Here is a 136,781-nt window from a genome sequence, read left to right as displayed (position 1 = left end):
CTGCATTTCTTCGACTTCAAAAAGCTCCCGCGGAGGATTCCGCTGAGCTGTTTTTCTTCCACGAGGATATGATGCACGATGAAGTCACCAGATCCCTCAAAAACAAAGTCAGAAAAGTGAACATTCCTGCTGCAGGAATGTCAAGAACGTTCACTGCCGGGCATCCGCGGACCCTTGGGGTTATCGGCCAGCTGTAGGAAAGACTTAACAGAAATGAAAGCATCCATCTGTCGGACGGTGGCGTGCGTCGTTTGGGACCAAAAGGTGGCGGGGTTAGGCGTGATGAACATGACAAATCATGTTACAGACAATAGGAGAATCTGTTGGAAGGGAAAGCTTGTTAGCGCAGATGAAAGTAAGAGTTCTTGACCCGGACCAAGTATCAAGCAGCTCAGTTATCGGGTCTGACGCGGCACACGTTCAAATGTTCCTTGAACTCAAGGGATTTAAAAAACAAAGCTGTGTTTCACCAGCTTTCACCACCACCTCTGTTAACTACAAACAGATTAAACCTGACTTATTTATGTGGCGTTTGATATAGATACCACGTCACTGGCAATGTCTCCACTATCGACGGCAAGAAAGACGGAGCTGTTTCCACAACCCGTCTCTTGTGTGACTCTCGAGCAAATCTGAGCCTCACTGGAGTCGTCGTCCTTCTTCTTCTTCTCTTTGTTCTAATTTTGAAAGCCTGACACTGAAAAATAAATAACCTCTCCTTTGGGGGTTTGGCGTGAGTCAGCAGAGCCTTTCATCACGCGCCGATGTGTCGGCGGGTTCAGACGTTTGTAATTCAATCTGGGCTCAGAGAGAGCGCCTCTCTGACCTTTGACCCCCAGCGGCCAAGACTCTGCATCCTCTCATCTCTCATGAGACATGGAGTCTAAACGCTGCCAGGCCTCCTGGACATCTGAGCGTAGCTGTCAACCCCAAGGACGCTCACAAAATACGAGATTGTACATCGACGTTTGAGATTGTTTTTGACTCATTTTTTTAAATCTGTCTTGTAGAGAAAACCTGTTCATGGTTAAGCCGTCTAGCTAGCTCTGCTCTTGCTAACTTAGTTGTATGTGTTTTCATGTTACAGGACAACCGTTAGGCTTTGCTATTCATCACAAACCGATGTCCACCACAGCCAATGGTCAACTACGACCAATAAGGAATGATGCACACCACCTGGACTGTTTAGCAGGACACCACATTGAGCTTCTAGTTGTTTAGATCAGTGGTCCCCAAACCCCGGGTTGTGGACCGGTAGTGGTCCGTGGGTCAGTCGGTATCGGGTCACATAGAAAGAATCCAGAATTTCTCTTTTCTTTCTGATCTGGTTCTGAACGCCGGATCCTACCATCACCCCCAACATCTTCCAACTTGCGTCAGATGTTCCCTAAAAGCTGTGTCAACAAGATTTCTTTTTCAGAAAGCTCCTTCCAGATTGGACGATGACGTCCTACGACTGTTTTTGCGTCACGTGCCTGGAGCTGAAAAAACCGATCTTAAAGCGAAAACATATGCGGAGCTCCTGTGAGCACAGCGAGCCGGTAGCTCCACTGTTTTGGTCCTGCTTTGTTTGCATCGTGAGCGCCCTGGCGACACGACGGACATTCTTGCTATTGTTTTCAAGGCATTCTAATGATCTCCAGTCAGCGGAGAGAGCCAACAAAGAAGCAACGCGCTAACAAAGTTGATTCACGGGGAAGGAAGTCCTTCATAAACATGACTTTACTTTGCTGATGAGAAAACTCCACAGGGAACCTTTAAAGATGTCAATAAGCAAAGTGGATTTGCTTGATTTTCCAAACGCGTCGTTTAAAGGAACGCCATTGTTCCGCAATGCAAAGACGAGAAAACCGCTCACAGCTGAAAATAATTCAAAGCAATTGTGGCGGCGTTGGGATTGCTCCGGGATGATCTTGTAAAACAAAAAAATATGGAACTCTGGAAGAAGTCATTGCTGCGCTCATATGTGTCCAAATCAGGCCTCCGAAGTCGGACTTTGTTAATAATGGTCTGGTTTCCTGGTAGCTTAGCACAAAGTGTGTATTTAAAATGTGGTATATGTGCAATGTGGTTGCAGACAAACAAACATGTGCAAAAGAAAGTTTCTACGAAAGATGTGAATTAGTTGCCTTGACAGAGACGTAACTCAGCACAGCCGCGTTTTGGCGTCTTTTAGCGATTGTGTTTGAATGACAGTGGGGGTTGGTGTGCGATACCCACAGATATAGACTGTTGATAAATTCTGTCTGGTGTCGCTGAACTGTGCAGGGCTGTGAAACCACTGCTGAGGTCTGAGTAATGAGGAACTATAACTGTCAAGTTTAGACGCTCCGACACGCAGTCGGCCTGAAACGGGGGAACAACATTCACCTGTTCTGTAGCTTCAGTTGAGCCACGTTGGATATTTAGAGGATGTTTGCAAAAATGTTTGAAGATGCATAGTGATAGCTGCAGATTCAAACCGATCAAACTACCAGTTAATAGATTAGCTATGCAGATTTGGCTGCAGCAGAACTGAACCGTCTAGAAAAGGGCCCAGAAGTCTTGAATCGTTCTACAGGCCCTCATATTCGCCTGATTGGAATCCTTAGAAAACCTCTGCAACAGGTAAAGCAGAAATATTCCAGATACCTTTGTTTGTGGGGAATGGGCTAAGATTCCTCAGGAACCAGAAGCTGGATTCTAGATCTGCATCGGGTTTGCAGCTGACGGGTCTCTAGAGGCCAGAGACATGAAAGATGGAATCATAAACAGACTGCAGTCGTCGGTCAAGCTAGACTTTAGTTGCAAATGTGTTCCTGTGTGTGATCCGACTATTGAAAAGAGCTGATAAATCGATGGTCCTCATAAATCTAATACAAAACAATCGAATAATTCAGTTTCTAAAAATGCAAACGCGTGAAATGAGATTGAAGAAGGATCTACTTCAGAGGTTAGAACAGGAAAATGTTTTACACAGACGTGTGGAGGTCTAGTATCTTAACTGGTAACTTTTCCTGACTAGACCTTTCTACAACCACAACCTCCTGATCAATACTTCACACACACACACTCACACACACACACACACCCACACACACGTCCTGTGGGCATGCCAGCACACTCCAACACATGACTCACATGCTCTGGCCTATTATTAAAAGTGGGTACAAGATAGACATGTGGTGAAAGAAATGGCAGGATTTGCTGGTGGAAGAAGGAGGATGTGGAGGTCGCCGGGTTCGTCCACGCTCCGCTCGCTGCTCACGCCGCAGAATCACGCCTCGCGTCTCCTCCTCCTCCTCCTCTTCCTCCTCCAAACAGACTTACCACACACCAACCGTCTGAGTCAGACGACAGCGGGCCGCTTATGAAATCCAGCTTTTGCCACATCGCCCCTCGCTGCTAGATAAAAAAGATGCAATTCGGCCCACCCGTGTCTCTATCGCCGCCGCCGCCGCCCCCCACGGCGTGATGAGAACCATGCGTGCATCTGTTGAAGGCTTGCTTGTTGATGCACGGGCCAGTTCATTTTCACGGTCCGGCTCGGTCACAACAAGAAGCGTTTAGCTGGCGTTCAAAAGCGGCACATGTTAGCGCTCGGATGGACGCAAAAGAGCGGGAAAAAACGCGATTTAGCGAACGTAGACGTATTTCAACGTAATCCAAATCTTGAAGGAAGGGTAGCTTTGCTTCGTGCAAATAAAATAAACCAAACGCGCAATCAGAGCGGAGCTTTTTAGGTTTTTACCTTCAGTTGGATAAATACGGGGAAGCTACTTAGCGACGCATCGGGAACGATGACGCATCGGCTTCGTCGAAGTTTATATGTTGGTGTAGTTAGTTTACCATCATTGGGAACATTTAGTTCTCCACGAGGGGGCAAGAAAAAAAAAAAGGAGCATTGTTTGTCAAATGTTACGCCGTTAAAAGAGAAAGCCTGTAATCTCCAGTCACACAGATAGCGTCACGAGCTCGATGCTAATTGTTCTGCAGAAGCTGCAGCAATGTTTACAGAAGGGATTTGAACTCCTTTCCAGCCAACGCCCACCGTTTAAAACCCATAGAACGAGTTGATCAGCACTGGAGGAGGAAGGGGAGACATATATATATATACAGTATATATATGGGTTTAGTGTGCCCATCTCTCCGTCTGTCAGGTTTAATTTCCGCAGCCTGACTCAGAAACGGTTTATATTCTGTCAGGAAACTTTCTACTCTCCGCCACCGAGCGCTGCTGAGGTGGTGCCTTTTGCTATTTAAGAGTGTTTATTGTTTGTGTTTTTGTTGTCGCCATGGTTACAAGTTGAACTTAGGTTCATTCTGTGTGTGGGATTTCTCTCGGATGAGGCAAACCTCATAAATTGGAGGGTTTTTTGAGAGAAGGTGGATTTTAAGCTTCTTTTTTTTTTCTTTAAATTTGAAAATAAAACCTTTCCTCTGATGGAATTGCAAATCGTAATTTTTATACACAGCTTAACATCTTTTTTCACTTAAATAATGGAGGATCCTGACTATATCACACTTGTTAGTGACGTTTCAAGCTCAGAAACCAGAAATACTCTAGTGGTGTATTAATTTCAGGAAAAGCAACAAAGATAAATATTGAACAATGCCAGCAGAACACTGACGTCCGTGTTGATGCACGGTATTTTTCACCAGAAGGCAAACGTGGAACCGCCGTCGTTGTCTCGCAGTCGCACATTTTCCTTCAGGATACCCGTGGGAGTCGTGCATTTGAACATATGGCAAACTGGGTCTGGGTTTTATGGGGTGAATTGTTTTGGGATCCTGTGAGAAAAGAAGGAATAAAGATTTAACTGTCTTTAACTGAAGAGAGGGAGGGAAAGCGATGGACGGGGTTTTTTTTGTTTTTTTGAGAAGCAGAAGTGACTTTGACTTTTAGGTTTCCTGGAGATTCTCGCCCTAACATAACTCACCTGCAGGAGGGACCCGTTCAGATTGGGTGGTGCACTATGGCTAAGGTTAGCTTCTGTTTGCATTGATGACATGTGTTGAAATGTCTCTTCATCTTCGCAGTTTGATGCAATTTTTGCACGCTAAGCTCCACTGATCCTGATCTGACAAGAAAATATCATGTTTGAAAGGATTAAAAAAAACAAATTCAAACCTCATTGTTAGTTTCAATCCATAAAAAGTCATGCATGAGTTGTCTTATGACCCAATTCACTTCAAATAGTAAGACGAGGCCTTCTCATTTGACCTCCTGCTGCTCCCTTGAACACTCAATCTGCCCCCTAGTGGCCAACCTGCACCAGGCCTAAACACAGGAATGCAAGAATCCAATGACTTAAACACAGACATTAGGAAAAGATTATTATTAACAAGCATCTGCAAAAAACTCTCTTAAGATGTCATCATATGTCTGACAATTTAAAATCAACAGTCTGTGGAAGGAGCCGAGCCAAACGTCCAACTCCGTCCATACGTCTTTGGTAATCAATAACTGCAGAATAAACAGATACAGATGCACGCTCTTGCACAATATTCTGTCGCACACTAGATTTGTTTGCTTGTACCTAATATGAACCTGGGGGGGTAATAAAATCAAGCAAAGAATCAATATGTGGACATAGGGAAAGGGAACCATCTAAACATACGTTCATTCTTCATTCTGCACCAATAAAACCACACCCTCATCTGGGAGGACCACGCCCACCAGCCACGCCTACAACCCCCCCTCCAACCTGCTATACTTCATCTATATTTTACCATATGTAAGGTTTATGAGTGTCTATTAACTCGCTCGCGTGCGCTGAACTTTATTTTTACGCCCCTTCGCCTCTTTTAAAAGGAGGTTAAAAAGTTCCACTCCCACGTTAACCACCCCCAACCCCCCTCTCCCTTTTGCGTCCGCCGCCACCCTAAACAACCTGTAAACTTCTGATTTATTATTACAGCTGAGGCGAATCGAAGAGTGGCAGGGGCACAGACAGGAAAACCAGCGAGGTAGGGGTGGGGGGGTGATATGGTTTAGGGCGATAATCTGCAGACAGTACACAGATTTATTTATTTTTTTATGGAATTTTAGCCAGTCCGTTGCAGCAGTCTCCATTTCCTGGTCTGTGCCAGTTGTCGTCTGATAGGAAATCAAACTCATTCCAAAAGGTTCACGGACAAAGCCGGTATATACTTCAACCAGGGTGGGGGGGGGTGTCAAAAAACACCACAAAGGTGGGAAACTCTCTATTTCGCACCCATCATGTACTAATCTGGATTTTTTTTTTTAATGGATGTAGGTCACGCACCAAAATCGACATCGTGTTCCCGAACGCACAATCACATTTTGTGTGTTTCTGTTTTTGCCCTCAGTCAAGTGTGACCAGTCAGATGGCATGAAACTCCCAGCGCCAGACTCACATGATTGTTCAGCAGTAATTGTCCAGCTGGTTCGTAATGTTCACCGTCTTTCAACAGCTGTATCCTGCCCTGCTGATGATGGACGGAATCATTCGCTCAAGAAATCCCCCGTTGGGATTTGTTCGCAATCAAAAAAAAATGTTTTCAACGTCGTGAAGAACGGCTCTCAGATTGTCGTCGTTGAGGTTTATTGAGGGTTTTTTTTTTTGTTCGTTGAGGTAAAGGTTCAAGAGTTGAGAGTAGTTCAAGGACGTTGTCATGTTCAAGTTGACTTTATCGTTGGATTTGGCTGATTTCAGAACAGTTTTGGATGCGATCGGGTCGCAAAGTGCTGATAAAAGAAGCTGAAACTCAACTGTAGCATAACGGATCAAAATTGAATGTACAGTAATCGCTCGAGTATTCACGCCTCAAGATGCACGGCTTCACGACATAGCGGATTTTTAGTAGGTAGTCACATGATATCCTACGCGCATTCAATTGGCTGACAACATCCAGAAGTGCGTTGCGTTCCGAGACTCCGTTCCTTGAAACACAAAAGTGTTTTAAACAGTCTGTAAGAGTGTGGGAAAAGGTAACGCAGATAGAAGGTGGTATGGGAAGGGTTCATAAATGTTTAAATTACTGTAAATAATAAAATAGTTTGTCGCCATATCGCAGAATTTGATTTTTTGCGGACGGTCCTGGAACGCATTAACCGCGAGTAACGAGGGATTACAGTACTTCTGATTCTGATGGAGTCTGAATCTTGGAACTTGCTCCATTTAGGATTCCTGACATTGTCTATATTTAAAAATCTTAAATTTCATGTCACAAATCAAATGTGTTGCTGGAATACCTTCTTCTTAGCATTATAGCTTTGAACACATGTGCCTTTTCGCACCAGAATACCAACACTTCGTCCTTCTCAACCTGCTGTTTCCTGCTTCCTAATCCCCCCCCCCCCACCAGTCTCACAGGCGAAGTTCCCGTCATCGCCCCCCCCCCAAGCCGACACCCACCCGCCACTACTGTTCTTCCTGTCTACCGTGCAGCTACTTCTGCTGCCCTATATCCACTCACTGCCTCCTTTTCCCGCCAAATCTCCCTCCACTTCCTCCATCACTTCTCTCCTCTTTCCTCCTTCCTCCCTTTCCGCCTCCTGTTGGGTTTAGCTGGACGCCAGAGGTACCAGATGGTACCAAACTGGGCCCAAACCGGGCTCCGAAGGACACGCAGCTGTGTAAACAGATTGTGTGTAAAACATTCGAGCTATGTAGCCGAGCACCAGGGTCCTGACTGGGTCGCTAGCAGGAGGAATATTATTAATAACGACAATAATGACAGAGGAAATACCTTAGCATGAGACGTGACTGTGTTCTGGTGCGACAGGGGAGCATGGGAAAGAGACCCCAGGCCAACACACACACACACACACACACACACACACACACACACACACACACACACACACACACACACACACACACACACACACACACACACACACACACACACACAAATACAGAGCATTAATAACAATCACGTATCTGAGGATGTTTCGGGTAAATGTTAGCTTGAGTTTCTGCAGAAACAGTAGCTAAACTTGGTTCACGGTGGTGAAGTCTTGCATGTGCGCTTCGACCAATCAAATGAAAGCAAATATCTTCCCTACACATCTGGCCGCTCTAAGGCCTATATGCTAAGTAATAGCTTAGCATAAGGATTGGAATCAAAGGGAAACTGCAGAATTTACTACCAAGAGTGCACAAAATTCTCTAAAACCAAAAATTCCTGCAAATTTTTTCCTCATGCTTTCAGTACTAATGCTAAGCTAAGCTAACTAGCTGCTAGTCTCTTTCTGTTAAGTAAAAAAAAAGTGCAAAAAAAAAAAAAGGTAAAAACAAAACTACAGACATGGTAAACTGTAATTAATCCACACGCTGCACAACTTCAACCTTCAAAGAAAAGGTTTAAACATCAGAAAAAGCGATAAAAATCTGGAACCAGAATGCATCGTGGCTCTTAATGCGTCGATAAACGTACGGTACTTCCCGCCGCTACTCGGCGCGGCATGAAAGCAGCCAGACGTTGGTGCAAAGTCCCCAGAAAGCCCCTTCTAGTGAATGCTAAAGCACACACAAAGGCCAGGATATAGTGCAACAATGGGGCAGCACACAGCACATAAATGACTAATCCGGGCTAGATGACTTTGGGCTAAACTAGGATTACCTGCATGCGGAGAGCAACACGAGTAATGACTCATACGCAGCCTCGTCACGTCCCGTCTGTGTACATTTTTTGAAGAAACCCAGATTTGGGCTGTTCTGTGTTTGTATGTTGAGTGGATTTTAATAGCTTATCTCACAGGGAGCCATTGGCCTATTCACTTTTGCTTCAAACTCCAAAACAACACTCAGGCCCACTTGAGAGTACTCTTGGCTTTGGATGAGTTTTGCCTCTGGCACCGAGTCATCGGCACAAGAATCTGGCCTCCCTCCAAGGACAATATTTGTCAGAGTAGCCTCGTTTCAAACTTTTACTGTTTATTACATTCTGCAACCTCCATTTAATTCAGACATGGGGTTTAAGAGTCAACCCAAGATTCCCTGTCATGCTTTTAATCACACTAAAAATGTTCCAAGGGGCGCAGTAAGTGTTTTTTTATTCATCGTGCACGGCAGCAAGGGGAGCGACTCATGCACGTATTAATTTTTAATTGTCATCATATGGCGTGGAAATAACTTGTTGTTGACGTGAAGAAGCTTCCACCTCGCGTGTCAAAGCCAGAAGATGGAGGCAATCTGGATTTGGGGAAGAAAAAATTTTTTACAAACCATGTTGGAAAAATTAACGTCTCACCCAGGATGAGATACTCACGTCTGGTAAAAAAAAAAAGTCAGTTTTAACGGGGGAAAAGGAATATCGTGTTAACTCTACAGTATATTCAACTTTTCTTCTGTTCCTCCAGTCCTGAGAAGATCTCAAGTTACAGCACATCTAGAAACAATAGAGAACTCCGTTTATGTTAATCAGTTTGACATTTTTGCCTGAGCTTTATAGAAGAAAAAAAAAATCAAAGAAGTGAATTCATTGAGTGAAGGATCTGAATCCACTCGGTCCAAAGCTCCTGGCGGCTGTGGTGAGTGGAAAGAAATGGGCTCCTGTTCAACTGAATGCTAAAAAAAAACAAAACCTCTAGCCTTTAAGTCAACACGTTGGGTTCAGAGTGATCATGTGACTGATCCGAATGTAGGCCGAGTTTCGAGTTGAGAGCTTCTTGCACCTGGAGGCTCAGAATGAGTGTGTGTGTGTGACACACACACACACACACACACACACACTTGAACTACGCTGAAACCACTTGACTGGGTCAAACACGTCATATGAAGAGTCTCACCCCTGGTGTTGGTAGTTTTTTTTTTTAATTTGGTATTCCGCATCCATCATCCTGCGGCGATGGGAGTCGACTCCTTCCTGTACCCTGGAAATGGCATGCGGCCACGTCTCAGATTCATCACACAGCAAGGGAACCCTTGGTAGAAACTCTTCTTTGACGCAACGCCGACCCTTCTGAACGGCGGAGATTAGAAAACGCCCTGCGAACAAGCGCTGAGGTCTCCTTCCAATGACTTTCCAGCACATTAGCACCAGGAAGCCGTTCATTTTTTACGTCAGGGGTGTATTAGTGCTGCTATAGAGTGTTTTGACTGTAACTATCTCAGCATTTACTCAAAATATACACACAACATTCTTCCTCTGCCGAGCGTATCTTTAAGGCATAGTTAAGTAATTACTGGAGATTTTAAAATAAACACATCCGGTGCACAGACTCGGGTTTTGTTAACAGGATGACGGTTACCACCCTTTCATGGTGTACATCCAGCACTGTGTAACACTTGAGTCCAGCCCTGGAGAACATGACACATGAGCTCTCTCCGGAATGAGGTGGAGTGCTGCTCTGGGCTCCTGTCCTGCATCTCAACCCGGCAGGATCCTCCATATTTCACACAGTCTCAGTTAGACGACGTTTCGTTTGCGAGGCCCCTGCTGTCCCGGTTACTCAAGCAGGCTGGCATTCCTGGCATGTGGCCGCAGGGCTGCGGATGTCTAATCTGGATTATGTCATGCCCCTCCACCTGTCTGGGTTTAGACCTCGATTTAATCAATAAAAATCGCTCTAATTACAGAGAAACAAACTCGGAACATTTCACAGATGTTCGAGATCTGGTACCTGTTGCTAGTATCTTGAATATACAGTCTAATGGGAGCTCTTGCAACAAGTTGGCTATCTTGGTAACTTAGTGTAGCATTTTAGCTGTGCTAGGCACAAATTTGTGGCTCAGATTAGTCTGAAGAATTTCCACTTCCAGGCTTGCCCTTGATGCTAACATCAGCTAGCATGCTAATACTGATAGACAAATGAACAATAGATGTTCACTGTGTCTTCTTGATGGTGTCCTCAAGCCCAATCGTTTTGGTTTGTTTTCACGGTCGATCGCTATGTTAACTTTGCCGTGTATGCATTTTCTGAAAGCAGTGAACACAGATTGAGATTGGTACGGGTAATAAGTTTGACTGATTCCATAATTGGAGGAATAAAAGTGTGTGTACCAACTGTCATGGCGTTTTGTTGAAGCCACACATCTCGACCTCGTGGCGACGCTGGAAGAAAACTGAATGGATCAACAAAGTCATTCATTCACCACAAAAGCTGCAAAGAATTTCATGGCTGTCCATCCATTAATTTTTGAGCATGGATCAAAGTGGCATACTGACAGCTATCGGGCTAAAGATAGAGAAATGGGGACAAGAAGGCTCTTTGTTGCACGTATGTATGATGGCTAAAATATGACATATGCTAGCCCATATTCTGACAAACAGAAACGTCTGGTCACAGCTACAAAAGATTCAATTACATTCTTGATTTAGTGCAGATAGTATCAGCGTTGAACAGAAATTGATTTCCAAGGTTTTATTAGCGTCTGCTAAAGCCATTGTATCCCCTGGCTGACTGTCCTGGTATTTAGCCTGGCATCCACTACGCTCAGCTATCATCGAGACCAGTACCCACGGTCTGGCACCAGTCAAAGGTATTACAGTAACATCCTGTCCTCTCTTTAGAAAGAATGCTTGCTTTGGCATTTGTCTGGATGTGCTCTCCATTAGGGGCTTTAACACTCGGCATTATCTGCGCTCATTAATGACTGTCAAAACACGGGAGGAAGGTTGTAGAGCCAGACGTACATCAGGGATACTTGACACCACTTCTAATCTGTGCCAGCTCGAAATACCGGGCAGGAGTAGACGAAGTTCAGACGGAGGCAGACGGAGGAAATGATGATGATTAACGGTGGTGATGTTGTTTCAGCGAAACTTCAAGGAGTTCAATGGAGACTGATGTAGCCATGTCTTTGAGTGACTTCTGTATATGCTAGCTCTTTCCATCCTCAACGGAACTGTTTATTTTTGACATTTATGGAAAATAACTGCAAGAGTCAGATGAGAAAATCAATACCGTTCTTGTAGCATCCATTTCTTTCTGCTCAGGTTGGGTCATAGGGACAGTGCTAAAGACGTCCTTTAGAAAGCAACACCTATCTCGTATAGATAATGTTGCTATCTATATGAGGCATCCTCAGACTTCACAAGATGTATAGTCTCTCCAGCAAGTTGTGGGCCTACCCTGGGGTCCCTCCCAAATGGGTGGGTCTATAAAACTTCCAGAGTTAAGCATCCGAGAGGTGTCTTCACTGCTCGAACCTCCCAAACAGGACTTTCTTCTGAACTTCAATCATTGCCAGAGCAAGTTTCATGTTGAAAGAAACCAGACTTTGCTTGGGTTAAGGACAACAGGTCCTCTTCTAGGGCCAAACTTGGGAGGGAATCTCATCAGTGAGTGTCTGATGGCTGAACTGAGGCCGGGCTTGGTTCAGAAGAGCTTCCTCTAGATACTACTGGGACTTGGGTCCAGGTGAATGGATCCTTCGTGGGTATTTCGTGGTTACAAGTTGGACCTGGGCTCATTCTGTGAGTGGGATTTGTCTTGGATTAAGTTTTTTTTGGGTGAAACTCAAATTATCTTTATGTACATACAGTAATTCCCATCTGCTGGCAAGGAGCCATTGGATATTTTTGGAATTTCAAGCCTTTACTTCATATATTCGTCTTGAAAAATTTACTTTTCTCAGTTTAGATGGCCCAGGATGCAAGTCCTACCAAATCTCTGCCCTGGTAGGCAGGGATGGAACAAAGACCTACTAATAACTACCTTCAATAGGTCAGACCTGGAGAACGCTGATAGCTGGAAACCAAAATTAGTAAGGAGGATACTTGGGCTCAGCCAACTGCTAATTGTGATGCTAATGGCGTGTAGCACCCCATGGCACGTTCAAGTACAGGTTAATTTTGTTAGCTTGGTTTCCTGTTAAATGTTTCTTTACACGTTTCTTTTTCATGTTCCCTAAAATTGAATGTGAAGTTCTCTGTTTTGAGGCAAGCTAGCGTAGCAGATGATAGCGATTGGAGGCACACTGCGTTATTAGAATTCATTATGTGAGCTCTGTTTTCTGTTGCCTTTATAATGAGTTGGTCCCGAGCCTACACCCTTGGAAGCGGTTTAATCACAGTTTAATGAGCTGCATCAGGACCAAGGCCGAGGGCTGACAGAGTCAGAGAGTTCGTGATGAGGCTGCAGCACCTGAATGCTCCCATAAACACACATCTGGATTTAATGGCAATTAAACAAATTGGTGTAACTGTTGCTGACGCCCGTGTTCGGTTTGTCCAATTCCAACTCATATTTATCAGCAAAAGCATTTCCAGAGGAAGAAAAATGAAAATGTTTATTCTCAACAAACACTCATTTATTTTCTTTTTATGGATTCATTTATATTTGTTGCATCACGTAATCGCGCAATGCTAAAGGTGTCAACAATACATGCTGCTGGCATGATAGCATTGGAGAAAGATCTTTGTGTTAGTCTTTGGTGTAGAAATAACAAATAATCTTTGATGACACAACTTTTGCAAGGAGAAACAAGAGTGACTCGTGTTTGCCACTCGATGATTTGGTGAACTATAATTGACAAGGCAAGATTATCCTGAAAAATAGAGGAGGCCAAGATTTTTTCAATCAAATTCAACCCTGATCAAAATTCCAACAAGACATGCAACCCAATAAAAAAACCTACCTCCAGGGTTCTGTTAAAGTAAGTGAAAATAAAATCATGCATCCACCCCTTTATCCACATTTTTCCGAAATTCGACTTATTTGCTTTTGGCTCACTGTTCCACAGAGTACCGTTAAAACCCGTCAAGCAGTTTATGGATGAAGGACAAACATGGTACAGAGACCAAACCTATCTTGCAATGATTTAAAAAGGAGCAATAAATTTCTGATGAAGAAGCATTGTGGTGATTGTTCTGGACTGTACCTGAAAGATCTGGAGCGGTTTCTGACCTTGAAGACCAGCCAGGAAGTCGACCGGGAACTCCTTTAACGTGATGCCAGATACAGAAACCCAAAGGGAATCTCATCGATTCAAAGTAGAAATGTTAGAATTACACAAGACGTCGGTTTGAGAGCTAAAACAACCTGATGTCAACTCGGATCAAATCATTTCTACCATCTCGACAGTTCCGCGTTACACCTTAATTCCTACAAATCTACAGCGTCTGTGGTTCTGTCTTCTCTTGCATCTTGAAATCCCGTGGTCTCCACAGCCGGGTCAGGATGTATTTTGGTTTCTCCTGAGTGGAAGTGGAGTGGAAGGAGACCCTTCCCAGGAGGCACCTCTCCGAGCCACTGACAGCCAAGAGGTATAAAAAGGACAGAGCCCTTGTTTGTTCAAGTGTTTTGCATAAGACTGGCCCCGGACCTGTTCCTGAATCAAACTGAGGCCCCGTCCACACGATATTGGATTTTTTTGAAAACGCAACTTTCTAAAAACGCATCGAAAACGATTCGCGTCCACACGACAGCATTTTCAAAAAAATTATCCGTTCACACGTACATGCAGACCCAGCGTTTTTAAAAAAATTCACCTAGGCCAGCGTTTTCGAAAAGTTGCGTTTTCGTTCCGGATATCTGCGTTGTCGTGTGGACGGAAGGCGTAAACGCAACAAAAAAGTTGCGTTTTTAAAAAAATCCGTCATCGTGTGGGCGGGGCCTGAGTGACGGATGATTTCCAGGGTCGAGGTGTTTTCCTCTGTCAGATTCCAGGGTCTTCAGACGGTGGCCTCACTCCCCAGGAATTCACCTGCCAATGCTACACTTGCTAGCCTTGTGTCTTCAGTCCCTGGATGTTACGCTGGCCCGCATTAATCAGTAATAGACATCTACGATGGCGCTGGTTGTGGTTGAAATTTTTTGGTGCAACTTTCAGCAGCTAGACCACCCACTTCCAGGGCTATTTGAAATTTCAACAAATGACTGATTATGAATGAAATGTAAACTGCATTTTTTTGAAAGTTGCGGCAGGTTCTGCTGCACTTCGGTTTCAGAAGGGGAACAAAGAATGATCTATAGGCTCCATCACACCTGGGATTTCTACCTATTGACATGTGTTTGGAGGTGACTTTATAACAACCAGGTGTACGACCCAAGCAAAACCGGAGGACTTTAGTTTTGGAGTGAGTTGAGCTTATCTCCCACCACAGCCGAGGCCTCCCCAATCCTATCGGTTCAAATGAGGACTCTGGCCGGAGTCCAGAAATCAGCCAATCGTCTTGTTCAATCTAAAACCCAATGTTGGGAATGTTTGGCTGGAGTACGGATGATGCATTTGCATTTGCAGAAAATGGAGAGTCCAAAGATGCATTTTTGGGGGGAGGAGGGATTAGTTGCTGTTTCCAAATCATCAGAATCATGTGCTGTTTGGGAGGATAAAGTTTCACCTTTTTCCAATAATGGATATCTCATTTTGGACTCAATTCCCAAAGGTTATTGCAGCCAAATCGACCCATGTGTCCTTTAGAGAATTTCATTAAACGTCTCAGCAGGTCATTAAATCTCTGGTTTCCTCTTTAGTCAAATGCGAGCTTATGAGCAAAGTGCAATTACACCGTACATTCCTCTACAACATTTTTTTTCTTCTGCCACACTCTTTTTTTTTTTGTTGAACATATCGGTTCTGGAACATCTTGGAGAGAAGGATCCGAAAACACTTCTCCGATGTCTTGGGGTGCGTGGAGATGCAGGCGGCTGCCAGCCACCACACTCACAACTGCGCTTGTCATTCCCAGGACGCGGCACCGCCAGTGGCTTGGACAGTACACAGATAAGATAACACGCCACTCAGCCGCTTCCCCCTTTCCCACATTTATCAACATAAAGCCCGGCTACCTCATGTGAACCGTACGTGCAGCGTCGTATGTCATCCACGGTATCGGTCGAGGAGCCAAGAACGGATGTATCTCCAGCATGTTGCAACCATTATAGAGTCACAGCACAGAAAGGTCTTTTTTTTTTTTTTTCGTGCTGCTCCGGGTCGTTTAAGTCAATGATTTGCATGAGCAACTTGACAAAGTGCAACACGTGTTCGCAGGAGAGCTACGTTTAACGTGTGAATACCGAAGCTAACCGACTCTGGTCTGCTGGAGCGTTTAGAGATCCGCTCTGCAGAATCCTCCAATGGGTTCGAGCAGAAAAAAATCATTGGCAGCTACTCCGTACATCCATTTTCTAGAACCGATTAAACCTTTTCAGGGTTGGGGGGTGGTGGAGGGGGCTGGAGCGCATCCAGGTCACATTGGACGAGAGGCGGGGTTTGCTGGGTCGTCTTCACCTCCCATTGGATAGATCTTTACACAACTTGGAAGAATGGGGTTGGGCTTCTTTAGTGATATTTTTTTCACACATTTTCTCTCATGAAACAAAAACTTTTGAACCGATTTTTTCTGAAACATTGCAGGGAGGGGTCGACATATTTTTCGTCCCCTGGGGAGAGGTGTGCACTTCATTGAGCATGTTGGACCTAGCATGATAAGCACCAACTAAGTCCCAGTCCCGTTTAACTGAATTAAACCTTAATTTACATTCAAAGGATTTAAATTAAAATGCGGGAAAGTAAATTTTTTTGCAAACGCATATTTATAAACACAAAGAAAAACATCCCTTACGAGTCAGCAGCGCCTCTAGTGGCCACAGATTAACATGCAAATCTCAAGTTGTGCCGCAACATTGGCTACCCGACTATGGGTTCATTTATTTACCTGGATTTAATCCAGATTTTAATGGTTTTCCTGCAAATCCGTGCAGGAGTTTCCGTGTAATCCCGCTAACAGTCGGACAGAAGGCAAACCCATTACCTCCTTGGCGGCGGCAAGAGCGACCAAGTTACTCACAACCCTCTAGTAAAATACGGCATTGGTTTTGATGCATACGTGTGTCGAGTGAGCGTTGTGTGATTAGGGTTACGTTTCTGCATCAACGTCCAAATCACCGTGGTGAGGGTTATTTGTTTTAGCAGCCCAGCGGTAGATGAAACCTGCACTTCTATCATAATACACATAAATACACTCTTCCTCTTTCACTCACAACCACACTCCTCTTTATTGCTCAGATGTATTCGCCATGTGCTTCAGGGCTGCTTGCCAAACCCCTTACTATTCCTCCCTCTCTCTTTTCGGAGCCTGTCAAATCAGCTTAGGTGAATACATGTCGCATTTATTTCACTCCTTGGGTTTTTGTGTTGTTGGTTTTTTGTTTTTTTTTACAGTAATGGATTTTCAGTATTTAGAGCATCAATGTGAATCACATCACGGTGGGGTAGTAAAAACCCTTGACCCGCAATAACTGATTCAACACCGTCCACGATGTGCGCCGGTGGAAAAAACTTTACCATAACCCTTTTCCATAATTTTCCAGACTTCAGTTTCAGCAGCACGAATCGCTCAGACGACTGGCTGAAGTGGAAAATGAACCAGGACCAAAATAAAGCAACGCGGGTTGTTGTTTTTTTAGTGTGTGTGTGTGTGTGTGTTTATTCGTCTTCATTGCAACATGTTTTTTATTACTGAAGCTGGAAGAGGCGAGAGCAAAACAACATGCATGCAAATCCTCGGAGACTGAATGTAGAAAGATTTCAACGACCAAAAATAAATAAATAAAATTCAGATAAATGAAGATTTAGAAACTCTAGAAACACCTGAGCGGAGACGTTCATCGTGGAGACGACGGCTAAAGGCGCTTCCTTGACAAATCCAGATACAAAATAAACATGGCTGCCAAGATATAAGCAAACAGCACCTCTATCTGCATGCCCAAATATACTTTCTTCAATAATAATGTTAGCAAATGCTAACATGACGATGCTGAACATGTCTGCAAAAATGTTTAAAGTATTTGCTTTGTCATTTAATGCCCAACCAACTCACCGGCTGCTATCTGCGCTGCAGATGGTGATATCTGACAGATAACTGAAACGCTAACCGTTAGCAGGGAGTAGAACACACACACACACACACATGCACACACATGTGCATCTGTGTGCAATATGTATGCACGTGCACATGCAAATGTCACGCTAAATAACACGTACGTTTTGCGATCATAAGCGTGGTAGTGAGTCACAATGTGGGACATTTTGCATCTTTTAAATGCAGTATTGAATTGTTAGCACAATGTAGCTCGAGTGCATCCATTCACCATGCTAGCCATGCCAGCTGCGTCACTGATGGACCAACCAAATACCTGCAAACGACGCAAACCTATCAGATTTTAGCATGTTAGCGAGTAATTTTAGCTTCTTTCAAAGACGTCTGTTTTTGGCACTACATCTTTTCTTGCTCAATCTTTAAAACCAACTTTTTGACCCACCTTGTGCGCAATCAATTGGCGTGAGGAAGCAACGCTTGACGACGGATAGGCTACGTCCTGACACTTGCAGATCGGACCACCCTGGAGGTTCTCTGACAAAGACGCCCCCCCCCAGCCGACCGGTCTGAGTGTGCATGAGTGTGTCTGATGATGTGTGCCTCCTCCTCTCGGGCTCCAGACAGACTCCTCTTAATGCTAACCACAGACAAGCCAGTAAGGTGTGAATGGAAAAAGTCAAATCTTTTTTTTGGGGGGGGGTGCGACCCTTTAAAGGGTCCTTCGAGCTGAACGAGCGAGAGACAAAGGAGAGGGGGATTTTAACCCCTTGTCGTTGGACGCCATGACTAACGGCGGCGCAATAGTGGTGTGGATAAACTTGGACACATCGGACGGACCACATGCAGACAGGTCTGACTGATGCAACCTCAAGGCTGGAAATCTATGTGTGTGGCCTCGGCTTCCTCACCCCCCCACACCCATCACCACCACCACCACCACCACCCCCCATCCTCTATTTGAGATTACAGCAACAGAGGCCATGAAAAAGGGTCAACCTCACAACCGAAGATTGTTTTGCTCTCCTTAAACCACCCTTGCTGCTCAGGTCCACCCCCCTCCCACCACACACCCTTCACCCCCCCAAACCCACACCCTCTTTGCTAGCTCCTGGTCTGTGTCCAGAGTCTTAAGGCTTTGCTGTAACATGGCTTAGCAGCAGGGAAATCCTCCAGCGCTAATCCTTTTTTCCCTCCTCTGTACTTTGTACCACTTCACCCCCCCCCTCCCACCACCACCACCCCTGTCAAATTCACCTCTCCTCTCTCCCACCTCCCTCCCTCCTGCTCGGTATGTCGTCCATATGCTCCGATGGCTCCCTCCTCTGAGAGGGGGGGAAGTGATTCAGGCCGCTGGCATGCATGGCAGAGCTGCAGCTGGACGCCTGCACCTGCAACTCAGGGAAAAACAAGCCGACGGACGCATGTTCGGAAACTTTTCCGTGCGTGCGAACGCGCCTTCAACGCGTGCACGACTTTTTCCGCGCGCATGCAAACTTCTGCACGTCTTTGGCAGCCTCCTTTGTCGTTTCCCGCGCTTTTTATCTCCCTGCTTTCTGCTCCTTTTTTCATTCCCACACTCTCACACAGACGGACGAATTAAACCCAACGCGAGACATTCAGAGGAGCCGTGGACTCGTTCCCTGGAGTTCTTACGCTCCAAACCCACTATGGGAACCCATAGGTACCAAATTTGTGTTGCGATGACAAGAATGCCCAAGGCGCGCAAGCATAATTTGCGCAAATTTGCCACCGTGACCCCAAACTTTTCAGCAAACTCAACCGGTGCCAAAACATCCTACTGGACTTGAGACTCGCAAGGGGGAAAAGGTATAAAACTATAAAAGCATAATAATGGAAAATGACAGCATAGTTTTCATTGTGATTGATGGCAAGTCTTGCTCGGTCGCCGCAACCCCCCTGCCTCCATAAATTACGCCATAAATCACGTAATTAGCAGAGGCAACCCTCGGGAGAGTCTCAAATGCAAGTTTTGCAAGCCTTAGAATGAGGTCGGCAATCCTCTGGAGAGACTTTATAATTGAATCGGTGGTTGGTTGTAATGGACCGTGATGTTTGTATGATTTTACTACTGCTGAGAATAATAGGTGTAATTACGCCGCACCAGTGAGTCTTGCAGCAGGTTCTCGCGTTCAGGTAGATGTTGTGTTTATTGCCCTCCAGTCGCGGCGTTGGCCTTTAGAGAGTCTCTGAAAGGTGGGATCCTGTCGGGTAATAAAGCTCCTTTAGACATTAGCTGTGGAAACACACCGGTGCAGGTTGTGAGGCGTTTATGTGGGGGGGTGGGAGAGGTTTACCTCCCCACTAATGAGGCAGCGGTCTTGAGCAGCAGCCAGGTGTGTTTAGCAGGAAACGCTGTGCGACAGTGCGGCTTTGGCGTTGGCCTATCTGCACACAAACACGACTGGAAAAGCCGCCGTCAGATCTCGTCTCTCGCCACATCCATTCGTCTTCCTGAGATGCCTGCCGTCTCGCAGCGCCGCAACTTCCCCACCTCAGCACCCAGACAGGAAGCCGTGGTAAACGACGTTCGACGAGAATTTATTCGACCCCATTAATTATAGAACGGGGATCTTGTTCCAGAATATTTTTTTTTTGATACAAATGAACAGTCTGCCGGTTAGTTCAGGCAGCGTCCTATTGGTCAGTACTGCTGTGCTAGCTGTTTTAACCATTTACGCAAATTCCAACCTGTATTGATTAGATTAAGCTAGCTAATTAGCAGCTTTGCAGTACTTTTAGCTGAAAAATATTTTAATAAGGCTATCATTTCTTTGACAGTCATTTAGATGTTAGTGTTTTGCTATTACTGGTTGAACTCATTCTTGAAGCTACTTTTAGCTTTCACAAAACAAAATTCTCTGCTTCCTGTTGATATAAAGAATGTATAGAGATGTTTACCATCCCTTTGTGTTTCATCACATACTTTGGGCTGTACTGTCTGATGTACTGCCTGTGTTGTACTGCCTGTGTTGTACTGTCTGATGTACTGCCTGTGTTGTACTGCCTGTGTTGTACTGCCTGTGTTGTACTGCCTGTTGTACTGCCTGTGTTGTACTGCCTGTTGTACTGCCTGTTTACCGTGGGTCAGAGAGGACTGTAATTTCATCTGTGCTGTATGTCGTGCATATATGGTACACTTGACAATAAAGCCTACTTTGACTTTGATATTGATACTAAAACTCCTTTAAATGCTTTTATAGAGTACTGGATGGGTATTTTTCACTTTAAAAAAAAAAAGATTTTACAAAATCTTACCAAAGATCTGACCCTTGACCCTCTTGCAGAGGGTCAAGGGTCAGACAGGTCAAACAGACACGTGTAAGGTCGATCGACTTTGCTGAAGGTCATGCTAGCATTCCTAGCAATTACCATCTAAACTTTGCTGTATGTTACCTGTATCCAGCTTGGCTCTAGTGTGACAGCTGCTAGTTCAGGTTGAATCTTACATGCGTTTCTGGCTCCTGTTTATGCTTGACAGCCTCTATACTCACATGTACAGTATGTGTGTGCGCCTGTGTCTCATGTGTGCTCTGTCCTGCGCTTCTGTGTATATGCATCAACATCTGTGTCAGCACTTCAGTGTGAACTCTCCACTAACAAGGTGTCAGGTTAGACACCGTGTGACACCCCCGGGGGCCCTCGGGCTAAAAAACTTAAACGCTAGCGCTAAGACAATACTCTACTATTCTCTGCTCAGCACCTGTGTTTTGTTTTCACGCTGACAAAGACGTGCTTTCCTCTTCGTGGGCTAAATATCGGCTTTGTTTCCATGACTCGGAGACTAAAATAGTAAAGCAGTCGCCGACTCAAAGCCGAGGCTGTTTGTAGTGAAATGGCCAAACTAATTCAAGCGCGCCAACACAGCGGTGGATGGTTAGTGAACGGATAGCGTGTTCACTACTCACTGCGTGAAACAAACGCACGAATGCTGAGCAAACACAATTCCCTCGGCGTCGACTCTCGTCTCTGGATTTTCCAGTGTGGAACATAACGCGTTTTGTCATCATTCCCAATCTGAGGATGAAAGAAAGACTTTGACAGAAGTCACAGAAATAGCATCCAAGCTCTAAATGCGTTGGGATTTATGAGCGAAGCTCTTTCATTTCAGGAAATTGAAAATACATAAAGGCGAAGACCATCTGTTGTAAAAAAAAAAAGTTTATTTACTTGTTAAAGTGGCTCAAACAAGTGATGTCATGACTGTCATGACTAAAAGAAGTCAAGAAAAAGCAGATCTGTCACTATCAATATCAACAAAATACATAATATACTACTGCCCCCTAGCGGATTGATAAAAGCCTACAAGTGGAAGCCAAAGTATTCAATCACTATTATACATTAGATTTATTGAAAAATGTACTATTTATCAGATGTTTGTGAAAAAGAAATCACACAAGAAGAGTTTAAATAGATGAATACAACAAAATTTAAAGATGTTTTCCACAAATATAGCACAGAATGCTAATTTCACTGAGGTACCTTTTAGCTAGAGACCCTGAATGTCTCTAGTCTCTAAAGACCCTTTTGATGCTGCAAACCTGATGCAGATCCAGACACCAGATTCCAAGCAGAATATTAGCCTATTCCTCCCACACACAGTTGTTAAACTCTGGACTACTCCTGATTTTCATCCTGTAACCACAGACTTCCTCCGGATTCCAGTCGGGCAACTGTAATGACCTACAGAATAACCCATGACTTCTCCTGGAACCAAGCCTCGGTGGACTCCGAGATCTGCTTTAGATTGCTGTCCTTTTGGAACGTCCAATGAGCTTCATCTTTCACACAGATGGAGGTGTTGTCTCTAGGATTCCTGATCCTCGACAGACTCCACCTGATGTTCTAGAAGCAGTGCCAGAGCATCACAGAGCCCCCGCCATTCTTTACTGTAGGTAGGTTTGTGCTGATGAAAGTCTAACCTGAAGAATTTAAAAAGGAAGTGACCAGGACTTGTTTCAACTGAAAATCTGAGACCCAGTGTTTCATTTCCTTCATTTGTATGAGGTACAGCAGGGTTTTTTTCTGTGAGTCAATCGTTTCTCTGAAGTCGTCTGTCCTCCGGGTTCTTCTTTACATTTTGTATTTTTGTGCAACTATAGAGCGGTTATTTCTTGGAAAGGAATTTCATTTTGTTTCCTGGAGCAAAAGAAAAAGAAAAGCATTAAAGGAGAAAATAAATTTGAAAGTAGGCTGTTTCTATCCCAGTCTTACCCAAGCCTTTGAGAAACCTGTTGACTCTCCTGTGTTCAGTCTCTTGGATGGATTCAAGATACTCCTGCACCCTCACCTCAAACAGTCCTGAGAAAACAGAAGGAGTCGTGGGGATCTGGATCATCTGAACCTTCTCTTCCAGTGGCGGGTCTTTACCTTTCAGAGCCTGCCTGTGGAGCTCCCTCTCCTGGATGAACCAGCCGAACATCTGGGTCTCCATGAAGACCTCCAAAAAGCGGCGCATCGTCTTAGAGGGAATGGCTTTGCGAAAGCCATCGCGTTGGAAGGAGCAGGGGATTGGAGAGGATGAAGAGGAGGAGTACCCGTCTTCCCGTTCTCCGACAATGAAGAGTTGGTAGTGGCCCACCAGCTCCACGAAGAAACGAACAAAAGCCTCTGACACAACCGTGCTGAGATGGCCAGAATCTGAAAACAAGAAGATTACAACATGATAAAATTCAACCAGTAGGTCCTGCTGAACTGTCTTGACTGCCTCACCAGTGGGTGTGTCGCCTCCTCTCTCGTTTGCAAGCTCTCTCCTCCTCTCCAGAACGTTCTCCAGGGCCGATAGGAGCTTCGAGGGCAGGATGGAGTCCTCATCATCCAACTAAATGAAATCAAAGGTAATATATTATTTAAATCAAGCTGAGCTGCAAAAAAGATGCCTCAAGGAGTGGCCTACCTGTCTGAGAAAGCGACTGTTTCCGAGATCAACAACCAGGACCTGTGGAAGGAACTCCCAAATGATTATAGTATACTAGACATCAGTAACAGTGCCAGGAGTTTCTCTTACCTCCTCCAGGGGCAGTTCAGTGAGCTGGGGCAAAAAGCCGGATAGTAGGCCAACAATGAAAGGGGTTGGCGTGCAGACGATGTCAAGCATCGCTGAGGGCAACACAGGAATGTAGGTGTGCTGCCAGACAAAGGGGTAAAGCAAAGCCACAACAGCATGGCAGCACTGGGACAGAGTGCTGCAAGGACAGACGAACGAAATGAGTGTTTGGTTGAGTTTTTTAAACTTAATTCTGGATGACAGTTCAAAGACAGGCTCAGAAACTATGCTCGTTTTGACCACATGAAGGCGCTGTGGTCTAAAAGGCTGTCTCGTGGTCGCTTTGGATGTGTTTCAAAGTCTCAACATTTCCCCGAGGGGCGAGGAAAGCCACGAACTTGTTGTATTTACGTCACTCATCTTTGCATTCCAGTCATTTACAAGCACAATCAATCTGTCTGACTCCCACCGGCTTTCTCCAGCAGAAGAGAAAAACTGGCCCTGGCACAAAATTCCACAAAAGACTCTGAAAATACGCTGCCTTTCATTTATTTTCAAAAGGCATGTCTGGACCACCCACATCTCTTCCAGCTAAACATCTCTGGTGCTTCAACCTCATATCTGCAGACTGAATAATTACATAAACAGTGGAGAAATGATGTTCAGTGTCGTATTCTAAAAGCTATATGGCAGGGTAAACGTCCCACTGGTGGGACCGACCTGAGTTTATCGGCGGTAAAAATGACCCTTCGCTCCAGGAGCAAAGACCCAAACACCCGGAGGAGCAGCCGGAGACTCAGGCAGGAGAACAGACACTCGAAGTCCACGTGTTCCAGGCGGGAGTCTGAGGGCCGGCAAAGCTCCATCACCTGGAGAGAGATGGACGAAAACTGCCTCAAACACGGGATCATACTATTGTGTGTCCTGGTGCCTCCATAGACCAACATATTTATCTAAATCTCCTCCAAATCTGATAAATCTACTGAATTCAGATTCAGATTTGAGAACTAGATTTGCCCTTTTTGCTTTTGGAATGTGACAAGTTCCTTATTTTTACATTTTCAAAACCTCCTGCATTTGAAAGTGCAAATAAAGTTTAGGTTTGCCCGTTTGCACAAAAACAGTGGGGTGAAAAGTTTGTGTTTTCAGTCCCTACAGAGGCGATCCTCCTGCAAGTGTAAAACAAGAGATTTCTGTTTGGTGGCATGGTTGTGGCGTAAACGATACCTTTTGTGTTGTGTGAAACAAACCCAACCAGCTCCACAAGGCAGAAACACCTCCTTCTAACAAATCAAACAGTGTTATCACAAACAAGACAATCACTGAGTGACTTCTGACAGTCTATTACAAGAGCACAACGGGTAATTTACCGTTCCTGCTACTGTTGGATCTTTATTTCAATACTAATAAAGGTTAGAGTTTGATATTCTTAAATGAACTTTCCAGTCACCTCAGTGCCTGAGCCAGGGAGGAACGTTTTAATGGTAATGGTTCTGCCCGGAGCCGGAAACTGGGCCTCCATGATGGCTCTCAGGAAAGGCTGAACAAGGGCGGGAGACAAGGCCCTCCGTCTCTCCACCTCATCCAGGACCTGCCATGAACACACACCTTGGGTTGTTTGCTTCATGACTTTGGGGTGGGGAGGTTAGAGTTGGGGTTAGTGGATGGGTTCACCTTGGAGAAGAGGTCGAAACAACCGAGGTGACTGACAATACAGTAGACCTCTGGGAAGCGTTTGCCTTTTCCATTGGGCTGGAAAGACAAGGGAAACGTTAATTTGCACAAGTATGTCATAGATAAACAGTGAGTCTTTTTTAAAATTTTAATGTTATAAAATGCATTGATTTATACAATCAAACACACACACTCGTAGAAATACACACTTTCCCAGCCTCACACACTTCCTGAACCGTTTTCCCACAGGCACGACGACTATTTCGGCCCGCGTATTTACTCAGCCGTCATCATGGTATTTGGTCACTTCCTGTTGAGCAGCGCTCTTATTTACTCTGCTTGTTTTTATTTACCAGTAAACGTCGGCAGTATCCGAACCTCCTGCTCCCGTCTTCTCCGGTCAAAACGAAAGCGAACGTTTCACTACGAGGCACAAAAATAACCACATATAGTAACCACGTATCTACAAGTGTGTGTGAGAAATATTCAAATATTATTACAAAGGATCCATTGGTGTTGATGACGGGTGAGCTATGTGTCTGTGATCCATTGAACTGCTGAGCGAGATGTTCATTCTTAACCTTTTACCTCGGGTATCTCTCCACCGGCTCCCAGTCTTTCGCGTCAGGGAAACAGAACTGAGGAATGATTCTCAGCTGATCCTCCGTCTCCCTCATGAACTTGAAGCTCCGCTCTAGCTGCAAAAGCATCGACACATCCATGAACAAAGTGTTGTGTTGCTTTATGTTTAACAAGTACTAGAAGCATTTGCCTGACCTTCAAGGGGAACTGCTGTGTGACCTCCGGTAGAAACTGGCCTCCGGTCTTCGACTTCTGCAGAGACACGACTAAAAAATATTCAAAGAGCTGGCGCTGGTGGAGCTCCGGGTCCAGAGGGCTGTGGCCCACTTGAGCCTGGCTCGGCCGGCTCAGCATGGACTGGACCGACGCCAGACACTGGTGGTGAGCTGAAGAGGAGGATCAATTACAAACATCGGAATATGTAAAACCTCAGAGGCAATTTATTCTGTTTTGAGTTACCTTTTAATCTCTCTTCAAGCTCACTCTCGGAGTCACTGTTCTCGTCCGTCGCTGCGAACAAACGCCACGTCTCAAAGTCACGTTGCATTACAGGCAATCTCATTTCTGTCTGTATCTACCAAATCACCTCTGCCTGAGCTCGTCTCGATGTAATTATAGATCCTCCGAAGGTGTTTCCTCCCAATGCGGGCCTCAAAGATACTATTGATCCTTAGTATGACCTGTTGGAAATAAAACACATGTTAGAAATTGAAGTTTCAGAATGAGAAAGGTAGAGAAAACTCGTAAACAGTGACTGGATTACTTTTCATTAAACCCTAAAAGGCTAAGATAATATTTCATGGTAAGCTATTGAGTCCAAATGCGATACAAAAATGCCAGCCTTGACTTTTGTGATGGGATATATGAATACACACCGTGGGGATCCTGCGGCAGGTGTGGCCGTAGGGATCCCAGGAAGCATGTTCGGAGCCAGCCGGAGTGGGTGGAGGGCTGAGTTGGGGTGGAGATGAAACCCCGCCGCTGCTGGCGCTAAGGGGTGAATGGTTGGTTCTCCGGAGGTCCAGCAACTTGAAGCTCCTGGCTGAATTCTGCCGGAAGAAGCCTGGCCTGGAAGGCTGTAGAAGGATAAATAATTTCCAGAATCTTTTAATTAAGTGTTGTCAAAGTAGAGAGTTATGCTTGTCTTGTCCTGCAGCAACCTTGTTACTATCAGCACCAGGAGAGGAGGGCAAAGACTGCTGGGAACACTGACTCTCCAACTCGATGTCCTCATATGGATTCTCTTTGGACGAGTCTGCAGGGAGACCAAAGACGGCAACGTTCATAACATGTTTCATTTGGACAGAATAAGGTTCAGGAGATTGTTTTAATCCAGTTGGGCTGCAACTACCACCTGTAAATGTTGATGTATTTGATTGAGTGGTTTGTCCACCATAACCCTTACAAATCATACATTCTTTCACTTGGATATTTTGTGGATAAAACAAGGAAGAGACACTCTTAATTACAGTGAAGCAGAATTATCCAACCCCCCTCCCCCAATCCCATAAAGACTTCGTGACCACAAGTAACTTTGCACGCAAATGAGTGTCATACTATTTATTTCAAACCAAAATTTCCATCTTTAACATGACTGACCGAGGATGTCCTCATAGTGATGTTCCTGAGAAGTGCGACGAAAGAGCAAGCTGGTTGACCCCGCCATGTCTTCATACTCATAAGACTTTCTGTGGAGGGAAAATCAGATCAAGTGGATTATTTTCTTATTGACACAGGTAACCTCAGGTCTATATGTTAATGTAACCACATGATGCGCTGTATTTTCAATCTATACCTGTTGATGTCTCTGGTTCTCTCACTTTTAGGTCTCCAGTAGACGCCAGAGGGAGGTTTTGAAGACACTTTCGTAGAGACGGAAGGCAACGGGGGAAGGTTCCTCTGTCCTCTCCCCTGCCTCTGACCCTTCCCGAAGGAGACAGAAGCTGGATGTTGGAAGGTACGTTGGGGTTTGGGTACCGGGTTAATTGGTGGGACCTCTGACTCTGTGGAAGAGCTCTCCAAGTGGTGCTGTCCATCGTTGTACCGGTGAGATTTCACCACACCGGTCTGGCCCACAACTTCTTTCTTCTTCTCCTCTATCGGTTTGTCCTTCTGTGGGGTGAAGTAGTTCCCCAACTCTCCCGGGGTCTTCCCCTGGTTCTCCCCCATAGCCTCCAAGTTTTTAAAAAGAGTGAATACAGCTCTCTTCTCCTTGTTGGTTTGACTGGTGCTTCTGTTGTCATTGCTTTTCCTCAATGGTCCAATCGGCTGCTGGGGTGTTGAAGCAGGCGAACAAGGCTTTGAATCCCCACGCTTCGCAACATTCTCTTCCTGGCGATCTCGCTGTTCCTTGTGCAAAACTCTACCTTTATCCCATCCCTTTTGGTTCTCGCTGGACTTGAAACTCTTGAGTGTTCCTCTTTGCTGTTCCCTAGCTTCAACAGGTGAACAAGACCTTGAATCCCCACAATTTTCTGTACCCTCTCTCTCGTCTTCTTGCTTGAGGTCAGCTCTACCGTTATCCAGTCGCTTTTGCTTCTCATTGGGCTTGCAGATCTTGAGCTTCCCCCTTTGCCATTTCTCAGCTTCTTGGGGTGAACAAAGTCTTGAATCTCCAGTCTCTTTACCGAGATTTTCCTTTTCCTGATCAACCTTCATGTGACTCTCTGTGCTCCAACCATCAGTAGTTTTACTGGTGCTCTTTGTCAACGATTCTGTCCTTTTAATGCCGGTACAATGTCCTAAAGACTCAGAAGGTTCCTTCCCTTCCCAGAGGGAAATCTTGTCCTTGATTTTACCTCCATTGGATCTAAGAAGCTTATTGCCAACTAAAACAGAGTTGTCACTACTAGGAGGGTCAAAGGACAGCCTCCTGTGGGCCATCATGGGTAATTCTACCCACTATTTGCTTGGGTTATCTAATGGGATAAACAGGGATTTTCGTGGCCCCTTTCTTTCAAGGTAGCAAAAGACATGTTTTAAAAACAGCTGAACAGCACAAGTCTAAATCTTCTTCAGCTAACTTGATGACTGTTAGGGTCAGGATCCTCCCTTTTACCGCCTGCTCCCGAGTTTCCTGAACGCCTCACTCCAGTCTTTTTCTAGCAGCAGTGGGAAAATTTTGCCTGAGACTAAATGCCAGAGGAGAACCCTATGACCGAGCATCTTCTCATCGGCCTCACTAAATAAACACATCCTTGGACCGGAGCCTGTTTCATCAAAACGTTATGTTTTAATAAATAAATGGGAGGAAGTGGGAAGTCCTGGGTTGAACGACATTTTTAGACTTTTCCTTAATGGATGTGACGAGTAAAGGGCAAACTCAATAGTGTCATTTATTTCTCAAGCTCCACTGGAATTTATTTGGGAAAACGTTCATTTCCTTGAAGGGGAACCAATGAAATGTTTCCAATCCAAACCTGTTGATGGCGGAAAAGATGCAAACCTGGCCCAGTTGGCGTACTCTTAGCGACTGCACACCTGAGACAGAGACAGAAATATATCTTTATTTATCAAAAAGAATGATCGGATCCTAGGATTTTAGAAACAATTCTTTGCCAGCTGGGGAGACTCAAGGAAAAATGTGACAGCCAGGGTCTCGTTGTAACTCCCTTGTGCGATTCATTGCACAGACCAACATTTCAACGTTCATCAGGGAGCTCTGGCACGACTGAATGACGACGCTCTGCATTGACGTCCGCTCCTTATTCGCCTCTGTTCTCAGAATGCTATGTCTAAGGTCAGCGTCTCAGAGTTCACTAGCCTCTAAGATAGCCTTTATTTCCCAGCTCTGGGGCCGTTGTCGTCATTTGTTTAGTTGGTGTGTTGTCCAAAATGACAAGGGGGGGGGTCATTGGTTTCCTGATTCATTGGGTTACATTCATAATTACACAGTGGTTGTGCATTTCATTAAACAAGTGGTTGCTTTTTGAAAATTTACATGTATACATGATTCATTTCTAAAAATCAAGATAAAAAATGACATACAGGATACACAGAAAATTTGCAGCTTTGTTTATTTCACAATTGAATAAATTGGCAGTATTTTCCCATGTTGATTTCTGACAACGCGACCTAAATCTTAATAATCTATTACATTCTCTGTATGAAATAAATCATTCCTTACCTCCTGCTGGACATCGTCCTTCTGCTCTTTTATTAAATGGGAACATAACCATGTTGCTGTGGGAACATCCATGGTGGTGCTTTCAGGGAAATCTCTGCAACAGGTTTCCTCACGTTACTTAAGTCTCGGAGTGAAACTGATTGGAAATGGAGACATGAGGATCTCCTCTCGCCGCTGCTTCTCCAATGTTCATTCACTCTTTCTCTGCCCACACACACACTCCAGATAGGACTTCCTCCTCTCTCTTTCCCTTATCTCTCTCTCTCTCTCGCTTTCCCCCACCCACAGATGGCATTATTGTATGGAATGAGTGCATGAACTTTAATGTTTTCACAACACTTCATCTTGTCCTCCAGCTGCAAAAAACAAAGTTGTTTTATTATTATATTACGTGTCTTATATAAGTTTATTTACAATTATATAATTTTTTACATAATGCTTAGACATTTTAAATTTTTTATGAAAAAATATATGCTTAAATTATAATTAATATTATGAAAATGTTGCATTCAAAGTTTTTTTAACGGGGATTCAAATGAGTCGGAGGTAATATTGATAATTTCAGATGAACCAATAGAAATATCTTTTGAATTCAAACTTTGGCCAGAAATTAAATGGTTATTTGTTCCATTTCTTCTATTTTCTATTTTTACTCACTTTTTTTTTACACATTTAGTTTTCTATAGAGATATTCATCTTTGTTTTTACATTATCATCGTTTAGAAACATGTAGTTCCACTCTTGTACTGTTGGCGGCGGTAGCGTTCCGCACGCACCGCACTAAATGAAAAGAATGAAGGATGACGTGGAAAGGTACAAGTGAGTGGACTGACTTCATTCTGTCAGGTGGAGAGCAAACAGCAAAGCTGATGTTATTTTTTTGTATTATTATTGGTTATTGGAACTTGTTGGAGGAAAAGAAAAAGAACAAAAAGAATTCCTGTCATGTCATTCAGAGGAATTAAATCTCAGGGGACAAATTAAATGTTCCATTCATCATCGAGGGCTAAAGAGGGCATTGGCTGAATGTTAGAATTCAGCTCCAGGGAAAGAGGAAGGTAGTTACATAACGATGAAGCACATGAATGATATGGAGCTTCAAAAACATTTCAAATTAAATGATAAAGTTTGGGAGGAAGAGAGGATTACTAGAGGATTGAGGGAGGGATTTATTGTTCCGAGGAAAAAGCCTGGGAAAGATGTCCAGAAAACCAGAGAGCAAATGTTCTGACGTCACGAAAAGAATCCAGATTTAAAAACTTTCTTCCCCTCCGCTGCCAGACTCCTGAAGAGCCGATAGTTTCATAGAAGTTCAACCTCTGGCAGTTTTGAACACTTTGTATTCAACCATCTGCTGCTATATCCATCATGTAAACATAGTATTTGTGGTAGCTTTTTTTAAATATTTGTTTTATGTTGTTTTTGACACATCTTAATAAAATGGATTATGCAATGGCTGGTCTGTGTTCCAAAACAACTAGATTTTTCAGAAAACTGTCATTATTTTTTTTTTTGTGATTGCTTTTTGTTTTTGATTTTATTTGGAAACCCTATTCCCAGAATGTATGACTTGTTTAATCTCAACACCCACACACACACTTGAATATTTCAACTATAATGAGTGAAATTGTATTTTCTAAGTTTTGGCATCGACTCTTCAATATTGTCACCCTCTTAAAATACCTGTCATTTTTGTGCAGACGTTATTTTTCTTGCCTGAATCATTTAAATCATCAAAAAAGTTTTTTTGTGTTCCGAAAAATCTGCAAGAATTATTTTGCGATTATTTTAACAAACTCTTTGAATTATTTGAATAATAAGAACAATAATAGAACATATATGTCTATGTATGTAGGTTCTGATTTATCCAGGTCGATCCACTGAACTTTAATAAATCGAACATACACCCTGTGGCCGGTAGGTGGCAGCAGCGCAGCAAGAAGGACGAGAGCTGCTACCTGAAAATCAGTCGTAGAAGAAGACAGCACACAAAGCAAACAGCACCGTGGATACCGAACCGGAGGTAGGACTGCCGTCTGTTTTCAATGTTTCTCTCTGTTAACATCGTTCCTGTCGTCCGTTCGTTCGTGGACGTTTTTAAACACTTTTCTACCGTGGAAACAACAACAAACAGGGGCGCGTCACGCGTGGAAACGGCTTTTGTCATCCTGTAACACGGTCTACGTTGTCATCTACGGAGGCTCGGAGGAATCAGTTCATCCAGATCGGGATAAAAAATATAAATATAATCTTTAGTCGGGATATTTTAAAACGTAAATAACATCTGCGAAAGGTTAAATTATTTCTTTTAAACACTAAATCTGAACAGCGCAGCATTAAATTCGTTTATCCGACTCGGATCATAGATGTTATGTAAACGAGGATGTGCGTCCGTGTTTCCAGTCCGATCGTTTCATTTCCTGGTCACGTGACATCAGGAGCCGCTCTTCAGGTTAAATTAGAGAAATGTGGAAGAGAAAGGACTCGTTTTCATCTGTTTCTAAAATCAATTACCTTTTTTTTTTTTTTTTTAAATATAACACCAAATAGTCGTCGTCTCTGAAACTGACTCACACTCTGAATAACATCCCTCATAAAAGGTTATGATTTGCAAATCAGCTGTTGTTTATATGATGAAATCCCTTCCTGACACGACTTTATTGAGGTTAATCTACAAACATGCATATCCAGACATGGCTCCTGAGGAATCCTAGCCCATCTAAAACTACACCTAAATCAGATCTAGACGGCTTTGAGGATTCTCTAACTTATGTGTTGCAGCCCGGGCGTGAATCACTTCTTATTTCAATCACATTAAGTCTGCTATAACTTCCCTCCGGGATGATTAAAATTTGTCATGAGAAAAATAGACACACACTCCTGCATGGACCCAGCGTTTATATGTTTTGCATAAACATGTTTGCACACCAGAAACCCAGGAGCGTGTTTGGCACACAGAGTAACAGAAACTGTTAGACTCATAAGCAGAAAAGCAGAAACTGGATCTGCAGACCGGATGTGAGCCGGGGCTGAACCAGTCAGCTGATTCGGAGTGGAGGGGTGGGGGGGTTCTGGTGGACAGTCTGGTTTTGTGCCTTCAGGATATTTTGGGTTATGAGAAACACGTCGCCGTTCAGGTTGGTTTCCTTGAAGAGATGACTGTGCGTTGGCGTTGATAACCTGGAGAGCAAACAGCGGCGCGGCAGTTTTGTAGGCGGGGGTAAATCCATCGCCGCTTTTGTGGCACAAGATTCTCCCACATCTGGTATCGTTAGGATCTCGGTTTGCCGTCGGCGGCAGCGGCGTCTTTAACACTGATTTCCTCTTTTCCAGGCTTCTCTATTTCCGTCTGGCTGAGACCACCCCACCCTCTCCACCCCACCCACAAAGACCTCCGCCGTCGCCGCCGTCCCTGTGATGCCTCCTTCCTGCTGTGGCTGCCTGTCACAGTACACCCACCATCACCTGGTCGTCTTCCTCCTCACCTTCTTTAGGTAAATCCGCTTCATCCGACTCGCCACTGGATCAGTCGTCATGGCGATAAATTCCATGATTAGAAGCCTGATTTTCACATTAATTTTTATTGCAAAACCCCATCATCTCCAACCTGGGTCACAGGTGGAACCCGAGGCAACACGTTGTGGTTTACCACCATTCAGATCTGACAAAATAAATGGTTAACGTTGGTTTTTTTGTGTTTACTCAAGCTGGCGCCGTTAATCTTGATTTACAGTTGAGTTTGGGTCATGTGACCCTTGGGACGCTCTTATCAAGAGGAAAACAAAGCGTCCTGCAGCAGGTTGGGGTCACACGCGGCGACAAACACAGCGTTCACTTCCTGTTTCTGACACTGAACGAAGTTGCTTCAGGCGTCGCCGTCGGCTAAACCTTCTCTTTATATCTGTGAATTTATTGCAATAACAGCGTGTGACGATCGTGAGTCTGGGTCGTTTGTTTGAGTCTCAAACGCCGTCTCCCGTGTCCCTGCAGCTATGTGCTGCTGCATTCGTCCAGGAAGACCTTCAGCAACGTGAAAGTCAGCATCTCCGCCCAGTGGACGCCGTTCCCACAGAATGGCAGCCTGTCCCCCGGAAAGGTACCGATCTCCGATCGGAAAATGGTTCGTCGCTTTTTTAAAATCGGCTGCTTGTGACGATCTGTCCTCCGCAGACGTGGGAGAACAACCATCTGTTTGAAGATGAGGAGCAGGCCACCTTGTTCCTGGGCGTCCTGGACTCCATCTTCCTCTTCAGCTACGCAGTGGTGAGTGGAGAACGCCGCCGATGGTCACGCCGGCCACTACAGTAGTTTACGCACTATAAGGAACACTGGATTATTAGGCACACTGGATTATAAAGCACACTGGATTATAAGGCACACTGTCGTTTTTTGAGAAATTCATATTTCGTTTATATTTGTGAACGTATGAAACATTTATGCATTTCCTTTACGATTCGACAGACTGTTTGCAAAGGATTCTGGGAATTTTTCTTCTCCTTTCGGACGAGTTTACTAACAGGAAGTGTTGGTTTCCTCACAGGGTCTGTACCTCAGCGGGGTGATCGGGGACAGAGTCAACCTGCGCTACATGCTCTGCTTCGGCCTGTGGGGGTCCGCCGTGGTGGTGAGGACCGGTTAGCGTGTTAGCATGTGTTAGCATGCGTCTACCAGGACGCGGTCGTTTCATTTCTCCGTCCGCGTCGGCAGGAGTTCGTGTTTGGGACCCTGACCGAGTGGCTCCACCTCTACAACGTGGTCCTGTACTGCTTCCTGTGGGCGCTGAACGGCCTGCTGCAGTCCGCCGTCTGGCCCTGCGTGGTCGCCGTCATGGCCAACTGGTTCGGCAAGACCGGGTGAGCGCCGGCACCGCCCCCCAGGGGGATCCCAGACTTCCTGAGGACTCTCCTGACGTCCTGGTCTTTTCTTTCCGTCCAGGCGCGGCTTCGTGTTCGGCCTCTGGAGCGCCTGCGGCTCCGTGGGGAACATCCTGGGGGCATTCCTGGCTTCCAGCGTGCTGAAGTACGGGTATGAGGTAAGCCCCCCCCCAGAGACCCGATGACCTTTAACCCTGAACGTTCTCGCCGATTAACCGTTCGTGTTCTGTCCAGTACGCCTTCCTGCTGACATCGGTGGTGCAGCTGGCCGGCGGCGTGGCGGTGTTCTTCGGCCTGCTCACCTCCCCGAAGGAGATCGGTGAGGAAGATGGAGACTTTTAGAGACAGGTAGGGGTGGGGTTAACCTCTGAACGCTGGCGTTTCCTGTGTCAGGTCTGGACTTGGGGGGAGAAACCGGACTCGACTCGATGGAGAGGGACTCGGACAGCCGGCGGCCGCTGGTCAGCGACGACGAAGACGAGGTGGAGGTGTACAGCCGGCAGAGTAGCGCCGACCAGAACGAACCCCTGACCCAGGCTCCTCAGGCCATCAGCTTCTGCCAGGCTTTCTGCCTGCCGGGAGTCCTACCGGTGAGGCCCCGCCCCCCCCAGAACAGCTGAACTCACACCTTTCTGCCGTGTTGACTCCACCCCCGTCCCAACAGTACTCCCTGGCGTACGCCTGTCTGAAACTGGTCAACTACTCCTTCTTCTTCTGGCTCCCGTTCTACCTGAGCAACAACTACGGCTGGAAGGAGGCCGACGCCGACCGGCTGTCCGTCTGGTACGACGTGGGCGGGATCCTGGGTGAGTGGCGCCGCCCGGATTCCGGATCCCGGTTGGACGTGGGAACGCGTTCCCCTCATCGTTCCGTTTTGTGTTTTTTTTCCTCAGGAGGAACCGTCCTGGGTCTGATCTCGGACATCATGGGGAAGAGAGCCCCCATCCTGACCGTCGCTCTGCTGTTGGCCATCGGAGCGCTGGTGGGAGTCAGCCGTGAGTCAGGAAACATGGTCTTTAACGCCAAAAGTTCATTTAAAATTCAAAAATGGCCAAGGGGGCGAAGCCTGTGCTCCTTTGAGTCAAAATATTTGCTTAAGAAAATTTCCCGAAGGGGAAACCGAGAGCGGAGCCGCCCGGTGAAACACAGTTATTCAAATGTCGCTTGAATAAACGGGTTGAGCTGCTATTCAAAGCCAAGTTTTCAATCATACATGAATGAATATATCCAAACAGGTGCTAAGCCCCGCCCCCTCTCTTGCTCCGCCCTCCTCAGGCTCGCCTAACGACGAGGTCATCAACGCCGTCCTGCTGGCCGTCACCGGCTTCCTCACCGGTGGCCCGGCGGGGCTGATCACCTCCGCCGTGTCGGCCGACCTGGGCCGACAGGAAGTTCTGAGGGGGAGTCGGGACGCCATGGCAACCGTCACCGGGATAGTGGACGGAACCGGGAGCATCGGCGCTGCGGCGGGACAGGTGAGAGGAAAGAGGTTGTGTTTAGCAACGAGAAGAACATCAGATGCTAAGTTACAAATTCAACCCACAAACTGACCCGATGTTCTTCTTCCTCCTCCTCATCCTCCTCCTCATCCTCAGTACTTGGTGTCCCTAATCCAGAGTAAGCTGGGATGGATGTGGGTCTTCTACTTCTTCATCATCATGGTGAGTCGTCCTCCCGAAAAGCGCCGTTTGGAGACGTTTGAGGCTACCTCACACTTGTCATGTCTTCCTCTTGCAGACAGGGGGCAGCATCGTCTTCATCACGCCTCTGTTCGTCAGGGAGGTTCGAGACATTTGGAGAGAACGACAAGCCAGACGCCACCAGCTGTGAGGCGGCGTCCCGCAAAAACCCGTCAAAATAAAACCCTCAACCCTCACCTGTAGAGGTGAGTCGAGGGGGCGGGGGTGAATGACGTTTCAAACCCACCGGTTAAACTTTATCGACAACCTGGTGAACGGGCAGAGCGTCTGCCTGTTCGTACGAGGTGTTAGCGGGTCGAGCTGAAGTGCCTGATGGGAAAAAAAAGGCGTTTTAAGGGACCTGGATGAACTCATGTATATATTTTAGGATTTAGGATTTAAATGAATGTAAATCTCTATAAAATGTACAATTCTCTTAATTTTTTTTGCGGGGGGGGGGGCCTTTTATCCTGGCGATCTTTAGATCGATTTTTGATATTTATTGTGTTTTATTTTTGTCCAGTTGACAAAATGAATCCTGCACTTTTAGTTCTTATTATAAAGCCTTATAATTTAAATCAACCAATCAAATCTCTGCTGGGTTTTTTGGAGACTTTCACCTTTTTTTTCTCATTCGGGGCAATCATGGCCACAAACTGTACTGTAACGCTTCGACACGAGGTCGTCTTGATTGTGTGCATGCCTCCGCCTCGGCTACTGACACTATTGTTGCTCGATGTTCCTTTTTTATTTTAATTTCCTCGCTGGAATGTTTACGTCTCAAATCGGGCCAAATCCCACCACGTCGTGTTTGCACATCAAACCCATTGAAATGTAAAGAACATGCTGACGCGGCATCAGAGGAACGTTTTGGCGACACGTTTGAATCTGTGCTGCACTTATTTCCACGAAAATGTTGTCAAACACTATTTTCCAGGTGTAGACGTGTCGACAGAACGTTCACCTCTAACGGGGGTGTTCGAGGCGTATCGGAGCGAATTAAGTCCTCAAACCTCGGGTGTCTTTTTAAACTCGCAACGCAAACTGTGATCTATGATGTGATAAATGTATGGAATGTTTAACTCTTTCTATGGTGTTTCTTTGCTTGTTCCTTTTATTTAAAAAAATGTTTTAAGTCATGTAAATGCAAATTTTCATTTTAAATAAATGCAGAAATTCCATTATGCAAATGGTGAAATGTGGACTGAATAATTTATACAAATTGGTCGAGATAAAAGAGGAAAATTGTAGCCTAGGATTAAGTAGGAAGCTAATTAAAATTGTTAAGTGTTTAGTTAAATGTAGCCTATGATAAATAATTGTTAACTATTGAATTACTGAATTAAATAAAAAAAATTACTAAAATATTAAGTGTAGCTGTTTGTAAATGTGTAGTTAAGTGTAGCATATGGTTAAATTTATTAATGATTAGATTTATATCGCAATTTAGCTAATATGGAGCTAAATGGGGCCTATGATTAAATCTTATATTTAATAGTATATTATTAAATATGTCGCTAAGTGTAGAATGTTTATATATGTGTAGTTAAATGTAGCACACATTTCATACGTTTAAAGACAAACTTGAGCCCAGAGTTTGGTGTTTATATCAATCTCATTACATTTTAATACTTCTGAACACACTATAAAATCAACAGTGCACCAACACCCCAGAAATATATTTCTATACAAACATTTTCAAAACAAATAAAATTCTGATCCCGTACATTAACACTTCTTAAACGCTGCGACGAGTCAGAAACTATTCAATTACAATACAGTCATTAGAATGGTGTACAGAGATTATCATACATTCATGCATATGCAAATGTAAAAAGAAAATGTTGATATAGCTGCAACAGGAGAATCAGGTAACCTAAATTTGCTGGGTGGGGGGCCAGTGAGACGGATAAATTTGTATTTATTTTCCTTTAATTCCCTCAAACAGACTTGAAGAACCAATAGAAAAACGTTTATCGTCTGATTGGAGGAAAAACAAATCATTCTTAATTTGCCTCAGTTTCTCCAGGAGTTTTTGTATAATCCTTTATTACAATAACTATAAAAACGAGTTCTCTTGTCAACAATGTTTAAAGTAGTGCAAAGATAAAATAGCTTCAGAAATAACAGTTATAGCCAAAAAAAATAGGGAATTCAAAATTACATCCCTGTTTGACAAACAACACACACTCAAAAATAAGTTAATAGACTTTAAAGTTTGCTTTTAAATGCACTGAGTAGATGGATGCACACACACACACACACACACACACACACACACAGGTAGACAGACACCGTCCTGACGAAGTGAAGCCGATCTAAAGAGGCCCGTTTGCGATTTTTAGGTGTGTGAAATATCGCCTGGAAAAACGACACGATTACGAGACGCTTTCACGCCGGTTCTTCACGAACCGGGGGGGGGGGGGTCGGTTCATGAAAGAGGGGGCTCCTTCAGTCGGCTGAACCTTGACCCGCCCTGTTTCTGCCGCTTCGTTAGCCCGCCGATGCTAACGACCTGAGCTAATTTACTGAATGGCGTTGATGAGGTAGTTGAGAGTGGATCAGTCCAGCTCATGGCTTTTTATCCTACAAACCGGAATGACTGTCGGTAAGGGGGGGGGGGGGGCACAAGTAGAGTGTTTGAAAATCGGGATATGATCGATAATCAATCGTTCAGCTAGCGACCGGCGAAAGCGATCGGATTTTTGGTTCAACTACCTCAGCTGCCACGACTTTATACGGGCGTGTTCACACCAAACATGTTCACAACCGGCTGAAAAAATTTTGGAAAAAATTTTTTAAAAACATGTGCGCAAAAATATCCGTATGTACTTACAATGCTATGCTAGCTTAAGGAACAGCACGGCGACAGGAATGCAAAGCTGCTCAGCTCTTCATTTAAATATACTTTTTTTTTTTTTTTTAAATTCTCAAAAGCAGAACCGAGTGTTTTTAACCCTCTGGGCTGCAGAACAGTGATTAAAAAAAAAACTTCTTTCCCTTCATGAATGAAAAAGGCACGTTTAAAACCCACAACGTGGAAACAGCATTAAAGAAAACGGTGGAAATCCTAAATTATGGCAAACAACAGCATCAGAATAACTTATTCTCTGTCGCCGAAAGAAATAGATTTTTACAGCAAATCATACAAATTAATACAAAAGCAAAAAATGAAATATAGTATGTTTAAATGTTTAAAATACTCATGGCGACTATTTTTGGCAACGGTGGAGGAAACAGGAGCGACTTGTCGAGTCTAACTCAAGTCAACCCCAAATTTGTTGTTTTTTTTACCAAAAAGCATCGAAAAAAAATTACAGATGCTCACATTTCACGTATTATTATTACTCTAACGTACAATCGCACATTTGAGGCCAGAAATAGTCGCGTCTGGGGCTGGGGTCAAACACTATGGGCCTCTTAATGCTTTCTATTAAGAGTGCATTCAGATTCATTTCACAGTAGAGTCGGCTGAAGCAAACAGTATCTAGAACATAAAGAACATTTGAACATCGTCGACATAGAGCATTTCTGGGGTCTGACGTGGGATGAAGGTAGCTTCCTTGTGCTGAGAATCAAAGGTACGCGTTGTCTGAGTTTTTTTTAGCCCGTGCTTCTTGAGCTGGTGGACTGATTTACAAACTGCTACATATTTACAACCAATCGGACGTCTTCCTCCGTGAGGCGACGCGTTCGTGGAACTTCCGACGCTTCTCTACTGTCGGGAAGATGCTTTGTAATGGAGGAGCTTTCTCTTCTTCACCTTGAAGAAATCTGGAGGAAAAAAGAAAATTTAGCATTTAGTTTATGCTAGGCGGCTAGTGGATGCAGTTTGTTTTGTTTTTTGAGAATTTTGCATGAAGTTATTACAAGTTAGCTTAGTTTAGCTTAGCATAAAGGGAACATGCTGCAGCCACACCCAACCAACATTTTGCTTTCCAGCGTTTGAAATTTGGGTATGTGCTTGAAACTTAATCCGAAGCTAGGCTAACATGATGCTAACATTGGCATCAAATGAGCCCAAATTCAAAAAACTTTATTAGTCCCCAACAGGCAATTGAAAGCACATGATACAGAACAGATGTGAACATTGGAACATAAATACTACTTTATGTAATAATAATATATTATTTATAATAAATTATGTCTTATAAATAATTATATTACTTATTCTAAATTATTATTTATGATAATTATAATTTATTGTAATTTATATTTAATTACAAGTAATTAAATAATTATGTTTTTAATTCTATTTATATTTCCATATATATAGAATTATCCGTATTGTGCTCACCTGTGATGGCAGACTGCTTGCGTTTCCCTTGCCGTTTGACTCGGTAGCACCCCCTAGCGGTCACCTCCAGGTACTCGTCCCCGGACCCCGACGAGCTGCTGGCCGCTGGGGATCCCTCGCCCGACGAAGACGACATCCATCTCCTGTCCGTCCGAGGCGACCCGACCGTGCAGCTGCGGTAGAAGGCGGGGACATCGCGGCAGCTAAGCTCCTCCCACTCGATGTTGGACCCGCCTCCTGGCGTTTCGCTCTGGAAGTTGAAGTTCCAGCGCTTGTTGGCCACCTCCACGCTCATGCAGAGCAGCCGCTGGAAGTCCTGCTGCAGCTGCTGGTGGTCGACGGGCCCGAAGAGGTTCCGCCGCACCGGCCCCGCCTTAAACGTCAAGGCCTCGATGCCCCCCAGGTGTGAGGGCGTCGCCTCCATCGTTGATTCTACTGAAGTTGATGGGGAAACCATGGTCACTTCCCTGTCAGAAAGCACAGAGAAGAGAAAGGTCAGAGGTCGAGCATCGGACTGCAGAGCCTCAATGAGGCGTGATGTGGATTGTATTTCTATTAAGTGCCTAAAAGCCCCCCCTCCAGCGACTTCTGCCCTCCCGGGGCGCTTTCTAACTTTTATTTGAGCGATCACACGTGTGCCCGCCCGTATCTACCGGGTCATTAGAGCAACAGGTACCCGAAACAAACACCAAATAAACCCACAGCTGCCGCCGTCGGGCGGGGCAGACGTCCACCTGCTGCGGTGTCTGCAGGTCAAGGGTCAACGTGGGAGGTCAGGGGGTCGGGAAGAGAAGGAGAGGAGTTTCCCATGTTCCCCAGCTGCTCCGATTCATCGGGGAAAAAACGACTGAATCAGCTTGAAAGGGTTAATCCGGCCCCAGCCCCGCAATAAAGCATCTAGTTGGGTTTATTTAAAAATGTGATATTTAAAATTTGTTCCATCAAAAATAAAAGGATAATTGATTTTCTCTCACCAAAAAAAATGGGGAAAAAGAAATTAAATAAAATTTTCTTTATACGTGGAAAAAAGTATTTTTTAAATGAAAAACAATGAAAAGTGAAGCTGATTTTACGCAGATTCCGGTCGGAAAAGCTGCGTCAGAACTGAAACATTCCACAAGTCCAACAAAAGTTCCTTCTGCTCACCAGCAGGAGTGAAAGTTGTTTGCGTCGAGAGGAGCGAGTGGGCGCGGTGCGTGGATCACATTTCCACTGCGGCCCCGAGGAGGAAAAAAACACGGAGGAAAACACTCCGCACGTCACTCAAACTGCCCAAACAAAAACAACGCAACAATCATCTGCGCACCCGCAACACATCAAAGCAAACAGCAGCGCAGATTTCACTTTGGAAGCTGCGTAAAAAGGGAGTTAAGATCGAATAAAAGCGTCGTGACGCAGTCGGATTCCGAGCGAATGTGGGTCAATGAGATGCGACGCAAACAACCAGCGTGTTGTCAAAACACTTCACGAGAATTACGCACCCACGTTTGGAACAGAAACGATAGAAACCCAGCTTTTACATTAAATATTTACACCTAAAAGTGTTTTAATAAGTTCTATCGACTAATAAACACGTCGATTCTTCCTCAAATCAAACCGACAGGCGTGAGGAGAAACTTATCAACCCGGATCACGCAACAACACAAACATCTGCGTCTTACCATCAGCGTCAAGACGGCAAAAAAAAAAAAAAGTTCCTGTAAAATCCGCTCCGAGCGCAAAATTACGCGCAGCTCCGTCGATCTTAACGGTTCCGCGGTCGGTACTGTCCCGTTTTTATCTACGACCTGTTTGTGTAAGGGCTCAGGAGTCGTGAGGGGAGGGGTGGAGGCGCGGAGAGAGTAGTGGGGGGGGGGGTTGATCACGTGGGACACCCCATCAAAACAGTCGTTGCGCTTGTAAACATCCTTATCGCAAAGTGTGAACGCAACAGGAGCCGCAGGCGCGCTGCTGCAGCAGCGCGCAAAAAACAAAGATTTACAGAAATGCAAAAGATGAAGAGAAAATAATAATAATAAAAACTTTTAATTGTGTTTTTTAAAGTTTTAAAATGTTAGCAAACAGTTTCTTACCCCGTTAAAATAATGCTCAAACTTTGCTCCGTCAGTGCGCTCCTGTTCTCCTCCCTCCTGCTCGTTGCCCTCCGGTGCGCCTCTGCTCCACTTCTCGATTCGCGCCCTCCAGAAGTAGGTCAAGTAGCTCCGTAATGGCGGCCGTTTCCCTTCTCCTGCCAATGTGACACACATTCTCGTGTGGTGCTTGCATCACGGTGTGTTTTTGGAACCTTGCCCACAATCTCCAGTCACGTTGAGCTGCAACGTGACCGTTCGAACCGTTTCTCAGAACAGAAATGCGTCCAGAGAGGAGCTCACGGTGGAAACTTTACGCGCATGTTAAGTTTTCAACTCACGTCTGACTGACTTTTTCAACTCTTGGAAATTCAATCAGTTTTTACTCCTCGGAGGTTCTCCTATCTGGGAGAAACAGTCAAGTTCTGATTCTTTCGAATCTTTTTCCCTTTTAGTTTAACTTTTTTTTCTCCCACAAAACTTTATTTGAGCATCTGAAGGTAATCATGATAAGAAGGGAAACGCGTTCCCTTCTTATCATGATTACTATTATTATTATTTATCTGGGTTGCAGATGAATGATGAGGAAATCTGATAAATGATATTCTCTTATTGGCATCGTGCTGCAACCTTAGTCCATAAATGTGTAGGTACATGTAGATTAACTGTTTCAGCACGTTAAAGCCTGAAGACAAACTAACATCTATCATTCATGACTCATGGATGTGTGTTCTTACCTGATAGTAGGTAGGTTGTAGGTCGAGTGAAGGTTTGTAACAACTGACTAGTCTGTGTCCTTTAATCCACTCTTATATGTCCACTATGCTGCAGGAGGCTTTAATGTCTTTGAACTTTGATGTCTGGACTTTCATCTCTTTGAACTTTAAAGTCGTAATAGAACTTTATTGATCCCCGAAGGAGGTTCCATCAGGGAAATTGAACAATTTGATGGCTTTTATGTGGAGGACAGGGGTTACCCATGGCAACCGAGGCTTACATTGATCCAGGCAGTTTGGGCTATTATGGATGAAACCATGCAAATTGGATAAATGTTAGTCCTTGATTTCAGATGTTATGTAATAGATAGATCGATAGATAGATTAATAATCCAGGAGGAAATTGTACATATTCACTGCTCAGGCATTACATAACGAATAAATACTGGAAAAACACCAGGAGAAAAAGAAACACTGACATCACAGGACATACCACAAGACATACACTACACTAACAGACACATGCAGCACTAACAGGACTTATATACTAAACTATAACTAAAATATAAACAGTATAAAATTAAATTAAATCCATTCAACCCCGTGCTGACCTCTCCCCTCCCCCCCGCTCCTCCTGACAGAGTCATTGTACCCCCTGATGGCACGGGGCACGAAGGAGGACCACAGCCTCTCTGTGGAGGTGCTGTGTGACAGCAGTCTGTCGCTGAAGGTGCTTCTCTGCTGGGAGAAGGTGGTGTGTGTGTGGGGGGGCTGGTGTTGTTCATGATAGCCTTAACTTTGAGTTAAGTGACCAGTCCAGTCTGCTGTCTAGCTGCAGTCCCAGGTACTTATAGTTTTCTACCACCTCCACCTCACTGCCTTTGATGATCACCGGCTGTGGAGAGGGAGGTGCCCGCCAGAAATCCAGAACCATCTCCTTTGTCTTGGAGACGTTGAGCTGGAGCTGGTTCTGTTGGCACCACTCCACGAAGTCAGCCACCAATGCCCTGTACCCCCCCTCATTACCCTCCCGGATACATGCCACTATCGCAGTGTCATCGGAGTACTTCTGTATGTGGCATGTATCAGAGTTGTGCTTGAAGGCCGATGTGTAGAGGGTGAAGAGAATGGGGGAGAGAACGGTCCCCTGTGGCGCCCCCGTGCTGCTGGTCACCATAGAAGACAAACAGTCCCCCATACGGACGTACTGGGGTCTGTCCGTTAGGTAGTCCGTAATCCAGCTCACGAGGTAGGGGTCCACAGCCATGGAGGTCAGTTTATCCTGCAGGAGCTGGGGCTGGATGGTGTTGAAGGCACTCGAAAAGTCAAAGAAGAGCACCCTGACGGCACAGCCCCCGGCGTCCAGGTAGGAGAGCACACGGTGGAGGAGGTACAAGACAGCGTCGTCAACCCCAACCTTGGCCTGATAGGCGAACTGGAGAGGGTCCATAGCACCCTGCACCTGTGGACGCATGAGCTCCAGGACCAGTCGCTCCAGGGTCTTCATTACGTGGGAGGTAAGAGCGACCGGTCGGTGGTCGTGGAGCTCAGTAGGGCGTCCTTTCTTGGGTACAGGGACGATGCAGGAGGTCTTCCACAGTGACGGGACCCTCCCCAGCCACAGACTGAGGTTGAACAATCGCTGCAGGGGGTCCCCTAGTTCCGAAGCACTAGGCTAGGAGGAGTCTTGGGGAGACCTTATCTGGTCCAGCCGCCTTATAGGGTCGGAGCCTCCTCAGTGTTGTTGTCACCAGGTCTGCAGTGATGATGGTCTCCGTCGTGGTGGGAGCAGGAGGTTGTGGCGAGGTTGGAAGTCCAGTGGTTGAGGTGGGTCCGTTGAGCTTTGCAGCTCTTGGAGTGGGCTCGGGAGAAGTGGCAGGGGTAGAAGGAGAGGAAGCACAGGAGGTGGGAGCATAAGTGGAGCGGTTTGCAGGACCGGAAGAGGCCTGTAGGCCAGGAGAGGCCTGGGACGAGGAGCCGGGAGTGGTGGGGGAGCTGAACCGATTGAAAAAGCTGTTAAGTTCATTCGCTCGTTCAATATTCCCCTCCACAGTGCTGCGCCCTTTCCCGTGTCCGGTGATGGTTCTCATCCCATTCCAGACCTTCGGCACCTGGTAGCACCCCAGCTGCTTCTCCAGCTTCCTCCTGTACGCCTCCTTGGCCTCCCTTAGACAGAGTCTCACTTCCTGCTGGGCCTTCCTCATCTCCTCCTCGTTCTTGCTCCTGAACGCCCGCTTCTTCCTGTTCAGGACAGCCTTGACTTCCTTGGTTACCCATGGTTTGTTGTTGGGGTAACACCTGACTGTCCTGACAGGGGCCACGGTGTCCACACAGAAGTTCATGTAGTCTGTAAAACACTGAGCATGTTCTTCTTGTGAACTGTTTTGTAACATACATACTGTACATATGCCAATTTACTTTTTTTGAATACAATTTAAAAGTTTAAATATGTTTCATTATTTAACAGATGTTGACATAGATGAGAACACATGCGTGTAAAGAGTATTATGTTGGTGATAAAACAGCTGTACAGTCAAGCGTAATAGTTAATATTATACTGTTTAATATTTATTATTATAGGTATCTGGACCCCAGTGACTTCAGACAAAACATTTTTGGCTGCATGATTTGATCACATTCTTCTTATTTAAACTAATATTTAACGTAAAACGTATAAAATATTTTCTTAAACCTTTATTTATAATTCCAGAGCGCCTCTCCTGATTACATCACACCCGCCTCTGGTCTTTCACCTCTTACAACATGTTTCTGTCTTCCCTCATCCGTTTCTGTTGGTGTTTCTTTCCTATTGTTTGGGGGGGGGTCGACCCTTGTCTTTGTTGTTATTACATAAACTCTGCTACAGGCGTCGGCCGACCTCATTGTCTCTCATCTTCTTCAGTGACGTCTTAAAGGCGTCGTCTGACCTCCACACCCCCTTCACTTCGGTAATCTCAGGACTCACACAAACTATTTTTACCCATTAGGGGGCCGGGCGGCCACTGGGAGGGGGGTCACGACTCCTCCAACTTGTCATTGGGACACAAAATGATCAATTAGGGTGGTGTCCCACTTCATCCGTGGACAATCATCCGTGTACAGTCGCTTCATTGTTCATCATTAGACTCCTAATCCTCCTTGTTGTCTTTGGTTCTGTGTGTTTTGGCGTGACCCCCCCCCCACACACACACACACACACTCGTCCCACCACCCATAATTAAACACTATGTGTTCCAGTTGGAAGTGGGGGTGATTGGGGAGCAGCTAAAGCTAAAGCTAACCCCCACCAAAAGTTGTTAACAACTGATTTTTCCTTCAATCTCAAATATATGTTTGGGCGGAAACGGGTTTCACTACTAGAACCGGTTTCACATCGGATGTGAACGCGGTTCCAGGAAGCTGCAGATCACTGGCAGCAAGAACCTCGGAACCGAAACGCCAGCAGGATTTACGGTTGGGACCGCGTGGTGCGTCATGTCGGCAGGAAGTCAGCGACGGGAGGACGGGACTAGACAGGAAGTTGTTGGTTGTCAGGCTAACGCTAACCAGCTTCTTTTTACGTGTGTGTGTGTGTGTGTGTGTGTGTGTGTGTGTGTGTGTGTGTGTGTGTGTGTGTGTGTGTGTGTGTGTGTGTGTGTGAGAGTTTCGGGGTGCAGGGACGTGAGGCAGCAGCTGGATATTGTCAGGGTTTCATCAGGGGAGCGAGGACGTCAGGGTGAATGGGTTTAAGATGAAATGTGCCCAAGGAGACCCTGACTTGCTGTGTTTGTTTAGGGGGGGTCCTCAGGGGCCAGTCATGAATGGGGGGGGGGGTGCTGGTATAGTATTTTTTTTGCAGGAGTCCACTTTGAGAACGTGAGTCATCTGCGTACGTAGATCTTTTTCCATCGTCGTCTTAGAGTTTCTGCTGAGGGGGGTGTGCGTTTGTGGGCGTGAAGGGGGCGGGGCCAGGCGGGTGTAAATCGATCCTTTGTTTTCGTCCCTGCCTATGCTTCTGAGAGGTTTGGGGAGGGGGGGGGGCTTGTTTTGGTGCTGAATGAGGCGACTCTGAGAGGAGTTCAATGTCAGGAGGAGACAGGAAGTCAAAGTGGGGGCCAAGAAATATCCAACAGTGTAAAGAATGAGCCAAATGAGCTCATCCGGACCAAAACAGGCATAAAATAGTCCTTTATATGCTCATTTTCAGTCATTCTTGACTCCAGGAAATACACGCCACCCCCCCCCCCATCTGTTTCTGCTCAACGCAGCTGAGGTGAAAAGGTGGCGGACTTCAGCTGATGTTGTTTTTCACCCCTTATCTACCTCTTGGGAACATCTGGTTTGCATCTGGGCCTGCTGTCGTAGCAACGGGCCGTGCGCGAGCGCGATCATACGTGTGATTTCGAGGAAAGAAAATAACATTTTCTTTTTTCGTGTCTGTTTGTTTGTGTTTGTGTTTGTGGAGCCTCCAACCCAAGATATAAATGTCGTAAATTCCGACGTCCCTGTGCAATCTGTTCGACACCTGAGCAATCAGCCTTATCGGTGAAACGTGTGTGCTTAGAAATCCCGAGGCCAAAGGTCGCTCATTTTATTTGTCAGAAAGATTAACTTTACTCTCTGACATGAAGTTGAACGCGTTTGCGTAGGAGTTGAAGTGACTCAGATGACAGTTGGGTTACAGTCAAAGCTCCTGCAGACATTCCTTCACTCGTATTCTCACATTTTTTTTTGGGTTCACCTGCAAATATGGCGTCAAGACGGCGTCCTCACATGCTACGCTAACACGACGGCTAACGCTCAAAGAGTCACACACACACTCAGTAAAAACTACTTTTGTGCCTCCTGAGGAGGATCTGAAGGAAACACCTGACTGACGTCGTCATGATGTCGTCTAGAGCTTAAAGTCTTGGTTTGGGGGTTGGAAAAGATAGTCAGGCTTCAATACAAGGTGCTACACATTTGCATTGTGGGTAATTGTGTTGTCTGTTTGATGAAGATAAGGTGATGAAGAGTTTGTTTGACACAATCAGGAAAACAATGAATAAAGAACGATCGTATTTCAAGACCAATCAGATTCGTTTAATTCCATCCCGCTTCAAAGCGGTGAGGTGTTGTAATGGTCAGTGTTGGTTTGTCCGTCTGTTAGTTCGTCCACCATATATCTTCTCAACCGTTGCAGTTAGAAAGATGAAACAAAAAGCACATTATTCAGGCAGCAAGGGGGACGAAAATGAGATGATGACCTTGACCTTGAGAAAACTAGGTCAAGGTCAAATTTCAACTTTTGTACACTCAGGAACCGGATAAGATAGAAAAACGAGGGAGTTGGCCAGTGTGAGTAAGACCATAGATCAAAGCTAGTGCTTTGAGCTACCTATGCACTAGCTTTGATCTATGGTCAAAGCTAGTGCTTTGATCTACCTTTGACCTACCCTGAAAGGTCAAAGCTATGCACTTGTCAGGTACTACTTTCAGGGGACCCTGACCTACCCTTCGCGGGATGTTGGAGTCTTGTGACTGTTTTGGTTCTAGTTAAATTTGTCTCTTTTTGGAGCTTTATTTAAACATAAGTCGATAATTTTGTCGATTTGTGTTGCTCTATTTTTCATAAAACCTTTTATTTTTGCAGCTTTAATGCTAATTAATTGCCGTTTTAATATGTTCTGCATGAATGGCTCCACACGTTGGCCTCCTTTGTGGGATTCACTCAACCGGTTGTTCACATCTCAGCTCTCAGGACAAGGAGGTGAGTGTTGCTCTAATGAGGCTGGGGAGGGACGCGGTGCTTTCATTCCTGACTGAAGCCAGTGTGTTTGGGGGGGGTTACATATCTCCGAACTGTGATCTGGAACAGTGATCCTCAATAGACACGGCCTCTGTGGCTCAGAGTAACCTTTCGACGGGTCCTCGCGCTGCTTCCCCTTTTTGCACAAGCTGCTAGCATCGTTCGCGTTCCAGGTGGTTTCAGGGAGTCAGTGTGTTTGTGAAAGTGTGTGAGCGAACCGAGGACTGAAACAGGAAGCACCCGGGGGCCCCCTCTCAGCCGCAAAGTGAGAGTCGTGACTGAAAGGGTTGGCATAGGAGGAAGGTGGGTCGTTGGAGTGTGTGTAATACACACACACAGTTTAGAACACACCCTCGACCCTCCAGACCAGCAGTGTGGTTACCTGGTGGTGCAGGCGAATGGATACGTCAAACCCATCTACGGGGCATTGCATGTTGCGGTGGTACCGCCCCGCCTCCAGCATTCCGCCGGTACAATACGGGTCAAGTTGTCCCAGCTGTGGTGCTCCTTGCAGGGGGTGGGGTGTGTGTGTGTGGGGGGGGGGGTGCACATTGAAATCCTCTCGTGTGTTAGCGTGAGGGAGGGTTTAAATGTCAAAAAGTGAACTTCCTCTTTGTGGGGAGACCCAGAGTAGAAACCAGAATAGAATCAGGGTCTAAGATGCTGCAGTCAGCATGAAAATGTGTAAAACACACCTCATCTGTTTGCTCGTGACACCAGGAGCCTCACAGGCTTCATTCTGGGTACAATCCTCCTCTAGCCCCTCTTTGTGGGGTCCCCCGGGGGTCAAATTTGGGTCCCTTTATTTTAACTGTATATGTAAACTACCCCGAGGGCAAATAATGGATGAAGTCCGGTCCCTCTAAAAAGTTGTTGCTAAAAAATTGCCTGTGATTAAATGACTCAGGGGTAATTAGAACTACCCCCCACCCTCCCTTGTGGTCCAAGCACCAGTAGCATTAATTTCTCTACTTGCCAGGGGGGATTATAATAATGTTTATAGTGTTTTTTTAACTAATGGTGCCTGATTGTTATGATAGAAATTATTTTTAATTATGTTATCTTATTTTAAAAAAAAAATCGTGTTTTTAATTTGAGTTTTAGTTTTTTTTTAAAAATAAATTTGCATTTGAACGGTGAGGTATAACTGTTTTTCTATTTTTGTTTTATTCTTGTTTATTTGCTCTGATATTTTTAATCTTTTGTGACTGAGTTGTTTTTTTTTCATGCGGTAAAAAAGGTTGACAATGCGCCATCTAGTGTCTGAAAGCAGCTACTGCGTCTCTTCCTGTTGGAACTCATGAATTCACTCGTCTTTTTTGAATATTTTCGAAACAAACAGAAGAATGATTGTATAACACCGCAGAGGAGCAACATGTAAAAACATTACGGACGTTCAAATAATTTGTAATTGATGCAAATATTTAAAGTTTTTAAAGCCTTTTTGTTCAGTGAGCCATGAATTAATTTTATATATGTTAAAATATTCTTATAAAAATGTTTGAATGCGGCTCTTTGCTTAATGTATTTACATTTATGGATGAAGAACTTTAACAAAACAGTTAAGAAGATTAAAAAACATCGACCTTTGTTTGCCTTTTAAAGAGAACTACTTGTAGAGTCCATGAATGCTGAAGCAGCTGAAGTCCTTCCAGAACGTAGAATGTGTTCATGTGTTTAAAATATGAATTTAACGAAAGTTGTCATTAAAATTAAAAATTTGAATTAGTTTATTATGCTTCTCAACCCAATTAGAGAGGTATAATAATTTATTTTTGTACAGTTCGAATTCACTCCAGTCATACCCGGCTTGAGGCGCCTCTCCAGCTCTTTATGCTTACCGGTAGCACCATCTAGTGGTGAGAAGACGCAACTGACATGTGGAGCGCATATGGAGTACTAAATCAGATGGTTTGTGTGACGTTTTCTAGGGATGGTGATTTTATTTTCTGACTTGAGTAGCTTCAACGTGCAGCCAGTGGGCGTGGCTCCTCTTAGTCCCGCCTCTGCCTGCTCACCTGTGCCTCGCCGGTCAATAGGTGATCAAGTCATGGGCTTTTACTCTTTAATTCATCCTGTTAATCACCTTTCATTCACATTTAAATCACGAATCTTCCAGTTTATAAAGATTAAAACTCTTTTTTTTTAGCCGAACCTTCAGATTCTTCCTCCAGCGCTCGTGTTGATTTTTATCAATCAATCAATCAATCAATCAATTGGCTACCAATTTGGCCCGGGGCCACCACCGAATGATGAACACGTGTGCGAGGGCTGATGTTCCACACCAGCTCCGTCCTCCCCGCTACGTCGTGACGTCAGAGTCGGTGCGTAAAGGCTGCCGCGCTGCGCTGTGGTCTTTACGCACCTCCGTGTTTACGCAGAACCTCTCCAGGTTCTGTCACATTCCTGGGAGCGTGTCGATACAGAGTCCTCACCCGAAACCCAAGTAATCACACACACACACACACACACACACACACACACACACACACACACACACACACACACACACACACACACACACACACATGCTGTCTTTCCTGGAGAGACGTTGCAGCTGAAGGTTGGTGGGGTTCCTGCAGAATTCCTTTGGAGCAGAAAATTCCTTCCAGAGTCTCTGGAGAGTTTAGAGGCAGATGTTTAATGTCTACAATTCTTTTTTATTCCTTTTAGCATTTTTCTTTTCTCTTCACCTCATCCTTCTCTCTCTCTCTCTCTCTCTCTCTCTCTCTCTCTCTCTCTCTCTCTCTCTCTCTCTCTCTCTCTCTCTCTCTCTCTCTCTCTCTCTGTCACTGGATGTCGATTAACCAGTCATGGCAGTGACATGTGGAATTTTTCATTCCCTCCCCCGGGGGCTCCCATCCCATGCGTTCTGTGCTTCTTTTTCCCACCTCTCTCTCTCCCTCTCTCTCTCTCCCACACACACACATACACACACACACACACACTCTATCCCTGCTGTTATTGTGCGTCAGCCGCCGTTGGCTCTGTTGTGTTGTTGCCCCGTCCGGCCGGCTGTATGGGGCAGGAGCATGGCCTGTCGCCCCCCCGCCTCGGCCTCCTACACCGTGGTCGTCCTCCCCCTGAGGACCAGCCTCCACAGCCTGGACGCCCTTCGCTTCTTCCTATGGGTGAGGACCCAGGGGGGGTGTGTCGGGGGTGTTTTGATCCTAATCGGTGTGTGTGTTGTGTTACTGATTCCTATCTATAATTTCCCACCAGCTGAGCTCAGTTGTCTGATTTAGGTGCATTTAAAGCATTTAAAGTGTTTTATACCACTGGACAACATTGTTAGGTCCTGTTTTTACTTTTGGCTCCATTTCTTGGAGGATTTGTGTGGAAAATGACACAAAATCTACTGAACTTTCGAGGAAACTCAGCTGGTAGGTGAGATTAGAGCTCCAGGTAGCTCTAGATGGAGCTCCAGATAACGTTCTTTCACGTTGTTTGATGTTTAATTTATTTAAAGTCACAAATAATGAAGCATATTGATTGAAAAAAAAAAATCACAACCGTTTGTGGTTTGGTGTCTCAGTGGCGCCGATCCAGTTTCAAATCTGGATCCACCAGATTGAAACGTACAAACTCTAGAACCCCGTCCCTCCTAAATGTCAGAATGACGAGCCTCCGACGTGACTCACGGCCCACATAACTGTAATTTAAGGTGATTTATTTGTAATAAGCAGTGATTTAAAGCTGATAGATTTGTGTTTTTGTTTGGATTAGCGCTTTTCATTAAGTTTCATCCAAACAAACCTGTGATCCAGACCCGATGTGGAGTCTGACTCAGAATAACTCGTTTTCTACTGACTGTGAATCACATCTTTAAATTCAGGAACCAAACACAAGGAGATCAAAAGTTCCTCTTTTTTTCCCCCATAATGCGAGAATTTGTTAAAATAAAAATCTTTTTGACGTCCCGATCCACCTGATCATGACCCCCCCCCCCCCTTTGTGACCTCCTGCTGCTAAAGGCGGGGCTGCTCCGCCTGTGTATTGCGACATCCTGGCTGTTGTAGCATTGTTAGCTCGTTTGAGCCCATTTAAAGGTCATGTGATCCGAGAGGGAGCTAACAATAGAAGCAAAGGCCCCCTGCTGCTCTGTAGAAACAAAGCCGCCGGGCCTCCGGACGACAATGGCCAATCAGGACGCTTCAAACCCATCAGTCAAACCCATGATCTCTTCTTCTGATCGAGCTCTAACCCCCCCCCCATTATCAGATTAAGCACCTGAAGGATCTGGAGAAGGAGAAGGACGCCCTCCGGTCCGGCCTGGAGGTCCTGGAGAAGACCCGCTTCTGGTACCTCCAGCGTCTGGAGCAGAACCGAGCCCGGCTGGGCAGGATGGGGGCCAATCAGGGGGCCGTCTGCAGCCAGGAAGAGACGTCAGAGGTAAAGGTGATGATGATGATGAGGGTGATGAAGAGGAGAGGACCAGAAAAGACACGCCTGTCTGTCTCCCTGCAGGTCCGGTCTCACCTCCTCCGGTCTCTCATCCAGCGGGTCAACGGTTCTCTGGGGGCCGTGATGAGCGAACCCAACGCCGCCAGCAGCAGCGTCCCGTCGCTGGTGGACAGCGACCTCCAATGGCGCAACACGGTACTGACGCAGGTGAGGACCGAAAGGAACCCTGGGAATTCAGGATTCATTTAGCAGAAGCTACCGTTAGCATCCAGATGATGATGACTTTGGTGAATTCTTCTTTTTGACAGGAAGTGAGCGACAAGAATCGACGGATCTCCGTGTTAGAGCTGGAAAAAGACGTGTTACTCAAAGAACTCGATGAACTCCAAACCCTTTGATTACTATTTGCTTACTTTTAATTTAAAGCGACTCAGATGCTAAATGTTAGCCTCTTGTAAATATGTATTTAAATCAATAAATTACACAAAATTAGTTAGCGTCTGAATTCTTCTTGACACAAACTGGTTTTAAACGGAAGCAGGAAGAGGAACACCTTCCTTTTCTAAACTGATCTGTAATGGAGCCGAACACCACAGGAGCCCACAGCGCCCCCTGCTGGTAGGAGGACTGTAGTTTCAGCTCCTCACCCTTCATCTGCAGCTTCCAGATGAGGAGCATCACGATTATTTCTGCGCCGCCCCGCATCACCGCGCCTCCTCTTATCCGTGTTTTTTTCCCCCGTTTCCGTGCCTGAATGCGGGCTCCCTGTTCGGACACGTCGCGGCAGCCTCCCCCGGTGGTCCCACGCTGATCCCACTTCAGATGATAAACTTTATCTCCACAAGTCATCATGCACTTCTGCAGGAGTTTGCACTGAACAAACGTGCAGCCTGGCAGACAGGAAGTGGCATTTAAGGGGCTTAATATCGAGCCCAAACCTCCTCCTGTGGGGGAGCTCTGACTTTTGGGGGGTTTTTTTTTCATTTTTTTTTACATCTGATATCACAGATTGGAATCTTTTGTAGGTGTGCGTGTGTGTTCTCTTATAACAAACACAAAAGAAGATATAAAACAGTCAAATATGATGATTTTAATTCTAGGGGGTCCCAAGGAGGAGACCCCCCCCCCCCTCAGTTAGCATTTATTATAAATGTATATTTGGAAGCAAACAGTTGAAGTTGCATCAACTTTTCCAGTCAAACAGCAAAAAGGTTCTTAGATTAAATCAGGATGGAGAAGGCGCATCGTGGCGTGGAGGTATTATTTAAGTAGCTTCATGTTCTCCCTCTTCAGAGCCGCTGAACCCACCAGCCAGGGGTACCAGCACTTGTCTAATTATTGGGTCTAGTTCACAACACCTTTTGTTATGGGTGCGTCACGCCTTTGCGGCTGTCAATGCCGTTCTTCCATTCCGGTTTGGTTCACTGGGGGCTGCACTCTTTTCCTTTCTTTTTTTTTTTTTTTTAACCTGTATACAGTATCATGTTTGCTTTTCCTCAGATTTGCGGTTTCCATGCAGGTCAGCGGAGGTGCGGAACATTAATGCACAGGTAGGAGAGGAGCTGAGGGCCCCCTGATAACGGCATTCCTTCAGCTAATATAGAGGAAAACTTCCTGGGATCATAGGTGGTCTGTGAGGATCACTGCGGTGAAGAAAAGCACGCAGACCTTCTTCTATCCACTGTGGGAGATCATTGACACAGTTAGGTTTTTATTACTTCAAGAAGAGGCAATGATGTCAGTTTAAGAGCTGTAAGAAGAACCAGGATGCTTTAATTAAACAGAAATGTATAAAAGTACAAAATACTAGCCTTCAAATGTACTTAAAGAAGAGAAAGTGAAAGTAATCAAACGGAATTAATATGATTTATCAGAATCTGTAAAGTAAATTAACTATAAAGGAGTGCAAGAGTATAAAACTATATTATAAGGCCTGTTGTAATATGATAAGGCCTGTTTTCATCAGTAAAGATGAAAAATGATGATAGTCCTATTTGATGTAAAACGGCATGAACAGCTCCGCATGTGCAACTGGATCCAGATCCGGATCATAATCCAGTTTATAATCTGCATCTGCGGGTATAATGAAGATGGGTTTTGGAGCATATTTGTTCTGTCTGAAACCTTTTTCTTTATATCAGTTTACATGCATTGTGATAGAAAATCTGCCAGCTGATTAACAGACCAACGTTAAATTCACCTTACAAAGTAAAATTGATCAATTACAGTTCTTCACAAGCAGTTTCACACTGCTGGTAAAAAGTTTTACACTTGTTAAAACCTTATTATCCATGAAGTTTCATGTATTTTTCTGACTGAGCACAATTGTGATCTTTTCTTTCAGCAGGAATTAATCTGTTTCTCTTTGTTATAGAATAAAAATCTATTTCTTATTCAGAAAGAAAACCGATATATCTGTATTGTTCCTGAATAAGCATCTAAGTAATAAGCATGCAGTTAAATAAATTGTATAACTTTAATTTTAGAGTCTTCAAGAGTTGGGTTAACTCCTATTTCCAGTGGACTTTAGGTTTACCGGTAGAATGAACTTAAAATGCCCCCCCAAAAAGCATCAGATGTAAGAAACTTCTTCAGTCTCCTCCCTTGTAAACTGGTTTTCTCGTTCGAGGTTGAGACTAGAATAAAATCACGCATGGATAACAAAGCAGAGTGTTTTAGTTTCTTTACAATTGAATAAAATCACAGCAGCTCACAGATGGAGAGATCTAGTAAACGGTTTCCTCGCCGTTGCTGAGGCCGGGTTTGGAGTCTCCATCGGCGTTGCGCTGCGTCCTCTGCGCGTTTCCGAGCGACACCTCCACCCCGGACGCGTTCACGTCCAGCAGGCTCTTCAGGTGTTTGATATAGTCAATGGCCGCCCGTAAGGTCTCCACTTTGCTGAGCCGCTTGTCTTCCAGCTCCTGCGGCAGATGCTCCCGGAGCCGCGCGTAACCCTCGTTGACGCAGCGCACCCGGTGCCGCTCCCTCTCGTTCCGTTTGCGGATGAACGCGGGTTCGAACGCGTAATCACACACCCCGAAGGGTCCGTGGAAGGGGAAGGCGGGGAGTCGTCCGCAGGGCAGCTTCTGGCCGTGGACCGGGTGGAGGTAAGTCGCTTCAAGGTGGAAGGGCAACCCCAGCCGGAGCGCATCCTTGTAGCGCGCAGCGCTGTCATCCATGGGGAAGCCGTGGAAAGCCAGCGGGGGGAGATATGAAACATGCTCCATTAATGCCTGCCTCCATTAAACTCAACACTTCTTGGTGACATTTCCACCCCGGGGTGTGGAGCTTCTTGTTGGGGTCTGCAGGTGTGGGCGACGGCTTGTTTGTTGGGTTTTATGAGGCTGGGGAGGCGGTGGGTGTGATCCGGGGCGGGTTCGGGCTGTTGACACAACACGGTCTTCCTTCCGTCGACGCTTTGAAACAATTCTAATGATAAACAATAATAATACCAGCCTGACTTTATGGGCTTATGATGATAGATTTTACTGATAATTAGTTTTAGTGTCTATTCAAACGGGCTGCATGCGGAGGGGCAAAGAGATGCCAACATGTGGTAAGGAATAATTTCTATATTTATTACAACACTTCGTCCTCTTGTTGGGACATCCTGGGCAGCACTCATTTCATAAGGAATTACTCTTTATTTACCAAGCAGTCATCGAACAGAAGATTTTTTTTCATTCTTACTGCAGGAATGTCTCATTTCATCTAAATTCTTTGACGATATTTCTGACTCAGGTTTCTTCTTTTGCTTTTCCCACCATCTATTTACGACTTTAATTTTCACAATATTTCGACTTTCATTTTATAAATTAGATTTTATTTCAGTCATTAATTTGATTGTTGTAATATTACGCAATTTCTTCATAAACTCAGCACATGTCTCGTCTTATTATTATTTTTTGACTTTATTCTGTTTATATCGATTCCCCATGGTCCCATAAGGGGATTTTTTTGTTTAGTGCACCTGAGTTATTATCTTATAATCATCTTTTGGACATAATAATTACAAGGTAATCCTTTCTTCGCACTACACAATTATTTTGTCACCACAAAATAACAATGCCTGCTTAAAAAATAATGATCTAATCTCCACAAGACAATTATAAGATTTAAAAAAAAACCCGATGGGACTTTCTGTTATCACTTAATTCTGTTTTTATTATTGCTCTTTACGTTTTTCCTGAAGCTGATCCTGGGTCAGTCTTATTTGACCTCTTAATGAACCCTCTGATGTATCTGGACACTTAAACTGACCTCAGACCAGCCAAACGCCCCTCGCCTCCTGCAGCGCTTTCGCGCATGCGCAGGAAGGTCAAGCTACTGTCATGGCAGCCTTCAGGGCAGCATTGTGTTGGTATGTTATTTTTAAGGTATCGTCCGTTTCAAACACGCAGTATTGACGCGGTGAAGCATCCGCGATAACGGAAGCGGATTGTTTGCATTCTAGACCGCATGAAAATCGACGTAATTTATCGCGGTATTTGTTCGTAATGAGGTGTAAACTAGCATAGCTAGCGTTAGCCTAGCGACAAAAACGGTTGTTATGCTAGCTGCTAGCGCGTCATTTGCGCTCACTGGTGGTTAAAACTGAAGTTGTGTTGAAAGTAGTAACACCGAGATGTTGTTCACGAGTGTTTTCACCCCCCCCCCCAGGGAGACGAAGGTAACCCCCCCGGCGGGGATGGACATCGGTTGTTAAATCCAGGTAAGCTCACGCAGCTATCCCGTGTGGATCCCAGTTAGCCTCGGATGCTAACAGCTAGCTTCGTGTTTGGATGTTTCTCCACGTGTGTGTCCCCCCCCCCCCAGATCAGCCCTCTGGAGCCGCTCCTGCAGGATGAACGACATGAACCTGAGTCCTGTGGGCATGGACCAGCTCACCGTGCCGTCAGTGAGCGCCAGCCACCTGGGTCTGCCCACCTCCCCCACACACAACCCCATCCCCACCCCAGGTAGGACTGGGGCAGCTGGTTCCCAGCGAACTAGAGTAAAAAAAAACACATGGCAGGTTAACCGCGTCTTGTTTCAGGCATGCCGGTGGCCATCCCCAGCCTGGGTCCTTCCCTGGGCTCCCTTCCTTCTGCCCTCTCCCTGATGCTCCCCATGGGGCCCCTGAGTGACAGGGGGGTGATGTGCGGCCTGCCAGAGAGGAACTACTCCTTGCCGCCGCCTCCTTACCCCCACCTGGAGAGCAGCTACTTCCGACACATACTGCCAGGTGGGGCTCGGTCTGGAATCGTTGTCTGTTTCTTTTTAAATAAAGTTTTATTGTACAGCCAGTGGGCCTTATAATCCTGTAAGTGTTCCCTCTTCTTCAGGCATCCTGTCTTATCTGGCGGACCGGCCCCCGCCTCAGTACATCCACCCCAGCAGCCTTAACATGGACGGGACCTTGTCTGTGGCGAGCAACAACCCCTCAGGTCTGGACCCTTACAGCGGCCCCGGGGGCCCCCTGGAGCAGGGTCTAGTCCCGATGGACTCCAGACAGGTCAGCGGTCAGGGGGACCTCCACCAGACCGGCCCCCACGAACTGGACTCCACAGGGTTGGCTATGGAGTCGCGCGTCAGCAGCCCCATGTCCCCCGATCGCATGGGGGAGGAGCTGGCCAGCATGGACGGCGTGGGGGTGGTGGCGGTGTCCGACGCCCAGCAGCAGCAGCAGCAGCTCGGAGGGGGGCGGCAACCGCAGCCGCACGAGGGTTTGAACGGCGTGGACTCGTCCGGCGGGGTCATGCCCCTGCACGGCCCCCCCGTCCTGGAGCTGCCCGTGGTGATGGAGCCGGATCACATGGGGGGTCGAGTGGGGAATGGCGGCGGAGGAGGAGCGGGGGGGCTCGGGGAGCAGCTCCACTCAAACGGCGAGCTGAACTCGGGCGTGGTCAGCGTGGTTCTGACCAATCAGGGCCAGCTGGAGTCCGTGTCACTCCACGGTCACTCTGGGATGGGGCTGGAGGCGGTGAACGTGTCCCCCATCACGGCGGAGGTGTCGCTGGGGCCGGAAAATAACCTGGTGCTGGTCAACCCCACCCTCCAGCTGGAGGACTCCACCTCCAACAAGGAGAACATGGTGACCGCCTTCACCATCTGTGAGTGAGCGCCCAGCGTTCAGCTTAAACCGGGATTAGATGTGGATTTGAGATTAAACTCACCCGTCCTCCCCTCTACCAAACCGTTGTGATGTCACTTCCTCTCCAGGGTGCACGCTGTGTGAGCGCTCCTACACCTCCGACTGTCCAGAACACGGTCCGGTCACCTTCATCCCCGACACGCCCATCCAAAGCCGGGCTCGCCTCTCCCTCCCCCGCCCGCTGTGTCTGCGCATCTCAGTGGCCGACGAACCGCTGGGTAAGAGAAGAACCCGGGGGGGGTTTGGGGGGGTGACTTCTGTAGTTAGAAAGGATCAGAGCGAGGCTCCTGTCATCCAGAGCTTCACTCACGTCCTGTGGAGAGAAAGTTGGTTTGCTGAGGACATCAGACATTGTGGTCTGTAGTGAAAGCAGGGAGCAGGTGGAGGAACGTGTCACAGAACGGAGGGAAAGGTTCATGAGACAGTGGTGATGGATGGATTAGAGACAGTGGTGACGGATTAGAGACAGTGGTGATGGATTATAGACAGTGGTGATGGATTAGAGACAGTGGTGATGGACGGATTAGAGACAGTGGTGATGGACGGATTAGAGACAGTGGTGATGGATTTGAGACTGGTGATGGATTAGAGACAGTGGTGATGGACGGATTAGAGACAGTGGTGATGGACGGATTAGAGACAGTGGTGATGGATTTGAGACTGGTGACGGATTAGAGACAGTGGTGATGGATTAGAGACAGTGGTGATGTATTAGAGACAGTGGTGATGGATTAGAGACAGTGGTGATGGACGGATTAGAGACAGTGGTGATGGATTAGAGACAGTGATAATGGACAGATTAGAGACAGTGGTGATGGATTACAGACAGCGGTGCAGCCATGATGGACGGATTAGAGCCTAATCCTGTCTCTCTCAGGTGTTTTTGCGCGGGACGTCATCCCTCAGAGGACGTGCTTTGGACCAATGGTGGGGCAGCACTGCAGTAACGTGGATCTCTCTGATTGGCCAGAGAAGGACGCCCCCCAGATCTGGAAGGTGGGTGACTTCAGTCGGGCTGTTTGTGGTCAGAGGAGTCACACGCTAACTAATAATCTGTCTTCAGATGTACCACAACAACGTCCTGGAGTTCTACATCGTGACGACAGACGAGAACGAGTGCAACTGGATGATGTTCGTCCGGAAAGCTCGGTACGACGGTGGGGTCAAAGGTCGATTTCTGAAGCGGTCGCGTTATTTCCTGCTAACGATCGACTCGTCTCGTCTGTCGTGTTTAGAACCCGCGAGGAGCAGAACCTGGTGGCGTACCCGGCCAACGGGAAGCTGTTCTTCTGCACCAACACGGAGATCCACCCGGACCAGGAGCTGCTGTTCTACTACAGCAGAGACTACAGCCGGCTGATGGGTGAGGCGGCGACAGCGTGTCCGTTAGTCACCATGTCAAAGAGCGTTTCCAGCGTCCGTCGTCTCCCCAGGTGTTCCCCCGGCGCCCCAGGGGCAGATCTGCCAGTGTGGCAAAGAGTGCTCCTCCTTCTCCGAGCTCAAGTCTCATCTCGGCAGCCAAGGCCACAACCAGCCCCCCCACAGCCACAGCCCGTCACAGCAGGACCACGCCCAGCAGCAGCAGCCCCCACAGCAACAACAGGAGCAGCAACAGCAACACGCCCACCAGGAGGAGAAGCTGACCAACGGGACGTCCAGCTCCTCCTCCTCACCCTGGCCCTGCCACGCCCACGCCGCAGGTCAAACCAGCAGCGACAGCGGGGGCGGCGGGGGCAACACGAACTCCAGCGGCGCCACCTCCAGATCGAAAGGTCAGGGTCACGCCAGGGAAAAGAAGTTCAAGTGCAGCATGTGCTCCCGGGCGTTCATCACCTGCACCAAGCTCAACGTGCACTTCATGGGGCACGTGGGCATGAAACCTCACAAGTGTGAGTACTGCAGCAAGGCGTTCAGCGACCCCAGCAACCTCAGGATGCACCTGAAGATCCACACAGGTGGGTAGCGGCGCGTTTGTCCGACTGTGACGTTTTAAACTTTTTATAACCCTCCCCCCATCCCGACCTCAGGTCAGAAGAACTACAGGTGCACGGTGTGCGAGAAGTCGTTCACGCAGAAAGCCCACGTGGCGTCGCACATGCTCATCCACACGGGTGCAGAGAAGCTGAAGTGTGACCTGTGTGACCGGGCGTTCATCAGGAAGCACGACCTGAAACAGCACATGTTGTCTCACACGCAGTACGTGACGTGTTCTCGGAAAACTAAAAAGAATCTTAAGATCATAAAGAAATGAAAGTTATTTTATGATTCTCTTCCTATTTCCACTCCAGCGAGCGCCGAATTCAGTGCCCCAAGTGCAACAAGCACTTCCTGAAGACCAACCACCTGAAGAAGCACATGAACTCCCACGAAGGCCGGAGAGACTTTGTCTGCGAGAAATGCCACAAAGCGTTCCTCACCAAGTACCACCTCACCCGTCACCTCAAGATATGCAAGGGGCCCAAGACGGAGAGAGCGTCGCGGAAGGAGCGGGACGCGGATGAGGAAGAGGACGAAGAGGAGGAGGATGAGGAGGGCGGGAGGGGGAGGGGAGAAGAGAGACACGCTGCGTCAGCCGGAAATGAGGACTGCGGTTTAGACGTTGGAGGATACAGCTCTGAAAAGTCGCTGTCGCCCCCGCCTTGACAACACGGTGCCTCATGGGATGTCTTGTTTATTTATTTACTACAGTACGGACATTTACCTCTATAGATTTTGCCAAAAAAAAAAAAAATTAACATTAACATTTTAATTGAATCATGTTGTATAATCAGAACTATACAATACATATATTTCATCTCACATGCATATTAGTGCTGCTAAAAATAGAGTTAATCATGAAGGTCTGAGCTGCCATTCATTCATTAGTGTCCCCTCCTTCCATCGGTATTCCATTCTAAAAGACATTCAATTGCAGTTGCACAATATTGTCATGTTAAATTTTTATTGATGTCCTTGCATTTTAGTCCATGTGTAATAATGTTTTTATTCTTTTATTTATTAAAAGAAAATACTTTCTTGTAAATTTCCATCCAAGTGAGTCACCTGATTAATCGAGGCATTGTTTGATCCATCTTAAAATGTTACCTACTTGCTATATACAAGTTAAGTAAATGGGTATTTACAGTTTAATGTACACTGATATACATCTGATAGTTTATGGTGTTTCAAACCTTTATGAAGGGCTGAATTTAAGGAGATCTTTGATTGAGCCTTCACCTTGTTAGTCAGCATATATATATATATGTATATATTTATATCAATGACAAAAAGGACAAAACATGATCAGCTGACAGAATATTACTTTAATAGTGTCTGAATAAGAGTCACTGTTTGAAATCTTCAAGATGAAACGACTGCTGTATGAATGAAGTCTGGCTTCGGAACGGAAATGACGTCACATCTGTGACAGTAACGGCCATGCGTCTATTGCCGTTCTCCTTCTGCTTAAATTAATATAAGTAAATTATTTTTGATTTCATTTCTATATTAACTATTAGTTACGTCTTTTTAAATTTAAATTTAGAAAAAACGACGTCGTGAGAGGGGTGAAGCGTCTCTTTGACCGGAAGTGCGTCATCCGACTTTCTGTTAAAATACAAAACATGCAGCGCCGCCGCTGTCGATTCCTTTAGCGTGGTATGAATTTTTTAGACTTTTTTATGTGTTTTTATCAAATTTTGGCTGTTTATTTTTCATGTAATATCTTTATTATTTATTATTTACTTAGAAAAGAAAACCCAAACTATAGTTTGTGGACAAATTCTGTGTTATTTATGCGTAAGCTAGCTAACTTGAGCTAAACTTTTAGCTAGCCGTGTGTCACGGAGAGTCACGTCTTGAATGTGAAACTCTACGTTTGTCTTTCCCCTCATCTCAGCCATCACGGTCCGATAAGACGCATCATGTTGACCCCACCTAAGGAGGGGATGCCCTGTATGATAGACCGGGCGCTGAGGATGAGGAAGGAGGAGCAGGCGCGGCAGGTGGTGCTGGCCTGGGCTGTGCTGAACGTGTCTCTGGCGGGCATGATTTACACTGAGATGTAAGTCATCAGTTCCAAACATTTATGTTGTTTAGTCTCTTCTGTTCCAGATAATGACCTCTCTTCTAATAATGTTATTCTTTTTAGGTCTGGGAAATTGCTAAGCCGATACTATAACATCACTTACTGGCCTATCTGGTACATCGGTGAGGTCCCCGTGTTGAAAGTTGATTATCTGTTCACTTACTTTATGTGTTTGAGTTTAGGGATGTTTAAAAGAGTCATTTTCAGCCTAAATCTAAATGTAGAAATGATCTATTTTAACAGATCAGGGACATCATAAGTGCCTTTCTGCTTCCTTCATTGAATGTAAGCCATCCTCCTTCTCGTCTTCAGAACTGGTGCTCGCGTCTCTTTTCAGCCTCAATGCTCTTTTTGACTTCTGGAAATATTTCAAATACACGATGGCCCCCTCCACCATCGCTGTCTCCCCTCAGCAGCATCAACTCCTGGGCCTAAGAAATACACGTGAGGCTTGTGATTTATTTTTCACTAGTTTAGCATAGCAATTCTTGTATTTATTTAAATACATGTGGGCTGTAGTTTTGAGTGTGAAACTCAGTACTGATGATGATTCTTTTGGTCCTTCTCCTTCACAGGTATTCAGGCCTCACCGCCTCAAAAGCCAGAAAAAAAGGAGACCCCGGTTCCGGCTCAGTCGTCTCCGCTTCAGGGTCAAAGCGTGCTGAGCTTCAGTCCCTCGCGACCAGCCACTACTAGCCCCAAGTTCTCCCCCAGCTGTGTACCTGGGTACACCCCTCCTCTCAGCAACCAATCCACTCCAGGCAGTGCAGGAGGACCGTTTTCCCCCTCAGTGGCCTTTGGAAAGGTGTGTCCATCTTGACAGAGTGGATCTGGGTTCATCGGATGTTCCTGGACACAGAGTGACTGAGTTCTTCCCTCCACAGGTGGTGAACTACACTCCCTCCCCTGGCTCCTCTCCCTACACTAGCAGCATGGGGTCAGGCGAAGGCGCCAGCCTGAGAGCTCGATATCGTTCCTCCCCCTCGGTATTTAACTCTCCTGGAAACAAGGAGGATTACATAGAGGATCTGAAAAGCCTGGAAAGGTTCCTTCACACGGAAGAGGAGAAGAGTCACCGCAGCCAGCTGGGTATGCAGTTTGACATTTGGAGTAAAACATGTACAGAATTCAGACTGGGAGGTTTTTGCAACTGAATTTTCTTTTTTTCTTATGATTTAGTAAAATATAAATTGGATGTAGAAAAACACATAGAAACAAAAGATCATTGAATAAGAAGCCTAAACCGCTTCTTTACAGGGAGTCCAGAGGCTGCGTCTCCGAACCACACCACAACGTTTTGGAACTACAACCGCTCCATGGGGGATTACGCCCAGAGCCTGAGGAAGTTCTTGTACCAGAAGGCCTGCCGCTCGCCGGCCCCATCCGCCCACAAGGACGAGACGGACCTGAGGCTCAAACAGGCAGCAGAGGAGGTGTGTGAACGAGACCTTTAGGGCGCGCTCGGCTGTCCCAACGCTTCATTGACATGAACTTTCATCTCTATACTGGAATCTAGGTGTGGGCCAGAATCACAACCAGTTGCCTCGTAGTGGATCGCATTGATACCTGGACGGCCAGACTTAGAAACGCAAGTGTTCCAAGACTACACACTCCAGAATCCTGAATTTTAAAAGTTTTTGGAGAAAAACAAATGTATTTTATCTTTTTCAGTGGATCAGTGACACCGTCTTGGTCCCTCTGGTGAAGGAAATGGATTCAGTGAACAGTCAGCTCAGGCGGATGGGCTGCCCTGAGCTCCAGATCGGAGGTAAAACACCTCTGATCTGGGTTTACACACATTAAAACATTACTTCGTGACTCAGATTTATGTCTCTCCTCCACCAGAGGCCAGCATCAGCAGCTTGAGGCAGGCAGGAGTGATGAAGGCCTCCTCCATCCCCACTATGGCCTCACTGGTTCAGTACCTCGACCTCACGCCCAACCAGGAGTATCTGGTGGAGCGCATCAAAGGTGAGTTCAGAGTGTGTGTTTTTGAGGAAAAGACGTGCGATTGCGAACTTGCTGTGACTCACATCAGGACCGATCACACGTGTGTTTGCCGTCAGAGCTGGCCCACAGCGGCTGCATGAGCTCCTTCAGCTGGAACAGCGGCGGCAATCTGAAGAACAGGAAGTGGGACACCGACCTCCCGACCGACTGCGCTGTGAGGCTATACACATACACACACACACACACACACACACACCGAGCTGGTGGTTTTCTTTAAGGTTAAAGGTCCCTGGATGGCTTCAGAACCAGGTTGCCATGGTGACCACCATTACTTGTCCTTCGGACGGCTAGCTTTGATGTTTGCCGTTGTCCTGTAGATCATCATGCACGTGTTTTGCACGTACTTGGACTCCAGACTGCCCCCACACCCAAAGTACCCCGACGGGAAGACGTTCACCTCCCAGCACTTCAGCCACACCCCAGACAAACCAGGTGAGGCCACGTGGGGGGGGGGCAGTAAAACCACCCTCTTCTATCTTCATTTTTACGTTTAACATCTGGCGTCTCATTTCGTTTGAACTCCCTCAGACGTGACCAAGGAGAGCCTCTTCTGCATCCACCAGAGCAGCACCAACCCCCCCCATTACCACCTCATCTGCCAGGGACACGTCTACAGTCTGCCCAAGGTGAACACAGAGACAACCAGCTTCCAATGAAACCCCAGGAGAAATCTGTCTCAGTGTTCTCTTTATCAATACCTTCTAAATTTCTTTATATACCCCCCTGAGGTAGCGCTGTGAATCAAACGCCGCAGTAGAGAATGTTAACGACTCCCTCAGTGTTCACGTTTGCGTGAGTCTTTGACACACTTTTTTTGACAGGGACGCACAATCGTCAGATAACGTGCCTCCCCGGGACGCAAGCTTTAAATACTTAAAATAAAAAAAAATCTATGATTCGTTTTCCCGCGATGTGGGAAAAAATACACTTCTATCCAGCAAAAAAAAATCACCATTTATTAATTTCTCCACTCAAATTTTGAACCCAGAAATGTGCTAAAAATGTGTAATTTTACTTTTTTTTTTACTCAGTTATAAAGTTGTTATTAATAAAGTTATTCAAGTAAACAGTCTTAGTTTATATATTGTACTCTTAGCAAAACTCAATCTTTACATAAGGCTTCTGAATGCAAGGATTGCAAGTACAGTAATTTGCATAGACAAACAAACCTGAGACATCAGAACAAATATCTCATTCATAAATGTTTAAAAATGCTTTAGTCTATCGTAACAATTAAATCGCAGTAACATGAACGTAAGTTGATTTGTGTTGCAGGGCAGCAACAACTTGTTCCACACCATCCTCATGTTCCTTTACGTCATTAAGACCAAGGAGTCGGGGATGCTGGGGTGAGTGTGTGAAAGAAAGGCTTGTTCAGAGAATCATATTCCGTTTCAAGCTTTAATGAAATATTGATTCGCTGTCGACAGAAAGGTTGTGCAGAAAAGTACAGATTCTGTTTCGATTCAAACAGATTGATGGTTACATTTCCTGTCATACTTTCTTCAGGAGAGTTAATCTGGGCCTCTCCGGCGTGAACATCTTGTGGATTTTTGAAGACTGATTTGTTGCCCGTTTAGATGCAACAAAAAACTACCTGAGGACCCCCCCCCCACTCTGCTGTGTGGCTGCATTGATTAGAAAACACCCTCAATGTCGGGACTCATCGGAGCAGCAGAGCTTCACTTTGAAAGACATGAATCATGTATTTTTGATAGAGAAATAAGCGACATTCTGGACTTCATTACATTTTAATATGATTATGATACTATATGTATTTTTTAACATGGTTTGGTTTTCTGATTTTCTATTCAAAGAATGTACCAGCATGGCAACCTTGTAAATAATATACCTCAGTTTTATCTGCTGGATGATAAAGGGCTTTGACTCATCCAGCAGGAATGCAGACACAGTCTCTGCGGACTCTTTTCTTATTTTGAATGCCGGTTGTGTTCCAGTAGTTTAAAGAATCGGTGGTAAAGACACTCCTGACATGCTTGAAGTCAGTCACACAAAGAAATGATGTGTGAAATTAGAAGCAACACACACACAAAGAGAAATCAGTGTTTGTCACGGTGTGACACGTCAATTATTCAATATCATGATGGAGAGCAAACTGTTTCTGAATGTGATGTCTTCTAAAGAGATCTGAATGCCTGAATTAGGAATTTAAATATTTGTGTGTTTTTTTATTGCCATGAGTGTTTAAAATAAAACTGAACTGTTGAACAGAAGTTATTTCATCTTGTTGATTTCCCTGCATTAATGGATGAAAAACAAAAGATTTGAGAGAGTGTCCAGTTAGAGCATAAATATAATTTAACAATTATTGCCTTTTGCTGCTGAGGAATCTTTAATTTACTGTTTTAATTTATTCTAATATTTCGAACTTACAATTTTAATCGTGTTTATCTCTGCAAAATGTGGTAATTATCAAACATTACAAATAACAGACAACTCGAGTAACTTCTGTCTTAAATGAATCAGAGTGTTGGTGCTTGTTTGACTGTTTCAGGCACCACTTGATGGCGCTGTAACCCAGTTTGGACGGTTTGACCTTCCTCCTGGTTATCTCATGACACGCACTTACCGCACATCCACCGCATGAGGACTGAAATGTGATGCGGTGTCTTGTGGAGAAACGTGCTGTGGATGAGTCAAGGCTGACACAAGTCTTGTTAAATAATGTTCTGTCCGGGTTGGTTGTCATGCAACAGCATGTCAGCTGTGTTTGCATTACAGCTAATATTCATCTCAGGATTACGTAATAGAGAAAATTGCTGTATACGTTTATAAAAATATTTTCTAATTAATTTGTTATTAAATTGTGAAAAATCTGCATTATATTTCATGAATCACCTTTGTTTTGGAGTTAAGCGTTGTCCTCTTTCATTTTAAACTCCATCTCCCATGATGCCTTTCACAGGAAAGCATTTCCTGTTAGGAATTGTAGTCGCTTTGTTGACCGGGGCTGCTTTCAGCAAAATAATTTTACCTACGTCAATATTTTTATTGTTTTTCTGAAATTGATTATCATGTTGTAAAAACTCACAACCGGTGTCGACCATTCATAAGGAATTATATATTTTTTTAGTTACGTAGAAAAACTACAAGGACCACAATGCATATGGCGGCCGTCGCTCCTCCGCTCACATCCGCTTGACTCGCTATTTGTGTTGGAAAAAGGACTTTGTGAAACTGCAGCGATGTCAGTCCAGGTTGTGGCAGCGAAAATGGCAGAGGTCGAACTCAAAGACGTCCCCACCGGGAAAGCCTTACCAGCCGGTTCCCCGATGACACCGACCTCGGAGGGCAAGAGCCTCGCTCGGAACGACCCACACGAGGCCGGTTCCTCCTCCGCCGCTTCCCCTACAGCGGAACCCTCCGCGAAAGCCGGGGAAGCCAGTCTGAGCTTGCTCACCCCGAACCCCGCGAAGATGCCGCAAGCGTCGGCTATGAAGCGACCGGACCCGCAGCAGAACGGCGGGGAAGCCTTCGTCAACCGGGACGGGACCGTCGCCGAAGCGCCGCGGATGAAGAAGGTGAGCGAGGCGACGTTCGTGCTCCTAGCCGGGGTCCCACTCGCGGTGCTCCGGGACCGTCACCCGGTGCCTCGCCGCAATGTCGCCGGGGAAGCCTCGCATTGTGCGGCGATGCTAACAGGCTAGCTGCCCTCCTAGCCGCTTCACCTGCGTTTATTAACGCTTATAATAAACGACTCCGGTTCTAATAACGACATAGAACGTGTAATAAACGGTAAACACGTTTTTAAAACTAAGTAGAGCCATTTTATTTAAGATGACACAGCGATAAATACACAAAACACGGTGTTTACAGCTGAATGAAACTATCCAAGTGATTTTACAAGTTTGTTTTTGGCTGGTTGTTAAAGAAGGAAAAAGTTATGTGTATATATTTTTAATGTTATTACGCTTTTAACTAATACGGAACTATAAGTTGCTGCTAAAATAAGCACGGTCATTCGCTAAATGATAGCACAAGTTAGCGGAATTCAATTCAAAAAACTTTATTTGTTCCCAAGAGTAACAATTATTTTAGATTGATTTAGCTTCTATTATTTCATTAGTGTTAGTTTATAACGCATTAAATTTGTGGGGGGTTTTCCAGTCGGAGCCAAATTGTGTCAGATTAATTCTGATGTGAAAAAATTTTAAAGAAAAAATGTTTTTAAAAAAATTGATTGCGCCAGATTAATTCTAATGTGAGTCCCAGATGTGGGTCTAATCTGATATCACACATGTTGGGGGATCAGATAATCTTTGCTCTAATCCCAGATTCTTCTTCATATTCCCAGTCTCGTTGTGTTAAGTTTAGCTAATGCATCGATCTAACCCAGACATAACAGTCGTTAATCCAGCATCCCAGGGCATTCCTGTCACCTAGATTTCTCAAACCTGACTTGCCCTTGTGGATTAATTCAGAGGTCAGGCTGACTTAGAATGTCTTTATCTGAGAAGCAGGGATCCAAAAAAGACTGAACTTCTTGGAAGGAGTCATGCTTTAAATACATTATATGTATGTATATTGTCTGTAGAGGAATGTTCAGGTGAAGAGTTCGTTTTAGTTTTATTCCTCTGATCGGGGGGGTCGCTGCATCAGCGGCGGTCAGATTGATTTTAGATAACATCTTGCAGGCATGTTATCTTAATCCAAATATTCAAATGTGAAAGACACAGCCTTCAGTCGAGAGCCCAAGGTTCTGGTGGGCCCCTTCTGATTACCCCCTGACCCCTGAAGGACCCCTGACACGAGACCCCTAATGCGAGGGTGGGTTAGAACCGGACAGCAACAGCCACATCTGGATTGTTGTGGAGACATACACATACAAAGGGTTAATTTCTGTATGTTCGTGAGGGGGGCTCGATGTTGTAAGCTGTTTTCTGACTGATCTTTTCATGATGCTCCGTCTTTTAGTGAATAGGAATAATATGTGGGATATTCTCTTCTTATGTAATTCAATTTAATTTCCAAACACGGTGTCGCCGTCAAAGAAAACCTCCACTAAAGAGATCGCTTCAGCCCCCGCAAGGACATCTCTCCTTTTTAATTGTAATAATGCAAAGCCTGAGTGATGAATATGAGATTTTCTGCATACATTGGGGGCAAAAAAAGTCACCTATCCTCTTCACTGTCACTGCATTTGTCTGATCAAGTACTGCAGCGTCTGTCCACTGGGACCGGAGGTTTGCCTCCATCCTATTTATAGATCCCAAGGCTGCATTATAGATATATACGACTGCATCCGTCAGCATCTGCCCACTTCCTGTCATCCGATGTAAGCGAGGCTGATGGTACGAGTGTTTGACAGAGCGACTGGATGATTGTCCGTCTTTTAATCCATGCCTTTATCGTGCCACAGGGGATTAGAGGGCCCAGATGTGGGCTGTGGTGGTCAGAGAAGACTTGGAATCGAGGCGTCAGTTCATTTCTGATGAAAGTCACTCGTCCGTCGTGGTTTTAAGCGAACTCAGTTTTAGGAAACTACCCAACAGTTATATTTCTGAATGTCTCCGGGGGTGTTAGCGAGGTCATCCCTCTCTGATGTAATGTTATGTCACCCGCTAAGCTGGCGTTCCTGGTAGCACAGGCTGGTAAACAGGCTTACGCTGACCTGTGGCTGCTGCATGCGAGGCAAACTGTTGGAAAGAGAGTGAGAGAGAGAGGCTGTGTTTCCCCCATAGACTTCTGGGTATTTATGCAACCCTTTGCAGTCTAATTCTGCCTTTGCATCAATTGCACTTTGTCCGCTTTTTAGCGGCCCCATTGAAAATCTTTTCGGGAATCCCGTTATGTATATCACATCATCCAAATGCCCCCATCTCCAAAAATGTTTTCCAAAACTAAGGTGCTGCTGTTCCTGTTTATATTTACCCAGAAGGAATTAGCAGTATAATTAGTGCTGTTTGTTGACAGCGCAGACACAAATTGTCCTCTGTGTTCAAACACGCATCAACAGCCGCGATCTGCGTTCCCTGAGGGGAATCTGGAGCCACGGTGTCAAGGAAGAGGAAAAATGTTGACCGTTCTTGTCCTGAACTCTGCCCACCTCCCTTCAGTTTGTGGATTTCTCACCATAGATCAACATTTTCTTTCAACAATAGGTCTCCCATTAATATCAGGTTTCATAAAGGGTCATTTATCCTGGTAGAAACAAAAGAGGGAGGATGATGGAGAGACTTTGAGCCCAGGGAGGCCTGATCGTAGGGCCCCGTCTGCTAAGGAGGGCCCCAAACCAGCCTGTATGTAGGAAGGAGTTTCTGCCTGTTTTGCTTGACTACATGCCTCGCTTGTTAATGATTAAACAGTGAGTAATCATCATGCATCCTCTGACATCTGTCGCAAGGCTTCTTAAGCATTTAGCCGCCGTCAAACAGTTCTGACTTGAAAACTTTTATGCAATAAATGGAGTTAAGAAATAGCTGATCAATCAAATCCCTGTTCCACACTTTTTAAAAGCTGCAGAATTATTAGCTAAGGAGGTGACTTGACGGGAGGAATTTGTTTAGATAGATTCAAAGTCTATCTAAGCAAATTCCACAACCTCCCCCCACTTTCAGTTTCATGCATGGATAATTGAGGAGGGAACAAAAGGTGTGACCTCTGGAGGAAAACTACGTGTCTTTGTGAAACTTACAAATGTAATCAGGTTCTAATGATATCCACGCTTAAAAAAACACCATGCTTTTCTTGCTGATTGGTCATTTAAAAAAGTAGTACTTGTGACATTTGCGCTGACTTTTGCTGACGGTGATGCAGAGGCGTCACCCCCAGCGTTTTAATGGGATGTGTTGTCGCTCTAAATTAGCGGGTGGCCTTTAGGAATTCAGAATTGTATGTCTGGACTCCTGTGAAACTCAACCAGGCAGCAGAACGAGAAATGCGTCTCAAAATAAACGTCTATAGGAAGGCGCGGCGGCTCCTCCGCCACTCCTGGAGGCCAGCACTTTTGAATTGGCTGCTAACTGCTGCTAGTTGCTTTTTTAAAAATCTCCCACGATACGTAGCCAAAGGTCACGTCTGAGTACAACAAAGGTTTATACATTTCAGTCGTAAAGTCAACAAGCAAAATCTTATATTATCTTTAATTAATGCTAATTGAGTTAAACGCAAATGTTAGTGCAGTTTCCTGAATGTCAGTGGAATCGGCCGTTTAGCCGTTTCTGATCGCCGACGACCTTCCGTGACATTTCCAAACAAAAGATAATTATGGTTAGCTTGACATTAGGATGGTGTAGTTGAACGGAAACACACCTGTCATTGACCGCTTAGCTGCTTTCCATGTTTCTGTCCCGCTCACTCGCTTCTGCGTCCACGACTCCCCGAGTTCCAAATTCATTTCCTCCCTCGCCACTCACCGTTGGCGAGCACAGCTCATTGAATTACACGTCTTACCATCAAACGGCTTGTTTTCTTTCCAGCCTCGGTTTCTTGCGAGCAAAGTGAAGGAAAAAGGGCGGGGGGGGGGGTCCGATCTCAAGAAGCCAGCCTAGTGACGCAAGGATTAGCGAAGAAGCGGCGGGCATCAACTGGCCCAGGCGGCGTTTTTCGAGGAATGCGGCTCGATACTCGAGTCCTGCATGTGAATGAAGGGCCGACATTGTGTTCAAAAAAAGTGCTGCTTCACAAAAGAGCGCTTGGAGTGACCCCCCCCCCCACACACACACCCATCTGTCTGCCCAGCTTCCTATGAGTCAGGTTCAACCACCGATCCCTGGCAGAGAGCTGGGATAGCGTTATAGGCCCGGGAAATGGATCTACAGACCCTAATGGATAAGTGCGTACTTACTGAGAAGAAAATCCATATTGTGGAGGAGGTTACCCTACAGTTTCCAAACCAGAACCAGAAATCACCCCGAGAACAGTCACCTCCATCAGTTCCAATTGTTGTTAAAGGGATCAGGAAGTAGTTTCCACCAACCTATGACTGCAAAAATGTAATAAATAAATTCTTCCTGGGCCCATCTCTCCACGTAGTTTCATCATTTGTCGATACCCTTTTCAAGATGTCTTTTAGGTTCTTGACAAACAGTCTCGGGTTGTGTAACCTCTGCCCAACTTGTTTTAGATATCAAGGTGTTGGAAACACAACTAAGTCGCTATCAGCTGGAAGGCGATCAGGTCAGCATAAACCCATTGACTTAATTATAACCAGCGATGATAAACAATGCAATGGAGTCGCGTCCAGTCCAGCAGTCACTCTTGTTGTAGCTCCGTTCTGGGCTCCACCACCTCAGAATGAGCTCCATAATTAGCATCGGCTAGCTGCTAACTGGGATCAGTGCTCATTAGTCTTTATAATCAAACTTTAAGAGTAAAATTGAAGGCAGTAACCAAAACAGTGAGTTTGATTGATGAAATGACGCTGACACTCATCTTTTATTCCCTTCTTAATTTGAAAATCCAGCTAACGTTGCGCAGAACCGATTTTTTCTGCGAGCATCCGGTGATCAAGAGCTTTTTGTCAGGAGGATTTAGACGAAACAATCCAGCCTGATAACCGACGAAGAATTGCTTCTCACTCTTAATTAACGTAGATCGTTGGTTCCCGTAATGAGTTCATTCAGAAATGGACCACCGCCGCCCTCCCCATCTGTGTGCTCCTGATGTAATTACACCATCCCAACAGGGAGAGATGGTTATTTCTAGCAAATTCAGGAAGAGGGAATTAAAAAAAAAAAAAATCTAGTTTAGTTTTTGCGACTCAATATTGGTTTTTCTTTGGAGCTTACGAAGCATTCGTAGCGTTTGTTTATCGTAACGACCGACATTAACAATCCATTTGTGTTTCAATCCAGTGGAAAGGGTTTTATCGACCATTCGGGGCCAGGAAAGGGTTGAAAAAATACGATGGAAAGCAATCGCTGACGGAAGCGGATGATTGGTAGAGCATTTGAGCAGATGAGTATGGATGTATACCACCGGCAGCTTAATTTAAATAAAAGCAACGGCATTTGTTTCCCATCCGATTCGAGAAGAATGGATTTTTTTTTCTTTCTGATCAATATGCCGATCATGTCAAATGGAGCATCATTGGATGCAATCGCAAACCAGGCCCGAGTATATATACAGTAGTTAGCTTAGCTCAGGATAATGATAGGAGTCTTAGTTAGACAAATAAGAGCAAACCATGCACCGGTGCCCCCCCTCCCCCAATTAAATAGAGAAAGAGGAGCTTTAACTTGTCCTTGAATGACATGTGAAGCCTGCAGTCTTGGCACTCTTCCTCCATTCAGTGGCAGATAAGAAGGAAAAGGTATGTGAGCAACACTAGAAAAGTTCCAGGAAGCTTCAAGTATGTTGTCCCCCTCCCCTTGTTAAAAAGCAGGTTTAATCTGTCACTAAGCAAATCATTCATTGCCTGTTCTCCCCCCCTAGTATCAGCATTCCCAGCTTTTACAGAGACTATCAGACCATATCAGGAGGATCAATGATTGTTCCAGCAGGCGGATGACCCGGCAGACTTTCCATAGTTTTATAGCGGTGATAAATTATTAAAGGTTACAGTCGTCGCTCAGATGAAACGAGAGGTGTGGAAAACAATCGGAGCGCTTATTAAAAATTATTAAATTATTGAAATTATTAAAACATTAAATTATATTAAATATTAAATTATAAAAATATTATATATTATTATTTACAATATTATTTATTTACGATATTAAATTATTAAAAAGCGCTTTTAATAATTTATAATATCCCAACAACTACTCGATGTGTCGCAGTTAAATGTATGGATGGACGTTCATTTTGCCCTGTAGCGCCACCATGAGGTTGGTCAGTCACCTGGCATGGCTAATGCATAATTATACCAACAAACACCAGCAAAACAATATTGTTTTCAGCTCTGTTAGCGACATGTTAGCATGCTTGCATTAGCATGTTTCTTTCACTGACTGTGTCGTCCTGTAGTGCTGCTGGTGACGGGGGGGGGGGGGGTCACCGGGTGTCACGAAGCCTCTGGTGCCGTGTGTGTTGTGCGTGTCGCGGGCACGTGTTGAGCAATCGCTAACCGCGTGTGTGAACCCAGCGACTGCCAAGTGCGTGTATGCTAGTGTGTGTGTGTGTGTGAGCGCATCAGACTCGTGACTGCATGTGTGTGTGTGTGTGTGTGTGTGTGTGTGTGTGTGTGTGTGTGTCATTATTTACACTCAGAGCACTTGTCTGTGTGTATAAATCAGCTGGACGCACTCTTACATCACTTCCACCTCCAGGGCTGCGCGCCGCGCTCCGATACGCACCACCTCCTTCCTCTCACCACCACCTCCTGTGCTGCTCGCCATCGGATGAGAGGACGGCGACGGTGACGAGATCCGAGCGTCCACCCGTCAAACCCGACTCAAGCAGGACGCGTCAAACACGTGCAACCGTTTCATGTCAGTTTCTCAGTTGCGCACGGATTTGCTCGGCTCCTGCATGCATGGAGTAGCACCGATAGCAGGAAGCACCTCCATGACGACAGTCAAGGTCACACCAGCCCCCCCCCTTCCCCTCTGCACTCATGACCATCGCACGGATGCACGCATGTCTGCGTCTATTTTGTGTTTTTCCTCCATGTTGGTCACGAGCCGTGGAGGTAGAAAAACCTGAAATCTCCTGATTTCGATCGGGCGTATCGGCTCCTCATTACGTAAGCAGAGGAGAGCGACCTGCCCACATGCATCCGTGGTTTGATGCAGATTGCCTGCGAAAGACAAAATTTTCTAAATGGTTACTGGTTAAAAAATTGTCTGCGACGGTCGTGACTTCCTCCCTGCTCATTAAAATCCGGTTTCTTCTGGTAAAACTGAAAACCACCTCGTTCTTGCTCCCCGACGAAAGCCGTCCAGTCGTTGCTCGTGACAAAACGGGTCAACACCCGACAGGAACGATAACAAGGAAACGTCAGGTGATGTACGGATCAACGGCGGCGCCCTGTCAGCACCCTGTCATGGTGGCGTGTTCAAGGTGGGGGGGGGGATTACTGAGCAATAGCAGGATTACAGTAGTTTCTGCACTGTAAGGCACACTGGACTATAAGGCACACTGTCGGTTTTTGAGAAAATTAAAGACTTTTAGAAGCGGAAGTTTTATCTTGATGTCCCAGCCCTGTTGCGTCCACTAAGCGACAACGTCATTTAGAGATGCACAACGTGAATGTGCGATATCGAAGGTAGCGCTAACAACTGCGTTAGAGACGATAAACCACAGGCGATGCTTCTCCTGTCCTCGTTCACGAGTGCGAGTTGAACCAGGGGGCGCCACGTCCATCGCTAGTTGCGAAGGCGTTTGATCTCGCTTCAATAAAGTTGGGAGCGGCGCGAGACAGGAGGAGACAAAAGCGGCGGCGTGTGTGTGTGCGCGCGTTGTTTTTTTCCCGCAGCAGCGCGATAGTGACCCAGGAAAAGATGTGGAAACATGGCCCCGCAGTTTGGAAAGATTGAGTGGTGGGAAAGAGGGCGGATGGAGGGGAGAGCGTGAACGAGCGCACGTCCTCTGCAGCTGCATTTATGATTCGCAAGAAGTTCGCAAATGCTATCTTGTTGGGTTGCATCATGGGAGATGTAGGTTTGTTTTTAAATTGGGACTTGAGGTTAAGTAAGTCGTGTTTTTAGCTTACTTTTATATTTATTTCTCGACATTGTTTTTTTGTTTTTGTTCTTTTTCGCAGAGGATTTTGTCGGCCTATAAAATTACTCCCGCCTGCTGGAAGCACTTTTAGGATTTAGGTTTGAAGATATTTGCAGACATTTGTTTATAGCATTAAGCCATTAGCAGGAAATGTTTCTCTTCTCCTCTCTCTAGTCTTTTATTTTAATACCGTCGCTTTTTTCAGGCCTTTTTGAGAGATAGGATCCAAACACGAAGCTATTAAAAGCCCATCGGCGGCGTGTCACTTCGAAACGACTCCTCATCCTTGCACTTAGCTTGTCTGATCTTCCGTCTGCATGTTTTCCTTTCAACTTCTAACTGTTTAGTCATCATCTTTAATACAGCTCACATGGACGCCCGCCAGACGTCACAGTCTGACTGTACAGGAGGAAGATGAGGGTGGCTCGTCTACACTCTCCTCTGCAGCCTCACCAAACAGAAGAGGTGTTGACACAACACTCAAATCGCTGTAGTAGCGATTCATCCTTCAGTTTACATTGCAACGGGTCACAGCTGGATTGTATTTGGGTTTGGATCAATGCATTCGACTGTTTAGGGTCCAAATACGTCCTTTAAAACGGGCCTGTTTGCCCTTTTCTTCAGATTTTGTTTCCAACGCCTGATTAAGCATAAAAAATTAAAGCCACATTAACCTGGATTATTAGTGTCCCGAATGAAATGCTTGTGTAATATAAGTTAAAAAATTGACTATTTTACACCATTTTATTGATGAATTAACTCATCAGAGTTTATGACAGATATGTTAGCCAAAAGGGGGTCAAACACTCGGTTTGTCACTTCCGGATTTGTCTCTGTGGACGGTGGCTCTTTGATTTAGGTTGATAGCGATAGTGTTGGGGGGTGAAGGTGGCTAAAGACTGCACAGACGGTTTGACGGAGCGATTCTTCATTCAGCATTTTGTCTCATCAGACCGGTGATTATGGATGTTCTCCAGCTTCAAACGCTGTTATTAAATGTTATCAGCACTTCAGAGACCTGCTGACCTTTCCAGAGGCCTGCAGCCGGGTCTGGCGCTTCGTCCCACGACCCCATTGTGTTTGATTAGGATCGGGTTTCTTCCAGCGCAGGTGTGGAAAACACAAGATGAATCCTTTCTGGTCGGGAAGAAGCTTGAAAAAAAAGAGGGAAGTCTGAAACGCCAAGGAAAATATTTTTTAGGAACATGTTAAAGTCTTCTGCAAGAAAGGTGCAGGGGATTTGAAATGCATGTGGAAACCCTGCGAAAAACACAGCTGTGAAGACATGGCGCCCCATTCCAGCTGGTATTCTAGCAGTTACAGCTGAGTACACACATTGTGTAGTTCTGTATCAGGATGAAGCCAAGTGTATTTATTATTCTTTCCTATTGCTCCAAAACAAGGTCCTTTCCCTACAATAAATGTGTTGTGGCGATAAAACAAAGAGGATAGAATAAAGACTAATCCACATTTATAAGTAACGCATTCCCTCAGATTATTAACTTATTAATTATCCTGTAAGACGCCGCTTTTAACATCTTTGCCCCCCGAGTCCGAGTCCAAGTCCAGTCTTGAATCAAAAGACGGTCAGTTTTCTGTCATAAAATAAAACTGATTAGAGTACGGCTTCGACTGTAATCCTATTAAATGAATGTAAGGGATGTGAGAGATAACAGGGCGTTGGGTTCAACAACCATCACAGGAAGTGCAGATGGAAAGTCCATCCTGTGACATAACAGCGGTAGTCTTTTTTTGTTTGGGTTCATTTGCTTTGCTAGACTTTGAGTCTGTAAATTTTTACTGAATAATCTGATTAAATATGACTCAGATTTTGCCCGAATCGATGAACAACTTCACCACCAGTCCTCAGCAGGACGCTCAGAGGCCGAAAGACCGACGTTTCATTTTATATTTGTTATTTTGACTGCAAGAATTTGCAGCAGATCTGCCCAGGAAGCGAACTCAAATCAGAGGAAGACAAAATATTAGTTTCTGGACACTAACGTTCGATCTGAGTCCGATTTGGTGCAGCTTTGGTTTTTTCCCGCCCTAAAACGTGCAGGAAGCCGCTGGAGAAGTTGGACTCGTAATGGTTTTACCTGGCTGCTCTGAAACGCAAATAAAGACCAGATGGTTTTCATTCGCTGCAGCAACCAGAGCCAAGAGTTTCACTTTAGCGTTAGCAGCTGTTCGCCACCGATCTCTCGTGTTAGGGTTTACCTTTTCGTTTGTTTTCAGGTATATCTGAACTAACCTTTTGTAAGGAAAGGTGGCCTCTTTGCCACACTAGATTCGAATTTCATACACAAGCACATCCCAACATGTAACCAAAGCCACCCTGCCTGTGTCTGGAGTTCATATTTTGTTCTGCCTGTTAGCGAGGGTACAGTCTGTACAGACGGGTGTGATTTGACTTCTGTTGAAACGTGGGTCATCAAAACGGAATCGTTGGGATTACGTTTGGTTTTACGCCACTTAACCCGACGATTATAACGTTTTTCACGTTTCGGAGCATTTCCAGCCAATCTCGATGTGTTTCGGTGTCCTTTTGTGGTTTCGTTTTGAGTCCAAACAGTGACTAGTATCGTATTTTTTTATTTAAACACAGGGGTGGTAAATGTCTGGACTGATCTTAATACTGATTTAATATAGTTGCTTAGCAACATTAGGAGCTATTATTGTCATTGTGCTCATGCAGCTGTTTAAAACAAAGGGCGTTAAAGTGTGAACATGATGTTTGTGTTTTAGTAGAGCCCTTCCGTGGGGTGCTAACAGTCACCAGTAGAAAAAAAAGCTCAAACTGGTCATTTCCTGTGATGGAAAGTGGAAGATTGTTGATGACGGACGTGGAAAAACGAAAGGAGATGAAAGAAAATGAACCCACTTAAAATGTGATTTGTTTTGTTGACATTACAACATGTCTTTACTTCTCTGATTCAACTCCAAATAACGATTTTTTTCTCTTTCAAAATAGCAGCCGGTGTTTTGGAAATAAGCTTTTATTTTTTTAATGTTTTGCTGAATCACGTCGTCTTCTTCCCTAAGCGGCGCTCCGATGTCCCGACTTGGAAATGTTGCTGCTTCCATTAGCCGTCCACAGCGCCTCTATTACGTAAGACGAGAAACGTCTACAGACCGTCATGACAGTCTAGACCAAGGGGGGTCAAACTCATTTTCACCACATCAGCATAATGGCTGTCATCAAAGGGCCATATGTAACTAATAAATGTAACTAAATGTAACTTAGTGTAATGTAAAATAAAAGTAGCTTTTCCTTATTGTTAAATAACTCTGAATTTATTATTTATTCAAGTTGCAAACATTACAGTCACACAGACTGTTTCTCTGTTATAACATTAATTCATTTTAATTTGTCAGGTTATTAAACACACAGAACTCCATCAATCAAGGATCAAACATTAACTTGGTTTTTGTCAAAGAAAGATAGGCTTCATTACTGCATTGTGGGAAATATGGTTTTTGGTCAAGGCACGCTTGACCAAAAACAGACTTCAACAGACTTTAACAGACTTCAGCTCCTAAAATGATCTTCAGTCCTTTAATATAGTTTCCAAAGCTCCTTCCTTCATCCAATGAACACAAAGAGACAAAAAACAAACAAATGGACCCATCTTTTTTTTAACCAACTAAACTAAAAAATATTACCACATCCATCACTCTTTCAATATCCAATCTGTCAGATCGGCAAGGGCAAGGTCTATCATTGTTCTCGATAGCAGTAATACTCTTGAACAATCAACAATTAAAGATGAAGAGGTGAGAGAAAGAGAGAGAGAGAGGGAGTGGAGGAGGGGAAACAACCCAGGAAGGGGAAACAATTCATTGTATTGTCTGCCGGCACATGGTGGGACCAGTTTGGGCTGGCTCGCTGGGAATCGAAGGTTAGAAAGAAGCAGACCGAGAAAAGCGAGGCTTTGAAACAGCCAGACCTTGAAACACAAGGCCAACACAGTCACACACACACATTCACACACACTTATGCACACAAGCAGTGGATTTCAGGGAGGTGAGCTTCGTTCTGTCAGGTTGAGGTCGTCTGGTTGGGGCAAAAGAGTCAGATTCTTATTTTGATGTGAGATGAATCCGTTAGGGAGGGAACGGTTCCCTTCAATTTGAACATGTTTGCAATCACAGAAGAGACAATCGAGAAGTGTACTTTGGGTTTCACGAGTTTGGGTTTATCCTACAGGAAGCAAAGCCACACTTCTAGACCGCGTCTTCCCACCAGAATAGTCTTCATAGACACTGTCTCTATCTGCCATTCTGTCTCTGTCTTTCTCTTACCCTGTCCTTCATTGAATTTCTTTTCCACCCAACCGGTCAAGGCGGATGGCTGCCCAAAAGAGTCTGGGTCCTGCCCGGAGTTTCTTCTTCAATGAAGGAGTTTTTCCCTGATGTCTATGTAGGTTCTCAGTCATCCAGGTCATGGTTATCCAAAAGCTGTTGAGTCGATCCACTGGACGTTAAGAAAGTTCTTGAAAACGTTTCGTCTCTCATCCAGGAGTTTTTCCCTGTCACGGTCTCTTATGCTTTTGAGGGTTCTGTTGGGTTTTTCTATCTGTTAAAGCGCTTTGAAATGTGTGTTGCCATGATTAAGCGCTTTATAAATAAAACTTGATTGATTGATTGAATAACCTGCCAGCGTAGTCGAGGGATCCAGATGTCGTCTGGAGACCAGTGGGTCACAAACAGGAAGTAGGTTTGCGCTGATGAGTCAGACGTCTGGATAGGATGACTAAAACTCAGTCATACGTTGATTTCAGACATCCACACTTGTTTTTATCTCCTGCAGGTATTCACTTCCATTTTTTTGAACAGTCGAAAACGATTAATGACAACATTTCTCACCTGGACATGAATAAAAAAACATTTCCTGTTGTTTTCACGCCTCGCTGCAGATGAGGACCCCCCCCCCCCCCCCCGTTGGCTCTCGCTCTCGCTGTGTGGTTTAATGCTAGTAAAGACTCTGCTAGTTTAACTCTGACATGAATTATGGAGCTGTTATAACAGTGGAAAGATCGACAGATATTCACGGCCGGTGTGTGTCACCCCCCACACACACACCGGTGCCACCCCCCATTTCACAGAATCAGGATGAGCTGCGAGTTGTGATGTAAGCCGTCAGCTGTGTGGCCTTGTTGCTTCACAATACACTGGTTGTGTTAAAGGAAGATGAAGTGGATGGTTTATTTCTCATGTTTATGTCTCTAAACATTTTTATTTTGTGATCTAAACCTCACATGACCTGGAAAACATGTCTAGTCTGAAGAAATAAGATGAAAGTTTCCTTTTAGTGTCTGGTTCTTGATTTTTTTCCCCTGAATCTGGTTGATATATTCCAGATATGACAGCGTACATTCAAAACCTCGACGTTTATCGGGTCAAATCTGGTTTTAACTGGTTCCTCTCCTGTCTGCCATCAGATCCAGTTCGCCGACCAGAAGCAGGAGTTCAACAAGCGCCCCTCCAAGATCGGCCGGCGCTCCCTGTCCCGCTCCATCTCCCAGTCGTCCACAGACAGCTACAGCTCAGGTAACGGAGCGGCTCTCGTTCTCACACGGCGAAGCTGAGGTTCATGTGAATCAAGCACCCGGTGTATTATGGGATTAACTGCACCCGAAGAGGGTGGAGAGATTGGACGTATTGTGTTCGGGTTGAACCGAAGTGAATCCCGCGGGTCCGTCCTTCTCACACGGGAGCCTCAGAGCTGATTCCATGATGTGGAAGCGAGATGCGGACATGCAACGCTAAAAATAGAAAATCAATACGTGGCAAACGTCGCTGATTTTACAGCCAACCGCCATAAACGGCGAGGATTTATGGCTGAATCGGCGGCCGATACGTCTTCAGGCGTCTGGCGATGACATCCTGCCAACCGGAGACGTCTCTCTTCCGCCTTCTAACTCAAAGGGCCAGATGTAACTAATAAATGTAACTAAATGTAACTAATAAATATAACTAAATGTAACTCAGTGTAATGTAACATAAATGTAACTACTCCTTAATGTTAAATAACTCTGAATTTTGTGCTTATTCAACTTACAAACATTATACTCACACAGAAAAAAACACGTTTGTTTGTTTCTCTGTTATAAATTTTTTTTTAAAAATTTGTCAAGTTATTAAACCCACAGAACTCCATCAATCAAGGATCAAACTATCAATGAATAAAGAAAAATAACATCAAACACAATTTAGGACATTAACTTTGTTCAAAACATTGTTAAAGTTAAAGCTGACTTCAGTACTGCATTGTGGGAAATGTAGTTTTTGGTCAAAGGACGCTTTTGACCTCTTTATTTTTTAGACACTTTGACCTTTTATGCTCTCGCGGGCCACAGAAAATGATGTTGAGGGCCACATTTGGCCCCTGGGCCCTGAGTTTGACACATGTGTCATAGACGGCCTGCAAGTTCCTACAGAAAACGTGAACGACGTTAACCTCGTCTTTCTCCGAAACGACGACGCGTTTCACGTCCTGTGACTTCCCGATAACACGTTTGCAGACGACCACACGTTTTCCCGGTGAAAGCCTCGCCAATATAGGTCAGCCAAGAAAAGACTGAGCGTTTAATATTCACATTCGTATCCGGCGTTCTTTTCCCTTTATCCCACACGCATTCTTCTCGTCTTCCTCTCTCTTCATCTCTCCCTCGCCTCCCTTCCTGGAACCAGCTTAGAGCTCATTAAATCGCTCTACCTCCCAGGAATCTTGTCTCTCCGGCTCGGAGCTGTCGGATCGGGATCCCGTTCCTCTCTTGAGATAGCGACATGAGCACTTAGTCTGCATTTATTTCACTTGATTTGACAAGTTGGGTCCGGTTAGCATCTCGGTTTCCCGCCGGCAGAAGTCGTAAGCGGAGCGGAGGATGTCTGCGCCGCTTTGAGAAACCCGCGCCAATCTTGTGTCTCTAAGTTTGAACCCTCTCTTTAAATTCTCCTCTTTCTCTTCTGATTCCGGGTCTTCGCTCATCACTCCCTCACCGGTTTGTCTGGTGGTTCCCACCGTGTGAACGAACTCACCAGTAGCACTTTCACAGACCGGGTTTCACGAGGATTCCTCTGGAGGTTGCGGTTTAGGCCTATAAAACCACAGCGGTTAAATCTGAGTCAGCAATTCCCCCAATGGGGGCCGAATAAAGATTCTCCTTCTCTTTAACGACATCTTTTCACCAATATTCACATCTATTTCACGTCTCCAGAAGGAGCTTTATTTAATCTGATGAGAAACGCCTCGAGTGATGTCACTCAAGTGATGCTGTGGTTCTCTAAATTACAAAAAAACTCTCTCTAGACCTCTCCTGCTTTAAGCTCGGCGCTGGAGGCTCGATTAGATGCTGCTCGGCCAGGCTCTTTGCATTGCATTCTGGGTAATGTCTGCATGAATTTTGACAAAGCACAAGAATTCATGTTTGAATTTTAGTCTGGAAGCATTTGTGAGTCTTTACTAAGAAGCTAATGTGAGTTATTTGGTTTTATTGTGGGTGAGGTGAAGTTAAAGCTTTCTGAAATCCTTTTTCCTGCACCAGAACATCGGCTTTTGGCTCCATCCCAGTTTCCTGTCAGTACATGCACCCACATGACCCCCAAAGATCCCCCCCAGGCTAACACCCTCCCACTCGTTCCCTTCTGTCATTACGGATGGGAGATCTAAAAAGAAAACGTGTGGACCTTTAGCTGTTTTAAGCTTCTGCCCTCCTGGAACGGTACAACGTGTTCTTTATCCTCAGTCAGTGGAAACCAGAGGCGCTCGGCCCGTCTCGTACCGGTCCAGTTCCATTTAGGAAGAGAATCGCCTGAAGAACCAGAACCACATGGAAGCGTGTCATTGCTGATCATGATGGGAGCACAGCTGTTGTTGGATTTTCCAGAACACTCCCAGTGAATTTCCAGAGTAATTGGATGAGAAAAGAATCCAAAGATGTACTTGGAATAAAAACTTGTGACTACAAGTCAAACTTTTTGCGTATATAATCATGATTTTTAAACGCAAACGCTGCCATTAGCCCCCACACTGCCATTCAGATGGTGACAGTTATCCAGGACGGTTGTCACCATGCCGACGTTGAGATGTTGCGACACAGTGTTTGGTCTGTGAGGTCGTGTGAACCGAATCAGCCGCCTCGCACTTATCTTTAGGTTTAACGTCCAGATTATCACCTATCATCATCATCATCATCATCGTCATCATCATCATTGAAACCCAACTCAGAAGGCATGACTGGAAAGTTTACGACGTCGTGTAAAAATAGTCTCCCATTTAAAGCTAGCGGGTTGCGATTAACTAACGGAGGTCAGGAGACGTCTGTGAACCCCACAGATTTCATTTTCTTTAAAAATGATGAAGACGTTCATTTAGTTCACAGGAAACTTTTGTCTTTGATGTGGAACTTTTTTTTTTTTTTTTTTTTACGTCAGGACTATAAAGGCCGGTGCGTTTGATGTCAGTTCCTGACAGTTCCTCTATGTCTCTCTTAGCGGCGTCCTACACAGACAGCTCCGACGACGAGACGTCTCCTCGGGATAAACAGCAGAAGAACTCCAAGGGCAACGGAGACTTCTGCATCAAAAACATCAAACAGGCCGACTTCGGACGCAGGGAGATCGAGATCGCCGAGCAAGGTAATCGATCGACGCCGCTGACGGCGCCGTTATGAAGAACTGCTGCTCCAGCTAAAAGTTTTTAGAGGAATCTGCAACCGGAAGACGGAATAAAATGTTAAAAGCGTGAAATATGGCGATCTGTTCACGTCCCTTCGGCGTTTTTTTCTTCCTTTCTTTCTTTTCCCGCCACAACTTCCTGCTTCCAGAGATGCCGGCCCTGATGGCTCTGAGGAAGCGAGCCCAGGGGGAGAAGCCCCTCGCCGGAGCCAAAGTGGTGGGCTGCACCCACATCACCGCCCAGACTGCCGTGAGTTGGGACGCAAAACTGGTCCGTTAGCTGTGATGCAGTCACACCTGAGCCTCCTCTTCCTCCTCCTCCTCTTCCTCCTCAGGTGCTGATGGAGACGCTGTCGGCTCTGGGCGCTCAGTGCCGATGGGCCGCCTGCAACATCTACTCCACCCAGAACGAAGTGGCAGCTGCCCTGGCAGAAGGAGGTGTGGCCCCCCACTCCCCATCGTCCTGCACCTTCATCACTTCCCCGTTTGACACTTCCTGTCTGAACCGTTTCCAGGCTTCAGCGTGTTCGCGTGGAAGGGCGAATCGGAAGACGACTTCTGGTGGTGCATCGATCGCTGCGTCAACGTGGAGGGCTGGCAGCCCAACATGGTACAGAACGCGTTGGAATAACGGGAAAAAACTTTATTCATAGCGTGTTTTTAAAAGGAAACTCGATTGATAGTGGATCAAAATGTAAAAAAAACAGCATTTTTATGCAGAAAAAATGTGAAATGTGAAATTTGAGTAAAAACGCTCGTTTCTCTCCCAGATCCTGGACGACGGTGGCGACCTGACTCACTGGATCTACAAGAAATACCCCAACATGTTCAAGAAGATCAAGGGCATCGTGGAGGAGAGCGTCACCGGCGTGCACAGGTGCCCCCCTCCCCCCCTCAATGAAAATAGAGCCTCAGCAGAATTTAATGTAATAATAAACAAGGAAATATTGACACACAACAGCGGGTTGGCTCTCACATGTGTTCTGGTGGGGCAACGTTGCCATCTAGTGTTTGCTAGCGGCGCTGCAGTGTGAACAAACTGTGTTTTTGTGTTTCTAGGTTGTACCAGCTGTCCAAGGCGGGGAAGCTCTGCGTTCCCGCCATGAACGTCAACGACTCGGTGACCAAACAGAAGTTCGACAACCTCTACTGCTGCAGGGAGTCCATCTTGGACGGGTGGGACGCTACGTTAGCCTCGTTAGCAATTGTTGGAGCGTTTGGAGCGCGCCTCCTCTCATGTAACCCGTCTCTTCTCGTCGTTTAGCCTAAAGAGGACGACCGACGTTATGTTCGGAGGCAAACAGGTGGTGGTCTGTGGCTACGGCGAGGTGAGGCGGGCGTTTAATCTCCCGATTTGTCAGATTAAATGCCTAAAAAGTAGATTAAATCCTCTAAAAGCGCGCCGTCTTCGCTCCTCCTCAGGTGGGGAAAGGCTGCTGTGCGGCGCTCAAAGCCATGGGCTCCATCGTCTACGTGACGGAGATCGACCCCATCTGTGCCCTGCAGGCGTGGTGAGGCTCACGCGGAGATCCTCGCGCACCTGCGCCGAGGCGGACGCCACTGCTGGTCTCACCCGTGTGTGTTTGTCTCTCTCTCTCCACGAACAGCATGGACGGCTTCAGGCTGGTGAAGCTGAACGAAGTGGTCAGACAGGTGGACATCGTCATCACCTGCACAGGTCGGGCCACGCCATCGGCCGCCACCACCGTTGTCCGATTGAAGCCGTTGCGTTTTTAATTCTCATCCGCGGTCGTTCCATTTCCCATCAGGCAACAAGAACGTGGTGGTGAGAGAGAACCTGGACCGCATGAAGAACGGCTGCATCGTGTGCAACATGGGACACTCCAACACCGAGATCGACGTGGTGGGTGTCCCAGCACACACACACATACACACACACACACACACACACGAACACTTAGAGGAAGTGGAGGAGGAGTTAGAGGAAGCTGACGACGCTGCGCTCCCGTTTGCAGGCCAGCCTCAGGACCCCCGAGCTGACCTGGGAACGGGTGCGCTCCCAGGTGGACCACGTCATCTGGCCCGACGGCAAGAGGATAGTGCTGCTGGCCGAGGTACCGGATCACACCGGATGTCAACCAACGGATGAGGTCACGCCCTCGCCCTCTGGCGTTCTGACCCCGTCTCGCTTCCTCCTCCTCAGGGTCGCCTCCTGAACCTCAGCTGCTCCACCGTTCCCACGTTTGTGCTCTCCATCACCGCCACCACCCAGGCCCTGGCTCTGATAGAGCTCTACAACGCCCCGGAGGGGCGCTACAAACAGGACGTCTACCTGCTGCCCAAGAAGATGGGTGAGACGTTCGTTTAAAGGCGTGGAGGCGGAATAAAACTGCCAAACAGGAAGTAGTTTGTGCGTCTGTCCCAGTTGCGTTACTCTCTACGCAGACGACTCAGTCTTGTCTGTTCAGGACGCTAGAATAAACCACCGCGTGTCGCAGCTTTTACCCCCCCCCCTCTTCCTCGTCTCGTTTGAACGACCAATCAGATGTCTCCTTCCTCTCCTGCAGACGAGTACGTGGCCAGCCTACACCTACCGACCTTCGACGCTCACCTGACGGAGCTGAGCGACGAGCAGGCCAAATACCTGGGCCTGAACAAGAACGGCCCCTTCAAGCCAAACTACTACAGGTACGGGGGGCGCCTGGGGGGGTTAGTTTTACGTTCACATCGTCTTCATCGTCCCAACTCGTGTTCCTGTTCAGGTATTAATCCGCAGCCGGGGGGGGGGTCGAACTCAAGAACTACAGGAACTCCATGAGCGGCACAGAGCGGAACCGGGAGGAGGAAGACGACGACGAGAGAGGAGGAAGGGCGACACATCTGCTCTATATTCTGGGGGGGGGGGGTAGCCGGCGGCGGTAGCGTGAGCCTTTCCCCCGCTCCTGCGGCAGTTGATTTATTTATTCAGCCTCGACGACATTAGCAGGACCGTTAGCCGTTAGCTCTGCTCTGCTCTTTTAACCCCATCAACTATTTAGACACTCGTCTGCGTGTCCAGCTGTACGTTTAAGTCCTCCGTCTTCTCTTTTTCCACCGCCAGATCTTTTATTAACTATCAGAGATGAAATTATTGAAGCTAAATATATAAATATACGCTATATATATATATATATATATATATATATATATATATATATATATATATATATATATATAAAATCGATTCAGAAATGAAGATGACCTTTAAAGATTCAGACACACTTTCCCTCCTGTCCTTTTTAATTTTTGTTTGTTTTTCTGTCCTTTTTCTTTTCTACTTGTGATTTTTATTTGCTCTCGTTTTGCTCTCGTGTTAGACGTAGTAGTGGGCGGGGTGGGGTGGGGGGGGGGGGATCTCAGGGTCCAATCATATCATTTCTTTCATTTGATCTATTTGATTGTGTGTGTTTTTTTATGCGTTCTTTCCCTGTAGTTTTGTCGACACCTTTTTAAAGTTGTGTTTTAAAATGACTGAACGGTGATTGGTTCTCCCACCTGTCACTCAAAGCAACAGCACGGCATCCCATTGGCTGTGAGCACTAACGGTTTCATTCAGCCTCTCCCTTTAACAACAATCTCTATACTGTAACCAGTTCCACCCTGTATATGAAGATATTTATACTGAAATTAAGATATTTTCTATCTTTCCTTTTCTGCGCCGTCGTATTAAATACCTAAAATAAATCAACATGTCAAAAATGAAAAGCAAATGTTTGATGTTAAATATAATGTTTAAAAGCCTCATTTTGGAAACTGTGAAAGAAAATATTTACGTTGCGCGGAAGTCGTTGCCATGGTGATATTTAAAGGGACAGTTCGCCCTGAGAAGAACTAGTTTTTCCTTTCCACGATGGAAGTGCGCAGCCTAGCTGCGGAGGTAGCGGCTAATGCTAACATCCTGCACTATCAGATGAAGTTGATTTTTTTGGGGGTGACCTGTACCTTTAATATTTTATTCAGGTTTAGCGTGTTTATTGGATTTATCTCCTCCAAATCATCCAAAATCAACTAAATTCATCTGTTTTCTCAACCTTTTATTTTTTCATTTTAATCTCCATTTTTAATTTAATTTAAACCCCGCCCCCGCTGAAACGCTTCCCATTCAGTCCTGACGCTCATTCCATCCGACACCTTTGTGCTCTCCGCCGCCGTAACAACCGCACCTGATCCAGTCAGACGCCTCCAGCTTGACTCTGAGAAAGAAACCAAACGCACACACGACGATAATAATCCAGGTCTAAACTAGTGGGATTATTTCTTTCTAACAGCACAAACGGGTTTTTAAACGCCTACGTGTGACATCCTGATGAACATTAATGTAAATAATATTTACCATCAACTTTTACAGGAAAAGTCAAACCGGATTTTTTTGTTTTTTGTGATGAATCGAACGCGAATTTCCCCCAAATATCAAATTATTCCTGTTGGATTTAATTTCTAATATTTTACTCATTCTGGTGCGACTGTCTCCTTGTGTTGTCTCGAACCTTCCCCCCACCCACCCTAAAGTAACGTGACTTCCTGTTAGTCCTCTTTTTCTCCAGGTGTGAATGTGTGGATCATGTGACCATGTGTGTGTGTGTGTGTGTAAATGTCTTCCTGTGTGTGTGTGTTCACATCCTTTTCCTGTGTTTCCATGGCTGCTTCGCTAACAGCTGTCTCAGGATCCTAGCCTGTGTGTTTTGTTTTTTGGGGGGGGGGCACACATTCATCAACACGTGTGGGGGGTGGGGGGAGGTCAGGTGGGCGGGGCGATGACACCAGCATCGTATGTGTATATACACTCTATATACAGATATGACAACCTTTAAGAGTATAGGAAGGTAAAAGACGACTCTGAACTCCTGTATTTATTGTTGTAAATCCTCATGCAGTGCAAAAACTGGTAAATTTCGCCCAAAAAAAAAAAATGTTTTAAGTTGTCGAATAAAGAAAAAAAAAATTTAACTATTGCGAGTGATAAACGGTAGATGATGAGCAATAATTTAAAAATTCTGTAATCTTAATAAAGATGTAAAAATTGTAACCTCTCCTCGTTTGCGTTCTCCTTTTAACACATTTTGTGGTACTTTTGTGTGTTGTTTCCTCCTGACTGGAGTGTGTTGTGTGTCTCTGAGGTGGGGGGGGTTGATATGGGGTGGGGGTGGGGGTCCATGTGTCAGACTTCAGCTGCTGACGTCCGTCAGAGCTGATCTCATCCCAGCCAGATGGAACCAGATGACGAGTGGGACCCGGTGCATGATGGGATTTTTATTTTTGGGGACTAGACTCAGGATGTACTCCCCCACCCCCCCCACCCCCACCCCCCATTGAGAAAAAATAAAATGTCACTTTTTATCCTTCAAATTCACGCCCATGTTCCCCTGTTCAATTCAATCATGTCACCTTAAATGGGTTTCACTCTGGGGGGGTTGTGTGTAGTGCACCCCCCACTGTTACATATCAATAATTCAGACTTGACCTCAGTTTGCCCCCCCCCCCCCCCCCCCCCCACTTCAACCCCCATCTAACATTTAAACCAGGGGCAGATCTGGACCCCCCCAGGAGCAAACTCTGCTGCTAGACTTTAATTATAAAGCAGGAAGTCTGTGTGATGACATCATTGAGGTTAATGCTAACTGGCTAAAGCTAATTTAACTGAAATTGAAACATAACACGGTGCCGGATTAGACCGCTTTAAATTTTGGAATGATTTTGGCGGGAAAAAATAATTTGTGTCCAATTGGGTTTGAATCCAAACAAAAATCTGGGTTCAACAAATTCCAAATCAAATAATCTTGAATTGTAGTTTTAATCTTTCGTGTGTGTGTGTGTGTGTGTGTGTGTGTGTGTGTGTGTGTGTGTGTGTCTGAACACAAAAAAATCAGAACGGACACACAAATCCGAATGTGACTGTTCCCACTTTAAGATCAGATCTGGATTAAAGAATCCGGTTTCTGTTCACACAGCACCCACTAAATGTGTTTCTTTGGGTTATCCCCGCCCCCTCGGGGTGCGCGGGGCCACTGAATCGAACACACTGCAGGAGGAGGAGGAGGAGTAGCAGCAGCTGGGGGGAGGAGACCTCCAATTTGGGCTCCGGTGCCGGTCGCTCCTCCCGGTGCGGTGCAGTCTGTGCGCTCCGCCGGCCCGGTATGCGCCACCCGCGGAGGAGGAGGGAGTGAGACTACCGGAGAGGAAGATGCAGGCGGAGGACATGGAGGTCCCGCTGATCAATAACCTGAACAATAACGGTGATCGGCAGAGGCCGAAGGGGAAGGATGCGTTCAAGGATCCGCAGAAGGAGTCGGAGGTAATGGTTGTGTGTCCGTGTGTGTGTGTGTGTGTGTGTGAGTGTGTGTGTGTGTGTTGTTGCTGGGGAGCTTTCCACCAGCTGAGTGTCATTTCCACGCAGTCACACACCGCGGTGCGGCCGGACACCGGGGGGTTATTTTGGCCGCCGGCTCCTATAAATAACCGCTGCTAACTGAAATCTAACCGCCGCTGTCAGAACCCCCCCCCCCCACACACACACACACACACACACACTAACACAACAAAACACCTTCTGATAATCAATCAGACATCCAATCGATCGTCCCGTGGATTAGTAGAGATATCAATACCCACCCGAGCTGACCTGGGCTTGGGTCTTTAAATTTAAGTTCTTATTTTTATTAATTAAATTAAAATTAAGGGTTTAAATAATCGCTTCTACTTTAAAAAATAGCGAAGAAATTAAAAATAATCCTAATCCCAATCCTCTCATTTGATCATCTGGAGCCATAAATAGCCTTTTTTTTTTTAAATTTATTTTAATTTGCTTCCATAATGACTGAAACGATTAATCGATGATCGAATCGAATCTCACCTTCAGCTTTTATATTTGAGGGATTTCTCACCTGACAGACGTGAAATAATTCCTGATTGGATTAAAGGTGTGGACCATCAATCAACACTTTCGGCGCGCGCTTCTGTCACGCGTGTTTTTGCGTCATTTGTTTTCACTCTTTGACGGTTTAACGGCGTGGCTTCGGTTCTCGTGGTACCGGGAGAATGAATGGTTTTTATCATCCATTCAGGATCCGGGACGCGTCCGGTTTCACCGGTGACTCCGCTGTTCCTGCGCGTGACCGGTTCTTATTTTTAATGTCACGTGGTCATAATTCATCCTATAATAATCTAATTAACAGATTAAAGTGTTTTCTGTCTAAAACCGACATATCGATTCCGTGTTATCGTCGTTACGCGCGCACATGGAACGGTTTTCATGGGATCGAAGCGCGTTCATCTGACAGCCGGTGGATTCCAGGACCTGGGGGGGAGGCGGGGGGGGGGGTCGGAATGGGGGGGTCAAGACGTGGACTCTCAGAGCACTTAACGTCACCGACATGTGATCCTGTCTGTCTGGGAGGTTGACCTCAAATCCGATCCATCCATGTGTGAACGCAGCACCGCGTCGCGTCTTTGCGCCGGTAGGCACCGGAGGTGGGCGGGGCGGTGTGTGTGTGTGTGTGTGTGTGTGGGGGGGGGGGGGGGGTTATCGGTGGCCAGTGTGTTGTTGCGCACCGATGTGGCGCAGAGTCGCTCCAGGACGTCTGGCGACGAGAGGAATCATCCGTGTGGATGCTGGAGGGAATTAAAGGCGAGAGACGGACGGGTGTTCGATTAACCGATTAGAATCGACCGACAGAGACTCTGGTAACTAATCGGGTTTAAGTCGTTGATCAAATGTTAGGATTAATGGCTTTGTTTTTGTTCTTCTTTATTCCTATGAATGAAATGTTTTCAGGTCCTGATGTGTTCATGTGGGTTTTTTGGGAATTAATGCGAAAGAATTGAAGAGTAATCGATTATTGGAAATAATTCTTTCGAGTTTTGGGTCGTCTGGTACAACAATGAAGAGGAGCTGATCGATCAGTCCGATCGTCACCTGTGATCAGTCACCGAAACAAGAAGTCGGGTATGGAAATTCCGTCGAATGTCAACCTTCTAAGATCCGGCATCCGGAAGGAAGTCCGGGTACCACCCAAGATCCCATGGGGGGGGCCACCCCAGGATTGACCCAGAGATGGTCCAGAATTCCATGCATAGCAGAAAATGAAGTCCGGCTTGACTGGCTTTGATTCTACAGCGCCGGATGGTGTGATTCACAGGCCGTCGTCACCCCTTGCCGAAGAGTTACGGCTGCTTTTATAGAATTTTCCACGCTCCCAATACGTTTCCCACCCTGTGACACTCAATCTAATTGCTCCGGCTCGCTGTCCTGTGTATTCCGCTTCATAGCTGACATGTTTGAAGCAAGTATTAATTGGAACAGGCGAGGTGACGGCACACAAAGTTGTTTAACAAGAATAGCTGACTCAGACTACATCCTTATTTACAATCCTGGCCCTGAGGCCGATAGAACACATCCAGCGCACACAACCAGGAGAGTCTTTTCATTCTCATTACCTTATAATGAGACTTTAATGATGCCTGTGGGGAAGGTTCACAAACCCCCCCCCCCCACCAAAAACGATAGATACCGTTCCAGTCGCCAGGATCATTCATCATCTACCCTTGAGCTTCAAACGGTTCCTGGCGCCAACTATAACCAGGTTACACGTAAGACCGCCTTATCGTCAGACTAGAACCTTTTATCACCTCCTTTAGCTGTGAGCAAACTTCAAACTTTCCAACTCGACTCTTGTCACGTTCTCTAAGTTTACCATTTTAGCGCGCTAACAGAAAACAAGCAAACTTTTCTTGATCCATCTGATATTTGACAAGACGTTTCACTCCAAAGCACGAATGTCCACCTCGTAGGGAAGTTGCAGTAACACGGCTGGTGGATTCACCCTCTGAGGACCATCTTGTCCATCTTGAAGTCCGTCCAGAAATAGAATATCTCGTCTTCCTACTGTAGGGTCGCTGCGGTGGATTTTCCAGTCCACACTCTGGATCTGGTACAAGTTTTACCTTGGATTGCCTTCGCTGTTTATCCCGGACCAAACCGGGATAAGACTCAGACCGACTCTTATCCCGGCAGCATCTTGCTTGAAGATACTTTGAAAAGTCACCTGGGAGTGAAACCCCCAACCGTCCAATGACCACCTAAAACACCTGAAGGAGTATTTGTGTAACTCCTAATGCAGCACATAACCGTTGTTGGGTGTCCTAGGGTCTGTTGGGGTAACTGTTTGCGTGTGGGCGTTGGGACATCTGTGCCTCCCTTCTGTTTGCCATCATATAAACTGTAAATGCTAACTTGTGTTCTGTTCTGGCTCCTCACAGAGCTCCATGGAGTCTCCCAACCTGGACTTTGAGTACGGAGACACCGACGCTCTGACAGCTGAACTGTCAGGTCAGGCTGGTCGTTGCAACCTTTAAAATTTTTTAGAATTGCTAAAACGTGTTGACCAGACGTCCCGCAAAAGTTTCAGGAAAGGTTGAGTTACTCTGAGTCGCCCCAAATCCGGAATGTTGTCCTGTTTGAAAGGAGAGCTGTAAGACTAGATACGACTTGATGACAATCTGTAAAATGCTAATAAGGAACAAAAATGCTCCCCTGAATATTGTGCTGCCAAACATTTATAAATAATAAATGATATATTGGAGATAACAAACCACTTCTACCACGAGTATAAAGAAGGTATTAACAGTTAGTCTCCATGAATCAGTAGATGGGTTTTCTTCTCTATTAACTCATGAGAAATGTCTGACCACATCATTAATGTTCTATTACTTATTGCAGTGATTAGGGCAAGTAAAGGATTGACGATTGCCTTTCGGCAGCTTTCACTCAGTTCATCTTGCGTCAATCCGAGGCTGAATTCCTGTCGTCTTTAGGCGTGACCAAAGATCTCATCCCCAAAATTCACGAAGTTGTCGGTTCGCCTCGGTTTCTGCTGAGCCAGCAGAATCCGATGTGCTGTTGAGTGGAAAAAAAAGCAAATCTGTGTTGCATTCCTCAGGTCTCCTTCAGCTGCGTTATATTAGTGTGTTATTCATAAACAACATTATAAGCACAACTCTGCTCCTGACACGTCCTCCAGACGTAGACCGACACGGCGAGGAATCATAAACACGTATACATTCCAACATCTGTGGAACAGCTCAGGGGCGAGACGGGCCAAAAAGACGCTTAAATGTCTGAAGAATGAAAGAACTTGGTTGGATGTTGTGTATCTGACCACCTGATTACCTTATTGATTAACGTAGGAGCACAATATTTGATCAATAATCGACTTTGGCGCTCTCTTTCTTCCTCAGAGCTCTACAGCTACACAGAGGAGCCGGAATTCGGCCTGAATAGGGACTACTTTGAAGAGGACTTCAGGAGCCATGGTAGTAGTGTGTGTGTGTGTGTGTGTGTGTGTGTGTGTGTGTGTGTGTGTGTGTGTGTGTGTGTGTGTGTGTGTGCGCGCGCCAAATGATAAGCTTTATTCAAATCCCTTCATGTGTGCCGACGACCTGCAGCTCGCCAGGTGTTTCATTTCTCTCGCTGTGTATTTAAAACCGGGTCAGGAGTACTCCGACTGTTTACCCCGGCCTGTCGGTCGACTGTTTATCACTGAGACCTTGACGGCTGCTTCGATGGCACGACTGATGTTAACTGACGAAGCTGCGCGTCCCCGTTAGCCGAAGGTTAGCACGACCCAACACAGCGGAGGGTAGCTGGAGGTTGAAAGACGACGCAGATGAATTCGAGGCAGATTGGGGTAAAAGTTTTAGCCGTTGCTTTAGCTGTTGGTGTGTCTCAGAAGTTACACTGCCATCTGCTGGCCTGGCATGCACATTGCAATGTTTTAATATAATTCAACAGTCGTGTTTGGGTTTACAAAAAGTGTTTAGCAAAAATGGACAGCCTGAAACTGACGTTAAAGCAGCACAAATTCAATATTAATCAAGTAGTTTGTTATGCAGACGACTCCGCCTAAAACATATCAATGTGTTCTTTAAAAGGAAGGATGTTCACGCTAGATTTAGATACATATCATTTGAATGTGAAGGGAATGTAGATTCAGTGGAATATCTCGAAACAGTCAAAAAAATTGTCTTCTCGTCTTCGGTTGGACGAATCGGTGATGGATCCCGCTGACAAAGTGGCACAGGCTTCGTTTTTATCCGTCGCCTCCTCTTCAGGATGAAGTGTAATGAATAGGATTAGACCAGCGTCTCCTGGTTGCTGCTCTCAGAGATAGAGCTGTCAGTCTTTCATGTTAATGTGTGTGTGTGTGTGTGTGTGTGTGTGTGTGTGTGTGTGTGTGTGTGTGTGTGTGTGAGTGTGTGTGTGTGTGTGTGTCTGAGCTAACAAGCATAACAACAGATTATAACGACACCTCTAATTTTAGCTCTTCAACACGAGAGCTTTGCTAAATTTGAAAACCTGTCATGTTTTTCTAACTTGCGTGGAGCAAGTTTTGAAGTAGAACAAAAGCAGATCTGAGATCAGCTGATTATTTACTGTCGATGTTAGTGAAGAATCTCAGAATAGAAGAATCTCTAAGGTTTTTTTTTTCATGGTTTATATGTGCTTCTGATTCCTCCTGATGACGCTGATGACTAATTGATGCTCTGGCTGCTCCAGCTTTCAGCGACTATTTCCAGAACTGACTCAGTGGGGCTGAAGATAGCATTAAAAAATAAAGACCAGTCGCTCTATATTTACACACACTTTATCCCGGCCCAGGATTAGACTGACTGGATTTTAATATCATTTCCATGCGAGACAGGTGTGGCTTCACATGCAAACAGTGATAAAAAAAATAACAGGAGGCTCAAAAATGATGTTTTTTCTACAATGAGGGTTTGGATTAATGGAATCCCAGATTAAATTTATGTTGACGTTTTATCTCTCGGTGGGATTATAAGACATCAAAGTAATAGAGATTGTGGTAGCGAGGGTTTAAGAGTGAGTGGAGGAGGTTTTAAAGCTGAATGGTGTAGTGGCGGTAGAGCTGGTGTGTGACACAACTCCCTGTCCTCCCTGCAGCTCGCGGCAGGAGGTGGATCCAGCTTCCGGTGGAGGAGCAGCGGGCGTACGTGATGAGGCTGCTGGATGCGCTGGAGGTGACGGACCGGGACAAGAGGCTGAAGGTGGCCCGGGCCATCCTCTACCTGGCTCAGGGTGCGTGGGGAACCCGGTTGTACCCGCTGGCGGCGGCGTGCTAGCGCCAGGAAGCGAACACGCTTCACTGACAGGTGTTTCCCCCCCGCCTCCAGGTGTGTTCGACGAGTGCGACACGGAGGCGGACGTGCTCCACTGGTGCAGACACAACGTCTTCCTGCTCTACGACATGGGCATCTTCACGGCGCTGCTGGAGCTGCTCAGCATGGAGATAGAGTGAGTCTTCTGGAATCTGGCAGCAGGATGGCGTCACGTGTGTTCCAGACTTGAAATGTGTTTATTCGCTACGCGCAAAACCATCTAGAAATCCTCCCTGATGCAATTATGGAGCGACTATTTTTTTGCATCTGCAGCAACAACCAGGCGTGCAGCAGCGCCGTCAGGAAACCTGCCATCTCTCTGGCAGACAGCACAGAGCTCAGGTAAGCTAATTTACGTCTGTTTATGCAGTTTCCACACCCACATTTCATCGTTTGAAATTTAATTATTCCGCTTAATGGAACAGACGTTTGTTTAAAAATGCACACCACTGCACACAAAGCTCCATCTATGCTTGCATGAGTTGCACACTTACCAATAATCAGAGGGTAATTGAGCGGATCTGCATGAATTGCTCCAAAATTGAGAATCAAGTTGTTTCAAAAAACACAAAGCTTTATTGGGTGTGTAATACCTTTAATGCACCATATACCACCTGATTGTTTCTTTTCCTTGCAGAGTCCTGCTGAGCATCATGTACCTGATGGTGGAGACCATCAGAGTCCAGACGGAGGACGACCGGCCCGAGTGGAGAGCGACCAGAGAGGCCTTCAAGGCTGAACTGGGTGCGTATTAGCATCTTGTAGGCATGGATTGCTCTATGTGTGTCTGAACATTACAGAAAAAAAAACAAAAACCCTGTGACCTTTGACCTCTCAGGTTCGCCTCTGTACAACGGCGAGCCCTTTGCTCTGCTCCTCTTCACCATGGTAACCAAGTTCTGCAGCATGAACGCCCCGCACTTCCCCATGAAGAAAGTGTTGCTGCTGCTGTGGAAGACTATCCTGGTCAGTCACAATCGCTAACACATAAATCCGTTGTTTCTCATTAGCATGTTGCTAATGCTTATTTACTTATTTAATTTGACATTTTCTTCTGGAAACCATCACGACATCAAGAACTTAGCCTTTATCCCGAATTGTTATCTTCCAGTTCACTTTGGGCGGCTTCGGCGAACTCCAGGAGATGAAGGTGCGAGGGCGGGAGCGTCTTAATCTACCCCCGCTTCCGGAGGACAGCATCAAGGTGGTGAAGGCCATGAGGGCGGCCTCGCCCCCCGCTTCCGCCATGGAGCTGATTGAACAGCAGCAGCAGCAGAAAAGAGGCCGCCGCAGCCGCCGGGTACGGTACCCTCACCTTCTGTCCGTCGGAGGTCCACAGAGTTCCCCCCAACTCTTTGCTGGGTCAGGTTTTCCCAAAAAGTCCTTCAGTGCCAACACCCCTGGGTCTCTGCTGTGAGTCAGTGATGTCGGGGGGATGGGGGTGGGGATATTGGTGCTGGGACCGCTTGGAGGACTCCCAACCCAGATGATTTGTGCTGCTTTGACTGGACGGGCTCCGGATCCAAGTGGTTTCTCATTGCCCCTCTTCCTTGTGTCCCCACAGAGTGCCTTTGTTGATAGCTTGGAAGGAGACAGTCCCTTTTCCAAGAAGCAGGTCTTTACCCACAAATTCCCTCTTTTTTCCTTCTGCATTTTCCTCTGTGCATTGAGCCGGACCTCTAGCACTCCTCTCTCACATCCTCTCTCCTTTATCCCCTCTTTTTCTATCATTTAACCTCACCCAGTCCTTCTGAGATGCACCAAAACTGAGAATATATAGAGATATATTCTCCACGTAGGTATAATTCTATTGCTTTTTTATGGCTACTCTGACAAAAGAAGTGAATTTACTTTATAGAAAATGTCAAATCTACAGTTTCCTGCAATGAAAGTGATTCAAAAGACCACTTCTATCACTCCAGGTGGTTTTGGTGCCATCCTACTCCACCTTCCAACATACTGGAATAAATTGACAATTTGGGAAATAGTTTGTGATTGTTTGTTGAGAGTCGGATAATAGCACGCTAGCTGCTGGTTAGCCTAGCTTGATGTAAATACCAAAAACGGCGGGAGGCGGTTAGCCCGACTCCGTCCAGAGGTCCAACTTCAGAGTCTCCTTAGAGGAAATGTCGTTCCCAAACTGTCCATCTACTCCTGTCCACCTGCACGTTTTCCTTCCATTTACATTTTTCTACCTTTTCTTTTGCATCCTTTCGTTTCAATTCTGCTCATCCTCCCTTTCATACTCATCTTTCCTCATTCATCCCAATTCCCTTCGTCTCCATCCTCCTACCTTCTCGTACATACTCCACCTTTTCCATCACCTTGTCCATCCACCTTCCACTCCATCCACACTTCTGCTCACCCTGTTCCTTCTCTTCCTCCTCTTCCTCCTTCTCCTCCTCCAATGGGGTGCCAGGGTTTGAGAGACAGGGCTGACTTGCTGGCTGTTCATTGGTGCTCTAGTATCCACAGTCCCATAAAGGCAGTCACTCCAGACGTAGTAGCATCACCTCCCCCCCAGTAGCTTCCATCGCATCGCTGCCAGGTTTGGCCTCAAAAGTCACGCTGCACCGCCGACCTTGAACTCGGGGTCAATGTCATTAAGTTGCATTCCCTGCGTAGGCGAGCTGAGATCGCCCTGAAGGTGTTTCCTCTCCTGTAGGTGTTGTATTTCCTGCTGATCAACCAATCGCCCCCTCACCCTGACAGCTTTGTCGGCGAATGGCTTCTCCATCCAGAATGTCTCCCACCACGGTCTCACCTGCTCCTCTTCCTCCCCCCAACTTCCTCCCACCATACACTCACCCCGGTCCTCACCTACTCCAGCGTTAGCACCGCCACCGGCGCACCATGCATCGACTGCGCTAGCTCGACTAACGTCCCGAATGCTGACTCATGCCTGATGCTTGCACTTTCTCCACGGTCATTCATCAGAGCAACTGTGTGAACTAAAATGTGTGTTTGGATGTGTGTGTTGTGCACTTGGTCTGGGTTTGATCGGTGGATCGGTGATTATTTTTACCGTTTGAAGTGAAGAAATTTGGTAAGTTCCAAAAGTTGCCCCGGGAAACCATCCTTTACCCGCAAGCTAGTTCTTGAAGCTTTGATTAATACTATTATCAAATCTGCTAACTATGATGCTAAATGTCGAGATTAGCATTTACACAAAGAGCGGAAAACAGAGGAACGGCTAGCTAGCTCGGCTGTAAAGTAAAGAATCTACTTGCTAGCAGCTTTAGTTCTTTAACTAGTATCCAAATATTATGCGATACTATGCAAATGCAAATATTATGCTATATTATATAATCTCAGTGTCTGTATTAGCTGCTAACTCCTGCTAGCTGCTCTTACCTCTCACACTCACGGCGTCACCCCGTCCCGCCGTCTCATCTTGTTGGTTTAGCGCAGTTGCTGCTACCGCCGCTAGCTCAATAACCTGCTAATTACACCTTTAGTATTTACAAAGAGTGGCTCAGCGTCCTCTGGCTATAGCTTCATATTTAACTGACAAATACGAGCATGCCGTCCCTTTTCTCTTCGCACTTAATGAAAGAACGGTAAGAAAACGTTAGCATGTGTCTTCCCTGCAGGTCAGATACGCTGCGCAGACCTTAAAGCTTCTTTTTTAGTCTGTTCCCAAAATGGGAATTTAATTTTATTCATCAGGCTGCTCACGTTGTGTTTCTCTTGTGACAAATACCTGATTTATGCAAAAACTAGAAACCCATAAAGAACAATGGTCAGCAACTTTTTGTAATGCTTTGTCTGCAAAAAATAAACCGTATCTGTTTCTCTACAACCTTCTAGCCTACTGTTTCTGCACAGTCATAAAATATGCTGGAAAATAAATTAGATGCAGACACCAGAACTGTTTATTAGTCATGACTCAAAGTCAGTTGCATCCTTTAAATGTGACCCTTTCAAAGTAAAAGTCCTGAAATTTCCAGCCTGGAAAGAGAGAGTCAAATTTAAGTGAAATATTATTTCTTGGTGTGTCTTTATGGGTTATCCACCTTCACACCAGTCCTCCCAGTCCAGCTCACCCCCTGTCCCTGTTGTCGCTCTCAGCCGCTGGTCAAGCAGGACAGCCTGGACACCTACAACGAACGGGACCCGTTCAAGAACGACGACGCGCGGGACGAGGAGGACGACCCCGACGACACGGACAGCGGCATCGAGGGGGAGGTGGACCCGCTGGACCGTGATGTCATCATACAGCCCCCGCCTCCGCCGCCTCCCCTCAGACCGCCCACGGAAAGGGTCAACTTCCCCAAGGGCCTCCCCTGGGCCCCGAAAGTCAGGTCAGTTCCAGTATTGATTGTAAATTACAGCAAAAAACTGTGAAATTCTGCTAAAAAAACCAAAAGAATCTAATTGTGCAGCATTAATAAAGTTTTAATTCCTATAAATTACTGCTGTAAAACCCATGTAGAGAATAAAACCTCTACACATGGGCCCGTTACCTGGCACCAGGACTTTTGCATGATTTTCCTGGCATCTGGTGTCGGTTTTGTGCCACCATGTGAGGAGTTATAAGCCCAAAATAGAAAGCACCCTCTCGGTTTTCTTTCTTCGTCATTATCCGGCAATATGCTCTCCATCTGTGTGTCGCACACAGCGAAGCGTGTGTGTCCTCCCAGGGTGCATCTGAAAAACCCATCGGAGGAAGGACACGACATATTTACGACCCAAAAACTACATTTTTCTTCATCTCTGAGTGGATTTTTTCCACTTGGCGTGTTTATTTCAAGTGTTTCTGGATCAGAGGGATGAAGTCTGATGGATTCACACACACACACACACACACTCACACACACACACACACACACACAGAGTGGCGGCGTGACAGATAAGATTCGAGAAGCTCTTGTCTTGTGTGGGCGAATGAACTCACCGGTTTCTGGTAGGAGCACAGGATCGAGACGGCAGGTGTTCTCAGATGAATCCAAATCTGACTCTGTGTGTGTGTGTGTGTGCGTGTGTGTGTGTGTGTGTGTCCGTGCATACTTGTGTGTGCGTGCGTGCAGGGAGAAAGACATCGAGCATTTCCTGGAGACGAGCAGGAACAAGTTCATCGGGTTTACTCTGGGGAAGTAGGTATCACACCCCGAGACAATAAGAGAACCTTGAGTTGTTTATTTGTTCCTGTCTTGTTGTTGTTTACTGTTTGTTGTTCTGTAGTGACATAGAGACCCTGGTGGGGTTACCCAGACCCATCCACGAGAGCGTCAAGACCCTCAAACAGGTAAAAAAACAGTTGGTTTTTCTCAGGTGAACACTCACTATATGCACACGTCCATGTAAATAAATTGTTTGTTTGTTTGTTTGTTTGTTTTCTTCTCCAGCATAAATATGTGTCCATCGCTGAGGTACAGATGAAGAGAGAGGAGGAGCTGCAGCAGTGTCCTCTGACACTGGTCAGTTGGAGTAATGTGGGATTCTCTTCCCATCATGACTAATTTAATTTAATTTAATTGAGTTTAATTTAATTTATTTTAATTTAATTTAATCTTTTCAATTTATATTTTATTTAACAAAGCGAATTTATTACTATTATTATTATTATTATTATTATTATTATTATATTTTATTTGTGTTGTGTTGCTTCATATTATAAAATGAAATTACATTTTTCAAAGAAATTTAAAGGTAATAAAAATTATTTTTTTAAAAACGTCAGTCACAAAAAAGCCACATAATAAAAGTGAGTTTAATGGGGGGGTTAAGACCATTATATAGCATCATTAGTCAAACAGAGTAAAACCTAGACGTTAAAACTGCACATAAAAGACAATAAAAGCAAACAGATAAAACGAGAGAGAGAGAGGTAAGAGTAGATGAGGGGGGGTTTTATTTACGAGAACGCTGCCGGGACAATAAAGTTTTAGCTCCTCGTTTGAAGGCGCTGACGGTGGGATGTGTGTTTGGTGTGTGTAATGTGGCTCAGGGCGAGGAGGAGGTGGAGGAGACGCCGGCGGAGATGCTGTACCTGGGCATGCTTCCCAACCTCTCCCAGTACGTGGTGAGTGGCTCAAACTGCCCCCCCTAGGGCATCTCTGACCCTAGAGTCTCACCGGTTTTGCCCCCAGGAGGGTTTGATGCCCACATCCTCTTTCCTTCAGATTGCCCTCCTGAAGCTGCTGCTGGCCGCTGCCCCCACCTCCAAAGCCAAAACCGACTCCATCAACATCCTGGCTGACGTCCTCCCTGAGGAGATGCCGTAAGTAGATCATCAGAGGAGGAGCGCCACCTACAGGAGGCAGCGGCACAGTCCAATGTGTGTGTGTGTGTGTGTGTGTGTGTGTGTGTGTGTGTGTGTGTGTGTGTGTGTGTGTGTCCAGTATCACGGTCCTGCAGAGCATGAAGCTGGGAATCGACGTGAACCGCCACAAGGAGATCATCGTGAAGGCCATCTCTGCTCTGCTGCTGCTGCTCCTCAAGCACTTCAAGCTCAACCACGTTTACCAGGTCTTTTAATTTTAATCCTTCAGCGATCTCTCCGATTATCCTTCCCAGGCTTTCATCAGTCAGACTTTGGTTTTTTTCCCGGACGTCTTGGTAACTTTTCCACGTTATCTCTCTCTCCTGGCAGTTTGAGATCGTCTCCCAGCACCTGGTGTTCGCCAACTGCATCCCCCTCATCCTCAAGTTCTTCAACCAGAACATCATGTCCTACATCAGCGCCAAAAACAGGTGGGGTCCTGTTGTCTTAACCAAGCATTATGGGTAGGTGGCACAGATGGCAGCCAATCAGGTTTCAGTGGTGTGTTTTGGTGTGTCTGTTCCAGTATTTGCGTCCTGGACTTCCCCCATTGTGTGGTCCACGAGATGCCTGAACTCACAGCTGAAAGCCTGGTGAGCAAGGTCGTCCAGTGGGGGTTTGTGGGGGGGTTTCAGTCGGGCGTCGTCGTGACCTTTCGTGGCTTCTGCGTGTGTTTTTAGGAAGCGGGAGACACAAACCAGTTCTGTTGGAGGAACCTGTTTTCCTGCATCAACCTGCTGCGAATATTGAACAAGCTGACCAAGTGGAAACACTCCAGAACGATGGTAGGAGGATGGGAAGACTGTCCTTCACAATAAAGTCCTCTCTTTAAGTTGAAATGAGTGCTTTTAATTTGAAAAACCCCCAAACAAAGTGTTGTAATAATGACAGAATGTTAGGTAACTGAGAGGAGGGTTGGTCATGTACAAAAGCAAGTCGTCTGCATACAGTGCAAGTCTGTTCAACACCCCTAAGAGTTACCCCAGAGAGAGTGGGCAACCCTGACTGGTACCAGGAGATAAACTGGTTTTTGTTGGGTTTCCTTCCAGATGCTGGTGGTGTTCAAGTCGGCCCCCATCCTGAAGAGAGCCCTGAAGGTGAAGCAGGCCATGATGCAGCTCTACGTCCTCAAGCTGCTGAAGATCCAGACCAAGTACCTGGGCCGCCAGTGGAGGAAGAGCAACATGAAGACCATGTCGGCCATCTACCAGAAGGTCCGGCACCGGCTCAACGACGACTGGGCCTACGGGAACGGTAAGGAGACACCCCCTCACTGCCCCGGCTGATCAATTCACTGTAGAGCGTTTTGCGTGATTACTCCTCCAGCCGCTGCTGAGAGGGTTGGATGTTGTTGCCATAGCAACAGGAAATAGAGGAGAGGTGGTGTGGGGACGTTGTAGGGTCAGCATCCTCCACCGGTTCCGTCGCCATGAGTGCAAACGTAGAAAGACGGAGGTGGGGGAGACTGACTGGAATCCTCTTCGCCCCCCCCCCCAGATATCGATGCCCGGCCGTGGGACTTCCAGGCGGAGGAATGCGCCCTGCGGGAAAACATCGAGCGCTTCAACAGCCGCCGCTACGACAAGAATCGCAACGGCGACTTGGCCCCCGTGGACAACTGCCTGCAGAGCGTCCTGGGCCAGCAGGTGGCGCTGCCGGAGGACTTCCACTACAGCTACGAGATGTGGCTGGAGAGGGAGGTGTTTTCCCAGCCCATCCAGTGGGAGGGGCTGCTGCAGCATCCGTGATGGAGGGGGGGATGATGGGAAAACAGGAGATGCTAACGCGTGCCTAGGACTACTGTGAGGTCACAGGTGATGTAGCACCCCCCCCACATAAAAATAGCCCCCCATCCCAGTTTTCAATCTGCGCCCCCCCACTTCCTAAAATGGTGCTTTTCTGAATTTTGGGTGACATTTTAATATTTATTTCTATTGATTATATTCTGCTTTTATGAACGATGTAAATAATTTGTAGTCAGTTTTAATATTTTTTATTTTATTTTATCTCATTTTACTTTATTTTATTTAAGCACAAACCTGCTGCAGGAATCAGGTTATAGTTTTTTCCTGATGTTTTTTTTTTTTTTTTTCAAAAAAAGTTTCCGTAGCATCAATTCTGATAGAGGTGGACGCTCGTGATACAGCACCAAAATTAAAAAAAAAAGAAAAAAAATGATAAAAATAGAGAAATACCAGCTGTATAAGTGTTTGTTTGTGAATGAACAAAAATTACAGAAATAAATAGAAGGAAAAAAAGCTAAATGGCACTGAGCAGATGTAGAAATTCCAGTTAAACTATGTTATATTTGTTCTCCAGTATTAATATTAGAACCCTTGTTGTTCTAGGTGTCTTAGAAACTCTAGTAAATTTCAATTTTAAATCTGGACATCACAGACATTTTGTTCAAAAGACAAAATAAGAAAGAATAAATTAAATTATTTAGACTTTAAATTTAATTCTGACCTAACCTCTTCTTTATGGAACCTTTGGTGTGCTGCTATTGGTGGTAAACGTGGCTCCAGGTGTTAGCGCTGAGGTGCATCATGGGAATTAAAGCACAGACAACAAAGATAGTTCTTTCCTGCTCAGTTCAGATTATCCACCCACCTGGACAGGTGGCGTTAACTGTTTATACAAGGATAATTTTCTCTGCATGATGATCATGATTTTAAAATTTCAACGGATGTTTGAGTTTTGTTTAACATTCGAGCACAAGTAGAACTTTTTTCCTCTCAGAGCAACAAAAAATTAAATTTTCTTTTCCAGAGAGGGCGGGGGAAAACTTTTAGAAATGATATTATAGACTTTATAGATTCTCAGGTTCATGGAGATAATATATATAGCAAAGGTTTTAAAAGCTTCCTTCCCATCGTCGAGGTCACTTCCTGTAGCGACAAATAACGCTTTTATCGTCACGTTTTCACCCAGCACAATAACCCGCGGCGAGTCGGGCGCATTTCAAGACGTTTTTTGTATCTTGTGCCAAATGTGATGCCATTTCCTATTTTTTTAACGTAACAGTCGTTGGTTTTAAGGTTTTTCATTCAGGGCCGAAGGTTTTGCAATAAATACAAAAAATGTTGTTTTCTACCTGGAAGTTGTACAATCAACCAATGGAATTTGTTTCCTGTGTCAGCTTCAGTATTTTTACCAGATGTGTGTAGCATCGTATGGATGTTTCTAGAGTAAATGTGTGTTTATGTGACATTTCCATATCTGTGTAGTCGACCAGCACTCTGTAATACTGTTGTTCAGGGGGGTGTGCAATTACAGAACAACAAACTACAATAACAGATTAAAACAATGTTGAACAGCTGTTTGTGTGGAGAATAAGAACACACACACACACACACACACACACACAAGGTCAAACCGGCCACACGCACATATTGCATCACACACTCCTCGGGCAAATGTTCCAACAGTCCAGGCCGCCTGTGATTGGCCGGTTGTTCTCGTCCTTCACTGCAAAAGTCATGAGAAAGTAAAGATGTTGTTTTTTCTTTCATTTTGAAGTGAGACTCTTCATGCACACAGGCGCAGATGGTTTTTATTTAAACTTCTATCACATAAATGTTCGTAATGGTGTGTTTTGTAAATGCGATTCATGCGTGACATGTTTTGCCTAACGTCCCTTTTTGGTTAAAATCCTTGCTGCATTTTCAGACCCAGAGCAGCGCTGCCGTTGAACTTCCCCATCCAAACCCGTCCCTGTGGGTCCGTGAACGTCCCGTCACCCTCCAGCCTGGAAGACAACAATTATAACAACACAAATCTGATATTCAAATTAGATTCAGCTTAAATAAGTCAAGATTTGGCTCTTCGTTAATGTTCAAATGCTCTGCTGCATGAATCCTCTAATTGCTTTTGGAAACACACAACTGGAGCCTTGCTGGTTTATTGTTCTAACAAATAATTCCAAGTGTGTTTGATTAGGAACTCACAAATGATGATCTTCTTGTCATTATCCATTGAAATAGGAAGAACAACCTCCTCTGAGGGATATTTCCTACCTGTTCTTGTGAAAGTGACCTCTGTAGGTCGAGCCATCGGTGAAAGTGTATGTTCCCGTCCCGTGGTACATGTTGTCTTTGAACGCCCCTTTGTACAGAGCTCCAGAGGGATGCTGCAGGGTTCCTCTGCCCTGCATCTGCACAAGTACAGTGCACAAGCGTGCGTGAGTCACCACAGAGGAGAACGATCGTGCACGTGTCAGAGGATGCACCCACTTTGTCTTTCTTCCATTCCCCGGTGTACACGACCCCGTTGGCTGAGGTGTGTTTCCCAGCTCCGCTCCTCATCACCACCCCTGATGCAGATCGGCTGCACTCGCCCTCTGTGGAGGAGTTCATGCAAAGTTAAATAGAATAATGATGTTGATGTGTCATTAGTGAACACTCACCGTATCTGTCCCCATTGGGGAAGATGTAGGACACCTTAATGGGATCTTCTCCTGCAGACAAACAGACATGTCAAATTAAAGCATATTTTTGTACAGCTGCTAAATATCAGTTCACACTAGGATGCAAAAACCGGCTTCAGCACGCATTAACCAATCACAACACTGATTTATGGATTATTTTACTATCCTAATCCCTTCATAAACCCACCTGACATCCGTGACAGAAGATTACCGAATAGATTAAATGAAAAAAAACAATTTTTAAAAACACAACTCAAAAAAAGCTAAATTTATCAGTGTCTTTTAACGCTACGTAACCATAAAGATCAAAAGCAGCCTGCGTCGCAACCGCTGCTTGACGCAAGTTTAAAGCAGTTTCCATGGTTATCAGGTCGAGTTGAGACGAAAGTAGAAAATGTGTTTATAGTTTTTTTAAAAATATTAATTTAACTTAAAAATGATTTTACTCATTCAAACCGTAGATTGTATTTCAAAAATATAATTGATAATAATTTTATATTTGTAGTCTAAAACATTTTTTTTCTTATGACGTACCAGTCCTACGACGATAAAGAAAGAATCACCCTACCTTGCTTCTAATTGCCAACTAGTTGTTCTCAATGATTGGTTATGATTGGTTTTACGGCGCTGTGATTGGTTTAGAAGTGGAGAAGGGCGGGACATAGCAGTCATCATCAAAGAAACCGGAAGAGAAACTTTGAACTCTCCGCTATGCCAGTGGAGATGCTGCTGACTACCGGCGTCCCGACTCACTGCCTCAGGTTTGTCCACACCTGTTATGAAAGTTGACTTTCACAATTATTTTACTCACTACTAATTTATTTCCTTAAAAAAAACTCTCTACTTGTGAAAAAGTTTCTTTCTTTCCGCTGAACTAGCTGCTAGCTTGTTAGCTAGCTAAACAAACTTTCCCCCACGTTGTTTCCGTGACTCCAGCCGTGACTCTTCCGGTCAGAACAAGCTAACCGGACCCGTTGGCGTCCAGCCATGCGTGTGCGTGTGTGTCACCCCGCTCTGGTTGCATAATCGTAGCCGCCGGCGGTGTGTGTCAGCCGGCGTGTCGCTGCTCCTCCTGCTGGAGCCGGGTCAGAAGCTAGCAGCTCTCTGGGGGAGCAGCAGGTTCACTCCAGCTAAACACTGTCTGTCACTCCTCACAGGTTATCTGCTGCTATGATGGGACACTGACTGGAGGTGAGTGATCATTTTGTTGTGTTGTTCCCATGAAAAGCTGATGGAGATGCTTAAATCTGTGTGAATCTGTTTAATCAGGGAAATGAGTGCGAGGCGGAGAGGAGGGAAGCCCAACAGGGGAGGTGGGAGATTCAACAAACCTAAAGGAGGAGGAGGAGGTGGAGGTGGAGGAGGTGGAGGCAGGAAAGGAGGAGCGGCACGCTGGGAAGACGATGATGATGATTTCAGCCTTGATTTTGGACCGTTTCGACCCTCCAGGTGAACATTTACAGCCAAGCAGATTCAAAATTCCCCTGCTGACATCCTGGTTTGCTCACCCATCCGTTCCCTTCTGCCTCCAGACCCAGCAGAGGACGAGGCGGCATCGGCCGTTCTGGTGGAAGGGATGGAGGTCGAGGGAGGGGAGGAGGCAGAGATAGAGACAGGGAGAGGAAAATCAGCAGCAAGGCCCTGCCTCGGGCGTTGGCGAGGACCAGAACCTGCTCGACTCGGAGGGATAGTGCCAGGCCGGAGGCGAGCGCCATGCCTTTACAGAGAATATTCATGACCAAGGAGACCCAAGAAGAACTGAAGACGCTGCTGCGGGAGCTGCAGTCCCAGGAATATGATGATTCACATGAGTAAGTACATTCAGCCAGGAGAATAATTAGTTCCCCCCTGCGTATCTGCATGAACTCATCGTCCTCTGTTGCCTCAGGCAATCTGGTTCAGATAATTCGGGAGGAGAAGAAAACGAGGAGGAGTTCGATGAGCTTGACCACCGTGAGGAAGGGCAGTTTTGGGTCACTCACGACGAGCCGGTGGAGCGAGCAGAGAGCCCGGCGTCCGAGTCGTACGAGTCCGACGACGAGCGACCGGCGCCTGAACCCGTCGTCTCCTTGTTCGCCATCGGAAAACTCTGCAGGTGATGAGGTGGTTCTGCTATTAGTGTTGGGTTTGTATTGTGAAGAGTTTGAATTTTCAATATTTCCTCTGCGTTTCGATTTCGTGCAGGTATGGCTTTGATCGGGAGCGGAGCAAGCAGGCGCTGGAATGCAGAGGAGGGGAATTCGGCGCCACTTTGGAGCATCTCCTCCAGCAGGTTTACATCGAACGCTACGGACAGGAAGCCGTTTCCCCCGACGGCCTCGGAGGCGTCCCGATGGACGAATGTCTGAACCAGAGGCAGGAAGAAGCTCTGGCTCTAACCGCCATTTACGGCGATCGCTTCACTGAGCGCATCGCCAACGCCGTCTGGACGGTGACCCTCGACCTCATGTTCCTGTCGGACGTCGCCTCCGGGAACGGTGGTCGATTCGGGAGTCGGGGAGCCCCCGTGAAAGCCCGCGACGTCTGCCGCTTCTTCCTCAAAGGAAAAGGCTGCCGCTTCGGCGACAAATGCAAGTTTCAGCACCAGCTGCCCACCAAAGGGCGAGCTGTGCCCCCCGAGCTGAATGCCCTCAGCCAGCCGGGCTTCAGCAGCTACTCGCCCCCTGTGTACGAACTGGAGATCCGCTTCCCCAAAGGGAACCGTTACCCGTTTCAGGCGCCGGTGGTCGCCTTCAGCACCACCGACGAGTCGTTGGGGGCGGCGGGCAGGCTCAGCGTCACCGAGAGGCTGTTCGGCGAGGCGTTAGCCGCGGCTAAGGCTAACGAGCCGGTGATTTATACTCTGATTACTTTGTGTGAGGATGAAGCCACCATGGAGGAGCTGCTGACCGTCTGCCATCACAAGTACAGCATCCCCCCGCCGGTCGTGACGCTTCCTCCGCCCTCTCTCGCCGTCACGAAGAGCAGGAGCGTGAGGGGCGGGGCTTCCGAGGAGAACAGGAGTGGTAATCACACCAGCAGCAGGAGGACCGACAACCATCGAGCGGCAGACGGTGAGTCGACCCGATTCTGTGTCGGTTCTATTCAAACGTGAGCTGAAAACCTTCGTCTTCCTCTTTTTGAAGTGAAAGACGCGGCGGAGGTGGAGCCGCTGGACGAGGAAGAGGAGGGTGAGGCGGTCCCGGTGGAGAGCGAGAGTTACGTCAACCTGAGGAGGAAGATGGTGAACAAGCACAACCCAAAGATCGGCAACCTGCTGCAGGAGAACGGGAAGCTGTGTCGGGAGTTTCAGAAGAAGACGGTAAAAAAAGAACTCTGGGAAAGTTAGAGCTGATGACGGGTGACATCATCGGCCTTCATCCTGTCGTTTAATCGCTCCGTATCGCAGTCGTCCAGGCGTTTCCTGTCCATGCTGGAGCAGAGGAGGAAGCTGCCGGCGTGGCAGGAGAGAGAGAACATCCTGGAGCTGTTGGGGCGGTGTCAGGTGCTGGTGGTCAGCGGGATGACCGGGTGGGTCACGCTTGGAGCGGCGATGACGACCACAACGGCTCCAAGGAATTTTTTATGCTGATGATTCGTTGTTACGTCTCTGCAGGTGCGGGAAAACCACCCAGATCCCCCAGTTCATTCTGGACGCCTCGCTGACGGGCCGAGCCGACCAAGTGGCCAACATCCTGTGCACGCAGCCGCGCCGCATCTCCGCCATCTCCGTGGCGGAGAGGGTGGCGCAGGAGAGGGCGGAGCGTCTGGGCTACTCAGTGGGCTACCAGATCCGCCTGGAGAGTGTCAGGGTAAAGTGGGGGGGTCGCGTCTTCAGGACGTTAAGTGAAGGTTCCTTCTGCCGCCGGCGCTCATCTCCGCCTTCCTCCATCAGACCTCCGCCACCAGGCTGCTGTACTGCACCACCGGCGTGTTGCTACGGCGACTGGAGGGCGAGGCGGACCTGAAGGGCGTCACCCACGTCATCGTGGACGAGGTGCACGAGAGGACGGAGGAGAGGTGAGGGCCGTCGCCTCTTTCTCTGATGTGATTTGTCGTCTTGCGGCTGACTTGATTCATCGTTTCCTCGTCAGCGACTTCCTGCTGTTGGTGCTGAAGGACCTGATCGCTCAGAGGCCGGACCTCAAAGTCGTCCTGATGAGCGCCACGCTCAACGCCAACCTCTTCTCCCAGTATTTTTACGACTGTCCCACCATCCACATCCCAGGTGATTCATCTGTTTTAACCCTTTGGAAACTGTTTGGGCCCAAAAGTGACATTTTTGTTGCTTTTATGTGTTTCTCTCCCAATAAATCAGGCAGTTAAAAGGCTAAATAGATTAAATTTTGTCAGTAATTTTCCTTCATTTTTATTTTATAAATTCCTTAATGCCTGTCATTGGAAGTGTATAGAAAAACAGATTTTCACTGTCTACACACAATACCTAAAATGGTCAAAAATGGTCCAATTGACTCCCATTATAACCACATATTTTCCATATACTATAAGCATGTATATGTATATGTATGTGTATGTATATATATATATATATATCAGTAATTATATATGGGATATATTACTACTTACAATAATGTTGACATGTTACAATGAAACTTTCCATTCATTAGTTGTAATATCTTTATCAGAAGTATTTAACTGTACACTAACTTTTGGAAAAAATCCGTATTTTGTGTTTTTCCCATTTGAAGTAAAACAGGGTTCTAATGGCAAATTCCATATAAACATATATAATAATAAAAATATATAAAAAACTTAGTATCTATGGATAGGTCTGAATTTATGGAAGAAGAGGCGGCCCGTTTGTGACCCGATTGGGTAATGTGTGTAGCCGTTTTAATCGGGTCAACAGTGATGTTTGTGTTTCATGATCAACACGACTTCCTCTCTGTCCAGGGCGTACGTTTCCTGTCGACCAGTTTTTTCTGGAGGATGCCATCGAGAAAACCCGGTTCGTACATTCCCCCCCATGTTTGTTTCTGCTTCGAGGACGGACAATCGATCGTCTCGATCCGAATCGTCTTCCTTCTCTTCTCAGCTACGTCATCGAGGACGGGAGTCCTTACACGCGCTCGGGGAAACAGAATTTGTTTTCCGCCGGCGGACGAGGAGCCAGAGCGGACCCGAGAGACGCTGTGGACGACCTGGGCGACGACGTGTGGAACTTCATGTCTTTATACAAGAAGGACGCGGTTAAAGACTCGATTCCAGACCAGCAGCTGAGCCTGCAGGATCTGGTCCTCAGGTATAAAGGTGAGCCCCCACCCGTCTCGCCACTTCCTGGACGTCTACAGCGTGAAGTTTAAACGTCTATTTTTTTTTTTTGGACGCAGATACGAAGAAGTCGGTGCTGAAGACCATTGCTGCGATGGACCTGGACAAGATCAACATGGACCTGGTGGAGGACCTGCTGGAGTGGATTGTGGATGGGAAACACGACTACCCCCCAGGTAGGAAGCTAATCGAGCTAAAAAATAAAATCAAACTCCGGCGCGAAATGTGGGTCTGACTTTTAGATCCGGTATCCAGGTGCGGTTCTGGTGTTCCTGCCGGGTCTGGCTGAGATCAAGATGCTCTACGAGCAGCTCATGTCCAACAGGATGTTCAACAACCGGGGCGCCACCAGGTGCGTTAAAGCTAGCTGCCTTTATTTGCATGGATGCGTCATGGGTTTAAACGTAACGTGGATGACCTTCGACCCCCGGGTCAGGTGCGTGGTGTACCCGCTGCACTCCACCTTATCCAGCGAGGAGCAGCAGGCGGTTTTCAGCCGGCCACCAGAGGGCGTCACCAAGATCATCATCTCCACCAACATCGCCGAGACCTCGGTAACCATCGACGACGTGATTTACGTCATCGACTCGGGCAAGATGAAGGAGAAAAGGTGCGCGACAAGAAGAACTTTTTAAAATATTTTTGTCACATTCTTGTTTCCCAGAACACGATTTAATCGTTTTTGCTCTTCAGGTACGACGCGTCCAAAAGCATGGAGAGCCTGGAGGACTCGTGGGTGTCTCGGGCCAACGCGCTGCAGAGGAAAGGTCGCGCGGGTCGCGTGGCCTCGGGCGTCTGCTTCCACCTCTTCACGAGCCACTGCTTCCACCACCAGCTGTCCGAGCAGCAGCTGCCGGAGATCCAGAGGGTTCCGCTGGAGCAGCTCTGCCTGCGGTGCGTCTTCTGTTCGCTGTTTCATAAAAACAACGACGCCGATCGCATCCTCAGTTCGTTTTTGAATGAAATCTGTTCAACAGAATCAAAATCCTGGACGTGTTCGCCGAGCGGACGCTGGAGTCAGTCTTCTCCCGCCTCATCGAGCCCCCCGCCACGGGCAGCATGGACGCGGCCAATCAGCGCCTGCAGGACCTGGGGGCCCTGACGGAGGACGAGAAGCTGACCCCGCTGGGCTACCACCTGGCCTGCCTCCCCGTGGACGTCCGCATCGGGAAGCTCATGCTGTTCGGCGCCATCTTCCGCTGCCTGGACCCGGCGTTGACCATCGCCGCCAGTCTGGCCTTCAAGTCGCCGTTTGTGAGAACGCCGTCCTTTTAAAACAGGAGAAGGTGAGGATGAAGAGTCGTCTCGTCATCACCTGATGTCCTCTCTCCAGGTGTCTCCGTGGGATAAGCGAGAGGAGGCCAATGAGAAGAAGCAAGGTTTCGCGTTGGCCAATAGCGACCATCTGGCTCTGCTGCAGGCCTACAAGGTACCGACCGCACGAACGACACCGCGCCTGCGAACGCTGAGTGGTGGAAACGGCGGATTCTTCCTCTGTTTCAGGGATGGTGCTGCGCCGCGAAGAACGGCAACCAGGCTGGCTTCCTGTACTGCCGGGAGAACTTCCTGTCGTGGCGAGGATTACAGGTGAGGCTTCACTTCCTGAGGAGGAGCCGTCAAGAACAGGGGTGTCAAACTCGCATCAAAGGGCCAGAGTTAAAATGAGCTGAATTACTGCATTGTGGGAAATGTAGTTTTTGATCAAAGCACACGTTTGACCTATTTAATTTTAGACTTTGACCTTTTACACCCTCGCGGGCCACATAAAATGTTGTGGAGGGCCACATTTGGCCCCCGGGCCTTGAGTTTGAAGGAGATGATTTCTAGAAGATGGTTTTTACGCTGACGAGGGATTTCTTGGTCGTGACGTTTGTCAGGAGATCGCGAGTCTGAAGAGGCAGTTTGCTGAGCTGCTGTCTGACATCGGCTTCATCAAAGAGGGGCTGAGGGCCAGGATCATAGAGCGAATGGGCTCCAAGGGCACAGATGGTGTTCTGGAGGCCACTGGGCCCGAGGTGACACACACACACACACACACACACACACGTGATTCATTCTTTCGTTTGCGTTGACACATCGGTGACATCGTCTTCCTTTCCAGGCAAACCTGAACGCTGAAAACATCCGACTCATGTCCGCCATGCTCTGCGCCGCCCTCTACCCCAACGTGGTCCAGGTGGGCTTTCACTCCGTCCGCCCATGGGGGGGGGGGGACCTACAGCCAGACATGTAAAACCTCTTCCCTCCCCAGGTGCGAGCTCCTCAGGGGAATTACAAGATGACCAGCAAAGGAGCGATGAAGATGCAGCCCAAAGCCAACGAGCTCCGCTTCGTCACCAAAAGCGACGGCTGCGTCCACGTTCACCCGTCGTCCGTCAACTACACGGTGAGAGAGACGCCGAACAGGAAGTAGACGACGGTGCAGCCGGAGCCACCGTCATCGTGACACTCCCCCCTCCCCCCCTCCAGGTTCGGCACTACAACAGCCCCTACCTGGTTTACCACGAGAAGGTGAAGACGAGCCGCGTCTTCATCAGGGACTGCAGCATGGTGTCCGTCTACCCGCTGGTGCTGTTCGGGGGGGGTCAGGTGAGCGTGGAGCTGAGCAAAGGAGAGTTCGTCATCGACCTGGACGACGGCTGGATCCGGTTCGCCGCCGCCTCGCATCAGGTCGGGGAGAAAAAGTCTTGGAAGTAAAATTTTGAATACATTTTCAAATCGTAAAGAAAAGGAAAGAACGCTAACTAGCTATCAGTCCTGTGTGTGTGTGTGTGTGTGTTTGTGTGTGTGTGTGTGTGTGTGTGTGTGTGTGTGTGTGTGTGTGTGTATGATCCAGGTGGCCGAGCTGGTGAAGGAGCTGCGATGGGAGCTGGACCAGCTGCTGGAGGATAAAATCAGGAGTCCGAGCATCGACCTCTGCAGCTGCCCCCGCGGCTCGCGCATCATCCACATGATCGTGCACCTCATCACCACCCAGTAGCTCGGCTACACCGCCCCCTAGTGGTCGAGTCACAGGCTGCGGCGAAAAAGTCTTCCTGCTCCCGCAGCACGTTAATCCGGTTCGGATCGCATCAGAGAGAGATGCTGCACTTGAAACAGGCGCCACCCCCAAACTCTGCTCTTGTGTTGTTGTCATGGAGCGCCAACAAACCGTCTCTATGCAGAGGACGACGCTCCATCACTCTTATTGTTGGAGTTGAATTTCTACTTTCTCAAGTCTTATTTAGAAAAATGATGAAGTGCAACAAGAAACTTACCGCCTCAACTTTCTAGTGTGGGCTGCAAACGGCCAGTTTGTGATGTCATTAAGAACTCTGGTTGTGCGTCTCTTGTTCACGACTGTTACCGATTTGTTTTTTTTTGGTCCATATTGGATTTTTTTATTCTAAGTGGCTGCAAACCCATCATGATCGTGATTATTTATTAGTGATGCATGATTATAAGGGCTTCTGCATGGCATTCTGTCCAACATCAACTGAATGTATTTAAGTATTAGTGATGTCACAATGAGGATTTCACAACGTGAATGAAAGAGCTTTTTAAATTTTGGGAGAATTTGGGGAGAGTTGCCAAAGAGTTTGAGTTTGTGTCGTCTTAAAAAGTGTGCTAAAAATTAAAAAAAGCTGCCGACTGGATGCTGGTTGCTCCTTCACTACTTGAACTCATTTTTTGAGCTTAATGTCGTACCTGAAACTACGTATTGTGTGAAACAAAGGAGTTCAGAGGCTCTTGGGCGAGGCCAGCCTCCTCATTCATCACTCCGTCCTGTCTCTACGACGACGGGACGTAAACAGAGGTATCGCTGTCCCGGTTGAAGCCATTCAGTGCCAAGTCAACCACTGGTAAGGAATATATTTTTATTTGTGACATTTCAAAAGCTAAGACTGATTTATTGAAGCATTTATTTCTGCATAGGAATCTCATTTTACAGATGGATAAATAATTCCTCATCACATCAGGACAGAACCTGACATCTATCACCATGGTAAAGTATATACTATAGATTTGAAAGACTACAAAATCCAAACTAGTAATATTTCAATCCATCTGTATTTACTTCAAAGCCCACCAAATCCAGGAAGTCAAAATCCCAGAGTTCTAAACCCGCCAAGAAAAAGAAGAGTCCAAAAACAACCAGAAACAAGTCCTCTGGTGCCAAATCCACCAAGACTGAGGTGGACCTCCTCAGCCCAGCAGCCATGGAGAATCTCTACTACATTTCCCACAATGCAGCTGACTGTCTGAAATTCAGAGGCTTCATTCAGCAGAATGCAACAAAGAAAAGTAAGAAGGGAACAAAGCGGAAGAAGAAAAAGTAGAAATGTTTCATTGTAATGAAATAAATCTTTCTGGCTCCACCTGGTGGACACACCTGTAATGACAACCCGAGTAAAGTTCCACCTGCATCCTATACAATTCTGCAAATGTGTCAGTAAAAGTCAATCAGGCACTCGTTTACAATTGTCTAAAGCTTTATTGCAAGGTGAAATATTCACATATGTTTCAAACATCATAAAAACTAACTTTGGCATTTACGGTTATATTGCAAGTCTGCAAATAAAAATTTTGGACAGCAAAGGAGGAGCAGTTGTATTTTCTATTGTCAATTTAAAGAACATAATATAAAACAAACAATTGAATCCCTGAAAAGGCCAACCCACTGTCCCATAATCCTGGACTACAAGGCATCTTTTCAGATGTATTATTCTTTCAAATACTCCAAATGCCAGTTAAGGCAAGACGAAAAAACGAAAACGTTTCCAGGCACTATTAATCTGTTTATACAGATGTTACACCATCAAATCTTAACCACGTAAAAATAAATAATTTGTCTCCCAAGTCCATTTTGTTCTTGCAAAGTGGTTTTTGGTTCCTCACTCTGGGGGCTTCTTCTTGGCCTCCACCTCTTTCTTGAAGGCTTCGATCTTCTTGGCTATGTTGGGAACCTGAAAAGGAAAATAAAACAGTATTTATTAATGTCAATCTCATTGACAATATTGATGTAGCTTCAGGGTAATGCAGGAAACCGGTGGCCCCGTCACACTTGACCTGACGACCCCTGGTTTGTCCGGACGTGAGAACTTACGTCATAGTTCTGCGCCACGTACATCCCAATAACATTTCCCAACGTAAAGCCAGCCTGAAAGACAAAACAAGCAACGTTAATCAAAGCGACTGATTACAAAAAAATAAAAAATTAAAGTCTGATGTGACAATTTAATCAAACATTAGCTGCATTAAAAGGAACAAACTATTAGCATCGACTTTCAACTGACACAACAAGAAGGTCTGTTGATTATGCTGTTAGCATAATTATGAGCATAACAAGAATACTGTGCTAGCAGCTAACACATTAGCTTGGCTAGTCGCGTATCCCCTCAGCATCCCGACTAATGTCAATGTCAACAACTATGGCGTCTTTATACTCACCAGGAATTGTAACATTATGTAACAGCGAAGAAATTTACAAAAGCAGATTAATTTACTGACATAAAATCGGAAATTAAGTTAAAGGTTACGTAGAGGTTCTCAAACAAACTTCTACGTGCGAAGCTAGCTCGTCTGCAAAGACAAGTATACGCATGCGCGAGAAAGTAAACTATCGCGTGATATCCCGAGAGCTTGTATTGTAGTCTTTTCCTCCGGCGGCGCAAGAAGAATACATCTTTAAAAAACTACAATTCCCATCACTGTACGAATTTCAGTCATTTAGCGGGTGTTGCTGCAATGGTGGCGTCGGTGGGACATTGAATGACTTTGGCTCCATCACGAGAATAACCGGTTTATTTATAATTCTGATCACAAACCGGGAACATGGAGGCTCTTATCCCCGTCATAAACAAGCTTCAAGATGTTTTCAACACCGTGGGGGCGGATATCATTCAGCTGCCGCAGATAGCAGTGGTGGGGACTCAGGTACAGTGTGTTTCTGCATTTCTGTCATATAGCGGCTCTTGCTAGTAGCTTTATCACCAATAAATGCACAAGTTAAACATTATAAGATGTGAATTTACTGGATTAAGCGTAATAATAAATGACTGAAAAAACTGACTCTGCACCACCAGGGAGCTGCTAAAAGGATGACCGCTGCAAATGTCATCTGTGCTCTGGTAGAGGCTCCAATCAGTGCTATTTTCAGATGTAGCATGTCATTGACCAAAGCAGGTCACTGCTGAAAGGAAACCATGCCAGGAGTTTTGTGGATCCAGTATTGATCTGTATCATCCCTGTGTTTTGATCTGATAAGTGTCGTCTATTATTATCTAATCTGTATTTCTATGTTTGTGGTTCCAGAGCAGTGGTAAGAGCTCCGTGCTGGAGAGCCTGGTGGGCCGGGACCTGCTGCCCCGTGGGACCGGCATCGTGACCCGGCGACCTCTCATCCTCCAGCTGGTCCACGTCGATCCTGCAGACGCCAGGAAAAATGATGAAATCGGTGAGCAGAAAAGAAAATTCTGCATTGTTTTGACTTTGCATTCATCCTTTTAATCACATTTATTGCATGGAAGTCATCTGGTATCTCACACTAACGGGAACAGACGGAATTTGTTTCATTTCCTTATGCTCAGCGAAGATTTTAAAGATTTGTCTCCGTCTCTCTCATCGCTTTCTGATGCCAGTGTGTGAAAATCATTGTGCTTCACTCAGGTGCATTACATAAATGTCACCTTAGCCTCGCTTCCTCCTCTTCCTCAACGCCTCTCCTGTAAATCCAGTTGCTCCGTTCACCTGTCGTGTTAGCTGTTCTTGCTTAAATCAGTCAACTTAGCGCCCACGTTTGCCTCCTCTGGGGTGTAACTGTAACCCCACTGCTTCATTTTGATCCACAGGCAGAGAAGGTGAAGAGTGGGGGAAGTTTCTGCACACAAAAAATAAGGTCTGGGCTCCACGAGACAAAAATATTGAATAATAATAATACTGATAATCGTGATCCTTGCTTGTCTTCATATTTTTTTCTTCATTTTATTACAGATATTTACAGATTTTGCTGAAATACGGCAAGAAATTGAAAGTGAAACTGAACGAATATCAGGGAATAATAAGGTGAGATGTAGACTTCATCCTGCTGATGAAATGTGTTCAAAAAAAAAAGCGGATTTACCCCGGAGCTGCTCTCATTGTCTGAATGAAAAATATGACACTATGGAGAGAAGCCGCTTTGACTTCCTAACTGTCCTGCTGTCGCCCCCTGCAGGGGATCAGCGACGAACCCATTCACCTGAAGATATTCTCTCCTCACGTCGTCAACCTCACGTTGGTGGATCTGCCAGGAATCACGAAGGTATTTCTGAAAAAAAAGAAAAAAAAAGAACATCCGTTAATCTGAGAACTCCTCCTTCTGTAGTTTCCAACCAATCAAATTATCACAACGCCGCGTCTTTGCTTTTCTGTGGTGTTGCTCCCTCCAGGTGCCCGTGGGCGATCAGCCCAAAGACATCGAGATCCAGATCAGAGATTTAATCCTGAAGCACATCTCCAACCCCAACTGCATCATCCTGGCGGTGACCGCCGCCAACACGGACATGGCCACATCGGAGGCGTTGAAGGTGGCCCGGGAGGTCGACCCCGACGGTAAAAGAAAGAAGCGCCGTGGGCGATGAAATCCAACTTTATTCTACCTTTAAAATCAGACGCTTACTGGTTTCACCCTCGACCCACCAGGCAGGAGGACGCTGGCCGTCGTCACCAAGCTGGACCTGATGGACGCCGGCACGGACGCCATGGATGTCCTGATGGGTCGAGTCATTCCCGTCAAACTGGGCCTCATTGGAGTCGTCAACAGGTTCGGAATCCGTTTTTACTTCTTAGGAAACAACACAGAGAACAGGGATGAGCCAACTGTAATACATTTTTAATGCGCCTCCATCAATAAATATTAATATACTGATTCATTACCTTCCATTCAAAACACATAACATGCAGCAGATCAGGCAGAATGACAGTAGCATCATTTTCCACATCTCCTGACATTTACTGGACTGATTGTTAGTTTATTATTGCGTTTCGACTTTCAGGAGTCAGCTGGACATCAACAATAAAAAGTCCGTCGCCGACGCCATTCATGACGAACACGCCTTCCTGCAGAAGAAATATCCGTCTCTGGCCAACAGGAATGGAACCAAATATCTGGCCAGAACCCTCAACAGGTAAATATTGAGGTTTATGAATAAATGACTTCATTTATTTCGAATAACAAAAGAAAATAATAATAATAAACAATAATAAATAAATACACAGGAAAGGTGTGAACATTGTCCGAAAAGGACAATTTTTGGACTAAAAAAAAAAACTCATTGCAAAATACTTTACAGAAGTAAATCAAGTATTTGTATTGCATAAGCATAGAAAGATGAAATAAAAAACAAACAAAAAAACCAAAGTGAGTAAAACAGAAGGAGAAAAACAAACAAAATAAAACAGTAAAGTTTATGTTTAAAAAAAAAAATTTGGGAGATGTTGTTTTTTACAACAGGAAGCTAATAAGGATTGGTCAGACATCTGACCAATCACAGCTCAGATCTGAACTAAAAACCCTTTTCCCCCCCATCAGGCTCCTGATGCATCACATCCGCGACTGCCTCCCAGAGCTGAAGACGCGCATCAACGTCCTGGCGGCGCAGTACCAGTCGCTCCTCAGCAGCTACGGCGAACCCGTGGAGGACCAGAGCGCCACGCTGCTCCAGCTCATCACCAAGTTCGCCACGGAGTACTGCAACACCATCGAGGGCACGGCCAAGTACATCGAGACGGCCGAGCTGTGAGTGCCGTTCCTCTCCTCGGCCACAGGGTGGTGCTGTTGAGCCGACGCGGTTGAAAAACGAACAGCGCTGTTTTCCAGGTGCGGCGGCGCCCGAATTTGTTACATCTTCCACGAGACGTTTGGCCGAACGCTGGAGTCGGTGGATCCGCTGGGGGGCCTCAGCACCATCGACATCCTCACCGCCATCCGGAACGCCACCGTGAGTACCGCCAAGTCACGCCAGTGACGTCATCAGCATCATTACCACCTGGGGGAACATCAGAGTTCATGTTACCTCCAGAAAGTAGTTCATCCCCGGGATGCGCTTCAAGAAAAATTTGTGCATCCCAAAATTAATTACAGAATAAACTAAACAAACTGTTAATTTAAATGATTTTGTTAATGATGATGTCATAAATGTTCAAGTAAAAAATTTTTTAATAAAAAATTAATAATTTAAAATGTATCTAATTTAAAATTTCTAAAATTATATAAAATAAAATTATAAATTAAATAATTATATAAATATAAATTATAAAATTATATTTTATTTTTATTTTATTCAGTTTTATAAATTTCAAAATGTTAAAGCTTGGTAGTCATTTAAAAAAAATAAAGATGTAATAGTTTTGAGGTTTTTTTTTCACTTTTGCTTTTAACTCAAAAGTTTTCTTTAACTTTAATTCATATTTTGTCCTGTGGACACTGCACCAAGCTGCGTACCTTCACACACACATTTCAGTAATATCTGTAGTAATATCTGTAGTAATATCTGTAGTAACATCTGTAGTAATATCTGTAGTAATATCTGTAGTAACATCTGTAGTAATATCTGAATCAGACAGGTGAGTCTGGTGACGAGTTTCTCGTGCGAGATCAAAACAACGGTGATTTCCACCGTCCCTGTTAAAAAATGTGCGTCAAAGACGCAAGGACTCACGCAAAGGGGAATGCTGTAACGTCTGCTCCTCGCCCCCAGGGCCCCCGCCCCTCCCTGTTCGTGCCTGAGGTCTCCTTCGAGCTGCTGGTGAAGAAGCAGGTGAAGCGTCTGGAGGAGCCCAGCCTGCGCTGCGTGGAGCTGGTCCACGAGGAGATGCAGAGGATCATCCAGCACTGCAGCAACTACAGCACGCAGGTAACCGCCGGTAACGGGGTGGGGGTGGGGGGGCGGATGAAGCCTGGGCTTCATCCAGCTCTTTGTTTGTCCCTGCAGGAGCTGCAGAGATTCCCCAAGCTGCACGAAGCCATCGTGGAGGTCGTGACCTCGCTCCTGAGGAAGCGTCTGCCCGTCACCAACGAGATGGTGCGTCTCCTCCGCTCGCCTGACAGGCGCGGCGGCGTCCCATCGGTAAACAAAGCTCTCTTCTCTCATCACAGGTGCACAACCTGGTGGCCATAGAGCTGGCCTACATCAACACCAAACACCCAGACTTTGCGGACGCCTGCGGGGTTCTGAACAACAACATAGAGGTCAGAAAACACAAGAGAATACCCAGAAACCTGTGTTTCTGTGCAATCGATTGTATTAGATCAATAAAGTTGCCGTGTTTTGAATACCGCGGGGACCTGAATCGTGTTCCTGTCCGCAGGAGCAAAGGAGGAACCGGATGAGGGAGCTTCCTGCTTCAGTCCCCAGAGATAAGGTACGACCAATCAGCTTCTTGTTATTGATCACTGATCAGCTGATGTCAGCTCAGACGCTCGAACTGTGTGTTCAGTGTTCTGGTGTTCCTGGTTCCTCAGGCCCCCCCAGCGGGACCCCTGGCGGAGCAGGATGGTACGGGGACCTGGAGGGGGATGCTGAAGAGAGGAGACGAGGCCCCCGCCTCCGGACCAGGAAGTCCCCTCAAAGGAGCCGTCAACCTACTGGACGTGGTAACTACAAATCAGCCAATCAGGATGCAGTACCCGTCGGCTAGGAGTCAGCTGTAACGTCGTCCTGTTCTCTCCCCCGACCCCCCCTCCCCCACCAGCCCGTCCCCGTTGCCAGGAAGCTGTCGTCACGGGAACAGCGTGACTGCGAGGTCATCGAACGCCTCATCAAGTCTTACTTCCTCATTGTCCGCAAGAACATTCAGGACAGGTAGGGAGCTGGGGGGGGGGGGTCGTCTCTAAGGGGTCAACCCTAAGGTACATATAATAAATATAAACTTTCATTATAATTTTCTTAATGTGATAAACAAAAACTTTTACAAAACTTTTTATGGGATCCATCCTTTGTTACAATTTTGTGTTCATTTTTAATTTTTGACATAAATGCTAACAGGAAATACTAACAGGAAGTAGGAAGTAGAGCAATGAAGCAAACAGTAGAGAGCATGACTGTTTATTCCTGTTAACTCTTCGGAAGTATAACAATTGAAGAGAACAGTACTTTTTAAAAACAAATAACTTAAAAAATTAAAGATTATAAAGTGCTTTCATTTTAAAAATTGTACTAAATTTTATTTACATTTATTTGTTACTTTTTTAATAAATGAAAACTCGTCTTCCTGGAATAATTTTACACGACCTGAAAGTCCGAACTCAGGGAATTGAAGTCTGTTTTTAAAGATCCGCAAAATTGTTTTAAAATTCCGCTGAAATTTTTGAGGAATTCACTCGTTCAATAAATAATATAATAAAATATTTGTATTCTAAAAAATAAATGTGGATTCTCCCTTCTGTGTCTCCGCCCCTCCGTCGCAGCGTCCCAAAGGCGGTGATGCACTTCCTGGTTAACCATGTGAAGGACAGCCTCCAGAGCGAGCTGGTTGGCCAGCTCTATAAGTCCGGCCTCCTCAACGACCTGCTGACCGAATCAGAGGACATGGCCCAGCGGCGCAAGGAGGCTGCCGACATGCTCCAGGTAAGAGGCCCCGCCCCTTCCACCTGAACCAGGTTTTCCCTGATGATGCGTTCAGGCTCCGTCATGCTGAAGTTTTTTTCAATATATTCACAGGCTCTACAGAAAGCCAGTCATGTGATCGCCGAGATCAGGGAAACGCACCTGTGGTGAGAAACGAAGCCAAACCTCATTCGTCATTCCATCACGCCAAGGCTCCGCCCACTTCTCCCGTCCCAACGTGATCTTTTTTTGGATCTGCAACCATGACAACGCACTCCTGATGCCCGCTAATACTCAGCTGCTATCACGCTAGCTCACAGGATACCTGCAGGAAAATGTACGATGAATATTTATTTAAATCTGTTGCTGTTTTTATTTGAATTTGCGCCATTTCTATTGTAGCTAAAACTCAACGTACGATTTTCACGACTGTCACGAGGATTATGGAGGAAAAATTTTAAACAAAATAAAAGTTTTGATGCCATTTTAGCAGCTATACAAAATATTCTGCAAATGCTTAGGTATAAAAAAAAACATTAGAAAACTTCATACATCCTCCTCCTGGAGCTAATGCTAATCCTGCTGTGTGTGTACGTATCACAGCTTTGTTTTGCACTGAACTTTTATTTATGATCGTGTTAATTAAGTGTTATATTAGATCACGTGTTCATGTTTACATTTGTTTGTGGCTCCAACAACAATAAAGAGTTATTTTATTTCCGGTTGAGTGCTTTAGGTGATTTCATTTTAAAGCTGAGAGACTGACAATAGAGAGGGTCGGCGAGTAAAGTGACGGCGGTGTTTATCTCAGCCCTGCCTCTTCTCTCTTAAAGTAATTTGCCACATTTTGCATAATTTTGTTTTTATATGTGTGAAATTTGTGAAATAATAAAACTTAAATGAAACTCACCTGTAATAAAAATATTCCACCTTTTCATTACTGTTTTTGTTTAATCATGGATGCTTTTTTTTTTGCCTCCAGGCAGTTAAAGTTGCATCTTTCAATATTTCTGATGAGCTGTAAATCTGTAAATGTGATGACTCACGTTCTTTATGAATCTCCTCGCTTAAAACCCCCTTCACGTCTTTATTCTGATAGTAACAATCGTTCAAAAACAATATAAAAACATTAAAAAACAGTTTTTAGTCGTACTTTAATTGTGAAATATATTTCTTGTTAGTTTGATGCTTTTATTTTGAACGACCACCGGACATGAACACATTGATGACACTGCCCTCCTGTGGTCAATGGTAGTATTACTGAGCTTCACTCAGTCTTCGTGTCTGAACCCAGACGCACAATTATTACTTTATCTTTAGGAAACTAACGAGAAGGGAGAGGGGGGCTAATGCTAGTTAGCATTTCAAACAGTTTTACGATTGTATACATTTCAAATAGAAATATATTTTAAACTCCATTGCTGATAATTTTTTTTAGAAGGCTCTTGACGGTAAAAGCGTTTTACTCCCTCCTGTGGCCAAAGTGAGGAACTACAAATGCTTCATTTTCATTTGATGCAGATTTAACACGACGCCAACGCGTCTGGATGAAATATTCTAAATAAAAGTTGAGAAAATCATTTTAATGTTACTTTACCCATCCTAACAACTCAGATATCATTACGTATTTTTTTAACTTGATAAAAGGCAAACTTTTGTTAAGATGAACGAAACGAATTGAAGTACTTCCTTCAAAACTGGAGCGCATGGGGCGATTTTTGGTTCGATGTAAACGGAGAATTATCATTTCAACGCGCAACATTATTGATTGTTGGATAAGTTGAACCAATTAAAGGATGTGACTCCTGAGGTGAACTCAAAAACTAAAAACAATACAAAAACACAAAGACAAAGACACAAAATCCTCTAAAAGAAATAAAATATAAGCAAAGTAAGACCTGCATGCTGAATTCATATGGACACTGCCAATGACATGTTCTGTGGGTCACATTATTACTACTTGGAGTTGATCAATCGCACTGATTGGTTGCTTCTCCCCGCCCACTGAGAACCACCTGGTGGAAACAGCTGGTGGTTTTGGATGAGCTGGCGAGAGGAGAGGAACTCAGTTCCGCGATGTTGTTCTATATTTAAATAATCAATGCCTTTTGAGGATACTAAATACCGAAGAGTCTCGATTTCCACGCGTTCTGGACTTCTGAACTCCCGTTAACGCGGATCCAGCGATGGATTAATGAGAACTTTCCCCACCAGAGGAGCTCCACCCAAACGCACCTGAAGGATTACTTCACCTGAGTGAGTAACGTCCATTCCCCGCGTTACTCATGTGACCATCGTGATCTCAGAAACTATGAAGAGTATTGATTATTCTGAATGAGTATGAGAATTTTTTAATAGGCTTCATTCATTCATTGCTTTGTGAAGGATCATTATTCCTCCACTGTTTATTTTCATTGGGGTCGTGGATGCTGATATATTCAGACAGGATTCATTATTGGCATCACGTGGTTCACTTCCGTCAGCAAAATAATTTTATCTTGTTGAGCAAAGAACTATTTATTAATTGTTGGCACCGACATTTTTATTGATGGATCTGGATTCGTGTTATGGACAATCATAAATCACCATGACTATCAATATTATTTTTTGTTTGATTTTTTTTTTTATTTTACACATTTTTATAATTTTTTTTAATCAAATAAAAGTCTGCAGACACTTGAGGCAGTCGTATGGCGGCGTTGGGGTTTAAGGCATATCCCGTCGAGGCTCTGACTTTTCAAATTATGTTTTTACACACTTTTCTTGATAAATCAACTGGATAAAAACATTAACCATGTAACTCTGACAAAGTTCTGTGTAATGTCCCCGTTTCCCGACATTTCGGGGTTGTTGTTTTTTTGATGGATGTTTGTGTGTTGGTGAACCGGAGCACCCGGAGAAAACCAACAGAGAAGTAAAGTAAATCTTTTGGAGTTGGAGGCTGATTAGACACCTCAATGAGCTGGCGTCTCATCTGGGGTGTAGAGAGTAAAATCCCCATTTTTAATTTTTTTTTCAGTAGACAAGCTTGAGCCCCCAGACTAAACCCTTCCTAAATGCTAGCGTTAGCTTCTTGCCTCATAGAACTTGTATGACTGTGCCTCTAATTATCTATTGATGACATATGCGAGAGGTAGGATACACCCTGGATGAGACGCCAGCTCATCCCGGGGCGACATGAAAGACAAAGACCCACTTGAACCCGGAACCTTCCGGCTGTTTGGTGACAGCTCCGCCCTTTTTTTACCAGAACAAGTAAGGATAGGGTTCATGATAAACCACCGTGGGCTCCAACATGAATATATTTGACCTGCTGAGTTGTACTCTGGACATATCTCCTGCACTAGTTATGAGTAAATAGCATTCTCTGTCTTGATTATTGAAAATAGAATGACTTGAACCGTCACCCATTCCGTACATCTCAATGTTCAAGCAGAAAGATGAGGGTCTGCTATTCTTAAAATAGACTCGGATGTCTTTGAAGACTTTGATGTTTTTACAATGTTCCAAGTTCAAAGAGAAGGTTTGGACCCACCATCCTTCCATCTTCTAGATGGATTGAAGACGATTGAAACCACCTCAGGAACTCCATACCTATACGTATAGGGTCAGACGGTTCACAATCGCCCTTTCCGTTCATCTCAGAGTAGAAAAGTCTTTAAGAAGTCTTTGATGTCTTTTCTTTGATGTCATACATTGTCCCAAGTTCAAGGAGAGGTTTTGGACCGTCCATCCATCTTCTTGAAGACATGACAATTGAAATCACCTCGTCTGTAGCTGCTAATAGAGCCACAGGAAATACGTATAATAGGAATATAATGGACAAGTTCTTCTAATACCAAAGACACATTGATTCTTGTAGGGGTACTAAACTGAAGTAAATTACACAGATGTTGTTGGATTTAATTAACGGTCTATAGAGCTAATCATAGGTGAATGTTTATGGGATCAATCTATGAGGACTATAGATTTATCAGGAATGACAGAGTGTTGCCAACGTGTATTCAGCTTAAATCAACAAAAATATCCAGAAGGATGTTTCTCTTTGTGTGAAGTTCCCATTTATTGCAGAAAAAAATTAATTCACAGATCAAACAGCCAATAATAACTGGTTTCTATACAGTAAATGCTGACTAGAACCCCGCATATACTGTACTGTATATATGCTGATCTGATCTCTGACCTGTGAAAGGTGCAGCAGCCAATAAGGTGTGAACAAAGAGACATAGCATCGGAGTTAAAGCAAAACGAATAAAAAAATAAGGTTTATACATAGAATAAACTTTAAAACGGCTCCTACACAGCCATTTTTTTTAATGGATGTTTTTGTGTTGGTGAACCGGAGCACCCGGAGAAAACCGACATGTAAATAAAGTAAATCTATTGGAGTTAGATGCTAATTACAGGACTCTCAATTGGCTGGCGTCTCACTTAGAGTGGATGGATGGAATTAAATTCCTGTTTCAGAGTTTTTTAATAAACGCTTCCTGAATGCTAGCATTAGCTTTTTGGCTCATAGAACATGTATGACTGTGGCTCTAGTTACCTAGTGATGACATGAGGTCAAAAGGGTTCTTGGGATAGGCTAGACTAGGATGGGCCAAAACGGAGTACGATGAGGTTCCTGATAAACTACTGTGGGTTCTCTCCGAATTGACCTCATGATTGCGGTGTAGCTCATATCTCCTGCTCCATTGATATATAGATTGCATTCGTGTTTATCACTTCTAAACCTCGTATGATGTACATCATCGCCTTGTCCGTACATCGCAATGGTCCAACGGGAATTAAACCAGGAAAAGCTTAGACTCAAGCAGAAGGATGGGGACTCCCATTCTTAAATACTCAGATGTCTTTGAAGTATTTCATGTCATGTCTTTGATGTTTTACCTTGCCCCAATTCAAGGAGAGGTTTTGGACCCTCCATCCATCTTCTTGAAAACGAGTCGATAAAAATCACCTCATCTTTAGCTGCTTTTTGTGGGTACAGATTCTCCAAAGCTAATTATTGGCTGCGTTCAGACTACACAAATCGGATTCCAATTGAACCCTGGTGGTACAGATTGCCCGCAAGTAACACCTACGCCTTAGACGCTAAGGCGTAGGTGTTCAAAGAACTCATATTGGTTGAATACGCCAACAATACCCAACCCAGACTCTCACCTTCCCAGTGTTCTGTGGGTTACCAACCACTACCGTATCAACGCCATGTGTTTAGGACCAAGCTAGTTGAGGAGAAGGTTCCCTCCAACCCTCCATTGTGTGAATCATTTACACGCCGGTTTTGTCTTCAATCGTGTGTCTCCACCATCCAGCCACTAGATCATGAGAAACCAGGATGGGTATTTATGCTTCATGTGTAGCGCTACCTTGTTGACCAATATGGTTGAAGAAAAGGTTCACGATAAACTACTGTGGGCTCCTTCCGATATCGATGTAATGTCCAGAGTTCTGCACCGTTCCGATCTCCTCCTCCACTGATATATAGCTCCCATTCTCCGTTATCTATTCTAAACCTCGTATGATTTACATCATCGCCTTGTCCGTACATCTCAATAGTCTAACAGAAATCAAGCAGGAAAGCGTAGACTCTAGCAGAAAGATATGGACTGCCTTTCTTAAATAGATTCGGATGTCTTTGAAGACTTTGATGTTTTACATTGTCCCAAATTCAAAGAGAGGGTTTGGACCTACCAAAGTAGATTTTTTTCAATTTCTACGAAACTATTTTAAGGATCTATAGCTCCCACAATAGAGAAGAATAAACCACACACACGTCATTACATCCCGCTTCAAGGCGGCCATGTATTGTGATTGTCAGTGTTCGTGTGTTCGTCCGTCCGTCCGTTAGTCCACCAAGTATCTTTGCAACCGTTGCAGATAGAAAGATGAAAAAAAATGCACATTACTCAGGCAGCAGAGGGGATGAAAATGAGAGGATGACCTTGACCTTGAGAGAACTAGGTCAAGGTCAAATTTAAACTTTTGTACACTCAGGAACCGGATAACATAGAATGATGAGAGAGAAGGCCAGTGTAAGACAATGACAGTAGATCAGAGCACTAGCTTTGATCAATGTCGCGGGATGTTGCAGTCTCTGGCTGCCGTGGCTCTAGTTGAACCTTGCAAGGATCAATAATCATAAATCAATTTTCTATAATATATGGCTATGATATAGAAAGCAAGGTTTAACGCATTCAATTAAATTCTGTTCGATTTTATTCAGAAAGTATAGGCAACACAAGGAACATCAAGGCACAGTTTTCCATGGTTATCAATCGATTTGTGGTTGCAGTACAGTCACCCTGCCAAGAAGGGCGCCAATCTTCCCAATGAATGGGGCGCCGAGAAATGAGTTAGTTTTTGACATGATTGTCTCAACGGGTTGGCAGAACTTCCTTATCCTTGCCAGCGTTAACTACCTGTAGCTTTCCGATTAAGGCACTTACTTGAATAAATGAATACATAAATCACATAAATAACATTTAAAAAATTCTGCGTAATTTACCCAGGTCCTGCCACTTCTTTGTTTTTGTTTTTTTGTAATGTTTCTGTCTTGGTGAACCGGAGCACCCGGAGAAAACCGACATGGAAGTAAACTAGAGTTTTTTGGATTTTGAGGCTAATTGCAAACATACAAACATACAAACTCCAACAGCACTACCTTCGTAATCGATATGGTCGATGATAAGGTACACGATAGAGTACTGCAGGCATGTCCCAATATAGATATAGTGTCCAGAGTTCTCGGCTGCTCCTATCCCCTCCTCCATTGATAAATAGACTGCATTCTAGTTTATCTCTGTTATAGATCGTATGATCTCTATCATCGCCTTCTCCATACATCTCAATGGTCTAACAGGAATCAAACCACAAACGTGTGAACTCAAGCAGAATGACAGGGACTTCTATTCTTAAATAGACTCAGATGTCTTTGGAGTCTTTGATGTCATGTCTTTGAAGACTTTGATGTTTTACATTTGTCCCAAGTTCAAAGCCCTTCTTCCATAGAGGTGAAATCCAGAATGATCTATTGAAACTAACATTACTTTGCATTGAGAAAGGGTAATCTACAGCTTTTTATTTACACAGTACAACCAGGATTTTAACATAATCCTGCAGATGACAATCTTATAAATAGACCAAGGTTTCTTCAACGGACTGCCCAAAGCTACAAGTGGACAGGTTTGCGTCAACTTTGGATGATCCTGGGGTCAAACCAAACATCATGATTAATGCTTTTGTGGTTGAGTTTGCTCTGACCTACTGTCATTAATCAAAGCACTAGCTTTATCTATGGTCTTACACACACTGGCTTTCTCCCTCGTCCTTCTATCTTATCCGGTTCCTGAGTGTACAAAAGTTTAAATTTGACCTTGATCTAGTTTTTTCAAGGTGAAGGTCATCCCCTTTGCTGCCCGAGTAACGTGCTTTTTGTTCCATCTTTCTATCTGCAACGGTTGCGAAGACATTTGGTGGACTAACGGACAGACAGACGGACGGATGAACAAACACTGACCATTACAATACATCACCACTTTGAAGCAGGGTGTAACAAACTTCTCAGCTATTTCTCAGGCTGGAACAAAGTGAAAACTTGATTCAGGTTAAAGGACATGCTTCAAGAACCTAAGGTAAACCAACTCAAGAAAGGTCATGTGACAAGAAAAGGAAGCTGAACAACCACCAAGCAAGCCATCATGTTCAGACAAACCACCTTAAATGACTACAATAATAAGTTGAATTTTGTTTGACAGTCATTACATGTTTTTTTTATGCTTTACACATTTTTATTATTTATTTTAAAAAGCAATTAAAAAAAAAAGGTCTGTAGACACTTGAATCAGGCAGATGGCGGCGTTGGGGTTTAAGGCGTATCCCGTTGAGTTGAGTTTTCAAATGAAGACGTTTTTACACACTTTTCTTTAAGATGATAATTTTATTTATTTAGTTGTTTAGTTATTTAGTTAGTTATTCTTTCCGTGTCTGCAAGTTTGTAGTGTGACAGGACAGCAGAGCTTGGAGCTTCCGTAGCGCCACGGCTCCAGTAGCTGAAGACGCAACGATTGACGCTAGGAAAGAAGACCCGACACTTGTGTTTTATTCCTGCTGAGATTTAAGTTTAGAGGATTTCTTCATGTTTATTTATTGATGTTTCTGTGTTGGTCAACCGGAGCACCCGGAGAAAACCGACTTTATGAGCTGCTTGCCTCATAAAGCTTGTATGATGGGTGTGCTACTCTAGTGGCCAGTATGGTTCAGGATAAGGTTCACGAAACATAACTGCAGGTTCGTTCCGACATACAATTGACATCCTGGTTTCCATGCTGTACCGGTCTCCTCCACTGGTGATATACATAGCGACTTCATGCTTATCGCTTCTAAACCTCGTATGATTTCTATCATCACCTTCTCCGTACATCTCAATGGTCTAAAGTTTACACTCAAGCAGAAGGATGGTGACTCCCATTCTTAAATAGAGTCTTTTAGGAAGTCTTTGATGTCATGTCTTTGAAGACTCTGATGTTTTGCATTGTTCCAAGTTAAAGAGAGGGTTTGGACCTACCTAACAGGTGAGGCACGGCCAACACCTGCCATCGTGAAAGAAAAAAAATTCAAAATGGATTATTATCGTTTTGTCAGAACACACCCCAGCATGACTGATTCAACAACTCAAAACTAAAATATGTTTAATTTCAGTCCCACTCGATAAAGGTCCACGATCATGTTGGTTCAGAATAATAAATAACATCAAGATATGTTTGTCGGTCTGATCTCCTCCACCACAAATAAATTCAACCTGTCCTCGTGTATTTCTTTCAAACATCATAATCGCCATCGCCGTACATTTCAACAGTCCAACAGGAATTGAAAGGTAGGAAAATGTAGACTTAAGCAAAAGAATAGGGACCTCCATTCTTAAATAGAGTCTTTAAGAAGTCTTTGATGTCATGGCTTTGATGTTTTTTACTGGAGTCATAGGTGAATGGTATTCGGACTGACCTGTAAGGTCTATAAATTCAATCATCATTCCATAGAGGTGAAACACGCCACAATGATCTCAATCTGTAGCCAGAAAAAGCATCTAAAAGACGAGGTGATTTCAATCGTCTCATCTTCATGAAGATGGAAGGACAGTCGGTCCAAACCCTCTTTGAACTCGTCTTCAAAAGACGTCTGAGTCTATTCATAAGTCTATCTTATAAGGGACGTCCCCATCCTTCTGCCTGATCGCTGAGATGTACGGAGAAGGTGATGGTGAACATGTTCGTTTCATTCGTGATGACATAGAATGCTACCCGCCTATCACTGAAGGAGGAGACATGTCTGAGAGACATGTCATGAGGATGTATATACTGATGCTCAGACCCACAGTGGTTTATCGTGAACCTGCTTATTATGGGCTGTGGTAAAAAGTGAAAAGCTGTTAGCAAGAAGCATGAAGGTTCTGGGTTCTGAGTCCCGTCTGTGCTGTGTGTGTGTGTGTGTGTGTGTGTGTGTGTGTGTGTGTGTGTGTGTGTGTGTGTGTGTGTGTGTGTGTGTGTGTCCACCTGCATTAAGTATCTGCCCAATTTTTTTAAAAAAATTGATATTCTCGTGACTCCTCCACCCAGGGGCAGCAGTATCTCAGTGCACTAGGTGTTGGGTTGGGGGGCTAGAAGGAAGTTGGTTCTAGACCCACATGGACCAAAAAAATTTGTTTTGTGTTTTTAAATCCCAAGATCTCCTGAGATCTGGGCTTTTCAGCTTCCACAGATGTTGATATGGGGGCTGGAATTTAAGGAGCTGCAGTTCGTCAAACGGCCACTAGTCTGTGCTGTTTGATCAGAAATGAAATCATCTTCGGTTTTCAGCAGAGACAAACTATTGAATAAAGAATGACACTTTCTGCCTTTTTAACCACAATGACAGCAGTTATATCTTTTCTGATTCGATCAATCCAGAATTACTGAACAAATGCTGTGACTTTTTTATTGTTTTCTATATGTGTATGTGTGTTAAATTGCACTGAAACAAAGATGTTCAGGTATCACTTAGCAGCAGTTAAATCCAGAGAACCAGAGAAGCTTCTCCTGGTTTTCTTTTTCTTTTTTTTTTGCTGGTGTGTTCTCGTACGAGCCCCCGTGTGCGTACGTGTCCTGCGGTCCTTGTTTGTCTATTGTATTGCTGCTTGTTGTTGTTTACTCTTGAGGGGAATATGGAGCGATTGCATCTGAACACTGAAATTACAGCGATGCCAGACTCTGATAAACGCAGCCGGAGAGCAGACGCTCCTCTCATCTCCCCCTACGTTGGCAGGGCCCGGCGTGAATGTATCTGTGTGGGGGGGGGGACATTTCTGCAGAATTTAACTAACAAATTAGTTCATTTTTTGTTTATTCTCTGCGTGATGGATAGATAGCCGTCCTTTGTGTGGACAGTTGAGATCCAGGTGGAGGAAAGAAACAGTTTAAAGGCTTATCAGACACACAAACAGTTTATTCTAGTTTATTCTCTAGGAAAGGAAAGCATGAGATTTACTCCTGTGTCTTCATGCTGGCGAGGAAAACATTCAATTTACTTTTAAGTTACAAGCAGGGATGGAAATGTAGAGAAATGTGGCTTTATTCAAAATGTTCATCATTTATTTGTGAGCTAAACAACAAAAAAAG

At 45.5% G+C, this 136,781-nt stretch overlaps 13 protein-coding genes across 27 annotated transcripts; 8 read left to right on the top strand and 5 right to left on the bottom strand.

Annotated features, from left to right (window-relative positions):
- Window positions 1-21,886: 21,886 nt before the first annotated feature.
- LOC137589215 (DENN domain-containing protein 2A-like) lies at window positions 21,887-30,318 on the bottom strand. Of its 7 annotated transcripts, XM_068306804.1 has the most exons (19): window positions 30,105-30,318; window positions 27,774-29,458; window positions 27,578-27,666; window positions 27,139-27,233; window positions 26,854-27,054; window positions 26,565-26,658; window positions 26,438-26,488; window positions 26,174-26,364; window positions 25,985-26,094; window positions 25,750-25,819; window positions 25,397-25,474; window positions 25,173-25,313; window positions 24,443-24,591; window positions 23,744-23,921; window positions 23,633-23,674; window positions 23,449-23,557; window positions 23,107-23,376; window positions 22,951-23,037; window positions 21,887-22,875 (listed from the first exon to the last, which is right to left on the bottom strand). In XM_068306804.1, exons 2-19 carry the CDS (start codon window positions 28,862-28,864, stop codon window positions 22,844-22,846), a joined length of 3,078 nt encoding a protein of 1,025 aa, XP_068162905.1. In that variant the 5' UTR covers window positions 28,865-29,458; window positions 30,105-30,318; the 3' UTR covers window positions 21,887-22,843. The 7 variants fall into 7 exon arrangements, with proteins under 7 accessions (XP_068162905.1, XP_068162903.1, XP_068162904.1 ...); XM_068306802.1 differs by having other exon boundaries at window positions 23,107-23,557; XM_068306803.1 differs by having other exon boundaries at window positions 21,887-23,037.
- Window positions 30,319-32,080: 1,762 nt separating this feature from the next.
- Window positions 32,081-37,842, top strand: slc37a3 (solute carrier family 37 member 3). Of its 3 annotated transcripts, none has more exons than XM_068306792.1 (14): window positions 32,081-32,127; window positions 33,438-33,598; window positions 34,095-34,200; window positions 34,275-34,367; window positions 34,645-34,728; window positions 34,812-34,957; window positions 35,040-35,136; window positions 35,213-35,297; window positions 35,372-35,568; window positions 35,643-35,784; window positions 35,872-35,973; window positions 36,254-36,453; window positions 36,574-36,639; window positions 36,716-37,842. In XM_068306792.1, exons 2-14 carry the CDS (start codon window positions 33,522-33,524, stop codon window positions 36,806-36,808), a joined length of 1,488 nt encoding a protein of 495 aa, XP_068162893.1. In that variant the 5' UTR covers window positions 32,081-32,127; window positions 33,438-33,521; the 3' UTR covers window positions 36,809-37,842. The 3 variants fall into 3 exon arrangements, with proteins under 3 accessions (XP_068162893.1, XP_068162894.1, XP_068162895.1); XM_068306793.1 differs by lacking the exon at window positions 32,081-32,127 and adding an exon at window positions 33,160-33,324; XM_068306794.1 differs by lacking the exon at window positions 32,081-32,127 and adding an exon at window positions 33,221-33,241.
- A 411-nt stretch (window positions 37,843-38,253) lies between these two features.
- Window positions 38,254-43,191, bottom strand: cdkn1d (cyclin-dependent kinase inhibitor 1D). Of its 2 annotated transcripts, none has more exons than XM_068307400.1 (3): window positions 43,027-43,191; window positions 40,955-41,421; window positions 38,254-40,431 (listed from the first exon to the last, which is right to left on the bottom strand). In XM_068307400.1, the coding sequence occupies exons 2-3, from the start codon at window positions 41,409-41,411 to the stop codon at window positions 40,373-40,375; spliced, it is 516 nt and encodes a 171-aa protein (XP_068163501.1). In that variant the 5' UTR covers window positions 41,412-41,421; window positions 43,027-43,191; the 3' UTR covers window positions 38,254-40,372. The 2 variants fall into 2 exon arrangements, with proteins under 2 accessions (XP_068163501.1, XP_068163500.1); XM_068307399.1 differs by lacking the exon at window positions 43,027-43,191 and adding an exon at window positions 42,616-42,755.
- A 9,055-nt stretch (window positions 43,192-52,246) lies between these two features.
- On the top strand, window positions 52,247-54,376 carry LOC137589482 (suppressor APC domain-containing protein 2-like). The gene is made up of 4 exons (XM_068307279.1): window positions 52,247-52,637; window positions 53,728-53,898; window positions 53,974-54,117; window positions 54,219-54,376. Exons 1-4 carry the CDS (start codon window positions 52,320-52,322, stop codon window positions 54,306-54,308), a joined length of 723 nt encoding a protein of 240 aa, XP_068163380.1. The 5' UTR covers window positions 52,247-52,319; the 3' UTR covers window positions 54,309-54,376.
- A 2,146-nt stretch (window positions 54,377-56,522) lies between these two features.
- On the bottom strand, window positions 56,523-57,205 carry LOC137589613 (achaete-scute homolog 4-like). Its single transcript, XM_068307470.1, has one exon. It carries the CDS (start codon window positions 57,135-57,137, stop codon window positions 56,637-56,639), a length of 501 nt encoding a protein of 166 aa, XP_068163571.1. The 5' UTR covers window positions 57,138-57,205; the 3' UTR covers window positions 56,523-56,636.
- A 1,015-nt stretch (window positions 57,206-58,220) lies between these two features.
- prdm4 (PR domain containing 4) lies at window positions 58,221-63,064 on the top strand. Its single transcript, XM_068306844.1, has 12 exons — window positions 58,221-58,270; window positions 58,570-58,621; window positions 58,726-58,868; window positions 58,946-59,134; window positions 59,235-60,002; window positions 60,112-60,261; window positions 60,921-61,039; window positions 61,107-61,192; window positions 61,279-61,406; window positions 61,477-61,998; window positions 62,071-62,239; window positions 62,332-63,064. The coding sequence occupies exons 3-12, from the start codon at window positions 58,754-58,756 to the stop codon at window positions 62,684-62,686; spliced, it is 2,601 nt and encodes an 866-aa protein (XP_068162945.1). The 5' UTR covers window positions 58,221-58,270; window positions 58,570-58,621; window positions 58,726-58,753; the 3' UTR covers window positions 62,687-63,064.
- A 572-nt stretch (window positions 63,065-63,636) lies between these two features.
- On the top strand, window positions 63,637-68,353 carry tmem209 (transmembrane protein 209). The gene is made up of 15 exons (XM_068306906.1): window positions 63,637-63,679; window positions 63,921-64,085; window positions 64,173-64,231; window positions 64,422-64,553; window positions 64,685-64,914; window positions 64,994-65,198; window positions 65,367-65,542; window positions 65,626-65,697; window positions 65,781-65,877; window positions 65,955-66,080; window positions 66,176-66,273; window positions 66,437-66,551; window positions 66,648-66,745; window positions 67,395-67,468; window positions 67,629-68,353. The coding sequence occupies exons 2-15, from the start codon at window positions 63,946-63,948 to the stop codon at window positions 67,681-67,683; spliced, it is 1,677 nt and encodes a 558-aa protein (XP_068163007.1). The 5' UTR covers window positions 63,637-63,679; window positions 63,921-63,945; the 3' UTR covers window positions 67,684-68,353.
- A 931-nt stretch (window positions 68,354-69,284) lies between these two features.
- Window positions 69,285-89,291, top strand: ahcyl2b (adenosylhomocysteinase like 2b). Its single transcript, XM_068306976.1, has 16 exons — window positions 69,285-69,661; window positions 83,192-83,300; window positions 86,247-86,390; window positions 86,579-86,679; window positions 86,765-86,867; window positions 86,945-87,039; window positions 87,200-87,306; window positions 87,489-87,605; window positions 87,694-87,757; window positions 87,852-87,940; window positions 88,037-88,107; window positions 88,199-88,293; window positions 88,406-88,504; window positions 88,594-88,741; window positions 88,958-89,078; window positions 89,153-89,291. Exons 1-16 carry the CDS (start codon window positions 69,326-69,328, stop codon window positions 89,157-89,159), a joined length of 1,806 nt encoding a protein of 601 aa, XP_068163077.1. The 5' UTR covers window positions 69,285-69,325; the 3' UTR covers window positions 89,160-89,291.
- Window positions 89,292-92,542: 3,251 nt separating this feature from the next.
- Window positions 92,543-108,330, top strand: strip2 (striatin interacting protein 2). 4 transcript variants are annotated; one of them, XM_068307364.1, is made up of 22 exons: window positions 92,543-92,721; window positions 95,685-95,754; window positions 96,663-96,737; window positions 98,386-98,520; window positions 98,616-98,736; window positions 98,874-98,942; window positions 99,238-99,344; window positions 99,439-99,566; window positions 99,712-99,900; window positions 100,165-100,215; window positions 102,672-102,904; window positions 103,631-103,696; window positions 103,785-103,848; window positions 103,949-104,020; window positions 104,551-104,625; window positions 104,726-104,823; window positions 104,945-105,071; window positions 105,196-105,296; window positions 105,392-105,458; window positions 105,546-105,650; window positions 105,915-106,119; window positions 106,363-108,330. In XM_068307364.1, exons 1-22 carry the CDS (start codon window positions 92,611-92,613, stop codon window positions 106,611-106,613), a joined length of 2,520 nt encoding a protein of 839 aa, XP_068163465.1. In that variant the 5' UTR covers window positions 92,543-92,610; the 3' UTR covers window positions 106,614-108,330. The 4 variants fall into 4 exon arrangements, with proteins under 4 accessions (XP_068163465.1, XP_068163466.1, XP_068163468.1 ...); XM_068307366.1 differs by lacking the exon at window positions 92,543-92,721 and adding an exon at window positions 93,976-94,109; XM_068307365.1 differs by lacking the exon at window positions 100,165-100,215.
- An 82-nt stretch (window positions 108,331-108,412) lies between these two features.
- Window positions 108,413-110,723, bottom strand: morn2 (MORN repeat containing 2). Of its 3 annotated transcripts, none has more exons than XM_068307314.1 (5): window positions 110,623-110,723; window positions 109,271-109,321; window positions 109,098-109,204; window positions 108,882-109,018; window positions 108,413-108,613 (listed from the first exon to the last, which is right to left on the bottom strand). In XM_068307314.1, the coding sequence occupies exons 3-5, from the start codon at window positions 109,167-109,169 to the stop codon at window positions 108,511-108,513; spliced, it is 312 nt and encodes a 103-aa protein (XP_068163415.1). In that variant the 5' UTR covers window positions 109,170-109,204; window positions 109,271-109,321; window positions 110,623-110,723; the 3' UTR covers window positions 108,413-108,510. The 3 variants fall into 3 exon arrangements, with proteins under 3 accessions (XP_068163415.1, XP_068163414.1, XP_068163413.1); XM_068307313.1 differs by lacking the exon at window positions 110,623-110,723 and adding an exon at window positions 109,826-109,850; XM_068307312.1 differs by lacking the exon at window positions 110,623-110,723 and adding an exon at window positions 109,479-109,614.
- On the top strand, window positions 110,009-118,769 carry dhx57 (DEAH (Asp-Glu-Ala-Asp/His) box polypeptide 57). Its single transcript, XM_068307303.1, has 25 exons — window positions 110,009-110,052; window positions 110,449-110,482; window positions 110,561-110,740; window positions 110,824-111,102; window positions 111,180-111,386; window positions 111,476-112,344; window positions 112,417-112,592; window positions 112,680-112,801; window positions 112,887-113,082; window positions 113,166-113,290; window positions 113,365-113,498; window positions 114,185-114,239; window positions 114,327-114,541; window positions 114,622-114,738; window positions 114,818-114,914; window positions 114,999-115,172; window positions 115,256-115,456; window positions 115,540-115,816; window positions 115,896-115,991; window positions 116,066-116,149; window positions 116,440-116,577; window positions 116,664-116,738; window positions 116,814-116,948; window positions 117,032-117,232; window positions 117,399-118,769. The coding sequence occupies exons 3-25, from the start codon at window positions 110,565-110,567 to the stop codon at window positions 117,540-117,542; spliced, it is 4,293 nt and encodes a 1,430-aa protein (XP_068163404.1). The 5' UTR covers window positions 110,009-110,052; window positions 110,449-110,482; window positions 110,561-110,564; the 3' UTR covers window positions 117,543-118,769.
- A 247-nt stretch (window positions 118,770-119,016) lies between these two features.
- Window positions 119,017-120,146, bottom strand: stmp1 (short transmembrane mitochondrial protein 1). Its single transcript, XM_068307315.1, has 3 exons — window positions 119,993-120,146; window positions 119,649-119,702; window positions 119,017-119,508 (listed from the first exon to the last, which is right to left on the bottom strand). Exons 1-3 carry the CDS (start codon window positions 120,005-120,007, stop codon window positions 119,437-119,439), a joined length of 141 nt encoding a protein of 46 aa, XP_068163416.1. The 5' UTR covers window positions 120,008-120,146; the 3' UTR covers window positions 119,017-119,436.
- Window positions 120,147-120,242: 96 nt separating this feature from the next.
- Window positions 120,243-127,050, top strand: LOC137589495 (dynamin-1-like protein). Its single transcript, XM_068307304.1, has 18 exons — window positions 120,243-120,478; window positions 120,857-120,998; window positions 121,393-121,439; window positions 121,535-121,606; window positions 121,758-121,844; window positions 121,972-122,134; window positions 122,225-122,345; window positions 122,578-122,709; window positions 123,114-123,320; window positions 123,402-123,522; window positions 124,282-124,437; window positions 124,516-124,605; window positions 124,680-124,772; window positions 124,892-124,945; window positions 125,046-125,177; window positions 125,276-125,385; window positions 125,991-126,150; window positions 126,244-127,050. The coding sequence occupies exons 1-18, from the start codon at window positions 120,377-120,379 to the stop codon at window positions 126,298-126,300; spliced, it is 2,046 nt and encodes a 681-aa protein (XP_068163405.1). The 5' UTR covers window positions 120,243-120,376; the 3' UTR covers window positions 126,301-127,050.
- Window positions 127,051-136,781: the final 9,731 nt, after the last annotated feature.

This window comes from Antennarius striatus, chromosome 22 (assembly GCF_040054535.1).
Source record: "Antennarius striatus isolate MH-2024 chromosome 22, ASM4005453v1, whole genome shotgun sequence".
Taxonomy (NCBI): Eukaryota; Metazoa; Chordata; class Actinopteri; order Lophiiformes; family Antennariidae; genus Antennarius; species Antennarius striatus.
Note: the sequence above shows the minus strand (reverse complement) of the source record. Positions and strands in the feature narration are given on the sequence as shown.

Excerpts from the sequence above, each read along its gene's own strand:
- slc37a3 (XM_068306792.1), top strand. The coding sequence starts at position 33,522 with ATGCCTCCTTCCTGCTGTGGCTGCCTGTCACAGTACACCCACCATCAC. Across the intron at positions 35,298-35,371 it reads CACCTCCCCGAAGGAGATCG|GTCTGGACTTGGGGGGAGAA; the intron begins GTGAGGAAGATG and ends TTCCTGTGTCAG. Across the intron at positions 35,974-36,253 it reads AGCGCTGGTGGGAGTCAGCC|GCTCGCCTAACGACGAGGTC; the intron begins GTGAGTCAGGAA and ends CGCCCTCCTCAG.
- LOC137589215 (XM_068306798.1), bottom strand. The coding sequence starts at position 28,864 with ATGATGGCCCACAGGAGGCTGTCCTTTGACCCTCCTAGTAGTGACAAC. Across the intron at positions 27,234-27,577 it reads TCACTATGAGGACATCCTCG|ACTCGTCCAAAGAGAATCCA; the intron begins GTCAGTCATGTT and ends GTCTCCCTGCAG. Across the intron at positions 26,659-26,853 it reads CCTGCCGCAGGATCCCCACG|GTCATACTAAGGATCAATAG; the intron begins GTGTGTATTCAT and ends TATTTCCAACAG.
- strip2 (XM_068307364.1), top strand. The coding sequence starts at position 92,611 with ATGCAGGCGGAGGACATGGAGGTCCCGCTGATCAATAACCTGAACAAT. Across the intron at positions 100,216-102,671 it reads GTCCCTTTTCCAAGAAGCAG|CCGCTGGTCAAGCAGGACAG; the intron begins GTCTTTACCCAC and ends TGTCGCTCTCAG. Across the intron at positions 104,626-104,725 it reads CCAACCTCTCCCAGTACGTG|ATTGCCCTCCTGAAGCTGCT; the intron begins GTGAGTGGCTCA and ends TCTTTCCTTCAG.
- prdm4 (XM_068306844.1), top strand. The coding sequence starts at position 58,754 with ATGAACGACATGAACCTGAGTCCTGTGGGCATGGACCAGCTCACCGTG. Across the intron at positions 58,869-58,945 it reads CAACCCCATCCCCACCCCAG|GCATGCCGGTGGCCATCCCC; the intron begins GTAGGACTGGGG and ends GTCTTGTTTCAG. Across the intron at positions 62,240-62,331 it reads CACATGTTGTCTCACACGCA|CGAGCGCCGAATTCAGTGCC; the intron begins GTACGTGACGTG and ends TTTCCACTCCAG.
- morn2 (XM_068307312.1), bottom strand. Across the intron at positions 109,205-109,270 it reads CCCCAATGGGGACAGATACG|AGGGCGAGTGCAGCCGATCT; the intron begins GTGAGTGTTCAC and ends ACTCCTCCACAG. Across the intron at positions 109,019-109,097 it reads GGGAATGGAAGAAAGACAAA|ATGCAGGGCAGAGGAACCCT; the intron begins GTGGGTGCATCC and ends GTACTTGTGCAG.
- LOC137589613 (XM_068307470.1), bottom strand. The coding sequence starts at position 57,137 with ATGGAGCATGTTTCATATCTCCCCCCGCTGGCTTTCCACGGCTTCCCC.
- LOC137589482 (XM_068307279.1), top strand. The coding sequence starts at position 52,320 with ATGGCAGTGACATGTGGAATTTTTCATTCCCTCCCCCGGGGGCTCCCA. Across the intron at positions 52,638-53,727 it reads CCCTTCGCTTCTTCCTATGG|ATTAAGCACCTGAAGGATCT; the intron begins GTGAGGACCCAG and ends CCCCATTATCAG. Across the intron at positions 53,899-53,973 it reads GCCAGGAAGAGACGTCAGAG|GTCCGGTCTCACCTCCTCCG; the intron begins GTAAAGGTGATG and ends GTCTCCCTGCAG.
- stmp1 (XM_068307315.1), bottom strand. Across the intron at positions 119,509-119,648 it reads ACGTGGCGCAGAACTATGAC|GTTCCCAACATAGCCAAGAA; the intron begins GTAAGTTCTCAC and ends TTTCCTTTTCAG.
- dhx57 (XM_068307303.1), top strand. The coding sequence starts at position 110,565 with ATGAGTGCGAGGCGGAGAGGAGGGAAGCCCAACAGGGGAGGTGGGAGA. Across the intron at positions 114,739-114,817 it reads GAAACACGACTACCCCCCAG|GTGCGGTTCTGGTGTTCCTG; the intron begins GTAGGAAGCTAA and ends TCCGGTATCCAG. Across the intron at positions 116,949-117,031 it reads CGTCGTCCGTCAACTACACG|GTTCGGCACTACAACAGCCC; the intron begins GTGAGAGAGACG and ends CCCCCCCTCCAG.
- ahcyl2b (XM_068306976.1), top strand. The coding sequence starts at position 69,326 with ATGTCAGTCCAGGTTGTGGCAGCGAAAATGGCAGAGGTCGAACTCAAA. Across the intron at positions 87,307-87,488 it reads AGCGTCACCGGCGTGCACAG|GTTGTACCAGCTGTCCAAGG; the intron begins GTGCCCCCCTCC and ends TTGTGTTTCTAG. Across the intron at positions 87,758-87,851 it reads TGGTCTGTGGCTACGGCGAG|GTGGGGAAAGGCTGCTGTGC; the intron begins GTGAGGCGGGCG and ends GCTCCTCCTCAG.
- cdkn1d (XM_068307400.1), bottom strand. The coding sequence starts at position 41,411 with ATGGTTTCCCCATCAACTTCAGTAGAATCAACGATGGAGGCGACGCCC. Across the intron at positions 40,432-40,954 it reads CAAGCAGTCTGCCATCACAG|ATTTCTTCAAGGTGAAGAAG; the intron begins GTGAGCACAATA and ends TTTTTCCTCCAG.
- LOC137589495 (XM_068307304.1), top strand. The coding sequence starts at position 120,377 with ATGGAGGCTCTTATCCCCGTCATAAACAAGCTTCAAGATGTTTTCAAC. Across the intron at positions 121,607-121,757 it reads GAATATCAGGGAATAATAAG|GGGATCAGCGACGAACCCAT; the intron begins GTGAGATGTAGA and ends CGCCCCCTGCAG. Across the intron at positions 124,438-124,515 it reads GCAGCAACTACAGCACGCAG|GAGCTGCAGAGATTCCCCAA; the intron begins GTAACCGCCGGT and ends TTGTCCCTGCAG.
- tmem209 (XM_068306906.1), top strand. The coding sequence starts at position 63,946 with ATGTTGACCCCACCTAAGGAGGGGATGCCCTGTATGATAGACCGGGCG. Across the intron at positions 64,232-64,421 it reads CTGGCCTATCTGGTACATCG|AACTGGTGCTCGCGTCTCTT; the intron begins GTGAGGTCCCCG and ends TCTCGTCTTCAG. Across the intron at positions 65,543-65,625 it reads TCAAACAGGCAGCAGAGGAG|GTGTGGGCCAGAATCACAAC; the intron begins GTGTGTGAACGA and ends ACTGGAATCTAG.